The 107,845-nt window shown below is 36.4% G+C and overlaps 44 protein-coding genes and 1 non-coding gene across 45 annotated transcripts; 20 read left to right on the forward strand and 25 right to left on the reverse strand.

Moving 5' to 3' along the window:
* Positions 1-975, reverse strand: EV154DRAFT_525425 (uncharacterized protein; the record flags this gene model as incomplete). Its single annotated transcript, XM_051603273.1, has 4 exons — positions 580-975; positions 381-519; positions 140-319; positions 1-81 (listed from the first exon to the last, which is right to left on the reverse strand). Coding segments are annotated over exons 1-4 (658 nt in total), but the record flags the coding sequence as incomplete, so codon positions are not given.
* A 213-nt stretch (positions 976-1,188) lies between these two features.
* On the reverse strand, positions 1,189-2,308 carry EV154DRAFT_576895 (uncharacterized protein; the record flags this gene model as incomplete). The annotated part of the gene is made up of 6 exons (XM_051606509.1): positions 1,189-1,273; positions 1,342-1,569; positions 1,684-1,790; positions 1,888-1,928; positions 2,015-2,117; positions 2,207-2,308. The coding sequence occupies 6 exons, from the start codon at positions 2,306-2,308 to the stop codon at positions 1,237-1,239; spliced, it is 618 nt and encodes a 205-aa protein (XP_051452565.1). The 3' UTR covers positions 1,189-1,236.
* A 187-nt stretch (positions 2,309-2,495) lies between these two features.
* On the reverse strand, positions 2,496-3,649 carry EV154DRAFT_429441 (uncharacterized protein; the record flags this gene model as incomplete). The annotated part of the gene is made up of 2 exons (XM_051596468.1): positions 2,496-3,459; positions 3,534-3,649. The coding sequence occupies 2 exons, from the start codon at positions 3,647-3,649 to the stop codon at positions 2,496-2,498; spliced, it is 1,080 nt and encodes a 359-aa protein (XP_051452566.1).
* Positions 3,650-4,419: 770 nt separating this feature from the next.
* Positions 4,420-4,492, reverse strand: EV154DRAFT_t124. The gene has a single exon. It is a non-coding gene; the product is annotated as a tRNA-Arg (tRNA).
* Positions 4,493-4,996: 504 nt separating this feature from the next.
* EV154DRAFT_429492 (aconitate hydratase) lies at positions 4,997-7,429 on the reverse strand (the record flags this gene model as incomplete). The annotated part of the gene is made up of 3 exons (XM_051596470.1): positions 4,997-5,042; positions 5,140-7,272; positions 7,356-7,429. The coding sequence occupies 3 exons, from the start codon at positions 7,427-7,429 to the stop codon at positions 4,997-4,999; spliced, it is 2,253 nt and encodes a 750-aa protein (XP_051452567.1).
* A 785-nt stretch (positions 7,430-8,214) lies between these two features.
* EV154DRAFT_451195 (emp24/gp25L/p24 family/GOLD-domain-containing protein) lies at positions 8,215-9,297 on the forward strand. Its single transcript, XM_051597239.1, has 5 exons — positions 8,215-8,423; positions 8,495-8,530; positions 8,599-8,785; positions 8,846-8,953; positions 9,024-9,297. Exons 1-5 carry the CDS (start codon positions 8,280-8,282, stop codon positions 9,146-9,148), a joined length of 600 nt encoding a protein of 199 aa, XP_051452568.1. The 5' UTR covers positions 8,215-8,279; the 3' UTR covers positions 9,149-9,297.
* An 8-nt stretch (positions 9,298-9,305) lies between these two features.
* EV154DRAFT_525444 (uncharacterized protein) lies at positions 9,306-12,411 on the forward strand. Its single transcript, XM_051603274.1, has 6 exons — positions 9,306-9,536; positions 9,615-10,218; positions 10,283-10,334; positions 10,433-11,216; positions 11,300-11,638; positions 11,726-12,411. The coding sequence occupies exons 1-6, from the start codon at positions 9,327-9,329 to the stop codon at positions 11,969-11,971; spliced, it is 2,235 nt and encodes a 744-aa protein (XP_051452569.1). The 5' UTR covers positions 9,306-9,326; the 3' UTR covers positions 11,972-12,411.
* EV154DRAFT_525446 (uncharacterized protein) lies at positions 11,725-12,824 on the reverse strand. Its single transcript, XM_051603275.1, has 2 exons — positions 12,416-12,824; positions 11,725-12,242 (listed from the first exon to the last, which is right to left on the reverse strand). Exons 1-2 carry the CDS (start codon positions 12,761-12,763, stop codon positions 12,045-12,047), a joined length of 546 nt encoding a protein of 181 aa, XP_051452570.1. The 5' UTR covers positions 12,764-12,824; the 3' UTR covers positions 11,725-12,044.
* On the forward strand, positions 12,770-14,414 carry EV154DRAFT_555570 (CG3436-like protein). Its single transcript, XM_051605285.1, has 5 exons — positions 12,770-13,092; positions 13,166-13,219; positions 13,295-13,367; positions 13,439-13,942; positions 14,012-14,414. The coding sequence occupies exons 1-5, from the start codon at positions 12,955-12,957 to the stop codon at positions 14,320-14,322; spliced, it is 1,080 nt and encodes a 359-aa protein (XP_051452571.1). The 5' UTR covers positions 12,770-12,954; the 3' UTR covers positions 14,323-14,414.
* A 2,728-nt stretch (positions 14,415-17,142) lies between these two features.
* EV154DRAFT_429437 (uncharacterized protein) lies at positions 17,143-18,276 on the forward strand (the record flags this gene model as incomplete). The annotated part of the gene is made up of 2 exons (XM_051596467.1): positions 17,143-17,347; positions 17,441-18,276. The coding sequence occupies 2 exons, from the start codon at positions 17,143-17,145 to the stop codon at positions 18,274-18,276; spliced, it is 1,041 nt and encodes a 346-aa protein (XP_051452572.1).
* A 1,900-nt stretch (positions 18,277-20,176) lies between these two features.
* On the reverse strand, positions 20,177-22,659 carry EV154DRAFT_525463 (Cullin repeat-like-containing domain protein). The gene is made up of 7 exons (XM_051603276.1): positions 22,489-22,659; positions 22,190-22,431; positions 22,020-22,134; positions 21,854-21,956; positions 21,167-21,801; positions 20,606-21,097; positions 20,177-20,547 (listed from the first exon to the last, which is right to left on the reverse strand). Exons 2-7 carry the CDS (start codon positions 22,222-22,224, stop codon positions 20,308-20,310), a joined length of 1,620 nt encoding a protein of 539 aa, XP_051452573.1. The 5' UTR covers positions 22,225-22,431; positions 22,489-22,659; the 3' UTR covers positions 20,177-20,307.
* A 2,064-nt stretch (positions 22,660-24,723) lies between these two features.
* On the forward strand, positions 24,724-25,742 carry EV154DRAFT_429430 (uncharacterized protein; the record flags this gene model as incomplete). Its single annotated transcript, XM_051596466.1, has 4 exons — positions 24,724-24,999; positions 25,079-25,197; positions 25,249-25,374; positions 25,454-25,742. Coding segments are annotated over 4 exons (810 nt in total), but the record flags the coding sequence as incomplete, so codon positions are not given.
* A 479-nt stretch (positions 25,743-26,221) lies between these two features.
* EV154DRAFT_576901 (uncharacterized protein) lies at positions 26,222-29,771 on the reverse strand (the record flags this gene model as incomplete). The annotated part of the gene is made up of 6 exons (XM_051606510.1): positions 26,222-26,488; positions 26,650-26,682; positions 26,838-28,036; positions 28,117-28,277; positions 28,339-29,037; positions 29,104-29,771. 6 exons carry the CDS (start codon positions 29,769-29,771, stop codon positions 26,222-26,224), a joined length of 3,027 nt encoding a protein of 1,008 aa, XP_051452575.1.
* Positions 29,772-31,330: 1,559 nt separating this feature from the next.
* EV154DRAFT_61556 (uncharacterized protein) lies at positions 31,331-32,310 on the reverse strand. The gene is made up of 3 exons (XM_051607692.1): positions 32,129-32,310; positions 31,991-32,070; positions 31,331-31,908 (listed from the first exon to the last, which is right to left on the reverse strand). The coding sequence occupies exons 1-3, from the start codon at positions 32,280-32,282 to the stop codon at positions 31,555-31,557; spliced, it is 588 nt and encodes a 195-aa protein (XP_051452576.1). The 5' UTR covers positions 32,283-32,310; the 3' UTR covers positions 31,331-31,554.
* Positions 32,311-32,542: 232 nt separating this feature from the next.
* On the reverse strand, positions 32,543-39,097 carry EV154DRAFT_606543 (uncharacterized protein). The gene is made up of 3 exons (XM_051607548.1): positions 38,829-39,097; positions 38,553-38,767; positions 32,543-38,488 (listed from the first exon to the last, which is right to left on the reverse strand). The coding sequence occupies exons 1-3, from the start codon at positions 39,075-39,077 to the stop codon at positions 32,602-32,604; spliced, it is 6,351 nt and encodes a 2,116-aa protein (XP_051452577.1). The 5' UTR covers positions 39,078-39,097; the 3' UTR covers positions 32,543-32,601.
* A 154-nt stretch (positions 39,098-39,251) lies between these two features.
* Positions 39,252-40,044, forward strand: EV154DRAFT_451212 (40S ribosomal protein S13). The gene is made up of 2 exons (XM_051597240.1): positions 39,252-39,714; positions 39,879-40,044. Exons 1-2 carry the CDS (start codon positions 39,293-39,295, stop codon positions 39,910-39,912), a joined length of 456 nt encoding a protein of 151 aa, XP_051452578.1. The 5' UTR covers positions 39,252-39,292; the 3' UTR covers positions 39,913-40,044.
* On the forward strand, positions 39,959-40,410 carry EV154DRAFT_525473 (uncharacterized protein). Its single transcript, XM_051603277.1, has one exon. It carries the CDS (start codon positions 40,184-40,186, stop codon positions 40,385-40,387), a length of 204 nt encoding a protein of 67 aa, XP_051452579.1. The 5' UTR covers positions 39,959-40,183; the 3' UTR covers positions 40,388-40,410.
* A 51-nt stretch (positions 40,411-40,461) lies between these two features.
* EV154DRAFT_525474 (vacuolar protein 8) lies at positions 40,462-42,796 on the forward strand. Its single transcript, XM_051603278.1, has 8 exons — positions 40,462-40,553; positions 40,619-40,702; positions 40,770-41,006; positions 41,058-41,180; positions 41,240-41,362; positions 41,430-41,681; positions 41,750-42,394; positions 42,461-42,796. Exons 1-8 carry the CDS (start codon positions 40,511-40,513, stop codon positions 42,667-42,669), a joined length of 1,716 nt encoding a protein of 571 aa, XP_051452580.1. The 5' UTR covers positions 40,462-40,510; the 3' UTR covers positions 42,670-42,796.
* A 33-nt stretch (positions 42,797-42,829) lies between these two features.
* On the forward strand, positions 42,830-46,212 carry EV154DRAFT_525477 (WD40-repeat-containing domain protein). The gene is made up of 12 exons (XM_051603279.1): positions 42,830-43,333; positions 43,383-43,496; positions 43,560-43,640; positions 43,697-43,803; positions 43,859-43,987; positions 44,054-44,653; positions 44,713-44,850; positions 44,901-45,017; positions 45,072-45,299; positions 45,358-45,540; positions 45,615-45,730; positions 45,789-46,212. The coding sequence occupies exons 1-12, from the start codon at positions 43,234-43,236 to the stop codon at positions 45,958-45,960; spliced, it is 2,085 nt and encodes a 694-aa protein (XP_051452581.1). The 5' UTR covers positions 42,830-43,233; the 3' UTR covers positions 45,961-46,212.
* On the reverse strand, positions 46,165-49,014 carry EV154DRAFT_555580 (pyridoxal phosphate-dependent transferase; the record flags this gene model as incomplete). The annotated part of the gene is made up of 10 exons (XM_051605286.1): positions 46,165-46,238; positions 46,299-46,423; positions 46,489-46,647; positions 46,723-47,246; positions 47,330-47,600; positions 47,663-47,752; positions 47,813-47,877; positions 47,947-48,276; positions 48,712-48,765; positions 48,916-49,014. The coding sequence occupies 10 exons, from the start codon at positions 49,012-49,014 to the stop codon at positions 46,165-46,167; spliced, it is 1,791 nt and encodes a 596-aa protein (XP_051452582.1).
* An 802-nt stretch (positions 49,015-49,816) lies between these two features.
* Positions 49,817-52,104, forward strand: EV154DRAFT_606547 (V-type proton ATPase subunit B). Its single transcript, XM_051607549.1, has 9 exons — positions 49,817-49,830; positions 49,900-50,109; positions 50,178-50,233; positions 50,299-50,397; positions 50,468-50,639; positions 50,716-51,064; positions 51,131-51,405; positions 51,477-51,664; positions 51,737-52,104. Exons 2-9 carry the CDS (start codon positions 50,025-50,027, stop codon positions 52,040-52,042), a joined length of 1,530 nt encoding a protein of 509 aa, XP_051452583.1. The 5' UTR covers positions 49,817-49,830; positions 49,900-50,024; the 3' UTR covers positions 52,043-52,104.
* Positions 52,105-52,123: 19 nt separating this feature from the next.
* EV154DRAFT_525481 (uncharacterized protein) lies at positions 52,124-53,710 on the forward strand. The gene is made up of 3 exons (XM_051603280.1): positions 52,124-52,450; positions 52,517-52,598; positions 52,662-53,710. The coding sequence occupies exons 1-3, from the start codon at positions 52,255-52,257 to the stop codon at positions 53,620-53,622; spliced, it is 1,239 nt and encodes a 412-aa protein (XP_051452584.1). The 5' UTR covers positions 52,124-52,254; the 3' UTR covers positions 53,623-53,710.
* Positions 53,711-53,733: 23 nt separating this feature from the next.
* EV154DRAFT_525482 (uncharacterized protein) lies at positions 53,734-54,655 on the reverse strand. The gene has a single exon (XM_051603281.1). It carries the CDS (start codon positions 54,562-54,564, stop codon positions 53,842-53,844), a length of 723 nt encoding a protein of 240 aa, XP_051452585.1. The 5' UTR covers positions 54,565-54,655; the 3' UTR covers positions 53,734-53,841.
* An 812-nt stretch (positions 54,656-55,467) lies between these two features.
* Positions 55,468-56,801, reverse strand: EV154DRAFT_525483 (uncharacterized protein). The gene is made up of 4 exons (XM_051603282.1): positions 56,171-56,801; positions 55,917-56,099; positions 55,737-55,855; positions 55,468-55,667 (listed from the first exon to the last, which is right to left on the reverse strand). Exons 1-4 carry the CDS (start codon positions 56,349-56,351, stop codon positions 55,569-55,571), a joined length of 582 nt encoding a protein of 193 aa, XP_051452586.1. The 5' UTR covers positions 56,352-56,801; the 3' UTR covers positions 55,468-55,568.
* Positions 56,802-58,378: 1,577 nt separating this feature from the next.
* Positions 58,379-59,303, forward strand: EV154DRAFT_525485 (thioredoxin-like protein). The gene is made up of 3 exons (XM_051603283.1): positions 58,379-58,410; positions 58,469-58,693; positions 58,813-59,303. The coding sequence occupies exons 1-3, from the start codon at positions 58,407-58,409 to the stop codon at positions 59,169-59,171; spliced, it is 588 nt and encodes a 195-aa protein (XP_051452587.1). The 5' UTR covers positions 58,379-58,406; the 3' UTR covers positions 59,172-59,303.
* A 3,723-nt stretch (positions 59,304-63,026) lies between these two features.
* EV154DRAFT_525492 (uncharacterized protein) lies at positions 63,027-63,893 on the reverse strand. Its single transcript, XM_051603284.1, has 2 exons — positions 63,873-63,893; positions 63,027-63,793 (listed from the first exon to the last, which is right to left on the reverse strand). Exon 2 carries the CDS (start codon positions 63,650-63,652, stop codon positions 63,128-63,130), a length of 525 nt encoding a protein of 174 aa, XP_051452588.1. The 5' UTR covers positions 63,653-63,793; positions 63,873-63,893; the 3' UTR covers positions 63,027-63,127.
* Positions 63,894-64,187: 294 nt separating this feature from the next.
* Positions 64,188-64,431, reverse strand: EV154DRAFT_429448 (uncharacterized protein; the record flags this gene model as incomplete). The annotated part of the gene is made up of 2 exons (XM_051596469.1): positions 64,188-64,238; positions 64,300-64,431. Coding segments are annotated over 2 exons (183 nt in total), but the record flags the coding sequence as incomplete, so codon positions are not given.
* A 919-nt stretch (positions 64,432-65,350) lies between these two features.
* EV154DRAFT_525497 (uncharacterized protein) lies at positions 65,351-66,257 on the forward strand. Its single transcript, XM_051603285.1, has 4 exons — positions 65,351-65,659; positions 65,735-65,884; positions 65,956-66,030; positions 66,117-66,257. Exons 1-4 carry the CDS (start codon positions 65,429-65,431, stop codon positions 66,141-66,143), a joined length of 483 nt encoding a protein of 160 aa, XP_051452590.1. The 5' UTR covers positions 65,351-65,428; the 3' UTR covers positions 66,144-66,257.
* Positions 66,120-67,337, forward strand: EV154DRAFT_61952 (hydroxyacylglutathione hydrolase). The gene is made up of 5 exons (XM_051607693.1): positions 66,120-66,442; positions 66,504-66,570; positions 66,631-66,821; positions 66,883-67,024; positions 67,090-67,337. The coding sequence occupies exons 1-5, from the start codon at positions 66,297-66,299 to the stop codon at positions 67,300-67,302; spliced, it is 759 nt and encodes a 252-aa protein (XP_051452591.1). The 5' UTR covers positions 66,120-66,296; the 3' UTR covers positions 67,303-67,337.
* Positions 67,338-67,761: 424 nt separating this feature from the next.
* On the reverse strand, positions 67,762-68,848 carry EV154DRAFT_406531 (uncharacterized protein; the record flags this gene model as incomplete). Its single annotated transcript, XM_051595340.1, has 3 exons — positions 67,762-68,361; positions 68,421-68,699; positions 68,768-68,848. Coding segments are annotated over 3 exons (960 nt in total), but the record flags the coding sequence as incomplete, so codon positions are not given.
* Positions 68,849-69,947: 1,099 nt separating this feature from the next.
* Positions 69,948-71,066, forward strand: EV154DRAFT_525503 (uncharacterized protein). Its single transcript, XM_051603286.1, has one exon. It carries the CDS (start codon positions 70,275-70,277, stop codon positions 70,575-70,577), a length of 303 nt encoding a protein of 100 aa, XP_051452593.1. The 5' UTR covers positions 69,948-70,274; the 3' UTR covers positions 70,578-71,066.
* A 1,508-nt stretch (positions 71,067-72,574) lies between these two features.
* Positions 72,575-73,825, reverse strand: EV154DRAFT_606555 (ankyrin repeat-containing domain protein; the record flags this gene model as incomplete). The annotated part of the gene is made up of 1 exon (XM_051607550.1): positions 72,575-73,825. One exon carries the CDS (start codon positions 73,823-73,825, stop codon positions 72,575-72,577), a length of 1,251 nt encoding a protein of 416 aa, XP_051452594.1.
* Positions 73,826-74,069: 244 nt separating this feature from the next.
* Positions 74,070-75,704, forward strand: EV154DRAFT_525507 (uncharacterized protein). Its single transcript, XM_051603287.1, has 6 exons — positions 74,070-74,224; positions 74,279-74,439; positions 74,510-74,585; positions 74,645-74,721; positions 74,787-74,928; positions 74,984-75,704. The coding sequence occupies exons 1-6, from the start codon at positions 74,118-74,120 to the stop codon at positions 75,417-75,419; spliced, it is 999 nt and encodes a 332-aa protein (XP_051452595.1). The 5' UTR covers positions 74,070-74,117; the 3' UTR covers positions 75,420-75,704.
* EV154DRAFT_606557 (uncharacterized protein) lies at positions 75,691-77,787 on the reverse strand. The gene is made up of 4 exons (XM_051607551.1): positions 77,618-77,787; positions 77,393-77,554; positions 77,071-77,318; positions 75,691-77,003 (listed from the first exon to the last, which is right to left on the reverse strand). The coding sequence occupies exons 1-4, from the start codon at positions 77,761-77,763 to the stop codon at positions 75,736-75,738; spliced, it is 1,824 nt and encodes a 607-aa protein (XP_051452596.1). The 5' UTR covers positions 77,764-77,787; the 3' UTR covers positions 75,691-75,735.
* Positions 77,788-78,761: 974 nt separating this feature from the next.
* On the reverse strand, positions 78,762-80,610 carry EV154DRAFT_576933 (hexokinase-domain-containing protein; the record flags this gene model as incomplete). The annotated part of the gene is made up of 4 exons (XM_051606511.1): positions 78,762-79,175; positions 79,227-79,856; positions 79,926-80,342; positions 80,406-80,610. 4 exons carry the CDS (start codon positions 80,608-80,610, stop codon positions 78,982-78,984), a joined length of 1,446 nt encoding a protein of 481 aa, XP_051452597.1. The 3' UTR covers positions 78,762-78,981.
* A 99-nt stretch (positions 80,611-80,709) lies between these two features.
* On the reverse strand, positions 80,710-81,919 carry EV154DRAFT_62178 (uncharacterized protein). Its single transcript, XM_051607694.1, has 8 exons — positions 81,607-81,919; positions 81,507-81,536; positions 81,402-81,419; positions 81,296-81,344; positions 81,218-81,235; positions 81,104-81,155; positions 80,964-81,042; positions 80,710-80,904 (listed from the first exon to the last, which is right to left on the reverse strand). Exons 1-8 carry the CDS (start codon positions 81,682-81,684, stop codon positions 80,809-80,811), a joined length of 420 nt encoding a protein of 139 aa, XP_051452598.1. The 5' UTR covers positions 81,685-81,919; the 3' UTR covers positions 80,710-80,808.
* A 1,739-nt stretch (positions 81,920-83,658) lies between these two features.
* EV154DRAFT_451249 (uncharacterized protein) lies at positions 83,659-86,903 on the reverse strand. The gene is made up of 5 exons (XM_051597241.1): positions 86,298-86,903; positions 85,914-86,235; positions 85,808-85,844; positions 84,792-85,756; positions 83,659-84,722 (listed from the first exon to the last, which is right to left on the reverse strand). The coding sequence occupies exons 1-5, from the start codon at positions 86,879-86,881 to the stop codon at positions 83,751-83,753; spliced, it is 2,880 nt and encodes a 959-aa protein (XP_051452599.1). The 5' UTR covers positions 86,882-86,903; the 3' UTR covers positions 83,659-83,750.
* Positions 86,904-86,931: 28 nt separating this feature from the next.
* Positions 86,932-87,980, reverse strand: EV154DRAFT_451253 (GTP-binding protein). The gene is made up of 6 exons (XM_051597242.1): positions 87,870-87,980; positions 87,768-87,804; positions 87,673-87,704; positions 87,552-87,622; positions 87,454-87,491; positions 86,932-87,394 (listed from the first exon to the last, which is right to left on the reverse strand). Exons 1-6 carry the CDS (start codon positions 87,957-87,959, stop codon positions 86,991-86,993), a joined length of 672 nt encoding a protein of 223 aa, XP_051452600.1. The 5' UTR covers positions 87,960-87,980; the 3' UTR covers positions 86,932-86,990.
* Positions 87,981-89,434: 1,454 nt separating this feature from the next.
* EV154DRAFT_569090 (uncharacterized protein) lies at positions 89,435-90,730 on the forward strand (the record flags this gene model as incomplete). The annotated part of the gene is made up of 5 exons (XM_051606114.1): positions 89,435-89,606; positions 89,658-89,798; positions 89,850-90,223; positions 90,281-90,623; positions 90,687-90,730. The coding sequence occupies 5 exons, from the start codon at positions 89,435-89,437 to the stop codon at positions 90,728-90,730; spliced, it is 1,074 nt and encodes a 357-aa protein (XP_051452601.1).
* Positions 90,731-90,773: 43 nt separating this feature from the next.
* Positions 90,774-92,991, reverse strand: EV154DRAFT_555598 (coth protein-domain-containing protein; the record flags this gene model as incomplete). Its single annotated transcript, XM_051605287.1, has 5 exons — positions 90,774-91,383; positions 91,448-91,801; positions 91,852-92,091; positions 92,149-92,626; positions 92,889-92,991. The coding sequence occupies 5 exons, from the start codon at positions 92,989-92,991 to the stop codon at positions 90,774-90,776; spliced, it is 1,785 nt and encodes a 594-aa protein (XP_051452602.1).
* Positions 92,992-93,900: 909 nt separating this feature from the next.
* EV154DRAFT_408694 (uncharacterized protein) lies at positions 93,901-94,089 on the forward strand (the record flags this gene model as incomplete). The annotated part of the gene is made up of 1 exon (XM_051595356.1): positions 93,901-94,089. A coding segment is annotated over one exon (189 nt), but the record flags the coding sequence as incomplete, so codon positions are not given.
* A 1,270-nt stretch (positions 94,090-95,359) lies between these two features.
* EV154DRAFT_545808 (exocyst complex component Sec5-domain-containing protein) lies at positions 95,360-99,808 on the forward strand. Its single transcript, XM_051604673.1, has 10 exons — positions 95,360-96,127; positions 96,179-96,219; positions 96,273-96,551; positions 96,604-96,749; positions 96,799-97,058; positions 97,112-98,219; positions 98,270-98,386; positions 98,444-98,942; positions 99,104-99,292; positions 99,345-99,808. The coding sequence occupies exons 1-10, from the start codon at positions 95,853-95,855 to the stop codon at positions 99,764-99,766; spliced, it is 3,336 nt and encodes a 1,111-aa protein (XP_051452604.1). The 5' UTR covers positions 95,360-95,852; the 3' UTR covers positions 99,767-99,808.
* EV154DRAFT_472274 (uncharacterized protein) lies at positions 99,799-102,976 on the reverse strand (the record flags this gene model as incomplete). Its single annotated transcript, XM_051597901.1, has 12 exons — positions 102,782-102,976; positions 102,432-102,723; positions 102,305-102,374; positions 102,174-102,253; positions 102,020-102,118; positions 101,867-101,963; positions 101,757-101,813; positions 101,048-101,297; positions 100,804-100,960; positions 100,140-100,599; positions 100,047-100,094; positions 99,799-99,986 (listed from the first exon to the last, which is right to left on the reverse strand). The coding sequence occupies exons 1-12, from the start codon at positions 102,931-102,933 to the stop codon at positions 99,799-99,801; spliced, it is 1,950 nt and encodes a 649-aa protein (XP_051452605.1). The 5' UTR covers positions 102,934-102,976.
* A 2,670-nt stretch (positions 102,977-105,646) lies between these two features.
* EV154DRAFT_525552 (uncharacterized protein) lies at positions 105,647-106,239 on the reverse strand (the record flags this gene model as incomplete). Its single annotated transcript, XM_051603288.1, has 1 exon — positions 105,647-106,239. A coding segment is annotated over exon 1 (233 nt), but the record flags the coding sequence as incomplete, so codon positions are not given.
* A 664-nt stretch (positions 106,240-106,903) lies between these two features.
* On the forward strand, positions 106,904-107,298 carry EV154DRAFT_525554 (uncharacterized protein). The gene is given in 3 exon segments (XM_051603289.1): positions 106,904-107,080; positions 107,100-107,105; positions 107,121-107,298. 3 exon segments carry the CDS (start codon positions 107,052-107,054, stop codon positions 107,287-107,289), a joined length of 204 nt encoding a protein of 67 aa, XP_051452607.1. The 5' UTR covers positions 106,904-107,051; the 3' UTR covers positions 107,290-107,298.
* The last annotated feature ends 547 nt before the right edge of the window (positions 107,299-107,845 follow it).

Genomic DNA, 107,845 nt, shown 5'->3' on the forward strand with positions numbered 1-107,845 from the left:
CCTTTAAGAAATCTGTCGGGCCCTCGTAAGGCCGAATCTTGGCAAGTGCGTGCGTAACATTGTCAATGTAAGCCTTCTTAGCTGTACAAATAAAAAACATGAGTACATGTAAAGCAACAAAAGATAAAATAGAACATACCAGTGGAAGGGTGGTCAAAGATGATGAGGGCGCGTGTATCACTCAACCATTTGATTTTATAACCACCACGTACACCTTCATAGGATCGAAAGATATCATGTAAATGATGAGTTTTAAAGGCGGGAGGAAAATCATAACAGTCCAGAACGACGGTTGGCTCATCTACTACTGGCACCTCGACTAAATAAAGTAATTAGCGACGAGGGTTTAAAATATTTAATTAAAGTTAATTTTTTTTTACCTGCCAAGTCCTGGTAGGAGTCCATAATACGACTGGCCCGCTTACTCTTTCGTTTGTCTTCATCATTCATACTGTAACGATCGTATTGTTTAAGAATATTTTCCCAGTCCTCTTGAGGACATTCAGTATTGTCATTGTCCTACAGTAAAATAAAGATGAATAAACATGCGAATAAAAAAAGGAAAAAAAAAAAACTTACATAGTACTCCATGTCGTCATCGCCCATAAAGCTATTACGACTGTAACGATTGTTCACAGAGGGAGGACGACGACCCATAAGAGAAGAGCGTTTACTGGAAGTACTTGGTTCCACTTGAATAATGTCGCTCGAACGATACTTGTTGCGTTTTACATCTTCTTCTTCATTACGACGATGAACAGGTACATATGAAGACAAGCGGTTATTCTTTTTTTGTTGAAAGGCGTCAATACTACTGCTACTGGATTGTTTCTCCATTTTTCTTTTTCTTTTTTTTTAGTTTGTTAGTTGCGTATGTGTGGGGTGTGTTGTGTGGGGTGTGTGGGGTGTGTGGGGTGTGTGTAAAGGGGGTATATTTATATAACAAAAAAAAAAAAAAAAAAAAAAAAAAAAAGAGAGAGAGAGAAAAAGGTAAAGAGAGAAAAGAAAGAACACGTTTTTTTACTAAGAGGTGTGTAAGACGGAAGTTTAATTTAGGATGGGGGATTTTAGGGAGGGGGTTACCTCCCTTCTTTTTTTTTTTATTATTGAAGAAAGAGAAAAAAGACTTTTTATTAGTTTCTTTTTATAAAAAAAAGCACTAAATTTTCAATTTTGTTTTTTTTTTGTTTTTTAGTATATGTGTGTATATATATTTATGTTGTTGTTAATCCAGAATTAATATGGTGAATAATAAGCACCTCTACCACGTCCACTAAGAGTAATTAAGAGTTAAAAAAAATATATAGAAATTTGACAGATTTGTAAGTGTAAATTATTTACCCTCTTCCACGGTATCCATACATGGGAGAATGACCGCCATAATAAGGAGGAGCGCCCATAGCGCCACGGAAAGCACCGCCACGACCTCTTCCACGACCACGCGCAGAGAAACCGGGGACATTTGTACGCTTGGGTGTTACCTTTAATAAACGTGCACGGAATAAACTTTCATTTAAAGCAACAGCCGCATTGACAAAACTGGGTTCTGCAAACTCAACATAGGCATATCTATTTCAATACCATTTTTTTTTTTTTTAGTTTTTTTTTCCCTTTCTTTCTCTCTCTCTCTCTCTCTCTCTCTCTCTCTCTCTCTTTCTCTCTTTCATGTAGCATAAACTTTACCCTTTAGGATGTCCAGTAAACTTGTCACATAAAATTGTGACTCTGTTGATTGTACCGCAAGATTGGAAATGTGCTTGAAGTTCTTCAGGTGAAGCTCCATAATCGACCTTTTTTTTTTAAAAAAAGAATATAGTTTGTTAGCTTTTTTAAAGAAAAAAAAAACTCTTTACATGATCAAAAAGGAGAAGGGAGGGAGGGACTTACGTTGCCAACATAGACGGAGCGGTTATCAACTGCTTCCTTGTCTATAAACGTATATTTTTTTTTTTTTTTTTTTTTTTTAAAAGACTTGCCCATGATTACCAAGTTGTTTAAAAAATGATTTAATTACCTTCTTCAGGGTTCATTGACTTTTCCACTTCGGCTTGCATATCACGTAATTTAGCTGCCTCGTCCTCCATATCCTTGACACGTTGTTTCATGGCTTCTAATTCCTAAAAAAAAAAAAAAAAAAAAAAACCAAATATTTTTTTTTGTAAGATTCTAGATTAAAATATTTTTTTTTTCTTTCTTTCTTTCTTACCTTGTCAACTTCTGTTGAATCTTCGACAGCTTGAGTTGAATCGTTATTTGATTCGGTCAAGTGTTGTTGTTCAGTCACAGTTTCCTTTTCCAAGTCACTCATTATATAGAACACGCGGCGCGAAAAAAAAAAAATTAAGAAAAAAAGCAAAGAGAAGGGAGAAAAAAAAAAAAAGTTTCTTATTTGGTGCTTGCTGTAAATTTTTTTTGGGCCAGCATTTTTTATTTTTAGTGTTGGATCTTTTTTTAAAAAAAAAAAAAGAGGGACGTCACGTTGATTCAAATCCCGATTATAACTTGTTTGTAAGTGTGGCCAAATGTAACTTTTCATAGAACAAACGTTGTGCACGTTGCCATACAGAAGATGATTCGATATCTTTGAGTTCCATCAAGGTAGGTAACAAGTCTTGAGAGAACATGTTTGAACTTTCTCTTGGTAATAAAGTAGGCAAATGATCAATAGAAATGACATCCAATGGTCTTTTACTGCTTGTCTTTACCCGTACTGTGGGTTGATCAAAGGTCGTATTCACACTATAGACAGGAATGGGATTGTTTGGGTTGGTGGTATCACAACTCACATCACAAATGACTGTCAATTGACGTCCATCTGAATCAATCATTTCTTGCGTCATAAACGGAGGAATCTTTTGATTTAAATAAATACAATTCACAAAGATATCCGCCTTCATAATCTCCGGGAAGGGTCCTCCCTTCTTTGTTTCCTCCATGTCCCATTGAATGATATTTTCAGCGGGTAATCCTACTTTTTTAGCAAAATCCACTGCTCCAGATCCACATCGTCCACGTGCTCCCATCACCATCAATGTCGGATAATTGTCATGGCGACCTTCATGTAATAAAGTTTCACGGAGGTTTCCCTTGGCATAATCAATCAACGCTTGTTCATTCTGAAACGGTTTCAATGCACCCATCTTTAACCCCTTCTTTTGATGACACCAGACATCCAGACTGACAGCAGCTCCTGCAAACCCTGCCATAAACCCAAATGCAGCTACACGACGTCCTTGAGCGTCTTGTAAAAATTCAAGGTCCAGAATCTTACCGCTGTCTTTAAACCGATGTAGGATCTCCTTCCACCCAGCTTGGTTCTTGAAACAATGGGCAAAGAATATATGTGTATGATGGAGTGGCGATGTATCATTCTCGGGGAGTTCTTTTAGACCAATGATGTAAGCGTCAGAGGGAGCCTTTTCTTTCCAACTGCCAAAAGGAACCATGGTACATCCCACCCTTATTTATTAAAAAAAAATGTCCCATTGTGAGTCGTTTTTGATTCTATTTTAACAAAACAGGAGTGAACTTACTCGGCGTACTCGTGATCATCAAAGATACGTTGGTCAGATTCTTCTACGGTGATTTGAAATCCTGCTTTTATAAGTTGTTTAGCAGTAGCAGGTGTTAACGCTGCTCGATGCTCCATCGGTTTTGTTTCTGCTCGAAGCCAAAGATGAACCATTTTAAGTGGAATTGAAGTAAAAAAGAAGAATATATTTTTCTGTATAAAAAAAAAATGACAACTTCTGTTTAAATACAATTTTTTTTTTTTTTTTTTTTTGAAACCATTGTTTTTTATGCACTAAAAAGATGAGATAATCTTTTTAGTTTGAAAAAAAAAAAAAAGTTACACGAAAATACTTGACACCCTTCATCCTCCCAAAAGACTATTACATTCATCCTACGGAGTCCCCTCATTTTTGTGAAAATAAAAAAAAAGGGGGGGGGGGGGCTTCATTTAAACTGTCTCAGTCCATATTCAGAACTTAGTCTGCATGAAGAAATCATCCCCCCGACTTGTTCATAACAAGATGACATCTTTTGACACTCCTACAGCATATCTCTATCTTCAACAATAAAAAAAGAGCTTTTCAATCCTTGTTGACAGGGGCTAGCAAGTGTTCAAGTTAAAAATCCTCCCCGTACCCAAGATAATCGTTATTCAAGATAATCGTTTGCATGGGGGGAGATAGGCTATGAATCATTTTTCCGTCAAGGCAAACTTATAGTTGTTAGTAGGGTTCATCAGCAATCTCTCCCCCCCCACACACACACTCACTTGCTCTTTTTCTAAATATCTACATAAAAAAGTTGGGATATCAAAAACGTTTTTTGCTTTTCTTTTTTTTTTAAAAAAAAAAAAAACCAATTTTTATCGTTGCACAAATTTTCTTCAGAATTGCGAAAAATAAAGGTTGACGAAGATGGGACTCGAACCCACAATCTTTAGATTCGAAGTCTAACGCCTTATCCATTAGGCCACGTCGCCTTATGTTATGAATTTAAAAATCCGGCCATAAACGTAGCATATAATTTAATGTAAATCACGTGATAAACACGTGATACACATCTTATGATTGGGTGGGTTAAATACTTATCCGATAAGGGGGGGGAGGTTGGTTTGTTATACGCGTGAGAGATTTTGTCTTGATGTATTAAAGGGATATCTATGTTTTTTTTTATAAAAAAAAAAAAAAAAAATCACTGAATTGATAAAGGCCTTTCAGAACTGCTAGATAAAAATCCCAAATCCTTTTCGTTATTGCTGTAAAGTAATTTATGCTTTAGTGATGTAACGTAGTCTAACTCCTGCGCTGAAACCTATATTAATATGTGTCCTCTTCATACATTGGGGGACGCTCATATGTTTAAGCTCATGTAAATATTAGGTGGGAGAAATCTCAGTATTTTAGTGTTAAATAGACGAATAAAAAAAAAAAGCTGATAAGGAGATTCCCATTTGGTTTTTATTAAAAACGATGACGGGGGGTGGTTACTTTTTCTCGCTAGCCATTTTTTTCATGTAATTAAGACAGGAACTACAAGGAAAAGAAGAAGGAATGATTAGTAACGGAACAAATAAGAGAAAGATTCCCTTAGATATAAATTTATATGTATATATATATATATATTTACCCATTCTTGAACCATTCAATTTGCAAATCATTGAAAGTATGATTCACCTTGATATCTTCATGTCTACCATCCGATTTGGTGAGACGTACTGTCAATGGTTTCCCAGGTTGAAAGTCTGTTAATCCCAAAATAGAGACCTTATCGTCGGGATCGATCTTGTTATAATCTTCCGGGTTATCAAAGATTAAAGGGAGCATACCCTGTTTTTTCAAATTGGTTTCATGGATACGTGCAAAGGATTTGACAATGATGGCTGTACCGTTCAAGAAACGAGGTTCGAGTGCGGCATGTTCACGTGAAGATCCTTCACCATAATTTTCATCCCCTACCACGACCCATTTGATGCCTTCCTTTTTATAATCACGAGCTGTAGCAGGTACGGCCTTATACTCTCCCGTAAACACATTCTTGACACAATTGGCTTTCCCATTCTCACTATTGATACCGCCGATCAGGAAATTATTCGAGATGTTGTCAAGATGGCCACGGTATTTAAGCCAGGGACCTGCCATGGAGATATGATCGGTGGTACATTTACCCTTGACCTTGATAAGGATAGGGACTTCCTTAATATCCTTACCATCCCATTTTTCAAACGGCTTTAAAAGTTGAAGACGACTGGATTTGGGGTCGACCACGACTTGGACATGAGCTCTGTCAGAGGGTGGGGGTTGGTATGTGTTTTGGCCAGGATCATAACCATGTGGGGGTAATTCATATCCCTTGGGTGGGTCCAATTTGTAAGGCTTACCCGAATGATCGATTAAGGAATCGGTCAATGGATTAAAGGTCATGTCACCCGAGATGGTTAAGGCGGTAACGATTTCAGGTGAGGCAACAAAGGCATGAGTAGCAGGATTGGCATCGTTACGACCAGTAAAATTACGGTTGTAGGAGGTAATGATAGAGTTCTTTTCTCCCTTGGGTACGTCTTTACGATCCCATTGTCCGATACAGGGACCACATGCGTTGGCCAAGACCACACCACCCGCGTTTGTCAGGATATCCATCACACCATCGCGTTCAATGGTAGCACGGATTTGTTCAGAACCTGGGGTGATAGTGAAATGCGACTTGACCTTGACGCCATGATCAATGGCCTGTTGAGCAAGCGATGCAGCACGTGTCATATCCTCATAGGAAGAATTGGTACAAGAACCAATCAAGCCCACCTTGAGTTCTTGAGGCCAGTCATTTTTCTTGAGGGTTTCCTTGAACTTGGAAATGGGAGTGGCTAAATCCGGTGTGAAAGGACCATTGATATAAGGTTCTAATTTATCCAGATCGATTTCGACTACTTGATCATAATGCGCACTTTCATCGGCACGCAAGTTTTCAGAAAAGGATTCAGCATAGGAGGCAATCTCACCACGTTTTGTGGCACGAAGATAATCGGCCATACGTTGATTGAAAGGAAACAAGGAAGTGGTGGCGCCAATTTCTGCACCCATGTTACAGATGGTGCCCATACCCGTACAAGAAATAGAGTCAACGCCATCACCAAAGTATTCGACAATGGCACCCGTACCACCTTTGACGGTTAAGATACCGGCTACTTTCAAAATCACGTCCTTGGGAGAGGTCCATCCATGCAATTTACCGGTTAATTTGATACCAATGACTTTGGGACATTTAAGTTCCCATGGTACACCCGACATGACATCGACAGCATCAGCACCACCTACACCGATAGCGACCATACCCAGACCACCTGCGTTGGGTGTATGTGAATCTGTACCGATCATTAAGCCACCGGGGAAAGCATAATTCTCCAGAATGATTTGATGAATAATACCAGAGCCGGGTCTCCAAAAGCCGATACCAAATTTAGCGGTGGCGGTGGCCAAGAAATCATAGACTTCCTTGTTAATATCGATGGCACGCTTCAGATCCTTTTCTCCACCCACTTGGGCTTCAATGAGATGATCACAATGAACGGTGGTGGGTGCTTGAACTGTGGGTAAACCAGCCGACATGAATTGTAAAAGAGCCATTTGTGCTGTGGCGTCTTGACACGCTACACGATCAGGACGAAGTCGAAGATAGGATTGACCACGTACAATCTCTTGTGTTTCGGGATCGTCTAAATGACCATAGACAATTTTTTCTGAAAGTGTCAAGGGTCTGTTCAATCTAAAAAAGACAAGTCATATGACGCGTTAGAAGAAAGAAAACGAAAAAGAATTTCGCGTTTTTTACAATATCAAAAATCAAACCTTTTGCGAACCACTTTTAAATTGTCTTCAATACGTTGGTAATTGATATATTGGTCCTTTTCAAAATTAGACATGGCGACCTTTTGACTAGCCCAGTTGGTATAGGATCTCATTGTTGTCTAAAGATAAATAAGGGGTGAGACAAACCATTGAAGCACGCAAGGCACACGTGTCACGCTTTATATACATACCCTACCAACCACTTTTAAAAGTGAGGTTCTCGTGAGTAACATTTTTTTTTTTTTGTTTTTTACAGAAAATGCAACAAAGAAAGAAAGAGTGAGGGGTGTGTGAGTGAGAAGTAAAAAGTTAAAAAAAGGAGAAAAAGAAAGAGAAACAAGTGCAGATAAATAAGTTGGCGTCATTTATACTCAAAAAAAGCAAGCCCATGACTTACGAATCGTGAGTTTATGTCAAGTATTATGCAAGTTTTACACTGTTGATCTTGTTTATAGTTGGTGTTATTGGTGTTGGTGGTGGGGACTTTCAATCTATATTTATGAATTCATGTCTTAAGAATGCAGAACCCATATTTTACACGCTACAAGAAGGAAAAAAAAGAAACTCACAAAGTCATCATTTTTCGTGCTTCCAACTTTAAAACACTTGTTTGCATAATGATTGTTCCCTCACCTCCCCCCCCCCCTTTTTATACTGAGAGAGCCCGATGACTAAACAAAGTATGTTTGTCGCGTACTTTTTTTATTTATCAATCCACCCTTTAATTCTTATATGTTCTTTTTTAAGAGAATATAATATTCAAGAAAGTGTCTGTAGGCTATGAGGAGCGAGCAGTAAAAAATAATGAATTGAAAAGCCGATCGAAAAAAAGGTTTTTTTTTTTTTTTTTTTTGGGCCAATACCCTTTTGCATCGTTTCTTTCTTTTTTCTGACCTTCCCCTTAATTAGAAAAAAAAAAAAAAGATGAATCGTTTGTTGCTGGCCATTACAGCACTTTTGCTGATTATTCAACATGTATATGCCATGACTATTGATATTGATGCTGGAGAAAAAGAATGTTATTATGAAGAGTTGGATGTTGGAGAGAGACTGACACTTTCTTACGAAGTAAAAAGAGATGGATATTGAACATGTTTATTCGACATCTAATCTCGATTCCTTTTTTCATTGTTTCATAGGTTGGAGAAGGAGGTAAACTCGATGTTGATTTCTGGGTAAAAATAAATAATAATAATAAAAAAAAAGCCAAGTGATATTTCGTATTGATGCTTTTTTTCTTTAGTTGACGGATCCCACTGGAGCCACTGTTATTAGCACGGTTCGAACCACATCCGATGTCCACACTTACAACGCTCGTTTTGAAGGAAAGCATACCTACTGTTTCAGTAACGAGTTTTCTAATGTGAGTGATAAGAAGCTCAGTTTCAATGTCCACGAAAATTTTCAAAAGGTTCATGACAGTGTGAAAGGTAGGAGAAAGAAGAAACGTGTGTGTGTGTGTGTGATGGATTGATGAACTCTCTACGTAGAATCTACCGACCCCCTTGATAAGGAAATTGCAGAATTAGCAGAGAGTATCTTTGCTGTAAAGGCTCAACAAGAGTATATTGTCTTTAGAGAACGTCAGCACAGAGACAGTGAGTATTCTGAAAAAAAAAAAAAAAGATCACAGAAATGTTGTTTTTAACGGTATTTCTTTCATAAAAGCTGCTGAAAGTACAAATTCTCGTGTCAAATGGTGGTCTACAGCTCAACTTGGTTTATTGATCAGTGTTTGTCTTTGGCAAGTGTACTATCTTAAGCGTTTCTTTGAGGTCAAGAGAACTGTTTAAGACTGCTACAATAACAACAGGGAGGAGGAGGATAACAATGGAACCATTTTTTTTTTATTATGTGGGAGGCCTATATCTCAGGGCAAAACGTATTGCCATTTACAATAAAAATAAGTAATTGTTCGGAGTGTCGCTTTTTTCCCTCTCTCTTTTTTTTTTTTTTTTTTATCATTGGAAAATGATAAATTACTTTATTATTAACAAACTGGGAACAGTGCTTTATCAGTCGGCACAGGGAAAACGAAATAATTCAAATACTGGTTCTATCAACGAAAGCCAACGTATTCGCTATCTACCATTGTTGGTCATTAAAGACCTAATTAAGGCTAATCTTAACAATGTGATTCAATATATACAAATTGGAAACAAGACGGTTGCATTTAGAGAGGTATCTAATGGAAGAGAAGACGGGTGAGGGGGGGGGATAAACGTATTTTAATATTCATATCTAACTATCTATCTGTAGCAACAAAACCTACTGTATGTTGCTTGCACCAAAAAGACGAATATGCCAATAAACTTGTTGCAGCTCCACTTAAAAGTGATGCACCATTTCATAAAGTTTCATTATGGACCACATTGGTCATTACAGATTGGAGGCAATGCACGTTCAAGTAAACTGGCGACGATATCCATGTCCGAGATACGGACCTGCTTATCACAGTTACCGTTCCTTTCCACGTGCGGTAAGTTATCGATCCGATCGAGTGAGGCTCTATGTGCCAGTGAGCAAGTACAAGTGAGCGAGGATTTGAGATTTCGATTGACTGAAAGTCTAAGAAGCAGTTGTAATTCGACTTTTATCCATCAAACGCAATATCATGCCCATCATCATCATCATCATCGAAACTCCTTCTTTTCGTCAAGGAATAAACATCATTCGTTTGATTTAAATGAGGCCACCAAGACCACCACCACCACAACTACAACATGGGCGTATTGTTTCTTGTTTGCGAGAGAGAAATTAGTAGCACAATGCCGTAACTCCAACACAGAAGAATTGCCTGATGAGTTTGTGTATTTTTTGAAACTATTAGTATCACATTATTTACAAGAAAAGCACGAGTCAGGTAATAATTAAAATTTAAGACCACCTGGGCAATTATTTACTTTTTTGATTACTTTTTTATGTAGGCATAATTAATACAATACGCTCTACCACATTACCCCAAAACATCTCATCCAAGTAGGAGTGACCCATCATTTTTTTTTTTTTTTTTGCCTTGTTGAACGTACCCCGTTCCTTGAATTTTTATTAATGCACCTTGTCTTTCCATTTCTTAGCTCCACCACGACCACGACATCAACAATTACTTCAGGCACAGCTACCACCGTGACAACGACAGCTCTTCCGAACAACGTCTCCCCATCCTCATCTAATTCTGCTACGACCACCACTAGTTCCAGTCATCAATCATCCCTTGCATATGTGTACGACGCTAACTCAAGTTCGACTCCTTTTAAAATTCGGGAAAAGTCCGCATCTTCAGTTACAGTTGTATCATCCGACTCATCCATCTCATATTGGAGCAATCCCTTATCGAACAATCTGACACATCATTTAATCACATCATTACCGCATGACATTCAACCTTCATTACCCCAAAATAATAACAATAGACCATCCAACGTATTATTAATACCAAATAAGCAACAACAACAGTCTATCGCCGATATTCTGAATATCGATGACACCTGTGCCGTGAATAATAACATGTCCTTCTTGTCGAGCAGTGTGCCGTCAGAGACCACACAACAGACCCATAAGACAAACTATCATCCATTCCATCCGGGTAACGATCGTATCGCCTCTGCACCGTCATCCCCAACACATCGTTCCCGGTCCCAAAGTTTATCGTCAAACACAAACAATGAAGATTCGTCATTAAAGCATATTTTGGCAAACCTTATTAACGGTGAAACAAGTTATTTGGATCAAACAGAGGATGTCAAGTTGGTGAGGCGTTGGATAAAGTCCGATGGTCATGTCTATCTGGCGAATTTTATCATCATCTTGTTAAGTGATGGTCTATGCTCTATTGTTGTTTGTAAAGATGATCCGGATAAGGTAACAAAAGAAAGAGCGGGGGGGATGATGATGCACTTTTTTTATGTTTACTAAACAAAATCGTTTCTTACTTTTTTTTATAGAATAAGCCTGTACCTTCCAAATCGCCTTGGAAACCGATGTCAAGTCAGGTCAAATTATTCAAGTCTCAACTAAGATCTAGTCTTTCTGATTTTACAACCTTTATCTTGACAAAGGAAGCCACGCATTTTACCAATCTCTCTTTTGCAGTGACTTATCCTGGGTTGATTCATTTTGTTCATCTGGATAGAGGAGTGATGGTGTCGCCAAGATTGGTGGATTTGAATGAACTGGATAAGAATCACGAATTATTACATGAGGTGTATGGAAGATATTATAATACGACGTGTACAGATGAAGGCAAATGGAAATGGCCAACGGAGACAAACCTAAAGAAATTGGTAAGTTCCATTTTCAAATTTAAATTGTTCTTCTTTAGTGTACGGAAAAAAAAAAAAACTAATGCGGTAAAGGTTGGGTAAAACTAGTGTAATCAAATGTTACAGTTGGGTATTTCATTTCGTCTAGATACAACGAGAACAAAAGCGATCAAAGAGTCTAGTAATAGCCAATATTACTTTCTTTACCAAAAGGGACCTCATCCTCATCAAGAACTTTTAGCGATCTATTTTAGTATTGTGCCACCCGATCGACTTTGGAGTATGCATCAAAAACTATTGAACGATATCTGTCAACGTACATTATCAACCTCATCCTCATCACTCTCTTTATAAACAGCTTTCTCTCTTTTGTTTTTCCTTATTTTATTCTATTTAAAAATTTGTACATGCTACGATTTTTTTTTTTTTATTCTCTGGGAACAAATGTCAAGTTCTTGGGTAATGATTCACGGTTGTCCTCGAAATAGGCTTCGATGGTGACCTTTTGAGCTTCTAAAGGTCCACCTGTCTTGAAATATGCCAATACATCCTTTGTTGTCTCTAATCCATTTAATTCATAGTTGGGTACTTCTTTACCGGTTTCTTTAATGCTATCTTTTAAAATCTACAACACATATAGAAAAGTGATGTTAGTTCTCCCCATCCTATACATAATTTGACCCGCCCCCTCTACATTTAAAAAAATTCATGCATTCTTTTTTTTGTTTTTTTCTCTCTTTTTCTTTTTCTGCAATTCTTTTTTTTTCTGAGTGTATGTGTGTGTATGTGTGTGCGTACCTTGAATTTGGTGTTTAAGTCATCAATGGATAAATCTTTCCAGTTGGTTTCGGTGGCACCTTGGACATGTTGAAGAATGACTGATTTGACAGCGGATTCGATTTCTTCGTGATTTGTCAAGACGTCTGTTCTCTTCCAACTGGCAATATCGTCTGCGTCTTGGTATTTAACATTAAAGGTGGTAATGTCTTGATTCGTGGGTTGAGCTGGAGTTACAACTTGTTCAGGTTGGGTCTTGTTGGCCCAAGGATTGAACTTTCCAAAAAGTCCCTCAGCTGCTGAAATAGCAGGCACGGTATGAAACTGTCTCTTACTGACGTTTAATGCAATACGTTGACAGGCAAACATGGTAGTATAAAATGAGATTCAAAGAGAAATAAAAAAAGGGGAACCAAAAAAAAAAAAAAAAAAATGAGCTGGGGTGTCTTGTAGCCCGCTTAAAATTTCCTTTTTGTCGTGACTGTTTTACACCTGCAATAAAAAAAAAAAATACTCGCAATAAAAAAAAAAGAGCATCTCCACTAAAACAATATATATCAATGGCAGAAAAGAGAAAAGATACCTCGGTTGCAGGTGCACTCATCAAACGTGCTAAACAAGACGATGAAAATAAAAATAGTTCACTCATCACTTTATCTAACGAAAGATCTGGAACTAAAAATGCCATTGTTGGAACAGTACGCGTCATGTTTTTAATTCTTTATCTATTCCCAATGTCAAGGTTCACTTACATTTTCTTTTCTACAATAGATTAAGCGTACATCAGGCTTAGAAGCACCCGTAATGCAATTGATAGGTCATGACGTAAAGTAATTTCACCATTATCGATCCACTTCAGAAAAGTTAACTTTATTTTTTTTTTCTTTTCCAACTAAAAAGGGTGAGATATTCTCTTGTGAATTCGATCGTTCTGGAGAATATATTGCTAGTGCAGGCTTCGATAGAAATATTTGTAAGTATGCTTCCCCCCTTCCCAATTTGAGAAATAGAAATACCAACTCCCTAGACTTTTATCATCATTAGTATTATGGAACACTTATGGAGAAGTAAAGAATTACGGTGTATTAAAGGGCCACACCAATGCAATCATGGAAATTCACTGGTCCAGAGATTCCAGCCAAATTTTCAGTTGTTCAGCAGATAAATCTGTTGGTATTTTTGATGCCAAGACAGGCGAACGTACACGTCGATGGAGAGGACATACCGGTATTGTCAACAGTTGTCAGGTCGCAAGAAGAGGACCCGAATTAGTTGTATCCGGAAGTGATGATTGTACTGTCAAAATTTGGGATAGCAGAACAAAGGAAGCCGTCAACACTTTCACAAACGATTATCAGGTCACCAGCGTTTGTTTCAGTGATGCTGGTGATATGGTCTATTCAGCTGGCCTCGATAATGAAATTAAAGTGTGGGATGTGCGTAAAAATCAAATCGCTTATACAATGAAGGGACACATGGATACCATTGCTGGCATGTCTCTGAGTCCTGATGGATTTAACTTATTAACAAACTCAATGGATAATACAGGTAAAAAAAAAAAAAAGAGACTTGTGTGCTTAATCTCATTGACTAAAAAGTGACTAAACGTTTGAACAGTGCGTATATGGGATATTAAGCCTTTTGCTGCTGCTGATCGTTGTCTTAAAATATTCGAAGGAGCTCCTCATGGTTACGAAAAGAATTTGATTCGACCTTGTTGGGCAACAGACGGTAGTCAAATCGCATGTGGTTCTGCTGATCGATCCGTTGTTATTTGGGAAGTAGAAAGTAGAAAAATTCTTTATAAATTACCCGGTCATAAAGGTTGTGTTAATGATGTTGACTGGCATCCTAAAGAACCCATCATCATGAGCGCAAGCACAGATAAAACCCTTTTCTTGGGTGAAGTAAAACCTACAAAATTGTAATAAAATAATCCGTCGTCGTATATATATATATATTATAATATTTAATGTAGATGTGTCATCATGATAGGATGAACACTATTATAGACATATCTAATGTGTACAAACCCTTCTTTCTTCCCATCTAATAGGTAACTTCCAATGACTTTTGTGCGAGCATTGAAAATCCATTTCATGCTTGTGTAACGAGTTGTGCAAGCTAAAAATATACATTTTTTTTTTGGAGTTGCAAATTTTTTCAGATCGAAGCAATCCTATTTGGTACAATACGATGACTTTAGAATGTTACAATTGACGAGTTCAAAGGTGAAGAAGCGGATGTATTTATGTTAACAATTCACTTTTTTTTTTCCAGCAGTAAAATGAGAAAAAAAAAAGGGGGGGGGGGATCTTTTAATAGTCGAATAGTTTTCTGTAACAAACCTCAACAGATGACCCCCAAAAGCCTTTAAAATATTTTAAATTTAAGACATGTAAGAAGGTACAAACATGCGTGTGAAAAAGATCACTTCTCTTTGTGGAATCACCGAGTCCATTCAAAGGCCGGGAAGCCTACATATTGTGTTACATAAACCAATACATCGTAAGGTTACTTGCCTCATCCTATGGAGACTATACTTCTGCTTGCGCTTCAGGGGTCAAAAGCTCGATTGATAAAAGATAATTTTTTTTGTGCTTTCCCTATTCAAGTGTGTTACTTTAGATCTGAAGGTCCGTCATTAGACAAATTGATTCTATTGGCATTGGTAATCCTATCTTGCCCGTCAGATGCTTTTCAGAGGGACTACTTAGGTAGATGAGAGTTATTGCTATATTTTAAAGCTCTTTCAAGCAGAATATATCAGTTCAAGTCAGATATAAATAGGTAAAGTCAAAACATACGTTGTTAATGTCTTTGTCACGTACATTTTTTCCAAGTAGCTTTTCTGACATCTTTTGATGCTAAGACAGTCTTCATACACGAGATCTTTGACCAATATCGTAACAAAGATGATATGTTCTAATAGGGATTCTATTGTATAGCCGTAGCATAGCCCATATTCAGCAAAAAACAAAAAGTCATAAAAAATAATTTTATAGACAGCAATCTTGCTTGCAAGAAAAATAAAATAAATAAGTTAGGGGCTGTGCTTATTTTTCATTCAATATTTACTGTTTAATAATGAGAATTTGTTTATGATAATGTTGTGATAGTTTACTCTATGTTCATCGCCTTTATTTGAATTAAAGGCTGCTATGGAGAGTGGATACAGCAGGTAAATTGGTAGCTAGGTTGAATATATCTAGCCCGATGTATCAAATGAGAAACGCCATGTGATGATCACAAAACATTGTCAAATTTATCTGGAGGTTAAAACGAATGAATTACAAATGTATTTAATATTTGTGTGTGATAATCAATCAGTACAAAAAAGGGGAAAGAGGGAAAAAGATAAAAGAGTCTGTCAGGGGGACATTGAACCACACAAATTGTCGAATGCCGAAGAGACGAGATAACGGTGAGTAAATTTCACTACCAGGGATTAATAAGAAATCTTATTGTTAAATCCACGGCGATTAAGACCGTGCTCTCTCCAATTAAAGTCGATCGTAACAATAGTGGTAGTTAGGCCAAGGCAAACAAACAAATCGGGAGGAAAAAAAAATTCATCGGAACCGACAATGTTTGTAAATGGTTAAACTTTTGACGATTCACAAACGTTTATAAATCGGCTAATGAATTATCCCCCGTTTAGAAAAGTTGATCATGAAGAAAATGTCATCTATATGGCAAAAGATTATTTAACAGCAGGTGATTTTCTCAAAAAAAAAAAAAAAAAAAAAAAAAAATGACATAATAATACGAACAATCCAGAATTTTCTGTTTGTAAGTGTTTGGCATTAGTAAAGAATCCCCTCATTTGATGTCATTGGTGACTTTGATTGGTTAACGAAAAATTAAATCATTGTACCAATTACCATTGGTATATGATGTTTTTTCTTTCTTGGAAAGGTACAATACTATTTGCACGTTTTGTCGCATGATAATCAAAGCAAATTACATATACAACGTCCTGAGAATACTGAAATGACATAGGTGAGATTTTTAGAAATATAAAAAACCTTTGAAAATTAGCTTATTGTTTATAATGGTGCAATAGTTAGAAAAGCTGCGCGGACAGTTTTGGTAATAACATTAAGGTTTTGAACAAACAAAAAGGGGGAAGCTCACGGAACTTGAATATGTTTTGTCATGGAACGACGACAGGATAGAAACGAATAAGAATGTCAATATTGGTTCATTGCGCCACCTTTTCACGAACGAGAAAGATACCCTAAAATAAAAAAGAATAACGGAACCTTTGCTTCTATGAATTTTTTTTGTTTTATCAAACATAATGCACTTGAAATTCATAAAGGCCTTTTTCTTCTTGAAAAAATTTAAGATTCGATCAGATCAATATGTTTGCTCAACGTGAAATTTTGACCAGGGCATGATCATCTCTGAGAGAAAAAAATAAAATAAAATAGGCCAATATCTTCCAGTAATTAAGCATGGTTACACTATTTTATTCGCCGGATTAAGCACCGGATATGAGCAGCGCCTGGGTATAGAGTGTATCTTCTGAGCGCCCATTATTAATATATTACACAGAGCTGACGAGTTAACCCGTTTTTTCCTGATATACTTTCTTATAGGACATGACGTTGGTTCCTGCTCGGAATAAGATTTTAGAGCTGTTCGTGTGACACTAGTTTACTAAATAAAAGCGTTGTTTTAAAATAAGTTTTCCTAATTTTACATTTTCTATTAAACACTTTTCTTCCCTTTTCTTTACACAAATGTTTTCCCCTATATATACTTCAGTTGAAGATCCGAGACGCAGTACTAGCAATGATTTCCCTCTTACAATAGACGATAAAGAAGTATTCAGACTTTCCATTGCATCTCAGCAATCTTCCACCACAACCACCACAGCCACAAGCACTTCTTCCAGTCAAAGACTAAGTGTGGCCAGTTGCGAAGATGATAATCATGTGGCTTATTGTAAGTATGATTTAACCTGATTGGACTTGTTTGTAAGCGGAATTAACTAAAGAATGACCCTGATTTTCTCTCTCTCTCTCTCTCTCTTTATAGCACCGTCAGCTATTACCCGAACAACCCTGTCACCTTCTTCACGATATTTACTATCCGGTTCAACAACTTCAGAAAACTTCAGAAATAAAGTGCTAAGTAGATTTGTACCATCGTCATCAAGTCGTCATCAAAAATCACTCTCAGAACCTACTTTTGATGTTATCAATAACAACATTTCATCACTCGTCGAAAATAGCAATGATACCACTATCATTGACCCTTGGTGTATGTCAGCCAAGTTTGCCATTGATAATTCAATCCACTCAGACTGGATGCACAAGTATGAGCAACCTTCCACATTTGCTTTCGGAAGATCCTGGAAAAGAAGATTGTTTATTTTGGTCGATCGAATTGTATTTATTTTTAAAACCGCCAAAGCAACTAATCCAGCAAGAGAGCATTTTCTATTAACAGACGACACATTTGTTTTTGTCACCGAAGAATTCAAGAAAGGCTATATTATTGAGCTACGAAAACCCTTATGCAAATGGTATATCCGATGTGATTCTGTCACCCAAATGAGATCGTGGTTAGAGTCCATGAAGAAGATCGTTGCATGTATCAAAATTGGATACGAGGGATTACTATCAACTGCTATATTATCATCTATTACATTAACAGATGATTACAGAATATTAATACCAACTGTAAATGAAGCTAGTAAAAAATTAAATCGACAAAGTTTACCAGTAAGACCCATTTCTCGCGTCCAACAAAGGCAATCATTAGCGGAAATACCAGACTGGGAAACCATCCTTCCTCCTCAGATGCCTCCTCCCCGTTCAAAACCACCGCCAGTACCACCATGTTTACCAACCGTCTCCGAAGATGATTAACTTTCTTTTTTTTTTTTTTCTCATCCCCGATATCACCTTATTATTATATTTTTCTCTCCTCCCCCTCACTCCCATTATTTTTATTTCCCTTTCACTTTTGTATCATATTGTAAATTTACTATCATTACTACCTCATTACCAATTGTTATGTCATTTTTTATTTTCGTAAATAAATAAACAACAAACTCTACTGTGCCTCCTAACAACCTCAATTTTACCGGATGTTTGAAAACCCCGCCCCCCTTTTTTTTTCTGAGGTTACATTGATCATCAGGTAAAGTCTATCATGATAGAGTTTACTCAAACGTCTGAACTTTTAAACTTTTTCTGATTTGTATCTACACTTACATGGTATTTTAAACTACAAATCTTTCTTTAATGAAAAAAAAAAAAGCTAACCCTTCTACAATTGATAGTATTTGCTAACTTACTGTTAAAACAATTTGTGAGCGTAACATCACGTACATGTAGAATGATTGTGACATATTACCTAAACCACAACTGTTTCTTTTATAACTAATCAATTAGTCCATCTTAATATAATAGTCTAGCCCTTGTTTATCACTCTTCTTGTAAATGAAATCGCTCTCTCACTTTTCGTTTTTAACCCTGTCCCTGTCCTATTTATTCAAACATCTCTTTACAGAAGAAATGCTGCCTTCTAATTTTTGAAAGTTATGTGTCGGTATTACGTTTAAGGTTGGTCACCCCAATAATACGAGCTAGGAAAGGGGAGGGGGAGGAGATTCAAGCAATACTCTTAGCTTTAAGCCAAAATTACTATGGGCCACAGACCTGCATGTACTATAAATAATGCGTCGTCTAAAAAAAAGATACATCCTTAAAATAAACACGAAGTAGAAAAAAAAAAGTTTATTTCCGTGTCAAAGGATATAACTAACATTCAATATTCCATATACTAGAAAAACGTCAAATATGCGTTCTGGTATATCCTAGCTGCTCGGATTACTTTCGAGGAGGGAAGAATTCTGCAAGAAAAACATGGAAATATAGTTAGCTTATTACATTAGAGAACTCATACCTTTATACAGCGCCAATAGAACCAAAAAAAAAAAAAAAACAGCCTTGGAGTTGCCAATGCTTTCAAAAAGGAACCCCACATACCCTGTTATTGAAAATAAGCCCTAAAATTTTTGACCAAACATATTTCCCCAAAACCCAATTATTACAAAATACTAGTTAAATTTAGCTTGGGACAATTTATTTTCAACAAAATGGACGGGATTTTCAAGCTTTCAGTAAAGCGAGAGTGGGAAGTACAATTATTGTTACTATTTTATGTAAAAAAGGGATATGTTGATGTGTTACCACAAATAGCGGAAGATTTATTAAAGTTGTATGGGTGCATCACCCGTTTTTTTTGTTGGGTAATCATGTGCGCTGGGATTTTGTGTAATAATTAGCCTGCTTGTAAGAAATCATGCTTGGTCATACAAATGGTGTACTATTTAATACACTGCTGTTTCCTTATGAAGCAACTACTGCCAAATCAGACAAAATCACCATTTTATTTCCATACTGGTGCAATGCTCTGTGGGGTAAAAAATGCAAAAGAAAGAAACATAACTCCTAGCACCGTAACATGAAACCAAAATGGTGTGTCAAAAGACGAGTTTTAAATATATATATATTTCGTAGAAAACTTGCAACATACACGTGAAAGTGCGTGTGGTTTAGGAATGAATACATTTTTTTTTGTTTTACTTGAAAAAAAGTGTTTCATAACAAGCAAACTGGCATGTTGTGTTTGATTCGATTATAAATGCTAAACGTCGCTGTTTGATGTCATAAAATCCGATTAAACGGTTTTAAGCAATTAAACATGTGCAAGATCGATAACTGATACGTTAAAAATGAATGATTAGTAGATAGTCCCAAATTTGATGGTTACAAATTTTAATGAACCAAATTTTAAACTTTTTTTTTTATTGGGTTTGCTAATTAGTTTATTGTTTTCGATATATTGATCTGTGTTATGTTCAAAAGAAACTCAAAGAGGAAAAAAAGAACCTAATAAGCAGTAGGCTCAAACAAATGACTTATCATTCTGTCCACCTTGTCTTTATCATAACGGATATATTTTGCAGGGTTTTTGGTGAAATCTGTGCCTTGATATTTATCCAAGAAACGTCCATACATGGGAACCAAAACATTCTTAACATCTCGAATCACTTGGTTTCTTAACTCTGTATCAGGAATAGCATAAGTTTGTTGAGCTCTTGAAATCTCTTCAAATTCTGCATTGAAATTCTAGTAATTTCCGAATTTTAATGAACACGCCAAGCCTGATTAATACTTTTTGTCCTACCTTAAATCGATCCTTGATTAGCTGCCTTTCAGCGTTACCCATTGATTTATTGATAGTGCCTCCTCTAACGTAAGTTACATCCATCAGATTTTCCACACAAGGCTTCCAAGACTCTTGATATGCGTCCAACTGCTTCTTTACAAGCTTTCCAAACTTCATTTCTGAGCCATCATCAAATATAGCATTCAATGGAGGAGATCGAATCTGTCGAAGAATATGATTGTAATTATTCAATAGGAATAAGGTAGCCAAAGTAGGCTTCTTGTATCCCCGGGATTTTAATTGTAGAGCGACTGTCATTTGATCCAATGCATCAACAAAGAACTTCTGTAATAAAGCAGCACCTAATGCTGATTCACCGACATGGACACGAGAAGTGTCTGCCATGACTTGGGGCGAAGGCATGCTATTCCAGCCGCCATCACCGACAAGAATCAGTAGCGGCTCAACTGTGTCACGCCATATATATAATCTTTTGAAGTAATTGAGGGTCTAGATATAAAAAAAAAAAAAAATCATGAGCGAATGAATAGTATATGCTAAAGGATAAAGCGCACTTACATTACTCGTCATTTCGTGGACTGTACCATCGCTACTAAGATTCATTTGGGGATTAACCTCTTTTCTACCACGGATATCCTCCATAAATTCATAAAAGTTTCGGAGAACAGTCAACTTGAATGCGTTCATCATCTCCTGAACGTCATTCAATGAAACAATTTGTGAAAGTTCATCAAGATAAGACATACATTCGCGATCGTACTTTTCAATTATATCAAAAACAAATGTTGTTTCAGTGTAATTCAATCTCTTGGCAATCGCGTTCAACTGTTTACCAGCCGCAATATATTCGGCTGTTGCAGGAATAATGGTTCCCTTCAATGCAGCAGCTCGTCTGGTCTCATTCCCCATAATTTGCTCGGCAAATTTGTACTCGGATTCAAGCATTTTGGTATAGCATTCGGTATACTTTAAAAATTCGCTGGATCCTCTTTCATACGATATGCCCTGATGTTTTTCTGATAATTGGACCGATTGAGATAATGGATGTAAAGAGCGGAGTAAGAATGAGGATCGGATATCTATATAAGGTTTGGTAAAGTCGACAGAGTATCCAATCTCCTTTTCAGAGGATGCAATGTATGTCGATAATTGTGATAACTGCTTCATCGATGTTGTCATCATTAGCTCACTATCTAATTATAAAATTAGTAGGAAATTGTATGTGCCAATGGAAGGTTTACGTACTGGAACTGAGCATTGTATTCACATCAACTGGGTTACTGACAGCTGACAACCATTTTCGAAATAATGTCTCCAGATGAAGCATACCGGTTTTTAGCAAATTTTTCTAATCAAAAGAAAAAAATCGTAAGTGAGAAGATTGACTACTACAAATGCTACAAGCCATTACCATATTGCGAACAGTTATATCGCATGATCTCAATTGACTCTTCTCTATAGAATCCACACCGTCCTTCAATCTTCCCATTGCTTTTAAATAAGGTAGGACATTATTTTCATCAGGACTACAAAAATGATGTCAATATCATCCCTTTCAACAGTTCCTCTCTATCTTCATACCCTTTGAAAATGAAACTTTCTTCTTTACTGGGCATATTTAAGCAATCCACAATATTCTCAGTCGCCTTTAAGGTGGCATCAATATCTAAACGATGAAATAGTTTGAGTGACTGAGATAGAGGTATATTGAGCTATATTTTACTGTTGGCAAGTTTGGTCAAATTTTGTGTTGACTTATGGATGGGTAAAATAGATGCTTCAAGCTTTAATAATCTGCCATCAAAAGAATCCAAAATGTTAACCTATACATTGAATGAGTGGAAAGGGAAAGCAATTACATCATGCCATTGAAAACTAACTAGTTTATTTGAAAGTCCATTCATTCGGCCAAGCTGTTTTTGGAGTGCATCCAAATCTGCAGCATCTTCATCTAATCTACCGCTACCGGTATTTAGACTGTAATGTATGCTTAGATGATTTATAGTAAATAAGACGACTTTCGTTTTCTTTACCTTGGCATTTAATTAAAGAGTGAAGGGATTATGTAAAAACTTAAAAGAAAGCCTGCAAACATAATTTAATTTTAACCGCCGCTAGAGTTTTCTCCTTCCTTGCGAAAACAGTATTTGGCATGTAAAATGTGCCCTATCTTGAAGTATTGGTTACCATTATTACCCCTTGTTACTCCGAGGTACTGGCTGATCTAGTTTGATATATATAAAAAAAGAGATATACAAGGCAGTAATGATTGCGAAGGTGTGTTGAAAAGGCCCAATCGTAAGACAGGCAACGAAAAGATAAGAAGACACTATTTAAGTATTTTGGATAGCGTATATCATGGCAAAAAAAAAAGAAAAGAAATACCGCCTGCTTTGTAGCAATATTCTTAATGATTAGTTAGCAATTGAGGTTGGTTGAAGTTAATGTTTTTAGGAAAAGGGCCAGTTGATATTTTTTTCTCTAAGCGGTGAAATGGACCGGTTGATTTTTTTTCTAAGCAGTGAAACGAACGGATGATGAGGAAAATCTTATGTGGTGGTTAAAAGCTGATGTATTTGTCTGCATATTCGCCTAAATTAAAGCCAATTGAATAGTTTTAGGCAATCTTAAAAGGAAAACCGAAACTCTACAAACTATTAGTCGAAGAAAAATTGTCTGATAGTATTGCTGAGGCATGTAATGTCATACCTCACCGCAAAATTTTAAGAACGATTTATTAAAAATTGACCGCAATCGCCATGATTGCGGTCAAAAATTGACCATATCGCATTTTTGGCGATAATATCCAATTTTGACCGCAATCGCCTAAGTTTAACTCCGAAAAAAAACAAATAGCTTCAAATATTGATTTTGTTATCCTTAGAGGTTAGGAATAAATATTAGAATAATATAGTCGAAAAAAAAAATATTTCTTTACGATAATTATTGATGATTTTATAAGAGAAACAAAACGGATGATTTGGTTCATGGACTGGGTTTGAGACTATGTATCACGTCAGATTTTTAGCTTTGATGTATGTGTATGATAATATAATTTATTTTTTTGTAAATATAGAGGTGTCCAGCCCCCATCCCATCCCTAAACATAAGGTAAACCAGTTAGTGGACTTCTGGCATCCGTGAAGGTAAGTTCAATATTCTTCTGTGCAACTAACTAAACCTGCTCTTTTTGATTGTAACCATTCAATTGTAATGTAAGCCAGTGATTATATTTGATTGTATTATACTGTAACACTGTAGTCTATAGATATAATGCATACAAAACTCTCGCTAGGCTAGGCTAAGGTAAATAAATAAGTGATTGTGACCTGTGTAAGCCACCCATTAATAATTTTAATTCTAAGTCCTGATTGTCCCCTAATGTATTTTTCTATGTGAGGCTTACATGATCTGGGAAATGTCTAGAACTCCGTATTTTTTTCAAACGTATTTTTTTTTTCAAATAAACGTACTTTTTAGAATCACGCGATAGTCTACACGTCGATTGACATGCCATATCATCTAAACTTCATGGGATGATCGATTTCTGTTTTCCATAAAAATCTGCTTCACTGTCATCACAAGTTACTACTGGAGCGCAGATAGACAACTACCAAGTTCTGATTTGCTTGGGAGGTTTTTGCCAATGTTTCTAATTTAAGTAAAGGCCCAAACATTATAAATGATGAAACAAGCAATTAAATCATTCTGACATAAGCTTGTTTATCAGCCTACAAATAAAGCTGGTTCCCACACTTTATTCTTCTCCTTTTTCTTTTCCCTTAACATACTTCTTTATCGTATAAAATTAACCGATCACGTAAAAAGGTTAGTTTAGTAGTGACTCTTGTCTCTTTGAAAAGAAGCTAAAATAAAAAAAAAGATATATTGTGATATTGCGGCTGGGGCTAGTCTTTGCTATAGGAGGGGTGACCTCCTATAGCAGGGAACTTGAATTTTTGGAAACTCAGAGGCTGTGAATGGCTGTGATTGCACTGTAAATAGTTTTATTTATACTGGCCTTCTGGTCTTGGCCAGTCTTGCTGTAAGTAGTATAAAAAAATACGTTTGAAAAAAATACGGAGGTCTAAACATTTCCCTTTAACAGCATTGACATATCTGCTCGATTTCATAGTTTCAGACAAGATGTAAACAGCCGCATACAGCAAGACATCGCTTTCACCGTTGAAGAGCATGTGCAGCATTTACTCGCTCTCTCCTCTATATTGTTATTGAAGCCAGCGCGCACCCACAAAGATTTGCACAAGCACATTGATCTCAGCACATGTGACGCACTTTGCCAGCATATCATTCAAAGTCATAAAATGACTAATCAGTCGTTTCCATCTGAAATAAAACTACAACTCGAAAAAATCATGATACAATTAGATGTGGTAAATTTGAGAGAGAAGCCAGAATAGAAAGATTAATAATTCTTATTTTATTTTATTTTTTGATCCATAATATTAGGACGGTGACCGAGGTGAAGCATGCACCCGCCTAGCAGCATCACGGCAAATTTCAGCCCTATTACAAGACGATGATGTCCTTAATCCTGTCAACAGAATTTTGCTGTCCGTCCAAAACATGTAAGTTTTTAGGCTCTGAAAATATCACGTCTAGTTCTAAATCATTAATAGGGTGGAGAGGCTGCCACGCAGAATCACTGAAGACGGGCCCAAAGAAACGGAACTTATTACCCAATATTTGGAAGCGATTCTCAGTTCTCTTTTTGAAGACTTAGATAACAATATAGAATTTCGATGGTAATTGAAACTTTTAGCTGGGATGAAAAAGGATATAATGGAGAGGGGACAATTTGATATTCATAACTTAATTGAATAGGACTTCTGTCAGTGATGACGAAAAACAAGCCAATGTACGACCTGACGCATCAATTAATAGAATTTATGGAGCAACGTTGGGTGACCGACTTGGTTGCGGAGAAGTGAAAGCGCAGTACCTGGCCCTCAATCACCGGCTAGTTGGTATCGATCTGATGCGTGTTGCAACTTTGGCCAAAGATACTTCTGATAAACACAAGTTGAAATCTACTCTTGCTTTCCTTGTAGTTGGTAAAACTATAGTTGCGTTCTATAGATCTATAACATTCTTATTCTGTATTACCACATAGGCAAAAATGCTACGTTCTACATAATTGATCGCGCCAAAACAGACCTCTATGCCATGTGTGAAATTGCTCATATCCAACTTCCATACAGTCTTGATCAAGTACCGATTTTTATTTCGCAATTGAACAAAGCTATCAACGTCATTAGTTGTTTTCAGAGTGTAGAAAAAGGCGATAACCATAATTATGCCCAAAATCCTGTAACATTGACTAATCACAGTATGCACCAGATCATTGACCCTAAAATCTCAAAGAAAAGAAAATCAATATCTAGCCATTACAACAATTAATTATTATCATGATCTTGTTCATTATATGAATATATTCTCTGGTCTGTCATGCACGTAGTATTTTACGATAAATCAAAATATATTAAAAATTGTAAATAAAACAGAGACAGTATTTGGGGATGTATACATTGTATAGACAAGTTTATAGCTACTGAACTACTAGGATATATACATATGTTTATTGATATGGTATCAACCTAGCTGGGACATCACAATACAGATACCATCAAAGTTGCAGCTTTGCAGCTTTGCAGCTTTGCAGCTTTTGTTCCAGCTTTGCAGCTTTGCAGATCTGCAGCTTTTGTTCCAGCTTTGCAGTTTTGCAGCTTTTGTTCCAGCTTTGCAGCTTTGCAGCTTTGCAGCTTTGCAGCTTTGCAGATTTGCAGCTTTGCAGCAGTGAAATGGACCGGTTGAATTTTCTTTTTCTAAGCGGTGAAACGAACGGATGATGAGGAGAATCTTATGTGGTGGTTAAAAGCTGATGTATTTGTCTGCATATTCGCCTAAATTAAAGCCAATTAAATAATTTTAGGCAATCTTAAAAGGAAAACCGAAACTCTACAAACTACTGGTCGAAGAAAAATTGTCTGATAGTATTGCTGAGGCATGTAATGTCATACCTGTTGTAATTTTTTACAAAGTTGGCCGTCTTTCTAAATTATACATTATTCCAAGTTATAAAAAAAACTCAATCTTGGGAAGTCAAAAAATATATACCAGTTATAGGTCAATTTGATTTAACTTAATGTGTCATTTTAAATATATCATTTTTTTTTTACAATTATGGCTGTAATCACTACGGTGATACGCGAGACGGTTCGCTAGACGATGGCTTATGCAATTCCTGGAAAATTCGATCATCAATATAGTACGCTTTTAAAACCAATTCGAGCATTTGGTTTCTTCCTTCCAAATGGCCCAATCTTTCTTGAAGATCTTTGAGAGTATCTTTTATATCCATAGCAGCATCCAAGATGGGTGTTTTAGAAAGTGTTTCATCCACGTCATGGTCGAGTTTTAAGCCTTCATCATCGAGCAACACATTTTCTTCTATTAGCTGCTCTTCGTGATCGTGATGGTTATCTGAGCTGTTTAACTCGTAGATGGACGAGAATCGTTGATGCACTGGTGTTACAAAGGGAACACTTTGCGCATCTGGAACGGAAAAGTATTTTTCAAGTATCCGTTGTCTTTTATCCTTTATGCTGGATCTGATGGTTGTTGTGTGAACTATTCCCCAAGGTTTGGGAGGTCTTGCTCCAAATAAAAATACTTGAATGGCTAATAGTATACCAACAATACCACCAACTACACCTAATGATGACACAATGGTTGTATCTCTTTTTTCTGTAATAATTCTCTGACTGAATGTTTTAGGAGATATAACAATATCACCCAGAACAACTGCTTCTTGTCCCTCTGTCTTGGCATACGTTCCACGGCTCATAGGCTCCGTATGAGTGATACTGAGTTCAGAAGTGTAAATATATTTGGGGAAGATACCTACAAAGTTCCACCAGCTGTCAGGGTCAATTTGATGCGTATACACCGTTTCGAATTGAATGTACATGGTAGAATCTGGGTGTACAGAGACAACACGGCTCAAATCATCACTTTTAGAGCCACTATTCGATTCGGACGCTAGCCAGTCATCCATGAATTTAACATCATATCCTGGTATTGTTTCATTGCGAAAAAGCACTCGATTTGGATTCTTGTGGGGTTCATAGAACTGAAGATGGACGGCTTGTTGAAGGTGATATGCAAACCCCATATGATAGAATCTTAGGACTGCTCTGTCTTGAGATACAACAGTGACATTAGAAATGCTGTCATATAAATGACACTGAGTATCTCCTGCTTGTTCTACAAACGATGGAGAGAAGAGGGTTCTATCAAGAATCGTCGTGTTCCCACACGCCACATCATCTGGGGCGTTAATATGGCTACAAAATAGTTGTGGAAAGTCTTGACCATAGACATCATTTATACTTAAGTAAGCCCATCCTGTATAACAGAATCGTATATCTTAAAAGTGCTTATTAGACGGAATAAATGGCATTTTGATATTCAAATAACTTTTCTACCTGGGAAAGTTATGGTGGTCACATCAATGGATTCTTCCGTAAATGAAACCGAGCTGTTGATGATACTATGCATGAAATACAATATGAATGAAAGCAGGATCAAAACGAGGACGCTTTTGGCTATAAACCCATAAAGTTGTGTAGAAAGCAGTTCACCAGCTCTGGGTTGAAAGTAAATAAATTAAGAACTACTTATTTACATTACTAACGCGTCATACTAACCTTCGATTCCAGATGTTTTTAGAAATAGCTTGAAGGAGATGAATATTTGTGTCCTTGATTCTTTTTCTGTTAACAACGAATGCAATTATGAAGCCAAACACCGTGGCTGTTAAAACAATAAAGATAATGAACAAAACTATCGATGTGCTTACACGATGCAGGGAAATTGAATTTACATTATTTAGGATTGAACTGAGCAAGTGTATGATAACTTCCTTATTATTCTCTGGTGCAAGATCAATACCATTTGGCATAATGCTTGGCAACGCGAATATATTTACATCTTTTAAATCAGATCTTTTTCGAAGAGAGTTACCAAATGCCACTATGAAATACTTGTTCCCGATGATGGCTGAAGATGCATAAGATCTTGGCTGTACGTGATAATTATCATTTCTCTCAGCCGTTGAGAGCCAAGTAAAATTTCTAATGTTGAGTACTCGCAATCTGGAGTAGATATAATCGCTACTATTACTACCCGTCTTGATTCCACCAAAAATATACGCAATTGTATTATTGGCTGATAGTTGCATCGTGGAACCCTCACAGGCAATTACATTGTCGTCGTTGTAATTTGTGATGTTGGTAGGAATCTCCCAAGACTTGTTGTAGGTGTTTAATACAAACATATACTGTGACCCATAATATCCTTCTATATCACTACCGCGTCCTCCCAAGACGGACCCAATATTGCCATTTCTAGATAATTTTTGTTTACTCCGGGTTAGTGAGCGAGAAGATGTATAAGTTGACTTTTCAACTTACGCAAGATTAAATGCATTACCACCGATGGGAAAGATATCAATGCTGTCAGAATTGGGCTGAATAATTCCATAATAATCATTTTTCATATCGTAGTACCAAGAAGGATTATCCCGTATACTTTCATTAAAAAAGCTGACACCACCAATGGTATAGATCAGTCCGTCGCCACCCAAAACAGTGCTATGTTTTGCTCTCATTGTAAACGTGCTGTTCATGGATGCATTGTATCTGGGCGTGGTAGAGTTGCTTGACCAGGTTAGAGTCTCGAAATCAAAAACAAAAGGACGCACAACTTGCATTATATTTTCTGAATCCTCTTCAGTAGCGTTAGCAAAGTCATGTGTCAAAATTAGCATGCGTGTTTCATCCATCATGACAGCGCCACAAAAGGAACAATTGGGACCGGCATTCTTTTGATCTACCATCGACATATTGACTATACCCGTGTCTTGATTGAAATTGTAACGGTACATATTGTTTGTATAGATGGCACCTAAACTTGTTCGGCCACCATAGACGTACATTGTATCATTCACCACCACGGTAGTTCTGCCGTACATTCGAGGACTGAACTTTATTCTAGGGTCATCGACTGTGACTGGGTAGTCTGCATGTAAGAAAATTGGATAGGTAGAAAGGATGAGTAATAGTGCTAGAAACCAGGGCATTTGGCTTAATTTGTAAAATTGTGGATTAAAAAAGAAAAATGAGGCGTTTTACATCTGTATATATTTACATCATTTATAAACTGATGTCCACTGAAAAGGGCTTAGACAGTCTTCTGAAAACAAGACTGCACATATACAGAAGTTTATCTTTTTTTTTTAAAAAAAATCACTGATGTGAATAATGTATTCGATATGAACTGAGCCTGCTGATCCTTTCTAGAAGCAGAATAAAGAACAAAAACAAACTTTTCTGGATAAGCCCCCCCATCCAGAATGAACGTGGGGGGGGGAATCAATTCTTATTTAAAAAAAATTAAGGGCTACAGGCCGGAATAATAACAATAGCTTTGTTCAATGCTGCATTACCATTATAAACGAAAGAAACTTCTAATTGGATGAATTAGCTTTGTGGTGGTTTCCTAGCTATTGTTTGTTACGGTTATTTAAATGTTTCTCAATATTTAGTTCAGGAATTACCTCTATTGTTAAGCAATCATTACATATACTTTCATTAAAAGTCCTATGCTCGATTTAGTTTAAGTGTTTCCTTTTGCTCTCCAACTACTGGCACCCAAAGATCATTTTTCGATTCGAGTGAAAGTGGACAGCTAAGGGGCTTTTTATAATACACTTTATTGATTAACTAAACTTCTACCAAGTCCTTCTGGGAAGGAACGGTCCACCACACTCACTGGCGAGTTACGTCTATAAGTCATCACACTGGTTCTACCTGGAATTATTATGTCGTTTTCGGTTGAACTTTCGTATAAAAAATGTCTGGTTTCAAATTATGCACAATCAGATTTATACCATCCTTACTATGCACACATTTAGTCAACTCTCCTATTTGTCCGTCATGTTCGTTTACCTCTCACTATTCCGAGCATATAATTGTCGTCTGTCAGCGTGTTTGACAGATTTGGAAGCGATCCTTTAACATATCTTTATCCGCAGCTTCCTGCGTTATATCTACTTAAACCTTCTGAGGCCTTATCCAGTCTACATACCTTCCGATTCCCCAGTCGCAAAATGTTCCAACTTCAAACAACCACAACCTTTCTTTTGGGTCTATCCTTGAAGGCATTTGGAAATATTATTGAAGCTTAATTTTTGATTTAACGCCATTTGTACCAGACCAGGTTGTCTCTAATATCATCAACATTACTCACACATATAATTACCAAAACAGTGTTCACTCGGACAGTTTCATCATTAATTAAATTTACCATTTCTCAAAACCAGAAAACATCTCAAGAAAATCCATTATCGCATAATAGCTCGTTAAGTATTTATGGCTTATTTAATGATTTACGCTTACACGTTCTTAATTATTTAGACAGACGCAATGAGTAGAGGAAGTAAAACGAGCACGGGAAGCCATTACCGATGATATATTGGCAGTTCAAGTACGATTAGTTTATCTTATCAACAAACGAAGAAAAATTGATGAATTGACCGACAACAATTAAGTTTACCTCATGTGTCATTTACTTGAAACACGTTTCTCATATCCTATGCAATACAAATAAAGCGAAATGTTTTTTTTTACTTTAAGTTCACGGGCAATTCTTTTTTATTTTATGCTGTCAAATCATGGCGACGGCGGAGTACCTGTTAAATCAAGATTCCTTAGTACAACCCACCGATTTGACATGTAATTAAACGTCGATGGCTTGTTGTGTGAAAATAAAGCTGCTTTTTTTTCTATACGCTATATCGCTAAAAGTGAAAGAAGACGATAATGAGGTAAAGGCCAACCTCCTGGCAATCAGTAAATTAGACTTTATTTCATCAGTTGGAGCAACTTATTTTTTACAGACTCTATTAAATCCAATAACGACTCTGTTTCCTTTACATTTTTACGCCTTTCAACTCTTTCTTCCTCGTTTGCTTCTGGCATAGTATCAAGTTGAGAGATCATGTGCATGAGCTGTTCATGCAAATAGCTGCCATAATTTATCAATTCCTTGGTTTGTTTCGGTTCATGCGGTTTAGATAGATGTTCCTGCACTTGTTTCTCGTAGCGATGGATATCTGGCTTCAAAGCAGATTCCCGCAAATTCCTAATCCAGTGCAAACGAGTCGAAATAGGGGCATCGTCCTTGGGTGGAGGTGCTTTCAGAGGTGATATGTGGGTCTAAAAAATAAATAATTGCGTGTTCGTCAGTGTTACAATTAAATATGTTTTTTTAACAGACTATCTTTTTTATATATTTTACCTTAGACCCCATAAGCATTATCTTTGATCCTGATAAAATTTTATAATTTTTTATTGACTCGGTATCATTTTTTAATATAGCTAAGTTTACAAAACGTCAAAAAAAAAAAAGCATTTCTTTTAGTCATGATAATCCTACCCCCGCGAGCTAATAATTTCATGTATTGAGGCTCAATCTCGGTTAGTTGTTGACATCTCAATTTAAGATCACCAACCGTCATGGCATCATACTCCTCATCGTTTAAATCGATAAGAAACTTTTTAGTGTTCCAGCGAATCTCAAAGGACACCATTGTCTAAAGGGAAAAAGGCGAAGCGCACAGTGCGCACAGTGACAATTTGCGCGATTTTAAAACTTTTTTGTACTCTTCAAAATTGTTACAAAAGGACTTTGACTGGTCTAAACATTTAAAGATTCGTAACCAAAGGTCGCCAATGATGAAACAAGTGGTACAAACTTTTACGAAAAATTAAGTTCGGTATCAATCTATCACCTTTGGCACTGGAACGACTGTAAACAGAACTTTTTAAAGTGCAACAAATACGTTTGATAGCTCAAAATAATCTAGTTTTTATTTTTTTATTTACACAATTTTAACAGGGAAAGAAACTTTAGTTAAAGAATTTATCCAAACTTTCACCCAAGTGGGATTCAATTTGGGCATTGACTTGTTGTACGTATTTCTCGACACGAACATCATCGTCCTCCATAAGTTCAGCAAGGAAGGAGATACTTTCAGCCAAGAAGAGTAACCATTCTTCACCAAGACGAATATAGAATTCTTCAATACACTTTAAGGCAGCTAATCTGATTTCAGGATCATCCTCTCTAGTCTTCAAAAGAACCTTTTGGTTAAGGGGCTTCCAAAGAGTATCGTTAGAAACAGTAACAGCCATTTGTCCCACACAAGGAACAACATAGGTGGTCATACGAGTCAAGTAATCACTACTGGTACCCTTAGATGTAACCATCATTTGATCCACAACAGGGTCCACAATCTTTTCAAACTTGGCTGCACTCCAAAGGTTGTCATTATCGTACAAGAAGGACTTGCGAAGAGAAGACATGATATAGTTCCAAAGAGGATCGATAGGTTGTTGTTCTTCCTTGTAACGCTCCAATCTGGCAATAACATCGTCGATCAAATAACCAAAGTAAGGTGTGAAGATGGACTTGAGCTTTTCCAAGAGTGAATCAACCAATTTGTAAAAGAACAAGACACGCTTCAAACTATCTTCGGAAACAGCAAATCCGTCGACAGCCAATTCAATTGTGGCCCAATCAACAACCTTGAGGAAGAGAGGCTTGAACAAGGTTTCGTTCAACTTCATGACCAAATCAAGGAAAGCAGAGATAATAGCATCTTCAATTTCGTTAATATCACTTTCCTCGAAATCGTCATTGTGTGAACGACGAATATCAAATGCGGTAAGGAAGAACTTGAATAATTGCTTGTAATGAGAGGTCATGACATCACGAGACATGGCACGGATGGCTTGAGAAACAATAGAGCAGAGAGCTAAAGTAGACTTCTTGCCATTCTTGATAGCAGTTTCGTAGAAGGCGAAAACAGGGGACAAAAGAACACGAGGAGAAACACTAGAAGCTAATTGAGATAACACAGCGCGAGTCTTGGTTTCGATGATAGCCTTTTGGGCATGAGCAGCGTCATAAGTGTAAATAGAAGGATGTAAAAGACCACCCAACATTTTGGTGATATAAGGACTGACGAAGTGAGGTAAGACATTAACGATGGTTTCTAATGCACTAATGACACCGATTTGGAGAAGAGTATTGGGGTTCTCAGCCTCAACAGTGGTGTTCAAGATATCAGTGACAAGAGGCATGAACTTGGGAAGATGAGGAACAGCACGAGGACCAATTTCTCTACAGATAACAGTAAGACTGACAAGACTGGAGATTTGCAATTGAGCATTGGCGGATTGGAGACTATCGGAGCCAATGATGACAGGAATAGCTTCAGCAAATTGACCAGGATAAAGGCTACCGAGGATTTTAGCAAGAGAGGCAATACAAAGCAAGGCGGATTGTTTGTTAACAGAACTATCTTCTTCACTAGCCAAGCTACCGGCAGATTCCTTTTGGATCACAGTGGTAAGTTTACCGACCATGTTAACCAAAATATCTTCACTGCCTTCAGGAGCATGTCCGTCAAAGGTGATAAGTTTCTCGTTAAGGATGTTCATGGCCTTACGACGAATAGAGCTATCGTTATGAGTGATCAATTCAGTAATGACATTGACGAAAGCATCCAAAGGAAGAAGAGCATTGACCTTATCCAAGACATCGTATACAACCTTAAGAATGGCTCTCCAAAACTTGGCGACACTAGGGTTGGCATCCTTGGAGACAGAGTAAGCATCACGGTATTCAGTGAAATAACTGACAATCTTCAAGATGACTTCAACAGATTGAAGGTAGTAAGGCTGCATAGTTTGAGTGAAATCATCAGAAGCATTGCCTTGAGTCATGACCTTGTTTAAGAAACCCTTAGAAGACAACAATTGTCCAACAAAGTTAAGAGTAGCAAGCTTGTATTGACGAAGCTGCTTGGCGTTGTGCTCGGCGATGTTGAACAAATGCAATTCCTTACCCATAGTCTCATCTTCAGGCTTTTCGTTAGGCAAGACAAGCAAACCGTTCAAAAGAGATAAGATGGCCTTCATTTGAGTTTCGGGACCAAAGTGTTGACTGATGATCAAACTAAATTCGGTGAGAGATTCAGCCTCAGAGCGAGCACCCTTGGCCAATCTTTCAGTGAACTTTTCTAACAACAAAGATATGATGGCATACAAGAATTCATCTTCACCCAAGGTATGGATAAGGACGGTGAAAAGACGCAAACGTCTGTGCTTGGGAATATGGAAAAGCGCATCCACAAATACCTTGATGATAGGCTTGACTTCAAGAGCAAGAGCAGCTTCGTCATCATTGTTAGACTTTCTGCTGGAGACAACAAGAGGAGGAAGAATTTTCTCCAAAGTTTGTTGAATGACTTGGAAACTATAGTTATCATCTTGACGGAGGACATTAGCACCCATGAAAGTAAAGACAGGCATGATGTTGTGGAGAACACACTCAGGGAACATGGAAGCAATAGTGGCCATAAGCAAAAGAGCTTGGTTATGAGTTTGAGGATTACCAGTGATACGAATACATTGGACAACAATATCAACACGAAGTGAAGACTCTTCAATATGAGCACCCTTTTCTTCAGCATGATGAATAATGCGAGTAAGAGCAGACATAAGAAGCTGGTTGATGTATTCAAGAGACACAGGAGAATCACGAAGATCAGCGTTCACCATAGCAGTTAAGACTTCGAAAAGAGGCTTGACAAGAGTCTCATCCTTTTGAATGGTCTTGGATTCAACAAGTTCGAGAATGGTAACGAGTTCGTAAAGATCAACGGAAGCGGAAGGAGTAGCGACCTTAGCTTCAACGTTAGTACGACCACGCTTAGCAGCATGAGTGGTAGGAGGAACACCCATCAAGTTTCTGGCAGCAGTCATGAGGACATCATCAAACATCTTGGCATCGACATCAATCTTGGCCAAGACCATCTTGGAAGCACGGACTTCGTTTTGGACACCATTAGTAGCGATATCAATCAAAGAAGAGAAGATAGCTTGTTGAGCCTTGAGGTTAGCATTAGCAAAGAACTCGGGGGAGATTTGTTCTAAGGCAAAGTGACGAGTAGAGACTTGCCAGCCATCTTCATCAGCACCTTCGAGTGTATCCTTGTTAGCAAGCAAGCGAAGGAAGAGAGGTAAAGTAGTATCACCCTTAGATCCTAAAGCAGCAGCATTACAAGGCAAGTAGGTATGGATAAGATAGGAGACCAAATCGGTAGTCTTTTTGGTACGGGGTTGGTTCAAAGTCTCTTCCAAGAGAGGAGAAAGAAGTTGAAGTTTCAAGGGACTATCGATGGAGTCCAACATAGAAAGCATATTGATCTTGATCTCGAGAGTGGGAGCAGCCTTGACGTGGTTGATCAAGAAAGTAAGAGTGTGGGTCTTACGAAGCTTGTGTTGCTTTTCCTTAGAAGTTTCACACAAGGCAAGGTATTCTTTGAATAAGCGAGTGACATAACTATGATCCTTACTAATTTCATCATTTCTATACCACAAGAAATCGACAAGATGAGCGGCTTCGTTAGAGCGAATATCAGCAACATTGGCGGTTTGACTGTAGAAAGTGTTGGCAGGAAGGATAGTGATATCTGTAACAGCCTTATGCTTCTTGACATCCTCAATGGGAATAGTGGTATCGTAAACCTTGTGACCGCTAGGCAAACCTTGAGATTGGTAAACCATTCGAATGTTTTCCAAACAACGGAGTGCTTGAACACGAACAGATTGGTGATCATCGCCAAGAGTAGGGAAAAGAGCAGGAACCAAATGTTGAAAGTCAACCTTGGAACCACTACTTGTAACATAATGGCCAAGATAGGCAGAAGTGATTTGCAATGCACGAGCACGAACAGCATACTTGTTGTCACCGTTGGCCCAAATACTAGTCAAGAAACGAAGCACATCATCCTTGAGTTGACTCTTAATAAGTTGAGTAACAGCACTCTCGAAAGCAACAACTGAAGTTCCACCAACAAAGGTTTTGAAAAGCTTGGATACCAACTGGGTATAGCTCTCGTTGTCAGCATCAGTCTTGTACCAGTCAATTTTACCGGCAGAGCGTTGAAGTGCAGAGGTCAAGTTGATCAAAGTGAATTGAGCAAGTTGAACAATATTGTTGACGGTAACATCATCAATGTTTCTTAAACCCTTAATGACTTCCTTGGAGGGTAAACCAGCATTACCAGAGAACTCATTGGGTAATTGAGTAGAATAGAAGAGAACCTTTTGAGATTCAACAGTTTTCAAAACAGCTTCTAATGCACTTAAACCCAAACTGTATTGTTCATCCCCCTTAGTTACGATAGTGACAGCTAAAGAAATAACCAAAAGACCGATGACGGTCTCGGGCTTGAAACTGCTCTTAACCATGTCAATCCAGAATTCCAAATAGACGGGCTTCTTGTTTTGCTTGATCCAATCAGCTTGAAGTTTAATGAATGTGGTGAGTACTTCATACGAATCTTTATTCTTGGAAGCAGCCTTAACATTTTCGAACATGGAGGACAAGAGAGGACTGTTTTTGAACTGAAGAGAACCGACACGCTTTAATAAGCTAGCAAGGTTTTTGTTTGAAGCAGCAAAGACAAAGACAGCCAAGATACGGGCAACTTGGGAATCTTGATCGGGGTGCTTCTTAATAAAGTCAGTTAAAAGGAACTTGACAACAGAGACGGCATACTTGGTATCGATGGCACCACGATCTTCAAAAAGATGAACAAGAGAAGCCAAAATCTTTTCAGCTGAAACTTGATTTAAAAGATGTTCAGGGACTTCTTCAATAGCATAAGTCAATAATTGATCAAATTTGTCTAAACAAGCAGCGAGAGATGATTCGAAAATTTCGGGAGTTTGGGCCAAAGGGTTAGACTCATCACCGATAATAGAAACTAACTTCTTGACAGCCAAGAGACGGTTTGTTGTAGCAGGACTGTTAAGACAAAGATAAAGAGTTGTGTTGGCTTCCTCGATAATTTCGTGTCTAGTACCCTTAAAAGCAGACGCAGTGAAATCATAAAGGGTCTTGTTAAGAGCTTCATCATCTTTGGCGACAGTTAACTTGGATTCCAAAAGAGCATCGAGTTCTTCGACATAACGTTGGGATACCATAGCCAGCAAGGATTGGTATTGAGAAACATATTCTTCCTTCTCAGTGTCATCGTCAAGTGAGAGGTAAGTATCCATAATAGACTCAGTTAAAAGAGTAATGTTGCTGCTTGAAAGATATCCCTTAAGTACCAAAGTAACTAAAAGTTCCATGTTTTTAGTTCCAGAAACAATCTCACCCAAGAAACACTTGAAGAAGTTTTCGGTAGCGTACTTATCGGCAATTTCCAAAATAGCTTCCTCGAAATGAGAATTATCAATCAAACGTGTAGCGGCTTTCTCTGAGACAGATTCGAAATTTTCTTGAGTTTGACAGAGATGGACAATGGTCAATAAACAATATTTGTAACAACTTCTCTTGTAGTTTTTCATGATAGCATCGGCCAATGCTTCAGCACCTTCCTTACTAAAGACAGACTTGGAAGACAATTGAGAAATAATCATGTAACTGGCAAGTTGTAATTCAGGATGATCCTTATCCTTAAATCCATCAATAAGATGAGGGGTGAGGGCAGTAGCCATATCAGTGTTGACAGAGGGAGCAAGTTTGATATAATCAGTCATAAGAGCAACATAGAATGAGTAAAGGGTTTGGAAAGGAACAATAGCATGGGTAACCATTTTACAGACAAAGTTGAAGACGTATCTATTTTTCATCATCTTCTTTACTAACAAGGAGCGCTCCAAAGGAATTAGAGTCTTTTTGATGGGTTCCAAAAATTCCCAAGGTGATCTGTCACTATTAAAAAAGAAATGTCAAAATCTGAATTTTTTGATGTCAGATAGACTCAGGTACTACTTACTTGATAGTTAAGAGAGAAACCATCTTTACGAATGATTTAGTTTCATGATAAGGCAATACACATTTGATGACAGATTCAACATTGAAATCCTGAATACGGAAACGACGGATAAGATATTCCAATACTTTTCCAGAAGGTTTTAAAAGGAAGTAAGGTGAAAGTTGACATAAAAAGGCATCGATACTGGCATTTAATTTTTTGTTTTCTTCTTTAGTCTATAGGAAGGATATTGTGTTTAATAGAATTGAATAGGTGCACAAGATACATTGATATTACCTGGAGAATTCTATCGACTGACTTCATTCTTTCAGAAAAGAGAGTCTTTTCGAATGGAGCGAATTTCTCGTCAAGAATGACAAGTTCCATAATACCATTATAAGCAATAGAATAGATAGTCTCGAGATCTTGATCGGCAGCTTCACGAGCACTGAATAAGAATGAAGCTCTTGATTTTCTGGAAGCCTCGGTTACATTACGTAAATCGAGGGTACCGATCTTTTTCAACTGCTGTTTCAAAGAAGACATGTTGCTTTAGAAGAAAAACGATAAAATTGCTGGTATTGAAATGATGTATGCGCTCGGGTTCAAAAAAAAAAAAAAGACTGTGACATCTAAGCCACAAATTTTCAGCAAATTTTTTTTTTTTTTTGCAAATAAAATCCAGAGGCAAATACAGAAAGGTTTTGTTTCTTTCTCTTTTTCCCAATCTTCACTCTTTTGAGAATAAATAACTAGCAAAAATGGGTCGTATGTATACTTCTGGTAAGGGTATCTCTGGTAGTGCTCTCCCCTATCGTCGCTCTCCCGCTTCTTGGGTCAAGACCACCTCCGATGAGGTTGTTGATATGATCTGCAAGAACGCCAAGAAGGGTCTCTCCCCTGCTCAAATTGGTGTCATCCTCCGTGATTCTCACGGTATCCCTCAAGTCAAGTCCATCACTGGTAACAAGGTTCTCCGTATCCTTAAGTCCAACGGTCTTGCTCCTGAGGTCCCCGAGGATCTTTACCATCTTATCAAGAAGGCCGTCTCCATCCGTAAGCATTTGGAACGTAACAGAAAGGATAAGGATTCCAAGTACCGTTTAATTCTCATCGAGTCTCGTATTCACCGTCTTGCTCGTTACTACAAGACCGCTGGTCAACTCCCTCCTACCTGGAAATAGTATCCTTTTTTGTAATATTTACTAACATATTTTGTGGCTTAAAGGGGAATCAGAAAATTTTTTATATGCCTATATTGGACATTATGTCAAGAGTCAACGTATTTCTTATAGAAAGCGAGCTCGGTAACTGTCTACCTTAACCCAATTTTTTTCTTTCTAATAGTGAGTCTGCCACTGCCTCTGCTATGGTTGCCTAAGCGTCTTCTCCAAAGAATCTCTAAAGTACTTGCAAGAAAAGAGTTCTTTTTATATCTTTTTCATATTTAAAAGAATTGTTTACTTTTTTTAAAAGTATCTAATTAAACGGAATTACTTCCATTTGAAATCCACTGGTATTGTTATATATGAAATGTCAAATACTTGTATCACACCTTCTTTTTTCTTCAATAGTAACTACGAATACGATATTTACGAAAATTGATTTGAACCTGATGATGACACCTAATCTTTTTTTATTACTTGATTTCTATGAGAGTTGTATTCACACTGGCTGAGGGTTCACATCAATTCTATAGTATGTATTCTGTAGCTATTATCTACATGAAATATTGGTGTTATACAGTTGTATTTATCTTTATTTTTAAAATAAACTATATACTTTTTTTCTATTATTCAATTACTATTATCATTTTTTTTTTGTTCATTTGGTATTGGTCAAGTTGTGAGGAGTGACGTATTTTGTTATTATTTTTTATTTTATGTGCACTGAACGGAAATAAGTGCAAGAATATTTTTCATTTCTTTACACCTCAATCAACATCTCTTTTTTTCTTGCACAATTAATCTTTTTTTTAGATGGGAAATTCATGTAGTAGTTGCTGCTCGAATTGCTTTGGAAGTAAGAAATATCATCTATGCACCAGCTTGTACTTGTTTACTAAAAATAAAACTTGTTGCCTACAGAGCGTAGTAGAACGGGACTTTATGAACCTCTTTTGCAAGAAAACGAACGGGAGGCTATAGCAGAATTATTACAATATCTTGAAAGTGAGTCTGCCCTAATGCATATTTATGTATTATGACCAAATACTAATGTCTGCTTTGAAAATATTAGATCGAAGTGATACCAATTTCTTTGAAGGAGAACCTCTACAAGCACTTTCAACTTTAGCTTATTCAGACAATGTAGATTTGCAAAGGTCTGCAGCACTTGCTTTTGCTGAAATCACCGAGAAAGACGTACGTCATGTAGGAAGGGACACTTTAGACCCAATTTTGTTTTTGTTACAATCTCACGATGTTGAAGTTCAGAGAGCTGCGAGTGCTGCTCTCGGTAACCTAGCTGTAAACAGTAAGTCTTGTATGATGATTGAATGAAATAATTATTTATTTCTATATCTAGCCGAAAATAAGCTTTTAATTGTCAAACTTGGTGGTCTTGATCAACTTATTCGTCAAATGGGTTCTCCTAACGTCGAAGTTCAATGTAATGCGGTTGGTTGTATTACAAACCTTGCTACACACGGTAATTTTTATCATTTTATTGCTCCAGCGTAATCTATTATTAAACACAGCTCGTTCTAGATGAGAATAAGACAAAAATTGCGAAGTCAGATGCTTTGCGTCTCTTGGTGGATTTGGCAAAGTCAAAAGACCAGCGTGTACAAAGAAATGCTACAGGTGCTCTCTTAAATATGACACACACACGTAAGAATAAGAATGAAATAACATTTTGTCAGCGAGTATAATAATTTGTTTTTTTAAAAAATTATAGAGGAGAATCGTCAACAATTAGTCAATGCTGGTGCTATTCCTGTTTTAATCAGCCTATTAAGTTCACCAGATGCTGATGTTCAATATTATTGTACGACAGCTCTTTCAAATATTGCAGTGGATGGTGGAAATCGTAAGAAGTTAGCACAGACGGATTCGCGGCTTGTTCAATATTTGATTGCTTTGATGGACACGAAAAGTTTAAAGGTACAATGCCAAGCTGCTCTTGCTTTAAGAAATCTTGCATCGGATGGTAAATATTTTTTCTCATCTGCATAATTTTTTCTTTCTTTCTTCTCATCAGTCTTTTGGGTTATTTAGAAAAATATCAAATTGAAATTGTTCGTTGCAAAGGCCTTCCACCTCTCTTGCGTCTTTTGAAATCGTCTTATTTGCCTCTCATTTTATCTTCTGTTGCATGTATCCGTAATATATCCATTCATCCCGCTAATGAATCTCCCATTATTGATGGTGGCTTCGTGAATCCTCTCATCGAATTACTTGCTTATGATGATAATGAAGAAATCCAATGTCACGCCATATCTACCCTGAGAAATTTGGCAGCAAGTTCGGAGCGCAATAAACGTGCTATCGTTGAAGCTGGTGCCGTTGAGCGTATAAAAACCTTGATCAACAAGGTACCCGCCAGTGTTCAAACAGAAATGACAGCGGCTATTGCTGTCTTGGCCTTGAGTGACGAATTAAAGCAAAGATTATTAAGCATGGGAGTATTGGAAGTTTTGGTTGAATTGACTTCAAGCGAAAACATGGAAGTTGAGGGAAATTCGGCCGCTGCTATTGGAAATCTTAGCTCAAAGGTCAAGGATTATACTCCATTTGTAAAGGCCTGGGGTACTCCTTCAGGCGGACTTGAGAAATTTTTGATCCAGTTCCTTTCGGAACAACAGGATGTAGCCTTCCAACATATTGGTGTATGGACAATCGAGCAATTCTTAGACGGCGGAGGTAAATATTTATTACACGCTATTCAAATATTACATATTCATGTATTAACTTTTTACTATCTGACAGACGAAAGATTGTTAAATTTAATTGCTGAATCAGAACCTATTATAGAGTCTGTCCAAAGAATTGTAAATGCAGGACAGGTACCAAAGGCAGAACACGATGATACAAATGAGGATGCGGATGGAGATATCTTTGCTCTAGCAAAACGTGTATACCAGATTTTGCAACAGATAAGAGACTCTAAAAAGTCATCTCAAAAGAAACAACGTTAAATGTTCTCTCTAAACATAATATAACCCCATCATGCTTCATTTCTTCCTTTCTCCTCACTTTTTTTTCTCTACCTGTAGTACTATATGCAAAATTAATAAAAAAATAAAAAAAACACGCGCACATTTACTCTTTCTTCACTTAGTCCCTTTTTTTTTGATGAAGGGACCCAATCGTTCCTAGATCATAGGGTCTGTATACGAGGTTAGAAATTAAAAACGCATGATTAAAATATCATGCAAGCGTGATACATAGCTCGCTCATATATCAATAACCCACTCAACACGTAAAAGGATAACCATCACTTTTTCAGTTTACCTTTTTACAATATACGCCTTTTCAGTATCATGACTGTATAACATACTTTACGTATAGACATCATTTTAATTAATTATACTGAAAGCAAGTGCCGATTTCTGCTTGCTGAATGGGCATAGAGCATACATGACAGATGCAGCAAAGCAGTCAGATCCATGCGGAGTTTTTTTTTGGATCGTTAAAACATCAATACGTTTTGTTCTTTGTTTTTCTTATAAAAACTGTTTGATAAAGAAATACAAAGTGTGATGGACGAGAAATTTACCATGCGTGAGCGCATGTCAGGTGCAATAAACGCCCTGAGCATCTCACCCGAAGGAAACTTGGCAGTTGTCGCTGGACGAGAAAGTAAATAATAACACTCCCTAAAACGCTCACTTATGCTAACATGTAACAGTTTTGAAGATAATCAGCATTAGTAAATCAGAAATTACAGAAACATTGAATTTACGTGCAGGAAGTCATTTTAATTTGAATTACAGCAGCAACGATGTCAAATGGGGAAATAATGGTAAATTTAAGATTAAATCTCGAGTTCAAGGGGTTTGACCATTCTTGTACTTTTTCATTAAAGCTACCAAGCAAAAAGTCGCTACAGCCGCAACAAACGGTGCCATTATTCTGTGGGACTTGAACAAGATTGGACGTAAAGCAGGTACCGCATGAGTAATAGATGTCTATGCCATGATACTTACTCAAATGGGAGAATAGAGCGTGTTATTACAGAACATTCTCGGGCAGTCAATCGTATATGCTTTCAACCAGATAATGGCAATATTCTATTAAGTGCTTCACAGGACGGTACCATGAAATGTTGGGTACATGAGGTTCAAATATATCCATCAAGAAGAAACTAACAGAAAACATGATTAGGATTTTAGAGACCCCAAAAATGGTGCAAGGTATCGATTTGAAGGTAAATCAGAGTCTGTGCGTGATGTACAATTTAACCCTGTCAGCGTTTATGAATTTGCCGCTGCTTTTGAAACTGGTACGATTCAGGTAATTTTTTTTCTCCTCTCTCTTTTTAGATCCTTAATAAGGATCTTTACTGATACTTATAATTAGAAATGGGATATGCGAAATCCAAAAGCGTTGTATGATCGTAAGGTCAGTGCGCATAATGGTCCTTGTTTAACTGTCGACTGGCATCCAAACGGAAAATTAGTTGCAAGCGGTGGTAGAGACAAAACAATCAAGGTTTGGGATATGACAGCAGATAGCAGAAGGTCTTTATATATTATTAGAACAATGGCTTCGGTTTCCCGAATCCAATGGAGACCTGGATTTGAAAACGAAATTGCATCGTGCGCATTATTAACCGATAGTAGAATTCATGTATGGGATATCAGAAGACCTCATATTGCCAAGTACACGTTTGATGAACATGATACAACACCAACAGGTTTTATGTGGAGAAATTCTTCTGAATTATTATCCGTTTCAAAAGATAAATGGTTCATTAAGCAAAATATAAGGGGTGCTTATCGACCATTTGATTTGTTGAAGAGAAATGGTATGGGTTGGAATGTACAAGGTGATATTTCGTTCACAATTGACACAAGCTCGAGAGATTTGTTTGTGGACGAAAGTTTGATATCAAAGCCCGTCAATGGCTCTCCTAAAAATTGGAAACGACTTGGCACAAAAACTGCATCAGAAGAAGAGGTAAATATTCAATATAAAGTAAATAATAACCAAAGCCGCTAAATGACAGTTGTCTTTAGATCATCCAATACATTCCACCACAGAGTTGCGGCATTGTTCATATGCCGTTATTCGATTTTGAGGCATTTTCAATTTTTGCAGAAAATTACATTATATCAAACGAAAATGTAGCCGTTGCATGTGATATTAACGGTGAGGTATGTATTATTATACAATACCAATAATAATGATGCTAATCTGTTTAAAGTTGGCTTGGAAAATGGGTCGTTATCGTACGGCACAGACATGGAAGATTATAGCAATGTTTTATAGCGACGAACCTACTGAAACAGATGGAAACGAATCCACACACGAAAGTGTCTTTGTAAGTTATCTCAAGAACATATTAGAGGGCTTGGAGTACTAATCTACTTCATAGACTGACTCGGACAAATTTACCGACGACGAAGAGGATGATGAAGAAGCAATGTTTCAAATACACGAAGATTTGTCTGAAAACATATCACAGTCTTCTGAAGGTGATATTGATAGTTTAAACACAGGAACATCATCCCAAATCCATACATCCACATCACCCTTTAACTTAAAAGTTCCTTGGAAGCATGAGTCGGTAGTTATGGAGCTTTTAAATTATTATACAGAGCAGGTAAGTTACTATTTCTAAGTTTATGAAGGATGATGAACTGATACAATATGCATAATAGGGTGATGTGCAAATGTGTGTTACCTTGTATTTGATTTTGGAGAAATACTTAAATATTGACAACGATCGTATAGAAGATTGGTTCACAGCTTATATAGAACTCTTACATAGATTTAAACTTTGGTCTCCAGCCACTGCAATTATAAAAGCGTGCAAGGTTCAGAATGTTAGAGAACGGAACGAGGTAAAATTTTTATGGTTTGATATTGTACGAGGCTATACTGATCAGTATATATATATTTTTAATATAAAAATTAGAACGCTACAACCATTAATATAGCATGCAATACTTGCTTTAAACTTGTAAATGGTACAAGTGGAGGGTCATGGGCGTGTGATAAATGTCATCGATTATTAAATTCATGTACAATATGGTAAGGATTGAATAAAAAAAAAACTACAGATATATTTTAACATCTTTACCTTTTACAGTCATCAAACTGTACGCGGATTGTATGTTTGGTGTCAAGGATGTAACCATGGTGGACATTTATCGCACATGCGAGACTGGTTTGCAGTGGAAAAGCTGTGTGCTACTGGATGTGGACATATATGTGTGTTACAGCCGTTATTATCAACTCTTCCGTTAGAGGAAGAAAATTAATGCAACTTTCTTTTATTGACTTACTCTTATTTTATTATATCCTCTCAACTTTCTTTGTTCTGTACATATCATGCAAAGATATTTTTGAAAAAGAAAATATCTTTTATTTCCCCCCCCCCCCTCTCCCACCTCTCACTTTTTTTTTCTTTTGTATCTAGCTTGTTTATGAATTAAGTCGCACATATTGAAGCGATATTATTTTAATTAAATATGTTTCTTTTTTCCTGCTTTGAGCATTAATAAATCGCCAACTTCGCTAATAGCTTGTATAGCATAGTCTACGCAATCATGTTAAACATAAATAGTCTTTTTAAACAATTCATCTTCGAAAACCTCACCTAAATCCTGTTTGGTATGAGAAGCTGAAATACAGAATCTGGCCCTTGCACTAATGATAGGAGTCGCTGGATACCCTACAAGTACAACTGCTATACCCCGTTTTAAAAGCTCTCTTGAAAACGCGCTGAATAGAAACAGGGACAAACTTAGTAATCTATGAAAAGCCATATTTTATTTCCCACCACTTACGGAATTTTTGCAGGCTGATATACAAGCAGGAGAATTACAGGACTACTAAGGTCTCCATAAGTGATAAATCCCAATCGACGTAACTGGTCAGAAAAATAGGCACTATTCTTGGCGAGTTGTTGAATTCTCCTTGTTCCTTCATTTGAATCATCATCTCCACTAAAAAATAAAAATTGAAAGGGTTAAAGAAGCATTTTTTTTCAAGAGATATGGAAAATTTTTGAGGTAACAAACCTAATCATGTTCATACTAGTAATGACTTGTTGGGCAACAGGCATAGATACCGGCTCTGCGTAAACATAGGCATGATTTTTTAATTTCAAATGATCGATTATACTTTGATCAGCAGCAATGTACCCTCCAGCAGATCCAAATGATTTTGTAAAGGTACCCATCAAAATATCTACATTGGCGGGATCGATGCCGTAAAAGTTACAGACACCACCTCCATTTTCTCCCATGGCACCAATTGAATGAGCTTCATCCACGTACAAGTAAAATTTGAATTCCTTTTTCAATTCAACAATATCTGGTAAATTGACTATCGTTCCCTCCATTGAATACAGTCCCTCTACAATGACTAAAATCTTCTTCCATGGTCTATGTGTTCTCGGTTGACCTTGGGAAATGGCTTGTTTCAATACGTCTCGTAAACTATTCACATTGTTATGTTTGAAAGTTCTGACGGATGCTTCGGACAATCTTGCACCATAAATGATTGAGGTGTGGTTTAACTCATCTGATATAATAAGACAGCCCTATAATAATAATAATAACAAAATAAAAAAAACATAAAAGGTAAGTGCATCTTGAAAAAGCACGTAATTTAGTTTGCATATACTTTGCTAACAAGGGCTGGTATTGTTGTTGAATTTGTAGCAAACCCCATACTAACAACCATGGCGGCCTCTTTTCCTACAAATTTAGCAACCACATTTTCCATTGTTTCATATAGATCAACAGACCCAGCTTCTGCACGGGAGCTACATGATGTCATACCATAGTTTCTTAATGTCTGCTCCACTGCATCAGCGCACGGACCTGTATTTTGAGCAAATCCGAGATAATTGTAAGAAGCAAAGTTTAAATTTTCTGTAATTTTGCCTGTCAATCTAAAAAACCACAAATAACAAAAATTATGAATTGTTGTAGGTTGCTTTTGTGATTATTTTACTTGAACGTTTTGTTATTGTCAGAACTGAATCTTTCCAGCAAATGAACTTGACGACCAGCGACTCCTGTTATTGGCCTATTCCAGCAATCACTTGCGTTTAAAATATTAATATAAACATTTAAAAAATTGTATTTTATATGTGTTACTTACCGAATGCGCATGTAAAGACGTCTAGTATAAAACGAATCGAAATCAGAAACTAAAGGTGCATAGCCCTGTTATTGTCATCCTTGATTAACAAAAAAAAAAAAAGCACAAGATAAACCTGGAAGGGTAAATTTTACCTTGCTCGTTTTTAAGTGGGCATATTGATCCGGTTTGAAGAACTTTCCAAGTACATCGCGCAAGTGTCCAAATAAAATCAAAACAAAATAATTTAGATAGGTACAGACGAGAATACATAAGGGTGCCGCTTCGATCTTTTGCTCAAAGTCTCGATAACATTTTTTGGGAACAGATTTCCACCGGTAGTTGTCTTGATTGCTTGTTTTGACGGTGATTGTCTCGGGTTGCTGTGGTGACGCAAATAGCACGTTTTCAAGCACAGACCTTGAAAAGCTCAAAGTGTTTACTGTCTTCGATTTATTTCCTTTGCCCATCTTCTTATAATTTGACTATTACACAAAAAAAAAAAAAAAAAAAAAAAAAAAAAAGGAAGGAAGGAAAATACGGACAGTCTCAATAGAGTGATTAGGAAAAATCTGAACCCCCCTTCTTTTCCTGGAATAAAATTTCTTTTCCCCTGTATAATTCCTCCGAACCCAACATTTTTCTTTTGTTTTTCTCCCCTCGGTGGATTCTTGTGATCTTGTCTCAAATATAAAAACTGACTCAAGTATCATCATGAAATAATTATGTTTGCATGCAATACAAATGAAGCTTAGACCCATAGAATTACAAACATGTTTGACTTGAAAAAAAAAAATCCAATAACGAGGATTGGCAAACTACAATTTATCTTGTCTCAATAATTTATACTGATAATTCATTTCACCTTGGTATCTTTTGTTAAGTTTAGTATCTAAATCGAGGGGTCCAAGTATATTAACACTAGTTACAACTACACCATTTTTGTGGATCGAATCTTTAAGTGTATTTGCGCACTACACACAAAATAGAAGTGCATATTAGCTTATTGCTACACATTTTAAGTAAACTACACAGCATTTAAAGCAAAACTCTCTGTTTAAATAAGCTAAAAATTCTGCCAATACATTGTCTTGCGCCGTTCCCAAAAGAAACCCAATTCATACCCTCTCTATCGCGAGGAGATTTCCCATTTCCAGTGAAAATCTTTCAGGGTCAAACTTGCTCGGGTTTTCCCCACACCTTCTTATCAGTAATCTTATCATTACACCAAATAGGAAGGACTATAAAAGGCTCAGTACAACAAAAGCAGCTGGAGATGCGGGCACGGCTACTCTAAAAAGTTACCACAGCTAGCCTTATCTAAGGTATATCGGCGCTACGTTAAATATTACGGACGCCTGTTTCTTAGTTAACATGAAGGGGGCATCCATATCGTGATGGGCAACGCTCCAGATTTATTCTCTTGATGAAATTGATTCTGTCACAAAGTAAAAGCAGGTGTACGCCTTTCTACCTTCTACCCTAGTTACCTGAGCTAAATCCTATCAAGATGAGTTTTAGAAAGTTTTGAAAGATTTAGGGTAAAAAGAGGCAGGTTAAAAGCGATGTGGAAACTAAAGCTAAATATCTGTATTCGCCTTTACCTTTTAGGCTTCTATATAACTTGACCTTTGAGCGGCGACATATACTGAAAGTAACACAATAAAATAGTTGATTCGCACAACCCAAGTCAAGTTCCATGCTGTCGTGTTTGGGAAGGGTAAGATCTACCTTTATTGACGTACAAGTTCCCAAGTAGCCTACTGCTTTACATCCAATGCATAAGTAGTAGGGACGTGTGTGTTGTCTGTAAAGTTGGCTTTTCAATTTTATTTTTATTTAAGCAACAACCTTTCATTCTTTCGTGTTTCTAAAAAAAATATATGGCCGCCCTGAAGATTTTGAAGCGTGCTATAAAAAAGTCAGGATACTCAAAGCGTATATTTTCAGTTTATTCAAATCTTCCTTGTATGCCATTATTTTTTTTAAAAAACGACATTAAGCAATAATTTTTTTGAATAGTTTGTAAGATACAGTTACTTATATCAAGTGTTGCCATAGTATTTAGATTCGAGACATGTTAAAAAGCGATAACGTGATAAACTCACCTACGACATTCACATCTGAGATTGAAAGTTTTGAAAACACTTTTTTTTTTCCAAACAACCATTTTTTGAAACGGTAACTTTTTTTTTTTTTTTTTACTTTTTCTTCATCTAAAAATAAAGAAAATATGGCTCACACTTTGAGTGCAAAAGAAGCTTTTGAACTTCACAAGTCTGCTGTTACTAGAGATTTTATCGCGAAACCTCGTTTAGGTATAATAAAAGAAAAATATATATCCCCCGTAAGGCATTTCGTTTGCTGAGATACTTTTTTTTTGTAGATTACCGTACTGTTACTGGTGTCAATGGTCCTCTTGTTATTTTAGATAATGTCAAGGTAAGTCTCCTTTTCTTTGTCCATCTCTTATTTTGTCTAAACAAGGAAAGTGTCTCTTTTTATAGTTTCCCAAGTTTTCCGAAATTGTAAACTTGACTCTTCCTGATGGTTCCGTTCGTGCCGGTCAGGTACTTGAAGTGCAAGGAAAGAAGGCCGTTGTTCAAGTAAGAAGAAGAAAAAAAGAAGAAGATAGAAACGAGTTATTACGTCATGCTAACCCTAATATTTCCAAAGGTGTTTGAAGGTACTTCAGGTATTGATGCCAAGCAAACACATGTTACATTTACAGGACAAACACAACATATTCCTGTCTCTGAAGACATGTTGGGCCGTATTTTCAACGGTTCCGGTAAGCCCATCGATAAGGGCCCCAAGATTTTTGCCGAAGATTATTTGGATGTCAATGGTAAAACAGAAAAGGATATTTGACGCGTATTTTTATAATGGTTTATACATGATTTTGTTAATATTCCTTCTGATAGGTTCACCCATCAACCCTTATTCTCGTATTTATCCCGAGGAAATGATTCAAACTGGTGTCTCTGCCATTGATACCATGAACTCCATTGCTCGTGGTCAAAAGATTCCTATTTTCTCTGCTGCTGGTCTTCCCCATAACGAAATTGCTGCTCAAATCTGTCGTCAAGCCGGCCTTGTGCAAAAGATGGCTCCTACCAAGGGCGTCCATGATGGTCACGAAGAGAACTTCTCCATCGTTTTCGGTGCTATGGGTGTTAACATGGAAACCGCTCGTTTCTTCAAGCAAGATTTCGAAGAAAATGGCTCAATGGAGCGTGTCACTCTTTTCCTTAACTTGGCTAACGATCCTACGTAAGGTTTTTTTTTTATATATTATTTTCAAGCGTTTTTTTTTAAAACTCATCCTGATTGAATTAGCATTGAACGTATTATTACTCCTCGTCTTGCTTTAACTACCGCCGAATATTACGCCTATCAACTTGAGAAGCACGTATTGGTCATCTTGACCGATATGAGTTCATACGCTGATGCTTTACGTGAAGTTTCAGCCGCTCGTGAAGAAGTACCTGGTCGTCGTGGTTATCCCGGTTACATGTATACCGATTTATCCACCATCTATGAACGTGCTGGTCGTGTCGAGGGTCGTAATGGTTCTATTACTCAGATCCCCATTTTGACCATGCCCAACGATGGTACGCCCAAATCCTTGTTTTGTACACGCTATTTTTGTTTTTCTCACTCTTTTTTTCTTTATTCATATTAGATATTACCCATCCAATCCCTGATTTAACTGGTTATATTACCGAAGGACAAATTTTTGTTGATCGTCAACTTCACAATCGTCAAATCTATCCTCCCATCAATGTTTTGCCTTCATTATCTCGTCTTATGAAGTCTGCTATTGGTGAGGGTATGACAAGAAAGGATCACGGTGATGTTTCTAACCAATTGGTAAACTATATGAAATAGAGAGAGAGAGAGAGAAAGGGAAAGGCTAATGATTTTTTTTTTTGGGCTGGTTAGTACGCTAAATACGCTATTGGTCGTGATGCAGCTGCCATGAAGGCAGTTGTTGGTGAGGAAGCGTTGAACCAAGAGGATAAGTTATCTCTTGAATTTTTGGAAAAGTTTGAAAAGTCATTTATTGCTCAAGGAGCTTATGAATCCAGAACGATTTACGAATCGCTTGACCTTGCATGGTCTCTTTTACGTATTTTCCCCAAGGAGCTTTTGAACCGTATTCCTCAAAATGTCTTGGCTGAGTTCTATCAGCGTGATCGTAGCAAGAGATCGAAGGGTGTCTTTGATACCAATGACGATCATGAATAAATTTTAATTGATTTATACCTGTTTCTTAACTGAAAACAATAAACCCGCTATTTTATACATTTTGCATTGTTTCTCTTTTTTTCCCCTTCTCCTTCTGTCCCAAAGTGGTACAATGGGGGTTAAAGCTTTTTTAATTAATTATCAAACATAAAAAAAATTATTTTTTTTCTTTCGCTTTTTAAATTCTTTTTTTTTATATCTACAATAAAAAAATGGCATCAACACCAGTAAACTCGCATCGAAGATCAATCACCTCTAGAATGACAACCACGTCTGTTCGTGTAGGCAGTCAATTGCCTATTACCGCCGTATCCAAATCCACCGTTACCAGCAAAGAGTCCAGTAAGCTTAAACGACCACCACCGTTACCGAAATTGGACACGATAATAAAAAAAACGGGAGAAAAAGGTAATACATGTTAGGAACTATATTTTTTGTTGCTTTTTTTCCTGACTATATATGTATTTACTACAGACAAGTCTAGTTTACAAACAAACTCGCCTAGAACTATATCCAGCACTAAAAGCATGCCCACCTCTCAAAGGGTCGATTTCAGGTAACATGAAATTTTGGGAGGGAAAAAAAAAGAAAAGAAACTCAAATAAAGAAATTTTCCTAGTCATGTGAAATCGAAAATTGGGTCACTTGAAAATATTAAACACAAACCAAAAGGTGGTACAAAAAAAGTATATGATGAAAATGTAGAGGTGCTGCGATCAAGGATCGCCTCCAAAGCTGGTTCTAAAATCGGATCTTTGGAAAACATCAAACACAAGGCTGGCGGAGGTTTAGTCAAAATTTACGACGATAAAGCATTGTCCTTTAAGAAAGTTTCTTCTAAAGTTGGCTCACTGGACAATATCAAGCACAAACCAGGTGGCGGTTCCGTCACTATTTACGATGATAAGTTTGAATTTATCAAATCAAAAGATATCTCCTCTAAAGTTGGCTCCTTAGACAACATCAAACACAAACCAGGTGGGGGGTCAATCACCATTTACGATGATAAGTTCGAATTTATCAAGTCCAAGGAAATTTCTTCCAAAGTAGGCTCCTTGGACAACATTAAGCATAAACCAGGAGGTGGAGATTTAAAAATATACGACGATAAACTGGAATTCATCAGGTCCAAAGAAATTACCTCTAAAGTCGGTTCCTTGGATAATATTAAGCATAAACCAGGTGGGGGTGATGTCGAGATTTACGACGACAAAACATTATCCTTTATCAAGGATAAACCCATTTCTTCCAAGGTGGGTTCTTTGGATAATATCAAGCATAAACCAGGTGGAGGCGATGTCGAGATTTACGATGACAAAACGCTCTCCTTCATCAAGGACAAACCCATTACTTCCAAAGTGGGCTCTTTAGATAATATTAAGCATAAGCCAAAGGGCGGTGATTTACTGGTCTACAATGAAAGACTCTTATTCAAAGAATCTGCTAATTCACGTATTGATGTTGGCTCCAAAAGAAGAGTGAGATCGACCATGATTTCTCCTACTACAACAGGCACCACCAGTCCCTCCAGTTTACCAGATGATGAGGATCTACGGGTTCTCTCACCCATCTCCCTATAAATTAACAATAATATACAAATAAAATGAAATTGACAGGCTGAGTGATAAAAATAACTCATGCAGCTTGAACAGTTTATTTATATCCACCTCCTTTTTTAAAGGCTTTTCAAGTGACTAGATAATCTACGAAAGGCAATTTTTATTGATTTTTTTTTTACTTTGTGTGGGCGTATTTTATATATATGTGTGTATGTGTGTATGTACAATTATATGATGTTTTTAAGAGGAATAGAGTTCTAGAAAAGTCGGAATACTAATGGCTAAACGTTCCACCAGAAAAAACCCGCATATGGAATCTGGATAGGTGGAAGATCTCCAAGTAGATGGAGCTCTTCTCTGGTATGAACAAGGTAAATTTGGCCTCTTTAAACCTTTCTTTTTCTCAGCAGTTGTATGAACTACCCCTGTTAACGATGACGGAATTAAGCATGAATCCAAAATACAACCCGATTGATGTATAATTAATTCTTGCGACTTGTTGCGAGAATATTCACTAGCACCTGAAAAAGAGCCTGCTCTGGTAGGCGGAAAGCTCTTTCGAATATCCCACAATGACCCTAATGACTTTTGTAACATGTTTCCATCATCATGGGGTTGTCTGAGCACAAGCTTACCATGAGACACATACGCATCTTTTACCCTGAAATAGTACTGCGAATGATTAAAATCAGGTAGAGTCCAAATATATCGATGCGAGGAGTCAAAGGAGGCAAAATATAAGGATAAGGATGACTCATTCCGCTTGTTTAAGACCTTGGTAGAAAGTTCATGAAGATTCGTGGATATCAACTGAACAACCGCCTGTCTTCCATTGTTTCGAAGTTTGTAAACAAGTGCTTCATCCACTATCCCTTGTGGAAATACCCCATACAAGGATTTAAACGTTGAAATTGGTAAATATTCAAACACTTGCAACAATACTTCAAACGGCAATCTATCCATAATTGTTGTTGGTGATAAAAAAAAAAGAAAGATAAAGAAAAAGAAGATGTAGAAAAAAAAGAAAAAAAAATACAAGAAATATATCTCTTTTTAGGCTAGCCACTATTTTGGGGGTTATTTTCATTTCGCATTATTTATTTTTATTTATACACACAATAAAGGCCCCGCTTGTCATCATGGCTGGTCTAGATTTCCCACGCCTTTTTAGAAAAACATTCAGTCATCACAATTAATATCTCTGATATGCATGTCGCCCCTGTGGCGTATTAAACACTCTATCGCATCTCTCTCTCTATCTTTGTCAATCTAGCATATAATAAATCTACTTCAAATGGTACATGAAATCAGTCCCATTGAGCATATTCACAGAATAATGAGTAAAGGATCCCTCACTTCATTCATCATCTTAGTAGACCAGATTCTATTAAAAAAGCCATCTTTCCAACGTATCTATGAAAAGAATGTAATCCATAGCCATTATGATCCTGCCCCCACACCCTTTTCTATTCTTACGAGCCTTCGTATATATTATGGAAGGTATTCATTCTCAGCTGTAGGTGAATCCGCTTATGCACTGGATTAGTCTATTAAATTTTAAGTAAGATCGGCTTTCATCATCTGGGATGTATATGATACGCGCCTAGCAACGACAACTGCGTTTCATTGAGTTCCAATCTGATTGACAAGTTTAAAGCTTTTTTTTTTAATTTGTACTTTTATACTTTGCGCTGAATTTAAGCGCATAGATTTAGTTTTTTTCAAAATAGTCTGCTCTTCCAGGGCCAAAATGTTTTTTTTGTGGCCTAGTGCTCTTTGCGACCTGTTTGCAATCAATAAACAGTAATTAATTATTCAAGTATTGCTCAAAATGACATTTGCTCATTAAAAATAAAACCCCTCTGATTTCATATTATAATCAAAACCTTAAAAAGCACGTTCCTGGATTGTATAAAGTGACTTTTACAGTTTTAGAAAAACTGTAACTTCAGGTATGAGAAGGTATTTTATTTGTTTAGTTTTTGATGTTCAAGAGCAGCAACGTGTGTCTCCATATTTGTCAAAATATTGTCCCAGGATATAAAAATTTCGGATAGAGTATTTACCTTTAAAAAAAGAAAATGGGAGGGGTCAATACGTAGTACTTTTTCATGAAATGATAATCTTCACTTTACTGTTCCATTGTATCTCTCCATAAACTGCGACACCTCCTTTGTGATATCGTTTAAATTGGTGATTTGGTCTGCGTGAGATACTTCTAATTTCGATAGATTGGGTCCCAACGTTTCTATAACTAAAACCAATCTTATTTAATCTCATCACGGTATTCCTCTTTTTTTTCTTTTTTTTTTTACCATCAAACTCTGTTCCACTCACTACGTATTCGAGATCCTTCACTTGTTTGACCTCCTGTGCAAATTTCTCCAAATCGTCCTGGGCAGTCAATAAAAGCTCGAGTTTTACGTCGGGAGCCAAGGTTTCTCTTTCCAAGTTGTATGTTGAAGTATTTGGATTCAACAATTTCGCATGCACATCATCTAAAGAAAGAGAGAGCGAAATCAATACTAAAATCCTCTCAAGCATTTCAAAATCGTCAAACGGTTTTTACATTTCTCGATAAAGTCCTTGATGGATTTATTATTCTTGTAGACTGAATTCAATTCTTTATGGAGCGTCTCAATTCTTTTCAAAATCGATTCCTTGCTTAACTTGGATACTTGAGCTGTTTGCTGTCCCACAAGTACATGTTCCAAATGTCTCAGTCTTGACTCAAATCCGTGTTCATCCATTTGATTTACAATGAGTAAAAACAGATGAGCACTATTCCCCACAGTTCATGTATGCACTTTGGTGTGACTGTAAAAAAAAAGACCCAGAAAATCAGGGCCCTACTAAATCATGACTCTAAAGAAGCAGATAAAAGAAGTCTTAGTACTATACGGTCTCTGTGATGGCTTGAAATCTTACCTTATTTACTGATGGGTCGAATTGTAGACATGATATTACTGTTGTCTCACGATGTTTTAAAAAATCTCACCACCCGAGACTATACCAGCCGTCAGATAGTCGTAAAAACAGGTCAATCATCCATCATTAGGGGGGGGGGGGATAAAATACTACTCGTATTGAAAACATGCTCAGTTTTTATCTGGCAATAACTCATGGAATCTAGAAAATGCGATATATCAAAATTATTAATTTAAAAGGGAGCTATTAACAGACGAAATCATGGATAGACAGAATTATTGCACCATTTGTAATTTGAATTATCCAACTGTTTTAAAACCGTAACTTGGTACTCTGTAAGTCACATGCAAACATTTGATCGAGACGCTTCTCCAGCTGACGTTTTTTTTTTTTTTTTTTTTTTTTTTTTTTAAAAAGAAGGGTAGTATGACCCAAAAGATAACAAAATAATTGAAACGATTGTGAAACGTATATTGTTTTTTTTAGCAGGAGCACCTATAGACTAATCTACACTTGTAGGGGCCATCTATTAGGAACCCATTGATGTTATATCAAACATTTTAGCCTTTTTTATTTCAAATTGAAAGGCGTGTTAATTAGAAAATCAAGCCCGTCTTCATACAAAGAACATTTAAACAAACATTTTTTTGAATCTGTATTTTCACAAACGGAAGCCATATCAAAGTCATCGTCTACGCATAATTAGTTTTTCCATAAATAATCGCTTGAGAAAAGACACAGTGTAGTTGAGCGGTCTACAATTATACGATGTTTTTAGTGACACAACGTGGTGCGTTATCAGATCTTTTGAAGTAAGGTTTCAATTAAAACTAGGGGGGATATATTGAAACTAAACTTTTTTCCCAAGGTTATCAGATTTGATCTTCGATCAATCAACAGAAACCCACGTTAAGCTGGTTTGTAATCTAATGTTATGGTGTAGCCTGTAATTAGCCAATTGGATTCCACATGCAGTAAGAAAAGAGGGCATCGATTGGGCTTTTTACTTCACCCGAAATAGGCGGGAAAAAGCTCACTTCAAAATCGGAGATAGAGGTGATTATGAGAAAGCTATTTGATTGATCAAGATTTTGTTAATGCATTAATAAAGTAGGACTGTATTTTTTTAAATGAAGTCATTTTGAATTCGAAACTGCGGTAGTAGTATTAGTGAAGGCTGAAAATCGGAACAGGTAAAAAAACATTTTGATGAATCTGACAGAGAAAATCCCTTTGGTTAAACACACACTGACTAGTCTCTTTGTTTGTTTCGTTTGTTTCCTTTTTTTTTTTCGTAGGCATTCACTATGGTCAAATTTGACGGTTACAAGGTAAAGCCAAGAAGAAAAAGCTTTTATGGAAACTGCTAGAAGCTAATGTGCAACTCCGATTATCATCGTATCATGCAAAACTTAATAGAAGGTCTTACCCAAAGTATGGTCATTTCTTTGAAAGATACCCCTGGGTATACCCTCCAATACCTGTGCATTTGATTTAAGAAAAGCATATCACGATTTAAAATGAATAAAAAAAGAAGTGATAGATAGCCACTGTGTGACGATAGTACAATAGTTTATCTAATTCCTCCCTTAAATTATATTTCCAATGGATGTTGGGGTGATACGATTCTACTATTTCAGTGGTTTTTGTGAACGGGACCTTTCACGTTTTGTAAGGGTTAGATCGCCGATGATTGGCTAGTACGAGGTTTAGTAATCGATTTAAAGTCCTACAATTGGGTTATTTTTTACAAAAGATTGAGTTTTGACAAATCAAAAATCGGAATGAGTAAAGATTTTGTTATAAATACGCCAAAACTTCTAATCTCCCTTTTTTTTTTCTTTAAAACTTTTTTTTTAACAAAATAATAATCAAAAATGGGTATGTTGTTTAGAATGCATGAATAATATTTCAAATTCTGACAGTTGTTTTATTCTAGTCGCTCAAGTTCAAAAGCAAGCTCCTGCCTTCACTGCCCCCGCTGTCGTTGATGGTGAGTTCAAGGATATCTCTCTCTCTGACTACAAGGGAAAGTATGTTGTCTTCTTCTGGTACCCCATGGATTTCACCTTTGTTTGCCCCACCGAAATCCTTGCCTTCTCTGAACGTGTCAAGGAGTTCGAAGCTTTAGATACTGTTGTCATTGGTGCCTCTACTGATTCCGGTAAGTTTTTTTTTTTATATTTTTGTGTGGAGTTAGAAGTAACAGGGGGTTATTTCTGAACACGCGTTCTTAATTTTCTCTTTTTTTTTTTTTTTTACTGACTGCTTAATTACATACAGAATTCTCTCATCTTGCCTGGATTAACACTCCCCGTAAGCAAGGTGGTCTCGGTGAGATGAACATTCCTCTTCTCGCTGATAAGACCAAGTCCATTGCCAAGGACTATGGTGTTCTTATCGAAGAAGCTGGTATTGCTCTCCGTGGTCTCTTCATCATTGACCCCAAGGGTACCGTCCGTCAAATCACCATCAACGATCTCCCCGTTGGTCGTTCCGTTGACGAAGTCCTCCGTCTCGTTGAAGCCTTCAAGTTCACTGATGAGCATGGTGAGGTCTGTCCCGCTAACTGGACTGCTGGTGCCAAGACCATCAAGCCCGATGTCAAGCAATCCAAGGAATACTTCTCCACCGTCAACTAAATCCTCTAATCCCCCCTAAAAAAATCACAAAAAATGTATATACCGTTAGAGGAATAAAACGCGTAGAAAAAAAAATTTAAATTTTATTTCATAAAAATAAAAAAATCATTGCTTTTTTTTTCAACTATCCTATTTTCGAGTGTCTGATAATTTATAATGCATTTTTCATGTATCCTTAAAAAATACGCTTGTAGTTTTTAAAGCTGCTTGGTTGAGATTTTGTTATGAGGTTTCTTAAATCATAAAAAATCCCAACGGAGTTGCATTAGCTACATAGAAGCATGAAATATTTGCGTAGACTTCCTTTCGTAAGTACCCGTTAAAAATAAAATCTGGCATAGTCTACATATATAATACATATGATATAACAAAGCACACGGGGTACTTACTTTACTTATATCAACATAAAGAATAATGTTAAATAAGCATATGTCTTGGGATAGACACAATACGTATATAAGATTTTCTGTATCCATAACTTCACAATAGTATAGATATACGTATATGATTCTTTGAACAAATTTAAAATTTAAAGTATGAAAAATGATTGCTGCCTGATAGTGTTGGGCTGAGATCGGGAGAGAAGGTAGAACAGTGTTAAATAAGTCTCGGGTCTGAGGATGTAACTAGATAAAGACAAGGAGTAATTGACTATGCTATAAAGATAGAGTATTGATATATATGACAGTATAAACTTTGGTGCAACATTGCTTCAAAATACTACGCTAACTTAAGACTAAAGTTACACATTAATGATATGTACAATAAAAATTACAGAAATGGGTAAAAGAACTAATTTATAATAGATTTAGTTAAGAAAAAAAAAAAGGAAGATTCTAATCTTCACCACATCATAATCTTTTATTTAATGTCAGCGAAAAAAATTATACGTATATCAGTTATTATTGCAGTTTATGTAAAAGCCAAGTAACTAAGATGATATATTTGTAGTTTCAGTGATTACTAATATTTTCCATATCCTATAGCCGAGACATTAATTTTATGACGAGACAGACCCATGACGCAACATAAGTATTTAAATTGCCCAGCAAAAATTCAAGATACATCCTATCTAATCCAGCAATCATCAGCGAAGAAGACCGCCACTATGGCAGCGGGCTCGAGCTCCAAGAACAGATAGAAATTCTTATCCCGCTTGCAACGGCTCCATTACAAGTAGATAAAGATGATGCTGATTAGCCCAAATTACGTATAAACTATGTTATCCTTTTTGGTGTCATTACTACTCGCAAACTCTCTGCTATGGCAGGTCGCAAAGCTAAAGTATGGTATCTCTATTAAACCAGAAACCAGGCCAGGTTAAAGCATGACAAAGATAACATAGCTTACAATAGTAATCTTTTCTTTTGGAAAAAATAGTGTGACCTAAAAAAAAACCTCAATTCTTGACGCAAATCCAACGGACAGTAAATTCAAAAAATGACGTAGTATCTTGACTTATTGATTGAAACATAATTTTCCTTATAAGACCGATTTGAAAGTACTTGTTAATTGAGGAGAAGGGGATATATATTCAATATTTATTATATGCAAATAAAAGAAAAAAAAAAACTAGAAAGGGGGAGGGGAAACAAAATGGTATAAATAAAAATTTAAGGTGACACCAGATTGCTTGGTAAGGGGGCGGGGACAGATTCTTTACGTCTAGGGGGAACCCAAGTTCCTCGTCTCCAGGTAGACTTGAAATGCTCGGGTTTTTTCCCCCTCAAAGCAGTGTTATAACCAGGACCTTTCACAGAAGCACGGCTGGCAGCATGATCGTCAGCTTGGTGAAGAGACTGGATTGTTTCATCACGGAAACAAAACAACTCACTGAAAAACTTTTCAGTGGTAGCGGTAAAGCTTAAACCACCAAAAAGTTAACCGGCCGGTAATGGTCTAAGCTTACACCGTTACCGGCGGTAGCGGCTCAAAAAAATTAAACCGTTGCCGGCGGTAGAATCAAGAAGGCTTCCTGATTGCAGCAATCTTAATTACGATACCTATTGACTCTTCAAAATCATCAATAAAGGTACCGTCATTCTGAACAACCTACAGATGTGTTTGTTCTGTGAGTAAATGGGAAATGTCTAGACCTCCTTATTTTTTTATACCACTTACAGAGATCCTGGCCAAGACCAGCAGGCCAGTATGAGCCCAGCCATTTACAGTATAACACCTGTTATTCACAGGCTGTGAGTTCGAAATACTCAAGAACCCTGCCTAGGATGTCGCCATCCTATAGCAAAGACTAGCCGCAGCCGCAATATATCTTTTTCGATTTAGCGTCTTTTGAAAGAAAACGAAGTGTCATTACTAACTAACCTTTTTACATTATCAGTAAATTTCATAAGATAGAAGAAATATGTTAAAGGAAAAGAAAAGAAGAAGAATAAAGTGTGTGAACCAGCTTTATTTATAGGCTGATAAACAAGAGCTTATGTCAGAATGATTTAATTGCTTGTTTCATCTTTCATAATGTCTGGGTCTTTACCCAAAATAGAAACACTTGCAAAAACCTCCCAAGCAAGTCAGAACTTGGTGGTTGTCTATGTTGAGGATATCATAGATATAATAATAAAGTTAATTGTCACATCACATTAAGGATGGATAATAAATATAAAAGTTAATCATGAATCACACATTACCCCGCTTGTTCTCATCCTACTGTTGAAGTCTGTACACAGGGCACAACCCTGTGGCGAGTAAATATTTATTCTGCAAAAAGCAATACAATCGAATGGGCCTAGACTTTGGAATATTAATAGATCCTGAGCACAAATATTACTATTATCATTTGATGCTATAACTGTTGATCCCTCTGACTAATATTTATATACTCAGTATGGAAGGGCTAAATTTAAAGACATGTTGATTATTTATTATCACCAGGTTGTTACATCATGATCCAATAAGGCGCTTAATATTCTCCCTAGACCTATCCGAGTTCTTGATATAAATATCCATAGTTTTTTCTCATAGACCATCAATTTAATACGTTTTTTAATTATATTTTTTCGTCCATAATAAAGTGGTATCCAAGTTCTAACAGTATCACTTTTTGGTTTATTTTATTTTGTTCTCCATGCAAAACATTGTGAAGTCGTTTTTTTGTAGGTATATTTGTTTCTATTTCTTAGATACCTTTTTCTATTTTTCTTTCGTCTTCTTTTTTCGCTCGGCCTACACTTCCTGAAGACTCATAGTATTCTATGGATGACAGATGACGTATATCATCTTCACCATGGTATGAAACGAAAACATCTTTTCTTCCAGGATCTACAGCACCAGGACGAAAGTATTAATTTACCTCATAAGCGTCAAAATCTTCTAAAGTTAACTCGATATCATCAAGTTTGTTCTTTACTACTTTCTTCCGAAGGATACCCTATAAGTATAACCGTCAGTTAAAATACTATTTAAAAACATGCGGTTTTTAGTAGTTGGGAGGTTTATGAAATTTTGTAAACTATGAGTATTAAAATTGTTTTGAGTGAGTTTTATATATTTTCCTAATTTAAAATATAGGGCCGTGCCTTCTGATTCTTAGCTATCCAGTAACAATTTTCTAAAATAATACGAAAATAATGTAGATGCGGCTCGTAAGTAAGTGTTCCTGAAGAATATTGTTACTGACTTGTTTAAGTGAAAAGTGGTAACGTGAAATACAGTGAATAAGACTAAATCAGATTATAGTAAAGAACAAACTAAAATAATTTCCTGGTCCTTTTATAAAAAAAAATAAAGACATCTGAGGTCAAAAAGGACCAACAGAAGAAGAAAAAGGTGGTGTAACAATATATCAGCATGAAAAAAAAAAAGCCGATAACGATCACTATAAAAAGTACTTGTTAATTGAGGAGGATGGGATATATATTCAATATTTATTATATGCAAATAAAAGAAAAAAAAAAACTAGAAAGGGGGAGGGGAAACAAAATGGTATAAATAAAAAATTAAGGTGACACCAGATTGCTTGGTAAGGGGGCGGGGACAGATTCTTTACGTCTAGGGGGAACCCAAGTTCCTCGTCTCCAGGTAGACTTGAAATGCTCGGGTTTTTTCCCCCTCAAAGCAGTGTTATACCTGGGACCTTTAACAGAAGGACGGCTGGCAGCATGATCGTCAGCTTGGTGTAGAGACTTGATTGTTTCATCACGGAAAGAAAGCAACTGTTTAATAGTGGAAAGATAATCGCGATATCTTTGGAGCCTATCATCGATCTGAACATGATGAACTTCATTGCCAACATAGAGGCCATTTTTGAATAAAGACAAAGAGATCATCATCATTTCAAAACCGCAAAATTGGATGGAATATACAGCGTTAACATCACGACCTTGAGCTATAAAGTTATCAATGATAACTTTGCTTTCTGACAACAGTTTGCATCGGTCTGACTGATACTTAGAGACACCTGGATCATTCTTTGCAGCTTCTGCCACTGCGAGATCTTCTTCGCTGTTCAATTTTTGTACCATCTTGTCATTGATGACCCAACTATGGTCACATCATCCATGGCGAGGATCGCTATATCATAATTTATATCAAACCTAGTAAAATAAACAAAACTTGCCGCGCCAAAGATATCCACCTTGTTACAATAGTCAGTACCATAAAAAGTGTCTAGACAGAGAAAGTAAAAATTTATTGAGAACTAGCCCCTATTTTTTTTTTTTTTTTGATTTTTTTCTGTTATAGTTACCATGTAAACAGCCAGTAGGATAGACTTTTTTTTTGGGGTCTCTTTTGCTCATACCGACTTGACACCTGAACATCAGCCAACATTAAATTTCATTCTTTCCCAGATTTTTAATGGGAAGCATGCATTAAAGTAATTCACCTTACTTTTTTAAAGTCCCGGTTTCTTGTTGCGGACTGCTTTGGATTATACAGATCAAAGACAGAGTTAGCAGCTTCGTCAACATAGCGATAAAAAGTATCATTGAACGTGTATATAGAGCATGTGTTGGAAATATCTTCCCATTGCTTCTTATTGAATAACGTCATTTGACGTTACGGATATCGAGTTGACAGATCAATGATGGAATTGAGACCGAGGCTGTTCTCAAATATATTAGTATAATAATAATAATAATAAAAAAAAAACTCTTTAATATACAAGTACATACCATACGATTGATTGTTGATTGGTGTCCAGAAGGTGGTAAATTGGATGCTTACGGATGGCAGCATTCTTAATGATAGTAACTACTGATTCCTCAGAACCATCAACAAAAACCCCGTCTTTCTCAACAACCTACAGATGTATTTGTTCAGTGAGTAAATGTGTATTTAAAAAAAAGTCAATTTATTATATAACATACTTTATTAGCAGTTCCATCTGCTTGTGATAACTGTTCTTCTTGAGTTAATTGTCTTGATATTTTTGTTTCTTTCTTCTCATTTGCTCCTCCATATCATAAGCAATAAATACATTTTGTAGTTCACGCTTCTTTGGTTAGATTGTTTAAATTTTTTTTTTTTGGTTCGTACTCTAATTAATGTATCTGTTTATTAGTAAAACATGCATTATAAATCACTCAACGCCTTTAAGACTCTTACCAAACCCTCATCGATATCATCATTTACGTGTTCTCTCTTAGACATGAATAATGTGGTTTTGGAGAAAGAGAAAGTTGTTATTTACAAAAAAAAAAAAAAAAGAATATAGACAATTACGCGTCAGGCCTAAAAAAAAGTCACTCACATAATATGACGTCTTGTTTGTTTATTTACTCTTACAAAGCAAGGAATCTCTAACAGTTTCTTAAGGATCATAGGGGTGTATATGGGCTGCTTCGGATAGTGATAAGCATATGGTGTTACCTCTGGGATGGCACCGCTATGGAATCGTTATTTGAAAAAGATTTAACTCCTTAGAGACAATTGGAGCATTTGTCGGCTCTTTATTTCATGACAGTCGTTTATGTTGACAGTCTTACCCTTTGTGTACTCTTTCGTGATTGTTAACCATCCTTCCGTTTAAATCAATCTACTAACGTTTGAAATTATTGTAGGTAAACTTAAATAGAATAAACCTTTGAAGTGTGCAGCAGTAAAAGTGCAAGAATCAATGCAAAAAACCCATATTGTGATGTCATAAATAACGTGACTTTGCTTTTTAAGTAAGGGATGGTATTGCGGGGCAAACAAACAATCCCAGACAATTTTTTTGTAGTTGCACCCGAAAGGCCTTAAACTCAAACACCCCACTCTCACACTACTGGAATATATTTAATTCGAATTATATAAAAATGGCCTTCCGTGCAGCAACACAACGTGCATTGAACATGCGTCACATGATGAACGTTACCCGTCAACCTATCGCCATGACCTCCGTCCGTCCTCAATCCACCTTGAACACTGGTGAAGTTGTTCAAGATCCCCAAATCGGTGATTATCCTAACTTGCCTCGTTTCAGTACCCAAACTAGAGGTCCTTTCGGTTGGGACGATCCTCAAGATAAGCGTAACTTTGGTGAAACTGTAAAAAAAAAAGATTTAGGAACAATTAGAAACGACACTTTTGTGAGATAATTGACACTTGTTTTATTAAATTAGGTTCATGAAGAAGATGAACTTTATGGTGTCTGGGCTCCCGATCTCCACCATTATAGCCCTATTAAGGCCGCCAGTCAATTAGCACTTTTCGCCACTATCATGGCTACTTTTGCTACTGTCGTTTACAAATTCTATCCCGAAAGACCCGTCGTAAGTATTGCATATGTGTTTTTTTAAGGTACAGACATCTCACGCAATTTCAATCCATGATTTTTTTTTAGGTTCAACGCACTTACCCTTACAATGGTTTGTCTGAAGAGTTTGGCGAACGTGAAGGAGATATTCGTCGTCGCGCTGTAAGTAGATGAATGCTGTTTTAAAAAAATAATTGGATACGTGTGTATACATATATTAATGGACGGGTTATTTGTTTTATGTATAGGCTCGTGTTGGAACTCATGAGGAATAGATTTTTTATTTTTATTTTTTTTTTAAAAAAACAGGAAAATAAAAATAATTGAGGTTTTTGTCGGATTTTTAATATATAAAGAAGTATTGTGCTTCTCTTCAGAAGGATTTCTCCCTTTTTCCGTTTTACCACTTTTTTTAAGCTTTTCTAAAGATGAAGATTATTCCTATCAGTGTTCTTGATGATAACTATTCTTACATTCTTATTGACGAAAAGACAAAAGAGGCTGCCGTGATCGACCCCGTTGAACCCATAAAGATTTTAAATGTGATTAGTCAAACTGGTGCTAAATTATCAAGGTAAAAGAACAAATAAACAAGAAATTTAGGGTTTCTTTTTCGTTAAGACCAATTTTTCTAGTGTATTCACCACACACCATCATTGGGATCATGCTGGTGGTAATATAGAACTTGTGGGTAAGAAAAACGTAATCGAAAAAATGAATTATTAGGATTCGAGTAGCACAACTTACATGTATATAGCAAAGAAACCTGGCTTAGCTGTTTATGGTGCAGATGCTCGTATTCCTGAGATCAACTATGTATGTAAAGACCACGAAGAATTCAAATTGGGCTCTTTGGATATCACTCCATTACATACTCCTTGTCACACAAAAGGTCATGTATGTTATTATGTCGTGGATCCTGCCACAGGCGAAAAGGCCGTGTTTACGGGAGAGTAAAGTTATGGAATATCTTACTTGTTTACATTCACACTGACCCTTTTTTATTTATAACAGTACTTTGTTTGTGGGTGGTGTCGGCAAATTTTTTGAAGGCGATGCTCGTGACATGTATAGGATTTTGTTTCATATCCTGACAAAATTACCGGATGAGACCTGGGTTTATTGTGGACACGAATATACAAAGAACAATTTAAAGGTAAAATAACCTGTTATTATATCTTGTTTTTTTTTTTGTTAATTAAATATATCGTATCGAGAAAGTTTGCATTGTCGGTTGATCCTCACAATGAAGCATTGATTGCGAAATGGAACTGGTGTCAAGACAAAATGATTACAGTGCCATCTACAATTGGACAAGAAAAAATGTTTAACCCATTCCTAAGAGTGAACGAACACGCTTTACAAATCATGGCTGGAAAGAGTGACCCTGTTGAAGTATTGCATACTTTAAGAGAAATGAAGAACAATTTCTAGTAAATTTCCTCTTCAAACTTATTTATTAATTATATTCTTGTAAAATAAAAGCTCAAAACAGAATCATATCTACATCGTTTCTTCTTTACCGGGTTTCATAAGAAACGATTGCGTTGGACTAGCATCTTCCGGTAGATGCTCTTCCTGCTGGTAATCTTCGTAATTATCTTCCTCCATAAATTCACTCTTGCCTTGTTCTCCAACAACTTTAGAATCTGATACGCCATGCTCCATACTTTCTCCCAGTGTCTGATCAAAATACGTCACCTTGGGTCCTTCATGACCAGACTCATCTTGTTGATACTGATCTGGTCGATGCTCGCCTTGTTCCTCATCTTGTCCTTCATCTGGATTATACTGCTTTTCATCCGGATGAAATTCCTCTCGCATATGTGACATTGGGTGTGTGCCCATACCTGTTTCCGTAAAGCATGCTGACCATCGAGCCGTAGAAGGTCGCTTTCTTCTGGATGCATCCTGTCGAACAGTTTCACTTATACTACTCTCTCGGCTTTTGGATCCATGAGATCGGTACATTTCATATTCCAATCGTTCAGTAGAGAGTGAATCGACTCTCTTTTGACGCTCCAACGCTTCCTGTTCTTCTTTCAAAAGCTCGTCATTGTATCGATTCCAAGATTCACTTGTGTCTTCCGCTGGTGGCATTGGTGGTGGTTCATAATCATCCAAATCCTGAGCCAAATCCAATGGATGGACAACATTGACAGTTTCTTCACTTGGATTACCAATAGTGGGTCTACGGTTCAGACTGCTTCTGGCTCTCTTTCTTTTGGCAATGACGTCAAATAGCTTTTGTCGTTGTTGATGCATATTGGCCGAGAGTTCGCTGTCTTCGGATTTTGTCGTGGGGAACTCTTCATGGTAATAAGTTACTTTGTCAGTGGATCCATCTTGCTTTTTCTTTTCTACAAAAGTACTATAGTCATCTCCGTCATCAGACCAGTCACCATCTGTAGCTCCTGTCACAACACCTTGTGCCTTGTTTCGTTGATGTGTAATGTATCGCTGATATCTCACAACGAAGTACAAGCAAAGAAACTATAAAAGAAAGATCAGTCATCATGTTGTAAACAGAGGCCTTTCTCTTTCACACTTACAGAGATAAAACTATACACAATCCAGGATACAAATCTTTCGGTCGCAAAGCTGATCCATTGCGTAGAACAAGCCATATAAATCTTTTTTATTTCCTCGTTGTCATCATACCCTAACGACCACCAAAATAACCGTGTGGGTTGACGTTGAAGACAAGAGTCTAATAGTATAGGACGATATGTTGTGAATAATAACATGATATGGATGAATCCAATGATAAAGTGAATCACTGTTATAAAAATCAAGCCCACCATGTAGACAGTTATTCCACTAGCTGATTTCTAAAACCATTTTGGATTTTGTCAAGATTTTTTTTGGTGTAATAGCGCATATCATAATTCATAGTTACCATGACTGTTGTTATGAGGCCATATATACTCCACACACTCACAATACCAATAAAAGTAAGATATGTATAGAAATCGCCCATTCTTAAACTATTAATCCATTCTATTATGCAAAAAAAAAGGTATCAATAGGCCATCCTAATAAAAAAACAGAGGTTGTTCTGTTACCTGTTAAAAAAGTGAGGTCGACTGCGATCAAGACTGGACCGATCACCTAAAAAAAGATAATTAATGCATGCTTAAAGATCAGGTATATACTTCCATCTTTACAATCAAAAATAAAATGACTACGCATGTAAAAAAATGTTTTGATATACATCCGCAGCATTTGCTGCTGTTCGATTTTTTCATAATTTTTTTCTTTGCAATAGAAAAAAAAAAAAAGAATAAATGCCCGTTATAAATTATTTTTTTATGAAAAGTAGTATGTTTCATTAGATGCTGAGGAAGGGGTTTGACACAACCTAAGGATGGGTTCGTAAGACATTTTTTTTCTTTTAGCTCCATGTGCTATTAAACTTTAAACACATATATTTTTAATTCTGTTTCAAAAAAAAAAAAAAAAAAAAAAATCTGGCAAATCTAATGTGTTATGCATGTATTTTTAAGACATAAATGAGTTCTTTACCTTCGTAAAAACCGATTTCTGAAAAGGCGTTTATTCTTAAGATACCATTCATCCAATATAACTTTACATTAATAATAAGCAAATTTACAGGAAAGCAGGCAAAAAACTTGTTTACCTTAAAATGTGCAAAGCAATTAAAGATGCTTGTTATTTTATTGTGCAAAGCGAATCAATTTATTTCTTAAGATGATTGGCTTTCTTTTGGGCTACCATACACTTTGGTGCCAGTTCCATAATCCCCAAGGTTCAACCATTTACCAAAATCCTCAAAAGTGTAATGCCAAACTTTTTTTTTTTTACAGTATTTCATTTAAATGAATGACAGAACGTAATAAAATTGGCACGTTTATAGGCGAAGGGTGATGACAGCAGTAACAAAAGAAACAATGATAAAATGCGCTCACATATTTATGGAAATTAGGCTAAAAAAAAAGAAGACAATATTTATTTGGTTCATTCCCAATCGTTCATTTTTAAAGATCAAGCTTAAGCAGGTTGGTATTTTGGATGAAGTGGGTCTTTAAAATAAGTTACATACGCATGCAATAGGGGAAGTGTAATTCTATACATACCAGGAGGATAATGCTCCGTGCCATATGGGAGGCTACGCCTAGTGGTGGAAGGAGACCCACGCGATGAGTTTGATGGAAAGCTGACCAGCTCAAAGTCCGGATTGAAATCCTATTGAGCATGTTTGGGCTGAGCTCTCTCGCAGACTGAAGCCCAAGCAGCCACAAATCCATGATGTCAAAACTTTAAAGCAGCAGCTTATAGCGACATGGGAGGAATTGAGTGCTGAATTTGTTCAGGCACTTTACGGAAGTATGCCGAATAGATGTAGGGCAGTGATAGAAGCGAAAGGCGATGTGACGAGATATTAAATGTGGGGGGGAGGGTTGTATATAATGTTTATCTTTATTGCATTAATGTTTGGAAGCATATTGTTCAAATTGTTTAAAGCGAATGCGGTAACTTTCCGACAGTATTTCTTTTTGTCTTGGAAAGTTTGCTTTAATGTCTTCCATGGTGCATTCAATATTTTGGGGTTGGGGCGGATGGACACGGGGTACTTTATGTGCTTGACGAATCTTTTAAGGTGCGTTGATTTCTACATTAGAATGGACTATCGAACGGTGAATAGCCCAGAGGACTCATCAACAATAACCCACAAATTACATAATTAGAGACTTGACAGCAACGACCTAAAAGTTTACGTGTAATGCTTGTACAATCTAAAGACGACGCCAATTTAAGTCCTGGTATGATAACGTTACCGGTTGATAATATTCAAGTTTCGTTGAGAAGAATTATATCAGATGCAAGATATATAGGATCGTTGATGATTTGATAAGATGAACCTAGAGACTTTGGAATAATGTGAAAGTGCTCTTTTTCCCGTCAACTTTAAGAAAGTGGGATCAAGCATGATTGTTGGTTGACGTTCCATTTCTAAGTATAAATCACTGCTTTTTTTTTCTCGGATGATAAGAATTTTGAGGAAGCAAAAGTACTGTTTTTGCATAAATAATGGGCAACATAAATCAGGGATCTTTGCAATTTATGATTGCTACATTATACTCAACAAAATTTTCGCAAGTACAGCCTTGAGATTTATGGAATGGGGTCTTGAAGCCAATTTCAAAACTAGCGAAGTTTAGTTATTATTTTATAAGAGATAAAAGGGCAGATGATTTATTAACATAAAGCTATAATGATATTATAATAGTGTGTCACGTGTTTACGTAGCACGGCACGATGGTATCTGTCTTTAAATGTTGTGTCACGCTTCTACATTTTTTCTTCACTGTTCTGTCACACAAAGATTTTTCAATCATTTCATTTTTACTTGGATGATGAAACAAGCAATCAAATCATTCTGACATGAGCTCTTGTTTATCAGCCTATAAATAAAACTGGTTCACACACTTTATTCTTCCCCGTTTTTTTTTATTAACATACTTCTTCTATCGTATGAAAGTAACCGATAAAGTAAAAAAGGTTTGTTTAGTAGTGACTCTTGTTCCTTTCAAAAGACGTTAAATCGAAAAAAGATATTATTGCGGTATTGCAGCTGCGGATAGTATTTGCTATAGGAGAGCGACATCCTAAGCAGGGTTCTTGAGTCTTTTTTTTTTTTTTTGGAACTCACAGGCTGTGCGTAGCAAAAAGGCATTGTACTCCAAACTTTTAGACTTTCATGATTTGGAGGTTATCCAAAGTTATGGATTACGTGGGGAGGCATTCTCACTGAAAATAACCCCTTATTAATTGTAGTGGTACTACTTTTAGTGAATCACTGCGGATCCCAATAGAACATTGGCAAATCGAGAGCTTGATAACACTCGGATATTGTTTTCCATAACAAAACGAATAATAGAGGAAAATCCGTTCCAAAATAAACACCCTCGCATCAGTTCGCCTGAACCTCAAAATGTGGCACAACAACCGACATCTAATCAAGTTTCTGGTCCAACATTACAGGAAGGTCAACTACACAGACGTAGGAACATATATATGATTAAATAGACAGTTATTAAATTATCCTGACATAAGCCAGCTCTTGTTTATCAGTTTATATATAAATAAAAAAAAACTCGTTTACACGGTTTTCTGATTAAATAAACGATTGATACATTCTGACGCAATATACATGGACCCACAAGACGCACTTTGTCCCGTTCTGCTAAGTTTGAAAAGTAAGGAGCAACTTTGTGGACTGGCGGAAAGGTAATTTTTTTTTTTTATGATGGGAAATTATTGCATATGAAATATTTCGACATTTAGATCTGTATTCTGGTAAATTGATAGTACAGTTAAGAGGGATTTATCCGCTTGGTTCAGGCTATGGAACATCCACCATCAGAGAACTACTTTCCCCGATGGCGGATTCACAACAAAAAATAGGCTTTCGTAAGACCCAAGAAGGTGATGAATCATATAAAGTCAATTGCAGAAGAAATTTTTCAACAGTAGCAAGCAAACAGTGAATTTACTCTGTGCGAGACATAGAAAGGGGTTTGGAAAGTCTTTCTTGGGTCAAAAAAGGAGATAATGCTTGGGAGTTGAGTCTATCTAAAAAATGAAAACAAAGTACTTGCTTGCAGGAAAGACATATTTTTTTTTATCATAGTAGCTTAATAAAATAACGCGTTTATTAAATAAGATGTAATGTAAATATAATTTATCGACTGGGACCAGTAGACTTGTTCTCGTTTATGTTGTTGATAACAGTGGCGTTGCTAGTAGCAGTATTATTTTCGCTTTTCGTTCTTCGTATGATTCGGCTCATCTTTCTGAGTAGCTTACTAGTGTTGGATGTCTTTCTTTGTACCGTTGGGGCATTTTGACCAGTATTCGAACTTTTTTTTTTGCGCATAGAATCTATCATCACCATGAGTGTATGTCTTCGCTGAATCTTCTGACCGTCTTTTGATGGCTCTATCGTCATTGTAGATGTCACATTAAGCTTTCTTATGTTTAATAATGATAATGGATCCCTTTCTAAAGTATCTTCCAGTTCCTGTAAAAGAGACAATATCAAATCCAATTTTTGGATGTGAGTATCCGTGCCATCGCTTTTACGTAATCTTGACTGCTGATCCTTGACTAGATAATTAGCGTGATCCAATTCGTCGCGATCAATGACTCTACGAAATTGGTTCATGGCTACTGTACTTTGAATGAGCATGGATAAACAATCAATACGTCCATACTTGGCTGCCTGTAAAATAATAGTCCCTGGCTTTGTTTTTCTACTGGCTTGGTCCAAAAAGTCTCCACGGATACTGACATCTGCTTTTGCTGTATGAATAAGATAATCCAAAGCCGTTGTCAAATCACCATTTGCTAGAAGACCGAAAAGGGGTGACTTATGACCAGCGTCAGTCAAATTAACATCAGCACCTCTGGATATCAACAACTTTAATATTTCATCCGGTGGCTGACAAAATCTAGCAGCATAATGAAGAGGAGTCCATCCATCGCCATCCCGGGCGTTAGGACTAACTTTATGATTCAATAAGAGCTTAATGGGCTCCAAAGGATGAGGACAATGTAAGGATACCATATGAATGGCTTGAACGTTATATACGTTACGAGCAGTGGCATCAGCGCCATTGTTTAACAATAACTTTAAAATAGGTAAGGTATCAATGGCGCTATTTGAAACAACTAAATGAAGTAGAGTGCAATCTGTGTCTGGATCTCGGGTATTCAAAAGCGTTGTGGGATCTACACTGGAGTTCTGAACGTAGTATAAGAGAGCAGCTAAGTTGCCTTGTTCCGCTGCTTTCCATATAGATATATCTGGAGTAGATGTGTATTTTTGAATGTTTGATATGTCCAAGATATGACTGGATGTACTATCTTCCTCTATAGTTGGAGGCTTGATGTTATTTAATAAAGCAAATGTTCGTGTTAATATAGTAGGCATGATACAGAAAAAAGATGAAGTAAAAGATGGAAAAAGGAAATATAATTCTAAAACTAAAAGGAGGGATTTAATTGTATTTATGTTTCCGATTTAGTTCAGATATTAATTTCACAATTGGTAAAAAATATGTCTAAACAGTAAGTTTAGATCCATCAAAAACTCAACTGACAATTAAAAAAAAACGAGACGTCATTTAATAGCCAATCAATCGGTAACTTTTTTTGTGCTCAAAGAAAAACAAAAACAAAAAAAAACCCCTTTATCCTTTTGTAAACGCAAAATATCTAGAACAATGGCTTCGAGTAGAGGAACTGAAAAGACGCTTCAAAAATTGAGAGAATCAGTAAATGCTGGTAACTACTATGAAGCTCAGCAAATGTACCGAACTGTCGCAAGAAGGTAAAATCATGATTAAAGCGCGTTAAAAACAAAACTAACCGTATATACATGCAGACTCAACAAACAACAAAAGTATCAAGATACCATCCGTTTACTCCATGATGGAGCTGTCTTATTATTGCAACACAAACAATTTGGCTCTGGTTCCGATTTAGCCAACTACATGATTGATACTTATAAACTCGCCAACGTGCCTGTAGATGAGACTTCCTTAGGTTTGTTGAAATAATGTTTGTTTGTGTGAGTCGAACAAAAAAAAAAAGGTCTAATTTGTTTGTGTCTTAGACCGTGTTGTTGAAATTCTCAGTCTTTTCCCATCCACAGAGGTTAGCCGCAAAGCTTATATTAGTAACGCTTTCAGGTATAGTCCTCGTTATCTTTGCATAGTTCCTAGTTATTAAATATAATTACTCTATTTAGATGGACTAAGTCTAACGGCGAGTACCCTGAGGGAGATCCCGAGTTGCACGATTATGTTGGAACATTGCTTTACAACGGTAAGCTTTAATTAAGAGGAAAGGAACGTAACGGTTTGATCATTGACAATGTCTGGTTTTATTAGAGAAAAAGTACAGCATGGCAGAAGATCATCTGCTTTTAGGAACGAGCCACAGTGCAGAAGTAATTGGTAAACTAGCATACGAATGGGCAACAGAAGAAAATGCTCAATATAAGGGTATTTACCTTGCCCGTGTCGTACTCCAGTAAGTCAGAAGCGTGGATTTAAAATAGCACGACATACTAAAAGTAAAATGACAGATATTTGGCCTCAAAAGATATCCTTCTTGCTACATTGGCATATAAGAATTTTATTTCATCAGGAAAGCAACCTATTGCAGGAGAATCTCAAGTTCGACGTGCACCAGCTGATGAACCAACTGCTATTCAAATCTACGCCGATCCATGGATGAACTTCACCCAAATGTTATTATTAACAGTTCAAAGAAACGGAGCTGATTTATTTAAGGAACTTAAATCAAAATACGAAGGACTCTATGGATCTGAACCTAATTTTGTTGAATTAATTGAAGATATTGGCCTCAACTTTTTCAACATCGCGAAACCAAGAAAGCAGGGTAATATGATGGCAGATATGATGGCCAATCTGTTTGGCGGAGGAAGTGGTAGTGGTGCTAATCCTTTGCTCCAATTGGGCGCTGGCAATGCAAAATCCTCTGGTGAGGATCTGGATTAAAATGTCTTTTTTCACCTTTTGTACCTCTAAATTAAATGTTTAACTATCTCATAAATGCTCTTTCTGTCCTATTGTAGACTATTCAAACTTTTCGTTTCTTATTAGTCTTTTCCCATGTGCTTATTATATATGATTTTCATCAATGGTACCAGAAAAATTTATCTATGAATACATCAATTTACGGTACCGATAAATATTTTAAATCCATAAAAGCTTTGCCTCCCCTCCCCACCGCTTCCCCCGAAAATAGAAATAAACAGAAATGGTTCATATGTTTTGCTAAGCTAATATTTTATTGAACTGACAATTGCTGATCTTACTTTTTGCTTTCTGGTGTCTCTTCAGGTTGCAACATTATTTCAGTGTCGACAAATCCTTGCATTTGTTTACTCGCTAGAGCACTGCTAAGGATTTCTTTAATAGCTCTCTCCTGACGCCATGTCTCCCCAAATGGTTGAATGTTGAAAAGGTTAGTTTGGGCCATTTGATCTTTAACAAACTCCTGCAACCTAGTAAGTTCTGGTAACCGGCTTTGCGAAGGACCCGCTTGATCAGGCTCTTTCTCTTTTAGTTCCTGTCTCGTCGTAGTAGGGCTTCCAAACGGTTTTTTCGATAGGATAGTGGTATTGCCTTTTTTTCCTGGCAGTTGTTTAATAAAAAGCTCATGTAAATCGTTACATTTTTGCGGAAGATGTCGTGAAGGACCAGCTCGGTTGTCGCCCTTGGCATCCTTGTGATGTTCAGTTTTTAGTATTTTGTTCTTTTCTGTTGGTAGATACATTTTATACTTGTCGCGAACTTTGATACAATATTCGGTGTCTTGTTTATCAGTCATCATAATCGATTTATATATACGATCACCATCTTTATTACGCTCAGTAGCTTCCTCGTGTGGGGCGTTCACAACATTTTCCGCTAAAGCATCGTCCTTTTGTGAAACGCCATGGGTAATTTCTTCTGTTGCAGTATTTTCCTCTATTTTTGTATCAACACTTTCTTCAGGTGATATATCATTACTTTGAGAACCTGTATTTTCTATGCGTAAATCATCTTCTGGACGTTGAACATCCATACTTTTGCCAAGTAGAGCATTTTCCTCCTGTTTAGTATCGTTACTCTCTTCAGATAAAGGACCTTCTTCCTTTCTATCATCTGTTTCCAACTGATTATTTTGCTCAGATAAAGGGATCTTTTCATTTGGAAGGTCTTCCTTGGACTCGATATTGTCTTTATGCAACATAATAGTCTCTTTTGGCTGTATACGTTCTTTCGCCTGACTAGCTTCTTGTAGTGAGGAAATTTCTTCCTGTAGAGTGGCTTCTTGTTGGGTGTCTTCTTGTTGGGCGGCTTCTTGTTGGACTGCTTCTTTTTGTAGAAAAGTTTCGTTTTGAGGAGGAACAACCTCTTTAGATCGCCTTTTGGGAGGTTTACGCCTTAAAAGCGATTTATTTTCTTGCGGCACATTTATATTTTTAACTTGCTTATTTTTCAATGTATCATTATATTTATCTAAAGCCTTTGAAAGTTGATTGATCTTGAAACGCAAAAAAATGACAGCGAAAAGATACAAGACTACAAAAAGACCTTATAGAAGACTGTATTAATGTTTTTTTTTACAAAGATAGAAGAAAGCTTGTTTTAACTACGTTACATAGAGTACTGGAATAGTCTTTTTGGTTGGTAGAGCCAATATCGATGCATCTGATCTCTTCTATTCTTTTGCTTTCCGCTTTCAGATGTAACAGCCTGGCTAACTTATCAAGAAAAAAATCAGACTGATCAGGCATAGAGGTATGTTGGTAGCATACGATATTTTTGTGAGGGAACCAGTACCCAAGACATGTTTCAATAGCATTGTCTATAGTATGATAAATAGGAAGCCATATTGATTCATTAAAGCTGTACCATCATTTTTAGAAACGTTTCTTTTGCTAGCTTATTGTGTGCGTAATATAGATAAATTGTAAACTTACATATCAAACAAGTCGAAAGCGGCCAAGTATAAACTGCCGAGCTTTTTAGTAAACATGTGTGCAACAATAGCGAGAAAATCTTCAGTCGATTCATCGTCAAAATTGAGATGTTTGTAAAGACCAAGTATAGCAGTTATATAAGTAAGTAAAAGCGATATGGCTCTATTTGATAGAAAAAAGGTTAATATATTCTAGAGGGAGGGATAGCAGGAAATGGAGATGAACCTGCAAATGATGAGGGCACTTTTATTTGGGATAAGAGTGTCATAAAAGCCCTCTAATACAGTATCACAGTAACTCCACCAATAACAAAGGGAAGCCTGCGATCTCTTTAATAATCCCATATTTTTGTGTACTTCTTTTCTGTCCATGAAAATACAAAGAGAAAGGTGTTCTATTTTTTTTTTTTTTTTTTTTTTTTTTATATAAATAAAAAATCTACGACCAATATACCAATATTACTGAGCAGTGCACAATTTTTTGCGGCATCATTGTTCTTTTACAGATATCTTAAATAATATACGGAGGACTTGGTTGATCAGAGGCAATATTTAGCACACAAGAGGTAACAACTGGTGTTTAATTTTTGAGGGAGGTAAAGATAAACCTGTGTAGAAGATAGGGCTTTTTTATGAAGTACAGTCGTACATGTCTTATTAACTTAAATATATACTGTTCTGTAAAATTCTGTTACGCTGTTTTCGAAGTTTTATTGGTTGGATTTGTCCCCATCAAAAGCGTACCGTCCTATTGTTGTAAACATCCACATACTGAGAATAGAAAGAGATTATTAAACAATACAACTGTCAAGTATTGTGAAACCAACATGTCAGTAAGTGCCCATATTACGTATATACTTTTAAGTTTTTTATACGCAGGGAAAAAGCATTTATTGCAAAGACCTGATATATTCATATATAAAAAAAAAAAAAAAAAAAAAAAAAAAAAAAAAAAAAAAAAAACGGTTGATTTTTTTTTTGTCAAGCTTTGCTGTTTCTTATTTTTGGTTGTCTTTTGGAAGAAAGATCCGTGGCTAAAGATAAAGCAGATAACGTTTCATAGCTTTTGTTTTTCAGCTTCCTGTTTGATTCGTCCTAGATTTTATCTGGGAATTATTCACCATTTTTTCAGTGGACCATTGTCTAGATAGAATTCTAAAAAGTCCCAGAGTACAGGTGACATATTTTCACACGCATGTAAGGTGTCCATTCCTTCATAGAATCAGTAGGAAAAGTTACACAGGATCAAGCCAAAACACTGTTTGCAGTGATTTAAACTCATATTTACTAAGAGGGCCAGCTATCTGAGGATCTTTACGGTAATCGGATTAAAATTGTTACTTTCTTTTTAAAAAAAATAAAAAAAGAAGGTCGATGTGAATCAGTTTATTTAAACAGGGGTTTCCGTAAGTGGATCAGGCCAGTTGAGTACAGCCAAGAAATTCCGAGTTGCACCATTTAAGGACTATGGGCATTCATTTTTGAAGGTAAGTTCTGAAAAAACAAACTAAATATTAAACAGAGAGGGGAGGTTGGGGGATATTTGTTATATATATTTTTTTTTTTTTTTAGTTCAAAGGACACTTATGACTATGATTGAGTGGCAGTTGTTGCTGCAATCTTTTCAGCCATCATGGCAACAATAGCAGCACCTACAATACGAGAATGCTTAACTACTCCGACCGAAAGTTTAACAGCGATATGATCTGGGATAAGATCTTTAATTGTCTTGCAAACACGAGGGTGAAACGATGGGTAGTCTTCATATATACTTCCACTTATAGCTGGGAATAGTAGTTTTAGCATGAATTAAATGTACGATAGAGTATACTTACAAATGGCATAACCTTCATCAGTCATACCAATACCAGTAGATGCCATCATATGTTGAACAATAGCAGCGATTGAAGTGCCCACTAACACAGCAGCTCTTGTCCCAATTAATTCACACACTTTTTTTACTACCTCACGATCACCAATAGTTGTCTTTGATAGGTCCAACATATCTTCTAATACTATACGAGTGTCTTCCAGCGTATCAGAATCGTCCGCTTCACAGACATACATGTAACTTGTATCGAAACTATGAGCGGTATTTAAGGTTTCTGACGATTCGCCGCAAAATAAAATATCTCTGTCGACAAGGTATATTAAGATATTTCGTACCAGTTCACCCAAAAATATGCCTGTTGTCATTTTTTCAAACACATGAAATTGTGGATTAATGGATTCTCTAGCCAGCTTTCTGTCAAACCATGTACAAGGTAATGTGCGTCGTGATGATCCAAAATTACACCATTCAGTATTCATAATCATATCGACATCTCTTGTGACACTGGTGTCTTTTAATTTTGTCACGTTCTTTACTGGTTCATAATAAGCACAATTGGTTCCCAGACTGTGAACGATACCTAAACGAGTTGATGGATGTTGATATGCATGAGCGAGTAGGGTACACACGGAATCTATTTTGGTACATTAATTCCTATTTCATGTAAGCTTTTTTTTTTTCTTTTTTTCTTTTTTTTTTTTACCATTAGCAGTGGCAACAATTTTGATAGGTAAGCCTTTTAATCTTATACGTTCATGCATTAATTCGACAATATCGACACCGACGCCATTTGGATAACTAAAGCCGTACCCCAAGGACAGGATACGACCGGTATCCAATCTTGTTTGTTTAATGGCGAAACCGAAAGAAACAGCCATGGGATAAATAAATAATTCTTGAGTTCCGACTCTCATTAGAAAATCTGATATACATTCAACTACATAGTCAATCAATACGGCAAAATCATCACCGCTGGCTAAGTCTTGCGGTATTTTATACTGGTATTGATTAATGGCCAATTTTCCATTGTCTCCTTTTAATTTAACTTGACAGGCATAAATGTCCATACCTGCAATTTCTAATGCAAGATAGGTACCTTTTTCGTCTCCAGTGGGATAACCTTAATTTTTTAAATAATAATTTAAAAAAAGATAGTTCAAAATTCAATAAGTAGCTTCTATACCTGTGACATAGGTAGGAATCATGTTGAGATCACTTGATCTGTCGTCAGCTAATCCTGCGATTAGTTCATTTCGAAAAGCATCGACTACTTTCAATAAGGTTGGTTTATCAAGACAAAATAGTTGTTCGAGCTCTTTGACAGCCTCCATTTGTTGTTGGTTCCCATGGCGAAGTTCAGTGAGGGGAACTGATTGACGTTGACTCATTTGTATTATCTAAAGTGTACTTTTAAATATGTGTAAGAAAGAGACAAAGAGAGAGAGAGAGAGAAGAAGAAGAAAAAAGGGGAAGGAAAAACGCTATTCTTTTTTTTTTTTATTTAAATTCTTTTTTTAATTGGACGAGGGGAACTGGCGGGTAAAATAAAAAAAGATGGTACTTGGGAATATTATTTTTTCCAACATTTAACAGTCGCCTTCGTAAGGCTCAAGATACCATTGTTGAAGATCATTTTCTTCTGACTTCTTTACGGCTACAGTAATATATGAGCCCTCATCCTCCTGCAGAAATGAGACTGTTTAGCTTGAAGTTATTACTGCCTTATTAATTTATGACAAACCTGAGTGTCCAAAACAAGTCTTGGGTCAGCTACAACATATACAAATCCGTCACGAATTCCCCATCTTTGGTTATGTGTCCTATCACGAACATATGTGTGAATAATATATTATTAAAATTTCACACCAGAATTTTTCTTACATTGTTTTCTTGCGGTTAAATTGCAATACTCTCTTGTCAGACTTTAAATCACCTACAGTTACATATAAGAAACCACATAAAAAAAAAAGCATGTGATGATCCACATTTGTTTACCTCCTTCAATATCCATCACTATGTTCATTTTATGTTAGATATGTCGAATAAGGTTTATTTCATTTTACTAATACTTGCCCATTGCAGTTTGCTTAGAAACCAAATATCCATTTTCATAACTCCACAACTGTATACTTTCTTGAGTATATTATCCTTTCTATTCAGCCCCCTTTTTCAATATTACCTGAGAATCGTCATCACCCTAAAAATATACTTTGTAAGTCTCACAAAAAAGCAACCCCATCATATTTCAATTTTTTTTTTTTTTTTTTTTTTTTTTTTTTTTTACCTTGGGTCCAGTGACAAGCTTACTACCAGCCTTTTTTATTTTTATTCGAGTAAAAGTGTTAGTTGGCCACAATCTTCCTATTTGTCTAATTACGAATTACCTCATCTTCGCCATCTACGCTGACAAATAAGCCGTTCTTTTGAGATTTGACGTAAAAGTAACCTTCACTTGGAAACATTTTTGAATTTTTAGTTAAAAAGAAAGAGAAAAAGATGCTAGTTCATAATAGCTCCAAAGTTTAATGTGTAGGCCGAGCTATTCGTGGTACAAACACTGGTTATACCAAAAAAAAAAAAATAACAGAAGAAAAAAGGTAGTAAAACTCGATCTTTGTTACAATGTAAAACAAACAGCAGACTCCTTACAAAAAAAATATGAAATAAGATTTCACCCCATAAATTTAAAAAAAGAAGTTTCTTCACTTATTCTTCACTTATTACAAAACATAATTTTTCTATTGTCACACAACATCCGTTCATTTCACATGGAGACATCTTTAAAAAATGACGTCGAAACTTTCGCGTCTTATCAGTGCACTAGAATGTCTACAAACAAACATCACGGAGTTTGAACCATGACAGGTTTCTCCCATCAACCACTTATTATTTTATGTATTCCAAAAAGACGCACACGGAATAATCTGGTGCTGGGATAATCTTAATATTACCAGCGGAAAAAAAAAGTAGCTGTACTACTCCCTTCTTGTGCAGCTATATCTACGGGAAAACACAGCACTAAAATCAGATGTTGCTCTTTTGTCATATCACCACATGATCTCTTAAGCGATCTCCAATGTGTATTCCGAAAAGTCTTAACTTTTTTTTTTCATTTGCATCATAGTTTATCAATGGACAAGAATAGAAGGTATTTTTCAAAGATAATCCTAGTTTTGAGTTAAAACAGTCAAATTGAAGATAGGCACAACACGATGTATTAATTTTAAATCGAATATCCATTGTAGCTTTGCTAGTGTATCCCGTAGAATTATAGTAGTTACACGATGCTTTTTATTTCGATGATACATCCAAACACTGATATAAAGGACTTTATTTGGCGTACCTCACTGTGAAATTTGTGATTTAGAGATTCATTTAAAGGCATTCTAACTATGCTTTAAAAGCGTTGAGTTAGTTTTGGTTTAAAGGGTATTATAAATATATCGTTGCTTCATTAAAGCATGACATCTTTCTTTTCAATCCCTGTCTTGAATGCCTCTCATCTTATCGAAACTTCTGGAACGGTTCCACACGGCAACAAACAACACAAAGCTAAGAAAGGTTATTAAATTATGTATATAAGACTTTAACTCAAATTTAGACGATCCAGTCAAGTCGCTTATTGACTTAAACTGTCAGAATAGGTCACAATATTTGAGTAGCTTAAACTGAGTTCAACAATGTCTTATGATCAATAGGGGTGATAAAAGCATTGTCACTTTAAATTAAAATCATCTACAAAGAGTTGGGTTGACTGAAAGCCAAACCTAACAAAGTTGCTCGGTATCAGGCTGTACTTTGTGTAATAATTGAGTGGGTTAAATGTTTAAAGTTTTGATAAAACAGGTTTACATTTTCCAGTAATAATTATTAGCTACCCCTGAACGGTAGTAAGCAGATCAAAATAAACTCAAGGCATCTATCCAAGATATTTGTACAGGCCAAACTAGCTAATCCTACCTGAAGGTATTCAAAATAATCTAGAAGAAAGTCCTTAAAACCTTAGTCACTAGATCGTTGAATGGATTAGAAGCAAGTTTAAAGAGAAGAAATATATTTCACGATGTTTATAGTGATGAAAACAAGAAGATCATTGAAAAGGATTTTGTCTATCACTTGTAAAAATTATGATGATCAAAGCTAGCTATGTGTACAAGATTTTGGAAAAATAATCAATGTAATCAAAAGTTTAAACTCTAGTAAGTATAATACACATGCATGTGAATTCGAGTGACGGGTATTGCCATAATAGCTAGAAAAGATTTACTTGAACGCTTGTAAATTACTATAATGCAAACTTTAATTAATGTGGGCTGGATTCTTGATGTGTTTATGTATGAAATTTAACTTGGTTCACATGTTTTTAAACTTCATATGGAACATCTTAATGACACTACCAGCTATTAAAATACAAGTTATCGCACCTGTTAAGTCTATTAAAAAAAAGTAGTCAATCCCTATTTGAAACGTGAATGTCATATCGAATATATATTTAAGCAAATGATTGGTTTTATTAAACAAAATTGGACTATACAAGATAGCTGATACCCTTATCCTTCGTATAAGTAAATACAGGTCTACTTTGCATATCCATTGGGCTTCCTGACCACACGACAAAATCTTGGCCATTAGTTTGCAGATCCTGAGGGTCATCTAAGCCAAAGATTTCTTGAAGGTTGGTAGTAACAAATTTAATTGCTTCCATTTCGGAAATAGCATACTCTTCAGAAGGCGATGTAGCTGACAACCAGCCAGCATCCCAGGCCAAGTTGCGAGCCCAGCCATCGTTAGATACACCCAGACCAATTTTAACACCATGATGGAAAAGTATATGTGCAGCAGTACCGTTGGTTAAAGGAGCACCTGTTAAACAATGACTTGAATCGAAACTATCTGGTGTGCATAAATGAGGTCGCAAAATTACTGAAATCTTTGCATTTGCTAATTGAGGCGCTAATAAATGAGCTTCCGCACCACCCATAATAGCCATACGGGCATTTGGAATTAGTTTTTCCTTCATGATAATCAATGAAGCGATTTCATCCTTATTATTAACCATGAAAATGATAGGAATTTCTCCGCGTCCCGCTTTACCATAAAGATTATCTTCTCGAATGTTATCAGTAAAGATTTGTCGAAGAAATGCGATTTGTGATGAGACAGTAGGGAAATTGGCGGACTTCACAGAATTGCCGATTTGGAAGTGAAGTGCTGCAGCAGGGGAAATAATCGAGCCGTATTCAAGGATAGATTGTGCACTAGTCTTAAATGCAGCGCTCAGTCCGATCACAATGTTGCGAGAAGTAGGTGTACTAATGGTAGTCAAGACACCACCTTTGTGAGCTTCTTCTAACTTTTTACCCCCTAACTTTAATCCATCCACAGCTTCGATAATTTCCTTGGGATTATGAGATGAAATTGAAGGAGCAATACCGTCCCCTGTAGATCCTTCCGAAGGTATTTCCACAAGTCCTAATTTTGATCCAACCGCAATGAGACCCTTAGTTTAAAGTTAAAATACTGTGCAGAAAGAACATTCCTTTTTCATAAAAAAAAAAAAAAAACTTACGGGTAGGACAAATCCACCTTGAATATCAATTGTATCATAGTCCTCCTTATTCATCACATTAGCACAATCGTCAGTACAAACAATATGTCCATCCTTGATCATCATGGAAAGAGCCTCTTGATTTCCGCTCAAAAAACTAGCGCCGATATTTGTCAAAATCAAGTTCTTTGATCCATCTTTTGGCAAATTTCTACTTTTCTGGACGGTCTGAACCAATCCACTCATTTTTTGCTCGTGGTTTGTTGTTACAGGCACAATTGCCTTTTCGTCAAAAAGTGGTAAACCATCTACAAAAACTTGAAGTGGGGCGGCGCCCAACTCTAAAGGACTACGATCCCAAATAACAACATCAGCATCATATCCCACTCTCAAAGATCCTACACGATGTCCGAGACCTAGAGCTTGGGCAGGTACAGAAGTAATAGCTTTAAATGCTTCCTGAGCAGGCAGTCCATAATGTGTGGCTTTGGCGGCTTCAAAAGCCATATGCTGAGAATTTAATACCGGATGATCGCTCTTGAGTGCTACAGGAATACCGGCTTCGAATAACAGCTTTGGTGCATGAGGAGAAGCTCCAAACGCCTCCTTTTTATAACCCCAATGATCTGCAAAAGTGGCAATTGTGATATTGTTCTTGGCCCTTTTTAAAATGGAGGGGATTCGGTAAGCCTCTAAAGCATGATGGAAAGCGCTGATGTTGAAGTTGAATTCAAGCGAATGGCGTACCATGGCTTCAATATCGTGTGTTTCGTAACAATGTATATTCAATTTAACATGACCACGAAGTAAAGCAGTTAAGGATTCATATTCAATATCGTGAGGGAATGCTGAATCAAGGTGGGCATTATTATCGTGTTGACCAAACTGCACCAAGTTTTCTGCTGTAGCGCACCAATCTTCCTGAGAGCGAATTAATGCTTGAGCTTGAGCAAACGCTTGACGAAACACATAAGCTTCTCCCAATCCTGTAATGATTGATTAATAACGCGTATTTAATCTGTTGTATGCTGACTTACTAGTAGAAGGCATGGTATTGCGATGACCATAGTTATTCTAAGTTTTACAACACAGCAATTTGGTTAGTCGATCGATTTGATTCTGTGCGTGCGTATCCTGCTTTACCTTTGGATTTTCACCACATGCCATCTTCATGTATCTCCATTTTTGTTCCTTTTCCTCATCAATACCGGTTTGAACAAGCATATCTTGATTACTGAGCGTGTCCATAGGTCTTAATTTGAAAGCATAGGCTTCACCACCAATGGAATTACTCGATCCTGGAAGCACAAGAACGGTTGTGATACCGCCGGATGCAACAATACGAATTGCTTTATCGGAAGGATTAAATGCATCGATTGTTCTTACATAGGGAGTTGCCGGAGACGATGCTTCATTAATATCATTTGTACCTGATAAAGAGGGCCAGGATCCTACACCTAAATGACTAATGATAAAAAAGCTAGGGCGTCAGTTATAGTTTTCTGTTTATCTGTTTATAAACTTTACGTATGCATATCCACTAATCCCGGGGAAACAATGTGTCCTCCGACATCAATGATTTTTGTACCAGCTGGTGCCTGAATATTGCGTTTCACTTCATTAATAACGCCATTGGTCATCAGGATATCCACATTATTCAAAATCTCGCCTTGGCCATCCCAAACAACAGCATTTCTCAAGAGAATTGGCTGGATGTCTTTGGGTGCGCGTGGATTGCTTGATCTTTTGGAATCATTGATATTAGCAATCATCGGCTTATTGAACTCTCTGCATTTTGTTAACCCTTCTTGTAAGGAAAAGGATGAAATGCCTGGGTGGATAGGTGGCTGGAAAAGGCCGACTTTGGAAGACCGATGATGAATGGAGGGTAAGAAAGTCGCTAAACCAAGCAGCAGGAAAATGAAGAGCAACATGCAAGAAATTAGAATAGCGGATAAACCATGTTTATGGTAATAACTGCGATAGTCAAACTGTTTCACACGTTGTAAGAACGGAATTTGCTCTTCTTGAGTTGCAGAACTTGAAGTGTTCAATATTGGTTCTGTCTCTGCTGGATTCGGTATAGATTCATAGCCACTTCGGATGGACATGGGTGTCTTTATTTTACTTGGGGATTAAGGAGAAGAGAGAAAAAAAAAAAAAAAAAAAAAAAAAAACTCGTATATCAATTTATTTCATTTTATTTAAACTACGATTTTTTTAACAGCAACCTCCACTTGGTTTTTCTTCAGGCATGCCTCTTGGAGTTGAAGCGGTTGTATTTGCAGAAGGGGGTGTAAGTTTAATGGTATTTTGACCTGGGATATTTACATTACTACCCTCCGATTTTTGAGCAACAGATTTAGGCATCTTCTCATAAATACGTTCAAATACAGTTTTAAAAGCAGAATCTACATTGGTGGCATCTAAAGCAGACGTTTCAAAAAACATCATTTCAGAATCCGTGGCGTATTCTGTAGCTTCTTCTGTGCTAACAGCACGAGACGTATCTGCTAAATCAACCTTATTTCCAACAAGCATTAACGATATCTTTTCATCAGAGTGATCGCGAAGCTCCTTCAACCAATGTTCTACGTTTTGGAAAGATGATTGTCGAGTAATATCTATCACATACCTCAGTTAAAGAGAGATAAAGGGTATAGAATTTTATGTATGATCATACCATAAACCAACAAAGCTCCAAATGCTCCACGATAGTAACTAAAACAGATTTTTCATCAATATTTTAACCCGTCATTTCTATTCGCTTATCTACTTTACGCTCCAGTGATTGCCCTGTAACGTTCCTGTCCGCTTGTATCCCAAATCTGTGCCTTGATGACATGATCTCCCTAACAAATATATAAACAACATGCACTTAAACCATAAACACAAGCCTTACTATTTTTATATTCTTTGTCGCAAATTCGACACCTAAATATATAAGCACTTATTTTAATAACTACTCGGATAAAGCTCATGCGCATGTCAAATTACCAATGGTACTCTTTGACTCGAGATTAAACTCATCATTCTATAAAAAGTGTTTCGAGATTTTTAATCTTTACTCGTGGACTTTTACCCCTTGAACTAACTTACGGTGAAACGTGACAACAAATTAGACTTTCCTACACTGGAATCGCCGATAATAACAATTTTAAAAAGGTAATCATAATCATCTTCAGACATTTTGTATAAAAAGAATAACGGAAGAAAGGCGACGGGCTGGGACACAGTTCCACCCGTCGATTTTTGTCGGTTTGAGAAATCAGTGGCGGGCGTTTAATAATTGTCATTTTTGTGGTTGCAGACTGGGAGGATGCGACATTGGTACCTCAGTGATGGTGTTTAAAGTAATTTGAAAATGCATTTAGACATAATTTTTATTGGTTTGTTTATCTATATTCGAAAACCTCTTCCGTTTGTGAAATTCTGAAATTTTATCTGTCCTTGCAGTAGACCAACGAGAATCAACATAGACTAGCCCGAAACCCCATTATGAGGTGCTCAAGACAATATAATCTACATTAGTATCACTAACAGCACATATAGTTGCATAGATAACCCCTTTATTTGAAAGCTGTTGCTTTACCTGACGATGAAAGTTTAACACTAATTTTGTTGCATTTCGAAATATCTAAGCTGCACAATACATTTTGAATCTATCTGTCACACCGGATCTTGCTTCCCTAATTGCACTAGATCATCATAAATATCTTTTTTTATATGAAATATTAAGGCGAGTAAAAAAATTATAATAGCAAAAAAAATTGTATATTAACGTCCGTATCCATGACTTCATATCTCAGTATATATTTTGATTAACCGCGTCTAGTTATAATTATTATGTTAAAAATTCGAAGCTTCACTGACAAAACAAAGAATGAAACTATTAGTCCCTTTATTTGAGCACCTAACACAATTGAGTTTACGTTGATTACTTGCCTACGTATCCCAGTGATAAGTGTTTGTAACATTACATACTAACTGTTTGGATGCTAAAATCCTACAACCCAGGTAAATAGTTGGACAAAACCTTCAGTCTACGGTTATAAAGAAGGCCATGAAAATGCATATTTCCAAATGACTCAACTAAATAGAATGATAAGAAATTTGTGTAGGAGTAAGTGAGTGACATTTATGGTGATATTGTTCCTATCATTCACAAGCATACAACTATGTTTTTCTTGATACCTAAAAGCTGTAATAAGTCGAAGAATCTTTAAGTTAGATTCCACATCCCAATAGATAGTTGCAAGGAAATGTATGGGCACTCCTAACAGAGAATGTAAAGCGAATTTTAGAAATTCGAAGTTAAATTCATGCATCGCTTCAAACACGTAAAGACGTGGCCACGGTTTTCCATTCAATCAGACCTTTAACATTAAGAACTCGCATTACAGGCACTTTATTCTTCTAAACTAGTGAAGTACAAACTCTGAAGATTCAAGAAATTAAAATTTGTATTCCCAAGAACTGGTAACACACGATGAGTTAAAATTCTAGTGCTCAAAAAATGCATAACACAACACTGCTTGTGTAATATTGCTTTTAAGTATCCGAATTAGGATGGAAAGCACAATAAAGAATTACTGTTCCTATTTTACCAAACTATGAAGAGCACGTTGGCAACAATATGGCTCACGTTTATAGTCAGTATAGTCATGGCAGCTATAGTGCAAGCTGGTAGAGATTATTATGACATTCTTGATGTTCCTCGAGATGCACCCAAGTCTCTGATCAAGCAACATTTTAAAAAACTTTCTCGTGTTTATCATCCAGACAAGAATCCAGGCGATTCTTCAGCTTCAGACAAGTTCATGGAAATTGCTCAAGGTAGACAGATTCGAAAAAAGATGACTCGATGACTAACATTCCCAATCATAGCATACGAAATATTGTCTAATGATGACAAGAGAAATACTTACGATCGGTATGGTGAAGAAGGTGTAAAGAAACAGGAACAGCAACAACAAAACGCTGGTCAGAATCCCTTCGGAAATATTTTTAGCCAATTTTTTAATGGAGGTAAATAAACGGTAAAAAAAAACGAAAGCAAAATACTGATCACCAAGATAGGTCATCAAGGAAAGCCAAAAACCCCAAATATTGAAATTCCTCTCCATGTTAGTTTGGAGGACGTTTATGGTGGTGTCAATATCGAGGTAGATGTGGCTAAACATGTCACTTGTGACCATTGTTTCGGTAGTGGAGCTCATGATTCTGATTCCATCCGTACCTGCAATACTTGCCAAGGCCAAGGATCTACTTTGAAGCAAGTTCAATTTGCGCCTGGTTTTGTTCAGCAATTTCAACAGCAGTGTGATACATGTGCAGGAAAGGGCAAGACAATTATTATGACTTGTAAAGCTTGTTATGGACGTAAAATTAAGCGTGGTAATGAGCAGTATACAGTTGTGGTTGACAAAGGTATGTCCACAGATCAAACCATCGTAAGTACATAGTCATAGATATGACCATAGGTTTATATACTCATAACGATAACGTAGGTTTTTGAAGAAGAAGCAAACGAAGCTCCTGATAAGGATCCAGGAGATATTATTTTCAAAATTATTACATCAAAACATCCTGTCTTTGAAAGACGTGGAAATGATTTGCACACTAATTTCACAATCACCTTAATCGAAGCCCTCACGGGATTCAGCAAATCTATCAGTCATTTGGATCAAAGCGCTATTAATTTCAAGCGCTCTGGAGTAACTCAATATGGTTTGGTTGATAAAATTATTGGTGCTGGTATGCCTATAATTGATAACCATGATGAATACGGAGATTTGTACGTAAAATACTTGGTCAAGTTTCCAGAGCATGTTGACAGCGAGTTTTTAAAAGGTATTGTCTAATGTTTATTAATTTATGAAGGGCTGGATGTGTATTAACTGATCTTGTCTATAGATTTAAAAAACAGTGTGTTTAAACCCACACATGATGAGTTGTAGTTATTATCATTTTTTATTTTTGTTTGTGCATGTAGAATATTCATTATTTATTAAAGGAGTTATTCCCATAAAAGTCCAGAATGGCCGAACTTTTTCTTAAGATGAAACCTTTTACGCTTTCCCTAGTCGAAGAGTTAGTTGGACCATTGATTGCTGAATCAAACGTTTGTGGGACATCACTCCAATCAGATCTTAGCCCAGGAGGGAACATATCCAGTCCTAAACCATCCCCGTTAGAAGAATTTTGACCACCACCAACCGGAGGGATATTAGATTCACCAATTCTTTCCAATTTATCATCCCATTCAACATCTGATCGGATCATTTCTACAATACTATCAATAAATGGATTCATAATCGTTGGATTAATCAAACTTTGCGTCAAATTCATTAACATTCGCTGATAAGACGTAGAAAAGGCTTCATGCGAAAAGAACTTCTTAGTCAAGGGTTGAAATGTGAACCCGGGATGTTCAGTATAGTTTCCACTAATCATCATAGTCATATTAAACAAAGATATACCGAGTGAAGTGTCCAAGTCGGATGATATAAAAATCATCCGTCCATCTGACTTGGGATTGCTGTAAAGATAATAATTATCCGCTAGCGTCATGTACGCATCAGAGAATCCCAAGAGGTTTTCCAGTACCATGCTGTAGTTATTTTATATCTTTAGCTAAAATAGGATATCACTCAATAATATACTATTCTACTTACGAACGAATGAAACCATCGCAGTCGATATGTTTATTCCATTGGCTGCTGTCAGCGCTGCTGTTAGCCTCAAAAACAAATTTGGTGAATTTTTGCAAATCAGTATAATCGGCGTCAGAATTTTTCTCTGGACCTGCTTTGATCTTGTATTCACCGGCACTATAATGCGATATGTTGCTGCTATAACTAAGATCGGATAATACCGGTATAGTTTGGTTTTTTTTTATAGTTATACCTTGGTATAGAAAACCAGATTGATAATCCTTGTCCCCATGAGCAAATTCATTAGCTAACCAGGGATCCTGAAACGTTTCGATTAAACCATAGAATCCAACAGGTTTGTTATTAATGAAAAGGCTACGATGAATATTAGATATAGTTTTTGAAAGAAAAGATAAAAAGCTTACCGCACATAAGAAAATCCTGAGGCCGGTAATCCAACTGATTTTATCACTGAATATGTTATATATTCGCGAATATATGAAGGATCCAGACCCAGAGCACGCAACTTGAAATTCTTGAACCCGAAAAGGTTATTTTCGTTTTTCTTTTTAAGTTTTAAACCGTATGACAACTTGGGTAAATAGCGAGAGCTGCGGCCTGCTAGCGATACCTTGACATCTTCAAACGTTTGTACATTATGCAACCTATGTTAATTTGTTTATTTAGTGCTGTGATGACCTTGCCAAAATGATTTACTTTACCCAATGTACGTAAAGTTTAATCTAACATTAATATCTTCGAGTGGTTTCTCGTGTAAATACTTGACTGCAGAAGCGTTGCCCCAAATGTGAATAGTAGGTATTTGCCCTTGGATATGGAGATCTGTATCAATTCGGTTGATAGAAGGCAGAGGAGGCAACATTTGCGGCAATGATAAGACTTGGTGGTATTCCGAAGTACGATTAAAAAATTCATTGACAGTGTCTTTCTGAGAAGGTGTACGGTGGAATGCCTCTGTAACGTTAGGCTGCTTATCGTTTTCTAAAATTGCATAATAGTACCCTGTTGTTGCGATGGGAGCTTTACCTTGATAAAGAATACCATATGTTTCATACAGGGGCCATGTCGTGTTATCAATCACTACTGCGAGAGATTGATCTGCTGAAAAAGGAGCTGCAATCAAACTGTATGTGATGTTCTTAGCGTTGGAAATATGAAATGTCCATACAAAAACTAGGGCTAAGAGAATTTCATTGTTAATACTGAATACGTGGTGCAATTAGATAACGTTACCCAAAAATATTAAAAACATAAGGGCATAAATTGATGTTTCATTCAAGATCAAGAAAAACTAAGATATTTATACACTAATTTAGTTGAGATTTGTGGCATCGTGGCTTTGCTTGCTTAGCATGGAGGTCAAAAACTTTCCTAAATTTCGTCATAAGTCAAGTGATTCTCGAGATTTGACTAAAAAACTAAAAATAACGCTGCTACATACAATGTGATAAATTCTTAGCTACCGAAGAAGTATTATTGTGTGATCCGGAATAACTCCGTTTGTTGGCAAGTGCTGTTTCAGCCTTCATCTTGGGATAGTACATGTTGTCTATAATTGATTACTCTTTTTATGGACGATTTCAAAACTAATAAAAGGCAGTTCTAAGCACTTTACAAGAAAGGATTATCCATACATATGTTTAAACATAACTTGTATGTTTTTATCAGTTACAGAAATTAATAACAGCGGCGATTCTTTTGGCAATAAAGTCTTTTATACTTACAGTTGTTCCAACGCCAAATGGTCAATAAAAAGTGCAGTTTTTATTTTTTCAAAGGGGGGTTTTTTTATTCAAAAAGATTAATTGGAGAATTTGCTAAACTTAGAGGTCCATGTTTAAAAAAAAAAGGAAACTCAACTAGCCTGATCTAAAAAAAAAAAAAAGTGAATTGGAGCACACTGTGAAATCCAATCGAAATTTTTTTTGAAATTGATAAACGGATCATTTTATAAGTAGGAATCTTGTCCAAGCAGTTCTTGAAATGATTTTCAGTGTATTGACATTTGATTCTGGGAGATATGTGTACTTATATTCTTGCTGGATTAATTTGGTTGTTTTCTAACTGGTCCGAGAGTATAAAAATGGCAATATGGATATATACCACGACTAACAATGGTATTAGTCGCATATTCTGGCAATGCTCGAATCTTGCTTCGATAAACTCGAGAATATTGAGGTCATCTATGGTGAATCTGCTAGTTTGGGAAGCAAAAAGAATGCATGAAACCAGAGGCATTAAATCTATTTCAAAAGCCACTCGATTACGTTTTGGCCACAAATTTGATTGAATTGTTAGATAGTACAACATCCAGCACTCTACCCCTTTAGCGTATAGAACAAGTGAAGCAAAAGCAACCATCGAGAATGAACATGGTACCAATTTTATGAAAGATGGCTTTTATAAACTACCCCCAAAAAATCAAATTTGATGACCACTCAACAACAATTTGTACAGTTGGGCTGACCCATTCTGGTTTATCAAGCACACTTATTGAATTGGACAGATTAACGAAATACATCCCACGTATCTCAAGATACAATACCCTAAAAATCAGCAACTCCGTGACCCAGTTTGGTTCTACCGTTTTTCCTGTCATTCTTTCGACTTGGGTATGCTGCGAAACGGTCAAAGATGTGATCAGACTGTAAATAGCAGAGATGAGACTGTATTCAAAATTTTGACAGCTTAATGCGCTATGAATATACTTATGCAGTAGTTGTTGTGACATACTTTTTTTACAGTGGTGCCCGCCTAATACACAGTAGTCCAATGAATATGATATTAGTTTATTTGAAAAGGACACCTCTCCCTAATTATGCCGACTACATCAGCATCACCCGAGAGAGCACAAAAAAGCTTGGAATAAGCCATTAAGAATGGTTTTTATAAAAAAATAAATAAAACAATGTATAATTTAGTCGCTAATTATATCTCCCCAAGATTTATACCTTTCTTATTTCATAATGCATCATTCCACCTTTTTTAAATAGAAAGTCCTTATTGAAACTTTTGATTGTTTTAAAGAGCTTCTCAACGTATATAAAAAAAAACTATGACAAAGTCTATAGCAATGTCCGCGACAATGTCTGTAACAAGAGACAATGTCTACGACAAAGTCTCCGCAAAGCTTAACACAAAGCATAAGACAAAGTATAGGACAATATCGACACCTTCGTCTTTTTAGTTTTCCACGTCTTTTTGAGAGTCATATGCTTTTCTTTTTCTTACATCTTCTAGATCTTTAGCAGATTGCTAACGATAACCCCCGCTATTTCCTACCCTGCTACGGTTTAGATTGTATGACAAATGGTTACGGGCAACGAGGAAGTCTTCATGATATAGCCAAGGATGGCCTTCATGATGATGCAAAAATTGGAATTTCCTTTTTAAAAAGAGAGGTAATATTTTACCGTTTTATTTTAAAAAAAAACAATAGTAGTTATTAACTAACCTTTCCATGGTGTTTATTTCTTTTCTTCAAAACGATATTGTTAGGCATGAGAACCGCTTTTATTTATAAACTGATAAACAGGGTTGGCTTATGTCAGGACGATTAAATTATTTATTTTTAAATAGTTCTCTCACAAAGAGTTCTAAGATTAAAAAGTTATACTAGTAGCATTGGTGTAGCCATAGTTATATCCTGTCTTTGCAGGAGGTGCTTCGCCTTTGTGAGGTATACCCGATGTCACCTTCTATGAAAATACAACTCTATCCACAGCAACAACAGCTGTAATTTTAACCACTGGTTCTGTAATTACATTGTAAATAATTGATTGGGTAGTGCCTGAAAATAGCTATATGTAAAAGCTTGTAGGATGTAAAGAAAAGCTGACATTTGCAAAAGTTCGATGGATTTTATTATCGTTTATAAGACAACCAAACTGAAAGAAAGGAAAAGCTAAATTTAATAAAGAATCGATTTTATTGATGAAAATTACGGCGTAACGTATTTCTTTGCAAGGAAATAACGAGCAATTTGAAAATATATTACGTAATATGCCTAAACTAAATATAATTTGTAAGGGTTACTTTCATATCAGTTTGCAATCATATTTATAAATCTCTTCTCGGACAAACCTAAAGGTAATTTGACCTTCAAAGGTTGTTAATGCTGAAGTAGCCACATGCCTATTTCGCTTTAAGTTCGTCATTTTTTACTTCCCTACACAAGCAGAAGCACCTCTTGGTGTCTTTCAGTAAATTGTCAGGTGAGCCAATTTTTGATATCATTGCGTTGTATGTTTTTTTGGAAGCAATAAACTTTCAGAATGATTAAAAACTTAGACGTTCAGTATGTGTACGGCGACCTTAAATATTGCAGGCGGTATTTGAATGTATCTATTCTGGTGTTCATGAATTACAGAATACAGTTCTTTATTTGCCCTTCTTTTACTAACAAATGAATCGACTCGACCTACCTGAATATGCCGAAGATGCAGCTATTTTGAGGTTTTATCATCTGGACTCACTTGACCCTGATGTTTGGGTAGATGACGAGGATAATTCTGATAATAACAACGACCACGAAAAAGAGTCAAGCATTCAACAATTTAAACATCCTGAAGAAGAAGACAACCTTAATATATCGACCATTAAGCCCTCGGAAAGTGATATAGATTTGCAGGTTATAGATGACAGTGATCCTTTAGGTGTCTACAGCTCCATCTTCCCAGAGTATGAACGTTAAGAAATATAAAGCTCAATGGTATTAACTCCTGATCATAGTGAAATGTCTAGGAACACAAACATAACTCAATTAAAAGAAAGTAAGGGTTAGACCAATTTTCACTTCTGCAATTAGTTGACCTTCTTCTCTTAGAAACTACCATGATGATTACCAACAAGAAGTTCCAACCTCGTCAATTTCTTCTTCAGGTCCATAAAGAGACTTCTTATAATGATTTAGTCGCCGGCGAGGAACGCTTAAGAAGAGGTGTCGATAAACGAGCCGAAGCGTTAAAGAGTCTCGTCCATCAAAATTTTGATCGTTTTGTCAGTGCTAAAAACACTATCGATCATGTGTATGAAGAAATGAAATCAAAGCAATTAAACCAGCAACAAGACTACGGAACAATTGATATTCAAAGATCTCTAGATGGTAAGATGATTTTGTCTAAGTAAGAGTTGAAAAATGACTTACAATTCTATAGCGGCTAATACACGTGCTGAACAGGTGTATGGGCCTGTTGTTGAAAGACGAAATCGTGTCGATAAAGTCAGAAGCACTTTATATATTTTGCAAAGATATAGATTTTTATTCAACTTACCCAGCAGTCTTTTGGAATCAATTAAACAGGTAGATATTTATAGGAATACGCCAGTATGTATTACTCATGCTTTTTTAGGCCAAATATGAAGCAGCTATTCGAGACTACAAAAAGGGTAAATACCTATATCAAGCATTGAAAGGGGACTTGGATTCAACTGATAGATCAACCGGTTTATCTGAAATGGAAAAAGAAACCGGGATCACGGATTTGCATCGAAAAGTATTCGACAAAGTCTGGATTGAAGTCAGCAAAATTGTTATCGAGTTACAGAATGTATTACTTCGTATGTTAGCGGATCCCTGGAGAAGTATGGACGATCAAGAAAAGACCATAAAGTAACCAATGAAATTTATGCAAAATTTAACAAAACACTAAAGTACAGAATTAGCTTCCTGTTTGACTTAGATACGACAAAAGATCCTGCTTGGTTCTATCTAGACAGTCAATATCAATGGATTATGGGGTTAATGAAAGAAACGTATGATGCAAGTGTTCTTAAGATCAATCGGTTGAAAGCAGAGGACCTGGATACGGACGAATCACCGATTAAACGCAGTTTATCATTAAAAAAAGCCATTGGACAAATACAAACAAAAATATCAGAACTCAATGTTGAAGCCGACAGTGAACTTAGAATTTGGAAGGCTATTTCGGATCTCGTAAAATCCCAATCAACATTGTTGTTAAGATGTTTACCTGATTTTTGGAGATTAGCAAAAGCTTTTATAGAAGGTAAATTTTCCAATAAAGCAGCAGCTGTTTCACCAATGGGTATTGCATCCGATCCTCCAACCTCACGTAGAAGAAGACATGGTATGGATATGGCTAAAGTAGAACAGTGTCAGCGAATGACAGGAGATATCATTGGAAGATACGCATCCTTGATTTCTGATCATTTTTCTCTCGACGAGAAAAATCTCCAATTGAAAAAAATCATGGATGGATCTGACAAATATTTGATGCCAGCTTTTGTACCAATTAATGCCAATTCAATTTACACGTCTGAATATTTAACGTTGATTATCAGTGATCTAGCCAATTGTGTTAATGACATCAATACAATTAACTTGGCAGGTGAAGCATTCTCCGGATTAACTACTTTAATGGAAAAAGCAAGATCCAAATTCATTGACATCCTTTGTAAGTGTTGGGAGAGAGATGCGAAAACTTTCTATATGTTGGAAGAATGGATTCTAGACCCTCAAAATCCTCAATTTACGACACTGTTAAAACGATATTATGACTATCATAAGTTTTGTGCGAGGTCTGCTTATAAAATAGCTAGTCTTTCTGCCGTTTCTGATGATATAGAAAACCAAGAAAAGCGCATCATTGCGCCAAATTATATCGATAAGGTTAGGTCATCGTTCCTGGAGTCACTGTATACATTTTTGGATGGTTTGGTGCAACTAGCGTTTGCAGACTATACACCACTCCATGAAAAAGACGAACTTGTTTTGGCTAAAAAACGAGAGAAGATCGACGTGCACTCGGTGGTAAGTTATAAAATCCGGTTATTAGACTCACACTGATGATTTGTATGTAGGATGTCCGCATTTTATTGACTGTTAGTAATTTGGATCATATGCGCTCAAATGTGATGAGAAAACTATTTGATTTGTTCGAAGTTGCTTATCATATTCAGATGGAAGAAGACCTAAGAGTGAGTTATACCGTTCGGCATTAATTATTTGGTGTTACTGACATTCTTTCATTACAGACTCTCATTGATGTTGTAGATCAGCTTGACGAAATTCTTTTTGGGGACTATATTAAACGCAAAGCCCAAATGATTCGTGATATTATAAAACAAGGTATTCTTATGAGCGGTATAGATTGGTCAAGCATTCCCAAGCCTCAAGAGGTCCATCCATTTGTATATGAAGCGTTGATGACACTTGTAATGGTTCATGAGCAGATAAGTAGTGCAACTAAGCAACTTGTATCACGAGCTTTATCCAAGTTGTTAGAGACTATGGCCAGTGATTGTTTGGATAGTTTTAGGCAAGTAGAGCGATTTGGTATGGGTGGCATGCTTCAAGCTACTCTTGAGATTGAATTCATGCATCAAACATTATCACAATACGTAACACCAGCTGCATCTGATACCCTTCAATCTATATATCAAACTATCGAACAAGCCTATGATCCTCAACAACAGCAATCTAGCAATCTTCAATCTGAGTTGAGTCATGTAAAGGAACTACTTGTGTTTAGTCGTAAGAGCACTGTCGTCCAGTTCTTGTGTTTCAAGCAAAATAAGGATCGTAGTAAAAAGTCAACGGCTACAAAATAAAAAAGCATTGAAACCACGACTATTTCCGTGATAAAAACATTTTTTCTTCACATTAATAAATAATGTCTAGTAAACGAGTCAAAGGAATTAGTATTGCAAGACCTTTCTATTATGGAAGCATCGCGTATCCCTTAAATGGCAAAAAGGCGTCTGATGCAGATCATACTCATAAATGGACCGTCATGGTGAAAGGTTTAAACAATGAGGATCTCAGTTACTACATTAAGAAGGTCGTCTTCAAACTTCATGAAACGTATCCAAACCCTTTAAGAAGTAAGCTTTCGTCACAGTACCCATCCAACAGCAGCTAATATCTTTTTGGTAGCTATTGAAAGTCCACCTTTCGAAGTTTCAGAAACAGGATGGGGAGAATTCGAAATTATGGTCAAAATACACTTTCACTCATCAACAGCAGAGAAGCCAGTAGTACTTTATCATCATTTGCGACTTCACCCTTACGAAGATGATATAAATGGACAACCTTGGCCTAAAGATAAACCAGTGATGAGCTTATTATATGACGAATTAGTCTTTAATGAACCCACCGAATCTCTATACCATACATTTCAACAACACAATGCTTTGTCTGTTAACTTACCAAACAAGAAATCAATTAAAGACAGTTCCCAACCACTATTTAGTGTTCAATTAGAACAAGACGAGATCGATCGTTTAGATCATGCTCAGCAAGAAATCAATACTCAAATAGCTTTATTAAAGCAAAAAATGGATACTTTAGATGGATAATTAATGGGGGATGAAAATAAAAAACTAATTAACTATGCGTTAGCCATAAAGTTACTAGGAATAGAACCAGGAATCGACCAAGTTTGGCGATATTCATCCATGATAGCACCGATCCACCATGATTGCTGTGTCATATCTGCTTCTAAGATACCTATTAACGTATTTGCAGCGAACGACAATTCGCCCTCATCGGATGCTGTATAATCGTATTTGGCACGAGCTTCATTAAGAAAGATATGAGTCAATGATATTTAATACAAATTTAGATATATCAACTTACCCCAGAATAATACTGGCCGCCCATCTGAATATTGCCCAGGTCTCGCCGCTTGTGGCGGTTGATGGTATGGTACAGCAGGTGGTGGTAGAACACCTCCCGGAGAGACGCCACCATTCCCAGTAGTATATGTCATAGCAGGAGAGGGTTGAGGAGTTACGCCATAGTTTGTTGGGATTGTGATTGGGGGAGGTAGACCACCACTTTGAGTTCCAAGGTTTTGCTGCAAATAAGTCACAGGAGCCATCATTGGTGATCTCTGAGGCTGCATCATTGGCGACCTCTGAGGCTGCATCATTGGGGAACGTTGAGGTTGCATCATTGGGGAACGTTGAGGTTGCATCATTGGAGAACGTTGAGGCTGCATCATAGGTGAGCGTTGTGGCTGCATCATAGGAGAGCGTTGTGGCTGCATCATAGGAGACCTTTGTGGTTGATTTATATGTTGCTGTGATTGCCCCATATACTGTTGAGTTTGTCCCATATGTTGTTGAGTTTGACCCATATGCTGTTGGCCTATATATTGTGACTGACCTCCGTAAGGATGTTTTTGTTGCTGATTGTGAGAATAAATGGACTCTTGATCAGGGATCTGTTGCATCATCATGTTAGGAGAGGCCGGGTATTGCTGCGGCTGGTGTTGCACAAATGCTTGGGTAGGTACTTGAGTGTTTTGCTGATAATTTTGATTTCTCTCATCTTCCTGGGGTTGTCCATCTATATGTTGTGGTGGTGGTCGTGGTGATTTCGGAGGTGCAACAGGGTATGTGAAGGGGTGCTGCATAGTGGTATTGGAGTTTATAGAAGATGGAGGAGAATCGTGGATTTCTTGAAGAACTCTCGTATTCGCATTTATGCCACGCCGACTGGGGATAGATCCGGTGTCAGGTTTATATTCTGATGGTTGACGACGAAATCTAGCTTCATCACTAACGGTAGCATTGGGAGGAGGTTGATTGATAGGATTAACAATCTCAAATGTCTTCAAGAGGGATTCGAGTGACCCATCTGTGCTTGTACTTTGATGAGTGGATCCACTTTTGACGGAGGACTGAGGTGAAGAGCATCTACTTTCGTTTTGTTCAATTTCACGTTGCTGTTTGGCTACTGCCATTTGATTTGATACTTGATCCATTAAAGACTTATTGAGAGGCTTTCGTTTGATTTGAGCGCGAGCTGCTGTACTACCTATATTGTCGCTAACTTTATTACGGATGCTATTTATTCTTTCTTCGTCTTGTTTGAAGCTGTAATCTAACTGTGATTGTTGCTTTTGTGTATTCGTTCTGCCTGTAGATCGGAAAGAATTTACTTCGGTTTGAGATCGACTTTGTTCAGTTGGAAGTTCATCCTGTTCGAACCCTCCTTCGTCATCAGCTTTGGTCAGCTTATGATGTGGATGTTGTTTCTGTTGCAGATCTAATCCATTTTTATCTGTTTTATCCCACTGATTCATTATCTGTCTATTCTTGGTACTAGGCACATCTGTTCGAGGTTTGGGTTGTGGGATTTCTTTTTGATATCCTGGTTTGGGTTGTTGAGACTCTTGCTTAGTACGTGGCTTAGGCTGAGGTGGGTCTTGTTGGAAACGAGGTTTTGGTTTGGGAGTTTCTTGTTCGATGCTCGGCTTTGGAATTTCAGGACGAGGTAATGGATGTGATTTTTCTGGCTGGCGTGCTGGCTTCACAGGCGGGATTGGGGTTTTTGATGCACGTTCTGCATTCTTCCTCTTTTGTTCTTTCATTTGCTCGCCCACATAGTCATTTGTGGCTATCAATTATGTCAGTTTATCATATACATCTAGACGAATGCGAAAATCTTACATGGTATCTTTGACCCTGTACCGTATATTGAAACGCATTTTTCAATTTCCTGTTCAGTGCTACATTTTTCTAATTGATCGCGAATTGTCTCACACCACTGTAGAAAATACAAATATTAGTAATCTTCTAATTGTATTTGTTAGTTTTCTTTACCTCATCTTCAATAAGGAGTCGAGCAGAAGCTAAGTTTGCATACTCCCAAACATTGCTCTTTAAAAATTCAATCCGATCTTCTTCCATGGCTTGCATGACCTATGCAGATGCATAAGTAAGGAAATTAATTTACCAGCGGATTGTGCTACGTTACCTCACATGCATCCCTCCAAATTGTATTCCATTCTTGCGAAAGCTCATCTACATCTGTCACCAATGCTTTATAATGACTCTCTATACTTATATAAGTAACTTCATAACATATAATGTACATTGTAAACTTACTTAGTTTATCCATTGTCGATGTTGATTGACCTTTAGAGATTTCATGCTCTTTTAAGTATTTGGCTCGAATCTTTAATGAAATTTAGTTTCTATCTTACAAACAAATGAAATGTTTCTTCTAATTTACCTTCAACAATTCAATTGTTTTATCTTGACGGTCATTATATAGATCGGTCAATGTTTTCGTCCACTTTTCGAGTAATTCTTTATACTCATTGAGCTTCTGCTCAAATTCAGATCCGATTTGAGTTTTCAACTGCTCGGCCAGATCCAAATGTGAAGTGGCCGTCTTGTTTAATTCCATAGAAATTGCATGATAGGCGGCAGGAACGCCACCTTTTTCTGCTTCATTTTGATCGATTTCATGTATGGATGAAAGAACTAACAACTTTTCGCCAAACTCTTGTTCAAATTGTGACCTATTTATAACATTAGAGAATTCGTTTTTTTAAATTTTTGACCGGTCTAGTATCTTACCTTTGTGTATATATTGTAAAGATGATATCCAAATCAGCATGAGTGGACTTCATGTAGTCCAATAATTGTGTCATGCCAGATTTATCTTTGGACCAAAAGCTACCCGCAAAGGAAATAGTATTTAAATCACTTTCTTGTGTATTAGGTGACATTTTATGTATATATTGTGTGTAAAAAAAAAAATTGAAAGAAAAAGAAGAAAAAGGTAGGAATAAAATAAACCAGAGACAATAAAGAAAGCGAATTAGCAGAAAAACCTCATGTTGAAAACATTAACCCAAATAAGGTAATACACTAGATACAGCTTTTGCCAAAATGATGTCGCACTAAAAAAAGATATTGATATATCTGCATTTAAAAACACAAGTTGTCAACAGTGCACCTGGTATTACTAAACAAAACCCAGTAATGCCATTGGTTTTAATATCCATCTTGCATGTAAATACCGGTGAAATGATGTTTTATGGGGTATAATAAAAAGGCAATAGAAAATACGAAAAAAGAACTATTTTTTATTATGACTATAACTGATCACTAACTACTGGGTTTTCAGAGGCTCTCCTTACATAGTTTTTAAGCCATACCTTTCACATACCACTGAGAGATTTACTTGTTTGCATTATTATATTAGCAAACCCTTCATCCTTTACATCGAGCTTTTTTTTATGACCACGCCTAAAGAGTGCTTATGTTTGAGTTGGCTAGGTTAAGTTTTACATGATTGTCCAACTGATCCATATATTTATCAACGTTAATAATCGTTCTTCCAGTAGTTATGCTACGTCGTCGGAAACTGTTCCTAAATTATATATTTTTAGCATCACATTTTCATCGTATAAATTGAATTTACCTTTTCCCTGTTGGAAGTATGATATCTTCTAGCATGTCTTCTATAAGACTCATCGTTTTTAACAGCCTAACAGGAATATTGTTAGTCTTGTAATTAAAACCGTATTTCTAGTTTAAAGTTCACCTTTTAAATGAATGTCTTTTCGAAGAGAAATCCCGCGTGAAAGGTAGTCTTTAACTTGACTACTCTGTTTTTAAAAGGCTTTAACTCAACAAAAAAAAGTAATTTGTCCTGTCGCTTCGTCACAAGTTCATCGGAACAATCTTAGTCGTGAAAATATGTTATTTAATTCTTCGTTGATGCTGGATCGCTATTCAAAGACTTCCTCTTGAGAATTGAGGGGTAATTCAAGCCTGTTCATAAATAGCTGTTTTTCAATAATGGTTTGAATAGTTTGAATTCGTTATTAGCAAAAGGCAAAAAGCAGACTGTGAAAGAAATTATGGTGCACGAATTAAGCCGGCTCGGAATTGATTATTTTCCAAAAAAAATAGGAAAAATGGGTTCTCATATATTTAATCTTCTCCCTTTCCATTCTAAAGCATCAACTTATGGAATTGCATTTGCCATCACTGACTCATCCTTTGTATTGTAAAAGTCGTGTCGTAAACTGTAATAATAATATTCTATTTAACAATGACACAATTAATTCTTACGATTTTCCTTTGCACTTTAGGATTTGCACGACCAACATGAATTACCGTCATATAACAAAATATCACAACTTTTAAGCTCTTCATACGTCACATTTGACACTCTTATAGCTAGGTTATGAATGCATGATTAGGAATGAAAGCAATTTATACTCTACCTGCGAATTATGAATAACAGTATCTAAACACAACGAGTTGGCAAAGAGGATGAAAACTTTTGCGGGATCAAGTTTATGTCGTTTTACTAAAAAACTATACTCATTCTTCCACCTCGGTATGCCATTCCCTTAGTCTGAGATTAGGTGGATTAAAATACAAATACCTATTTACACACGAGCAACAAAATACCCATTAGTTTGCCCATGAAGGCTTGTATTGGGCGAACAAAAGTTAAACAAATCTGTAGACGAGGATATTACAATTACCAGCAAAAAAGGGAGACGTTAAAAAGAGTTGGACGCAAGAGGTTAACAAATCTGAATATGTAGTCATAATCGTGATCAAAATAATGTAGCGGAGACAACTGGAATCGAACGTCTTACTAAAAGTGCTTTTAGAGTTTATTAAAGATCAATACGATGAAGATCAGGTCGAGAAAGGACAGGATATACACCTATCAGAATAATATTCAAGAGGCATATAGATAATTGCGACATAATTAAGGATCAATTTTAAAAACGCCTCGACTGACTATTTTGATTTATCATCTGACGACGAGGGAATCCACTGTTATTACTTAATCAATCTTTCACTCGGGATGACCGTATTACAAGCCCAACTATTCTGAGCCAGGAATAATCATATGAGCAAGCAGTGTGTTATCGATAGTAGCAATATAGGATTACAACAGATAGCGAGATTTGGTATACACGTACGTCTGGAGGTTAGGGCAGTGTTGAAATTGGATATACGGAAAGGATGTCAGGGTAACAGCAGTTCAACTTGGCGGATCCTCGAGTCTAGGGGTACAGGTATCATAAACCTCTATGAAATGAATCGAGATTTTAGTATTTTTGTGGGGGAACTAGCATAATAAAACGAAATCAGCATTGCTGGCAATTATCCTTATCACGGCTTATAAATGACATGAAAAAAAAAGAGATTGAAATAAAAAGGATTCGGATGACAAAATGAAAACTATGAAATATCAACGATTTGTAATCCCTGCGTTTGCAAGATGTATTCTCGTTTGTTGTACACAGTCTGATAATTATGCTATACATATTTAAAAAAAAATGGCGGTGAGTTTAAAGCAGATATAAATAATTGGGGCACAATGGGTTTCTATAAGATGTTTCTTTTTTTTTTTTTCCTTGGAGTCTTTCATTATTTCACAAACAGTTCGCAATTAAAATCAAACTATTTTTCAGAGTTATCATTTTTAATGTTAGTGTCCCTAATCCATATGACATTGTCTTTAAATCAGATTATAAACATATACGAGTTCTTATTTTTAAAGCTTGGTTTTTTCTGTTGAGCCATCTAGTTAAAAATCACAGCATTTAACTTTACAGCTGCCGCGATATCAATAACATTTCTTTTGGGACTTTCACACAGGACATTATAATAGTTGCAGCTACCTTTTTTTTTATATCTGCGTCTTGCCTGAAATATATATATATTTACTCGAATGAAACTGCAGAACTCTGGTGGAATTGATAACATCACAGAAAAAAACAATGGCCACTTCATCCAATATAAGCTTCTTGAGAAGCACATTCATTGTGGTCTCAGTAAGAGACAAGATGGGTTTATGAATGATAAAAACCGAGACGCTTTGATTCAAACTGATAGCGTGTTCTTAATGTTAAGTCACACTTGTTACTTAAAATAAAATATAAAAAACGTCGTATGCATGTCTCACTTTCTTTCTTAAAATCTACTCGAAGTAATCTTACTGTTGGAATGCTTTGTGATTCACAAGAAACTAAATTGACACAACGATACAAAGCTTGAAATTCAGTCATAATGTCACCATCTCAACCTTGTTCAACCGTTTACGGTCCTTTTAATAGTCTTTATCCAGTCTGTAATAACTTGACTAGGTTTAAAAACGAGATTAAGAATGATCTTTATAAACACAAAATTGAATCTCTTTATTTCTAGTCGTATAACTCCAGCTGTTGTGTCTAACTGACCGCAAGAAGGCCTTACACACCGAAAAAGACTAAAATATAATGAGCTTCGATTTTTTGCGTTATAGATCGCCCATATTCACCAAATAAAAAAAACAGGGGGAGGGACTATGGACAAGATAATATGGTTTACCCTATGTCTTTGCTGGCAATTGAGGCCCCTTTGTTGGTGACATTCTGGTCTTACCTACATCGTGGAATTAAACTCGTCTTGTATGCTGTTAGTTCTGGACCAGTTTCGTAAAGTTTTTCAATAGATGTAGTAACTGGAACTAATGAGTGTTTATAATTATGACAACCGAAGTGAAAATTCCTGCAAGAAAAAAAAGTAGTATATTTCGGTAACATTACATGTAATCAGTGAGCATACAGAAACAATCCAATTAATAGACATATGTCGTCATGAAAATAATGTGATTCATGCAGTTTCTTATGTTTTATCGTAAATAGTGGGGTCGTTTCTCATACGATACCTCTTAATGTATTTTTTTTTGTAACAGTCTCTGTTCCGATGTAAATCTTTTTTTACTTCGACCAACAATGAATCCGTAGTTTGTGTTTTTGTCATAGTTTTTCTTTTTAAAATGAAAAACATAGCAGTCAATGGGTTCTGGCTGTAGACAAAACCATGTATGGTTATTATTTTCAAGATTTTCTCCAACGATTACCCCTTGTACCAGTGGGTACCACAATTTTTATCTCCCCTATCCCGCTTTCTTTTCCTTTTCCTTTTTTTATTTAGTTACTGCGAAAGAGACACACATATTTTTTTTTTTTTTTGCAATGCATAATCATGTAGGCATACCTCTTTTTTTCTGGTACTATCAATGCAAACCATCGCCTGATTTAATCCTCAAAGTAAACGTATAACTATTTTTTCTGATTTAGTCATACATATAAGTTCTCTTTAGACACGGTAGACTACAAATATTTTCTTGCATTAAAATAATGAGTAATAACTTGGTTTCAATATTTCATCTCACTTTACTGTAGCACATTTTACTGCAAACTTTTTCCAATCGCTCGCTAATAGCCAGCCTCTTAAACCGTTATAACTTTATTCTAATTGTGGTTGTTTTTTCTTTAAAAATAGCCTTGTTAATTATAAAAGTTGACAGACACAGTTACTCTTTTTAATTCCAAAACGAGGCATTTGTAACAATCTGCGTTCAATAGTAAAGCTTCGTTTACAAATAACAAGAATTACAATTGAAAAAAACTTCCATTGATTGAGCGCGAGGTTTTTCGTATGTCTTGCTGTGGAAACACTATTGTTAAGATCGAAAGCGATTGTTTAATTTTCCTTACGTTGTAAAAATAGAAATAAAAAAGTGTTAAAAAAAAAGAAGGAAAGTATGATGAGAAAAGTGTTTAAAAAAGGGAAGGAAAGTATGATAAAAAAAAGTGTTGAAAAAAAAAGCATCAA

The sequence above is a fragment of the Mucor mucedo genome (assembly GCF_025094135.1).
Source record: "Mucor mucedo strain NRRL 3635 chromosome Unknown EV154scaffold_142, whole genome shotgun sequence".
NCBI lineage: Eukaryota > Fungi > Mucoromycota > Mucoromycetes > Mucorales > Mucoraceae > Mucor > Mucor mucedo.

What these genes read in the sequence shown, in the direction of transcription:
- EV154DRAFT_451195 (XM_051597239.1), top strand. Translation starts at nt 8,280, where the DNA reads ATGAATCGTTTGTTGCTGGCCATTACAGCACTTTTGCTGATTATTCAA. An exon ending in GACTGACACTTTCTTACGAA is followed by an intron (nt 8,424 to 8,494) that starts GTAAAAAGAGAT and finishes ATTGTTTCATAG; the next exon opens with GTTGGAGAAGGAGGTAAACT. An exon ending in AACTCGATGTTGATTTCTGG is followed by an intron (nt 8,531 to 8,598) that starts GTAAAAATAAAT and finishes TTTTTTCTTTAG; the next exon opens with TTGACGGATCCCACTGGAGC.
- EV154DRAFT_525444 (XM_051603274.1), top strand. Translation starts at nt 9,327, where the DNA reads ATGATAAATTACTTTATTATTAACAAACTGGGAACAGTGCTTTATCAG. An exon ending in AGACGGTTGCATTTAGAGAG is followed by an intron (nt 9,537 to 9,614) that starts GTATCTAATGGA and finishes ATCTATCTGTAG; the next exon opens with CAACAAAACCTACTGTATGT. An exon ending in CCCCAAAACATCTCATCCAA is followed by an intron (nt 10,335 to 10,432) that starts GTAGGAGTGACC and finishes TCCATTTCTTAG; the next exon opens with CTCCACCACGACCACGACAT.
- EV154DRAFT_525446 (XM_051603275.1), bottom strand. Translation starts at nt 12,763, where the DNA reads ATGTTTGCCTGTCAACGTATTGCATTAAACGTCAGTAAGAGACAGTTT. An exon ending in ACTTAAACACCAAATTCAAG is followed by an intron (nt 12,243 to 12,415) that starts GTACGCACACAC and finishes TATGTGTTGTAG; the next exon opens with ATTTTAAAAGATAGCATTAA.
- EV154DRAFT_555570 (XM_051605285.1), top strand. Translation starts at nt 12,955, where the DNA reads ATGGCAGAAAAGAGAAAAGATACCTCGGTTGCAGGTGCACTCATCAAA. An exon ending in TGCAATTGATAGGTCATGAC is followed by an intron (nt 13,220 to 13,294) that starts GTAAAGTAATTT and finishes CCAACTAAAAAG; the next exon opens with GGTGAGATATTCTCTTGTGA. An exon ending in AGGCTTCGATAGAAATATTT is followed by an intron (nt 13,368 to 13,438) that starts GTAAGTATGCTT and finishes TATCATCATTAG; the next exon opens with TATTATGGAACACTTATGGA.
- EV154DRAFT_525463 (XM_051603276.1), bottom strand. Translation starts at nt 22,224, where the DNA reads ATGCCCAGTAAAGAAGAAAGTTTCATTTTCAAAGG. An exon ending in GAAAGTTTCATTTTCAAAGG is followed by an intron (nt 22,135 to 22,189) that starts GTATGAAGATAG and finishes TCATTTTTGTAG; the next exon opens with TCCTGATGAAAATAATGTCC. An exon ending in GAATACAATGCTCAGTTCCA is followed by an intron (nt 21,802 to 21,853) that starts GTACGTAAACCT and finishes TTTTATAATTAG; the next exon opens with ATAGTGAGCTAATGATGACA.
- EV154DRAFT_61556 (XM_051607692.1), bottom strand. Translation starts at nt 32,282, where the DNA reads ATGGTGTCCTTTGAGATTCGCTGGAACACTAAAAAGTTTCTTATCGAT. An exon ending in GAAATTATTAGCTCGCGGGG is followed by an intron (nt 32,071 to 32,128) that starts GTAGGATTATCA and finishes TTGTAAACTTAG; the next exon opens with CTATATTAAAAAATGATACC. An exon ending in TAATGCTTATGGGGTCTAAG is followed by an intron (nt 31,909 to 31,990) that starts GTAAAATATATA and finishes TTTATTTTTTAG; the next exon opens with ACCCACATATCACCTCTGAA.
- EV154DRAFT_606543 (XM_051607548.1), bottom strand. Translation starts at nt 39,077, where the DNA reads ATGTCTTCTTTGAAACAGCAGTTGAAAAAGATCGGTACCCTCGATTTA. An exon ending in CAGTCGATAGAATTCTCCAG is followed by an intron (nt 38,768 to 38,828) that starts GTAATATCAATG and finishes TCCTTCCTATAG; the next exon opens with ACTAAAGAAGAAAACAAAAA. An exon ending in GTTTCTCTCTTAACTATCAA is followed by an intron (nt 38,489 to 38,552) that starts GTAAGTAGTACC and finishes CTTTTTTAATAG; the next exon opens with TGACAGATCACCTTGGGAAT.
- EV154DRAFT_451212 (XM_051597240.1), top strand. Translation starts at nt 39,293, where the DNA reads ATGGGTCGTATGTATACTTCTGGTAAGGGTATCTCTGGTAGTGCTCTC. An exon ending in CTCCCTCCTACCTGGAAATA is followed by an intron (nt 39,715 to 39,878) that starts GTATCCTTTTTT and finishes TCTTTCTAATAG; the next exon opens with TGAGTCTGCCACTGCCTCTG.
- EV154DRAFT_525473 (XM_051603277.1), top strand. Translation starts at nt 40,184, where the DNA reads ATGAGAGTTGTATTCACACTGGCTGAGGGTTCACATCAATTCTATAGT.
- EV154DRAFT_525474 (XM_051603278.1), top strand. Translation starts at nt 40,511, where the DNA reads ATGGGAAATTCATGTAGTAGTTGCTGCTCGAATTGCTTTGGAA. An exon ending in CGGTAACCTAGCTGTAAACA is followed by an intron (nt 41,007 to 41,057) that starts GTAAGTCTTGTA and finishes TTCTATATCTAG; the next exon opens with CCGAAAATAAGCTTTTAATT. An exon ending in AAGAAATCTTGCATCGGATG is followed by an intron (nt 41,682 to 41,749) that starts GTAAATATTTTT and finishes TGGGTTATTTAG; the next exon opens with AAAAATATCAAATTGAAATT.
- EV154DRAFT_525477 (XM_051603279.1), top strand. Translation starts at nt 43,234, where the DNA reads ATGGACGAGAAATTTACCATGCGTGAGCGCATGTCAGGTGCAATAAAC. An exon ending in TGTCAAATGGGGAAATAATG is followed by an intron (nt 43,497 to 43,559) that starts GTAAATTTAAGA and finishes TTTTCATTAAAG; the next exon opens with CTACCAAGCAAAAAGTCGCT. An exon ending in AAACTGCATCAGAAGAAGAG is followed by an intron (nt 44,654 to 44,712) that starts GTAAATATTCAA and finishes AGTTGTCTTTAG; the next exon opens with ATCATCCAATACATTCCACC.
- EV154DRAFT_606547 (XM_051607549.1), top strand. Translation starts at nt 50,025, where the DNA reads ATGGCTCACACTTTGAGTGCAAAAGAAGCTTTTGAACTTCACAAGTCT. An exon ending in TTATTTTAGATAATGTCAAG is followed by an intron (nt 50,234 to 50,298) that starts GTAAGTCTCCTT and finishes CTCTTTTTATAG; the next exon opens with TTTCCCAAGTTTTCCGAAAT. An exon ending in TTTGACCATGCCCAACGATG is followed by an intron (nt 51,406 to 51,476) that starts GTACGCCCAAAT and finishes TATTCATATTAG; the next exon opens with ATATTACCCATCCAATCCCT.
- EV154DRAFT_525481 (XM_051603280.1), top strand. Translation starts at nt 52,255, where the DNA reads ATGGCATCAACACCAGTAAACTCGCATCGAAGATCAATCACCTCTAGA. An exon ending in AAAAAAAACGGGAGAAAAAG is followed by an intron (nt 52,451 to 52,516) that starts GTAATACATGTT and finishes TATTTACTACAG; the next exon opens with ACAAGTCTAGTTTACAAACA. An exon ending in TCTCAAAGGGTCGATTTCAG is followed by an intron (nt 52,599 to 52,661) that starts GTAACATGAAAT and finishes AAATTTTCCTAG; the next exon opens with TCATGTGAAATCGAAAATTG.
- EV154DRAFT_525482 (XM_051603281.1), bottom strand. Translation starts at nt 54,564, where the DNA reads ATGGATAGATTGCCGTTTGAAGTATTGTTGCAAGTGTTTGAATATTTA.
- EV154DRAFT_525483 (XM_051603282.1), bottom strand. Translation starts at nt 56,351, where the DNA reads ATGGATGAACACGGATTTGAGTCAAGACTGAGACATTTGGAACATGTA. An exon ending in CAAGGACTTTATCGAGAAAT is followed by an intron (nt 56,100 to 56,170) that starts GTAAAAACCGTT and finishes CTCTTTCTTTAG; the next exon opens with ATGATGTGCATGCGAAATTG. An exon ending in GAGTGGAACAGAGTTTGATG is followed by an intron (nt 55,856 to 55,916) that starts GTAAAAAAAAAA and finishes GATTGGTTTTAG; the next exon opens with TTATAGAAACGTTGGGACCC.
- EV154DRAFT_525485 (XM_051603283.1), top strand. An exon ending in TGGTGCCTCTACTGATTCCG is followed by an intron (nt 58,694 to 58,812) that starts GTAAGTTTTTTT and finishes AATTACATACAG; the next exon opens with AATTCTCTCATCTTGCCTGG.
- EV154DRAFT_525492 (XM_051603284.1), bottom strand. Translation starts at nt 63,652, where the DNA reads ATGGTACAAAAATTGAACAGCGAAGAAGATCTCGCAGTGGCAGAAGCT.
- EV154DRAFT_525497 (XM_051603285.1), top strand. Translation starts at nt 65,429, where the DNA reads ATGGCCTTCCGTGCAGCAACACAACGTGCATTGAACATGCGTCACATG. An exon ending in AGCGTAACTTTGGTGAAACT is followed by an intron (nt 65,660 to 65,734) that starts GTAAAAAAAAAA and finishes TTATTAAATTAG; the next exon opens with GTTCATGAAGAAGATGAACT. An exon ending in TCTATCCCGAAAGACCCGTC is followed by an intron (nt 65,885 to 65,955) that starts GTAAGTATTGCA and finishes ATTTTTTTTTAG; the next exon opens with GTTCAACGCACTTACCCTTA.
- EV154DRAFT_61952 (XM_051607693.1), top strand. Translation starts at nt 66,297, where the DNA reads ATGAAGATTATTCCTATCAGTGTTCTTGATGATAACTATTCTTACATT. An exon ending in ACTGGTGCTAAATTATCAAG is followed by an intron (nt 66,443 to 66,503) that starts GTAAAAGAACAA and finishes CAATTTTTCTAG; the next exon opens with TGTATTCACCACACACCATC. An exon ending in AAGGCCGTGTTTACGGGAGA is followed by an intron (nt 66,822 to 66,882) that starts GTAAAGTTATGG and finishes TATTTATAACAG; the next exon opens with TACTTTGTTTGTGGGTGGTG.
- EV154DRAFT_525503 (XM_051603286.1), top strand. Translation starts at nt 70,275, where the DNA reads ATGTGGGGGGGAGGGTTGTATATAATGTTTATCTTTATTGCATTAATG.
- EV154DRAFT_525507 (XM_051603287.1), top strand. Translation starts at nt 74,118, where the DNA reads ATGGCTTCGAGTAGAGGAACTGAAAAGACGCTTCAAAAATTGAGAGAA. An exon ending in TACCGAACTGTCGCAAGAAG is followed by an intron (nt 74,225 to 74,278) that starts GTAAAATCATGA and finishes ATATACATGCAG; the next exon opens with ACTCAACAAACAACAAAAGT. An exon ending in TATATTAGTAACGCTTTCAG is followed by an intron (nt 74,586 to 74,644) that starts GTATAGTCCTCG and finishes TACTCTATTTAG; the next exon opens with ATGGACTAAGTCTAACGGCG.
- EV154DRAFT_606557 (XM_051607551.1), bottom strand. Translation starts at nt 77,763, where the DNA reads ATGGACAGAAAAGAAGTACACAAAAATATGGGATTATTAAAGAGATCG. An exon ending in GCTTTCGACTTGTTTGATAT is followed by an intron (nt 77,319 to 77,392) that starts GTAAGTTTACAA and finishes ATGATGGTACAG; the next exon opens with CTTTAATGAATCAATATGGC. An exon ending in AGACTATTCCAGTACTCTAT is followed by an intron (nt 77,004 to 77,070) that starts GTAACGTAGTTA and finishes GTCTTCTATAAG; the next exon opens with GTCTTTTTGTAGTCTTGTAT.
- EV154DRAFT_62178 (XM_051607694.1), bottom strand. Translation starts at nt 81,684, where the DNA reads ATGTTTCCAAGTGAAGGTTACTTTTACGTCAAATCTCAAAAGAACGGC. An exon ending in TTTAACCGCAAGAAAACAAT is followed by an intron (nt 81,043 to 81,103) that starts GTAAGAAAAATT and finishes TGTTCGTGATAG; the next exon opens with GACACATAACCAAAGATGGG. An exon ending in GACTTGTTTTGGACACTCAG is followed by an intron (nt 80,905 to 80,963) that starts GTTTGTCATAAA and finishes TCATTTCTGCAG; the next exon opens with GAGGATGAGGGCTCATATAT.
- EV154DRAFT_451249 (XM_051597241.1), bottom strand. Translation starts at nt 86,881, where the DNA reads ATGTCCATCCGAAGTGGCTATGAATCTATACCGAATCCAGCAGAGACA. An exon ending in GGATTAGTGGATATGCATAC is followed by an intron (nt 86,236 to 86,297) that starts GTAAAGTTTATA and finishes TTTTATCATTAG; the next exon opens with TCATTTAGGTGTAGGATCCT. An exon ending in CATGTGGTGAAAATCCAAAG is followed by an intron (nt 85,845 to 85,913) that starts GTAAAGCAGGAT and finishes TGTAAAACTTAG; the next exon opens with AATAACTATGGTCATCGCAA.
- EV154DRAFT_451253 (XM_051597242.1), bottom strand. Translation starts at nt 87,959, where the DNA reads ATGTCTGAAGATGATTATGATTACCTTTTTAAAATTGTTATTATCGGC. An exon ending in ATTTGTTGTCACGTTTCACC is followed by an intron (nt 87,805 to 87,869) that starts GTAAGTTAGTTC and finishes CACTTTTTATAG; the next exon opens with AATGATGAGTTTAATCTCGA. An exon ending in CGAGTCAAAGAGTACCATTG is followed by an intron (nt 87,705 to 87,767) that starts GTAATTTGACAT and finishes TTATATATTTAG; the next exon opens with GTGTCGAATTTGCGACAAAG.
- EV154DRAFT_545808 (XM_051604673.1), top strand. Translation starts at nt 95,853, where the DNA reads ATGAATCGACTCGACCTACCTGAATATGCCGAAGATGCAGCTATTTTG. An exon ending in TATTCAAAGATCTCTAGATG is followed by an intron (nt 96,552 to 96,603) that starts GTAAGATGATTT and finishes ACAATTCTATAG; the next exon opens with CGGCTAATACACGTGCTGAA. An exon ending in GGAACTACTTGTGTTTAGTC is followed by an intron (nt 98,943 to 99,103) that starts GTAAGAGCACTG and finishes AACGAGTCAAAG; the next exon opens with GAATTAGTATTGCAAGACCT.
- EV154DRAFT_525554 (XM_051603289.1), top strand. Translation starts at nt 107,052, where the DNA reads ATGGTTATTATTTTCAAGATTTTCTCCAA.